The sequence below is a fragment of the Vitis vinifera genome, chromosome 11 (genome assembly GCF_030704535.1).
Source record: "Vitis vinifera cultivar Pinot Noir 40024 chromosome 11, ASM3070453v1".
Classification (NCBI taxonomy): Eukaryota; Viridiplantae; Streptophyta; class Magnoliopsida; order Vitales; family Vitaceae; genus Vitis; species Vitis vinifera.
The window spans coordinates 3,990,724-4,094,803 of NC_081815.1; the positions used below are offsets into that span (position 1 = coordinate 3,990,724).

The 104,080-nt window shown below is 33.8% G+C and overlaps 8 protein-coding genes across 17 annotated transcripts; 6 read left to right on the forward strand and 2 right to left on the reverse strand.

Moving 5' to 3' along the window:
- Positions 1–1,417: 1,417 nt before the first annotated feature.
- On the forward strand, positions 1,418–6,840 carry LOC100255960 (EG45-like domain containing protein). Of its 8 annotated transcripts, XM_059740529.1 has the most exons (6): positions 1,418–1,651; positions 1,938–2,113; positions 2,200–2,322; positions 6,054–6,184; positions 6,285–6,585; positions 6,676–6,840. In XM_059740529.1, the coding sequence occupies exons 4-6, from the start codon at positions 6,058–6,060 to the stop codon at positions 6,680–6,682; spliced, it is 435 nt and encodes a 144-aa protein (XP_059596512.1). In that variant the 5' UTR covers positions 1,418–1,651; positions 1,938–2,113; positions 2,200–2,322; positions 6,054–6,057; the 3' UTR covers positions 6,683–6,840. The 8 variants fall into 8 exon arrangements, with proteins under 8 accessions (XP_059596512.1, XP_059596510.1, XP_059596511.1 ...); XM_059740527.1 differs by lacking the exon at positions 2,200–2,322 and having other exon boundaries at positions 1,438–1,651; XM_059740528.1 differs by having other exon boundaries at positions 1,485–1,651; positions 1,938–5,697.
- A 7,464-nt stretch (positions 6,841–14,304) lies between these two features.
- Positions 14,305–23,255, forward strand: LOC100254401 (uncharacterized). Of its 3 annotated transcripts, none has more exons than XM_059740531.1 (7): positions 14,305–14,567; positions 14,914–15,100; positions 17,152–17,241; positions 17,379–17,521; positions 20,431–20,554; positions 22,196–22,482; positions 22,966–23,255. In XM_059740531.1, the coding sequence occupies exons 2-7, from the start codon at positions 14,923–14,925 to the stop codon at positions 23,056–23,058; spliced, it is 915 nt and encodes a 304-aa protein (XP_059596514.1). In that variant the 5' UTR covers positions 14,305–14,567; positions 14,914–14,922; the 3' UTR covers positions 23,059–23,255. The 3 variants fall into 3 exon arrangements, with proteins under 3 accessions (XP_059596514.1, XP_059596513.1, XP_059596515.1); XM_059740530.1 differs by having other exon boundaries at positions 14,472–14,567; positions 14,856–15,100; XM_059740532.1 differs by having other exon boundaries at positions 14,482–14,567; positions 17,133–17,241.
- A 2,386-nt stretch (positions 23,256–25,641) lies between these two features.
- Positions 25,642–31,567, forward strand: LOC100244133 (boron transporter 4). Its single transcript, XM_002281742.5, has 14 exons — positions 25,642–26,007; positions 26,640–26,745; positions 26,844–26,926; positions 27,118–27,310; positions 27,390–27,528; positions 27,629–27,794; positions 27,876–28,042; positions 28,269–28,442; positions 28,554–28,649; positions 28,737–28,853; positions 29,022–29,338; positions 29,490–29,769; positions 29,887–30,024; positions 31,333–31,567. Exons 2-14 carry the CDS (start codon positions 26,642–26,644, stop codon positions 31,384–31,386), a joined length of 2,028 nt encoding a protein of 675 aa, XP_002281778.2. The 5' UTR covers positions 25,642–26,007; positions 26,640–26,641; the 3' UTR covers positions 31,387–31,567.
- Positions 31,568–35,665: 4,098 nt separating this feature from the next.
- Positions 35,666–41,894, reverse strand: LOC100266175 (potassium channel AKT1). Its single transcript, XM_002281751.4, has 11 exons — positions 41,601–41,894; positions 40,173–40,538; positions 40,021–40,078; positions 39,606–39,923; positions 39,260–39,505; positions 39,073–39,171; positions 38,954–38,986; positions 38,660–38,845; positions 38,302–38,496; positions 38,112–38,187; positions 35,666–36,617 (listed from the first exon to the last, which is right to left on the reverse strand). The coding sequence occupies exons 1-11, from the start codon at positions 41,786–41,788 to the stop codon at positions 35,764–35,766; spliced, it is 2,619 nt and encodes an 872-aa protein (XP_002281787.1). The 5' UTR covers positions 41,789–41,894; the 3' UTR covers positions 35,666–35,763.
- Positions 41,895–61,078: 19,184 nt separating this feature from the next.
- On the forward strand, positions 61,079–62,205 carry LOC100854031 (uncharacterized). Its single transcript, XM_003633089.4, has one exon. The coding sequence runs from the start codon at positions 61,665–61,667 to the stop codon at positions 62,028–62,030; it is 366 nt and encodes a 121-aa protein (XP_003633137.1). The 5' UTR covers positions 61,079–61,664; the 3' UTR covers positions 62,031–62,205.
- A 6,014-nt stretch (positions 62,206–68,219) lies between these two features.
- Positions 68,220–71,741, reverse strand: LOC100854061 (uncharacterized). The gene is made up of 4 exons (XM_003633090.4): positions 71,450–71,741; positions 71,265–71,347; positions 71,061–71,151; positions 68,220–68,448 (listed from the first exon to the last, which is right to left on the reverse strand). Exons 1-4 carry the CDS (start codon positions 71,476–71,478, stop codon positions 68,418–68,420), a joined length of 234 nt encoding a protein of 77 aa, XP_003633138.1. The 5' UTR covers positions 71,479–71,741; the 3' UTR covers positions 68,220–68,417.
- A 6,325-nt stretch (positions 71,742–78,066) lies between these two features.
- Positions 78,067–82,774, forward strand: LOC100250818 (GTP-binding nuclear protein Ran-3). The gene is made up of 8 exons (XM_002284982.5): positions 78,067–78,253; positions 78,454–78,523; positions 79,610–79,666; positions 79,758–79,875; positions 81,579–81,668; positions 81,786–81,965; positions 82,055–82,132; positions 82,316–82,774. Exons 1-8 carry the CDS (start codon positions 78,083–78,085, stop codon positions 82,383–82,385), a joined length of 834 nt encoding a protein of 277 aa, XP_002285018.3. The 5' UTR covers positions 78,067–78,082; the 3' UTR covers positions 82,386–82,774.
- An 8,331-nt stretch (positions 82,775–91,105) lies between these two features.
- LOC100245678 (cytochrome P450 734A1) lies at positions 91,106–94,595 on the forward strand. Its single transcript, XM_002284985.4, has 5 exons — positions 91,106–91,583; positions 92,363–92,586; positions 92,719–92,960; positions 93,075–93,468; positions 93,715–94,595. The coding sequence occupies exons 1-5, from the start codon at positions 91,295–91,297 to the stop codon at positions 94,159–94,161; spliced, it is 1,596 nt and encodes a 531-aa protein (XP_002285021.2). The 5' UTR covers positions 91,106–91,294; the 3' UTR covers positions 94,162–94,595.
- The last annotated feature ends 9,485 nt before the right edge of the window (positions 94,596–104,080 follow it).

A 104,080-nucleotide genomic window follows, 5' to 3' on the forward strand; every position in this document is an offset into this window, starting at 1 on the left:
CATATTATTTATTAGATTATTAATTATTATAGGTGAGTATATTTTTATATTAAAAAATAATTTATTTTAATGCATTAATTACTCATGATGTTAAAATAAAAATTTAATAAATAAAATAAATAAATAAAAAGATAAAGTTTGCTTGTTTAATTAATTATATTTTCAAAAATAGGAAAATTCTACAAAATTAATTAAAATCAAAGAATTAAAAAAGAAAAAAAAGTAATTCATTTATTGTAATAAAAAAACTTAATTTAATTTGGTGAGAAGGGGGGAATGGAAAAGTGATGAGGGAAAAAGGAAAAAAAAAAAAGATTGAGGGTGGGCCAAAAATTGGGTTGTTCAAGTGAGAAATAAATAAATAAATAAACAAAGGCAAAAAATAAAAAATAAATAAAATTAGAGGGAGTCCACCTTCAACCGATTGGAAGGTAGTCTTGGAACATGCATAAAGTTATTATTTTAGTATATGAAATAAGAATTATTTTACCCTATGGTATTTGAATTATGCATGCTCACATAATTCCCCAAAAATTAATTTATCAAATTAAAAAAAAATCATATCATATGTGACAACCTGCTCCTAATGGTACGTTCCTAATTGTGTAGATATTATTCGCTTTGTACCCAAAAAGGTCCTCACAACTTTAAAACGCGTCTACAAGGTTACGATAAGTCCATATTTATATAACGTCAAGAACTTTCTCCCCTATCTGATGTGAAATGTCATAAACACCTCCTATACAAATATAACGTTTTTATTATATCCCACGAGATTATGGGGCCAAACAGACAAACACCCTTATGGGGCCAAACAAACCTCACACCGAGGTCGATGATCGACTCTAATACCATTTGTGACGACCTGTTTTCAATTGTATAGATATTATCCGCTTTGGACTCAAAGGGGTCCTCATGGCTTTAAAACATATTTACAAGGTTACAAGAAGTCCATACTTATATAACGCTAGAAACTTTCCCCTTATCTAATGCAAGATGTCACATCATATGGCAATTGTCATTTGTCTTATAAGAAGACTTCTAGAGTCAAAGCCAAGTAGGTCCCGCCTTTTGCACATGGTTGTGTCGAGTGTCCCATGCATGAACATTTCTATCATCTTTATAGTTGGCAGCCATACTTGACTCTAAAAGTGTTGTTCTTCGGTTCAAAGCCTTCACACTTGACTACTCTGCTCTCTGCGGGCAGCCTGCCTTTATCAGTCAAATATATAGAAATAAAAAAGCATTCATATAAAAGATCCATGGTTTAAACTAACGTACAATTAGCTGCATGGTCAAAGAAAGATGCATATATATATTTATACCCAAGTGAATTGCATGCCAAAGGTTAAAACATTTGGACCGACACACCAGTGAATAAGAAGAAATTTGGTTATGATTAAATTGAAGTTGCTCATTTTCGTCTCACCACAAGCTTCTTAATTACTTGATGTTCCAAAATCATTACGTGTTCCAATATTATTTCAAATGTATTATCGGGGAAGCTGAAGAAGAAAATGGATTTGCTTTAGTTTGAAGTATGGTCATTCCTTGTATTTTTCCTCATAGCCATCAAAGGGGAAGCTTCCCCAAGTACTGATAAAGGAATCCGTCCAACAAATTTTTGTAGATAATTAAATTGAACATCCGTGTACGTATCTATATTTCTGAGGTAAATCTTATTCAAATCCTCCTTGAAAATAGTTTTCTTAGTTCATAGTTTTTGAAAAAAATATTTTTTATATTTGAATTCCCGAATAAAATTTGTTTCTTAATATAATTAGGAACTATCTTTCAAAACTGTATTAATTAAGGAGTATGGTGAAAGCGAAGAAAAAAGGGCCCTTATTTCACTTGTAAGCTAAGTATTGAGAGAGCTTTCTATTGCAAGAAAATTGCCATCCTTTTTAAGTAGGGATCAAATTTGTGTGGACCAGATATTGGATTAGCACCTTGAGCCCAGCTGTGGCCATATACTTTTGAGATACAGAGCATACCGCGAATATAGAGCTGATCATTTCATTGGGAAGCTCTGAGCTGGTGTAAGCATTGCGGTGGCCAAAAACTGAAGCTCAACTTTGACAAAGCCACTCCGCAGAAACTCCCCTCAAAGGTACTGTTTTCAAACTCAAAACTTTTCTGCAAGTCGCAGCGCATATCAGTCATTGTCAGCCATTCCGAATCGGATCACGTTCCTAGGTTGTTTATGAGACTCAGGAGTGGAGGAAGAGGATTTATCCTCGAGTCAAAGAGGGCGTATAGTAAGAGTATGCAGGCTCAAAGCTGAGTCACTAAGAAGAGTTCATTATCCATATAATTGTTGTAAGTCAATCCCCCAAATTATCCATCTCCTACTCCATGGAAGCTAACGCTTCTCCAGGTTTTAAAAATTGACAATATCTTGATATATCTTTCCCCCCCTTTTTTTTTAATGTCTCTGTTATCCTATTAGTGGGTTTTTCTTAATGCTTTTAGACGTTATAATCTTCTTGGAATATTTTTCATGATTTTTTTCTCAGAACTGAAAAAAAGCGATATGTTCTTCATACATACTTCCTCAATTTGATCTGATAATTATTCACTTAAACAGTATCCTTCTTCCAACATGCATTACATGCTGTGAAGAAATGAATATTTTGGCACATGGGGTTCAAAAATATGATTCAAGGTTAAGAACAGCCCCCATACAAATAGATAGACATTCCTCCCAGATCAAACAAACCCCTATATATATCGGGGTCATAAATTAATTATGATATCATTTATAATAATTTGCACTAAATTATAGAGATATTGTTCACTTTGAGTCTGAGAAGGAGCCAACATAAGGGAGCACATGTCCCCTCAATTTTTTTTTTTTTAAATTATTTTATTTTTTAAGAATTTTGGAAAGTGAAAAATGCAAAATTGTAAGTTTATTGCTGAAAATGTAAAAATGTAAAATAAAAAAAATATAAGTATTATATATGGATATTAAATAGATTAATAAAATGTTTGTTTGTTTTCATTTTTAATGTTTGTTAATGAATAAAATTAAATTTATCCAATAATTTTGTATTTGATATTTTATTAAATATTTTTTAGTGATTAGTTATCTTCTTTTTTTTTTTTAGATTTTTTAAATTTTTGGACTTTTAGGTTTAATGAAATATTTACTTATTTATGAATAACTACATAATTATTTAAATTATATGGTTGACAAAATTTAATTTCATTTAAATATTTGATATTTTATCAAATATCTTTTTTTATTGGTGGGTTGATTGTGGTTTAATTTTGAGATTCTTGTAATTGTTTAGCCTTTTAGATTTATCCAAACATTTATTATTTGTAACTAGTTATCTAACTTTTTATGATAACATTATATTTATATCATAGATAACTTTTAAATAAAAAATTTATTACTATTAAATTATTTATATTTAATTATTTTAAAAAAGAATCAAAGAAAAATTATTAGTGAAATTATTGAATTTTTCTAAAAAGTTTTATAGCAAAATATTTCTAAAAATTATTAAAAGTATTTTAGTCATATTTCTTATTATATTTTAGGACCTTTTTTGAAAATATTATTTGAATTTTTTTATAAACTTTTATTAAAATCTAAAACTATTTAGTTTTTTTTGTTATTTAATTTGATAAATTATAAAATCTCCTTTTCTTTAATAGTTAATGTCAATAATTACTTATTTTATTAAATGATACCATTCATTTTATTGAATAGAAGGAAGTCGATGACCTACTTTTAAAATATAAAATTTATCTATATTTATTATAATTAACCAATATTTTACGTCGCTCCCTCTCACCAAAATTTTTGGCTTCACCACTATCTAAGCCCAAAGAGTTTATACGACTTTAAAATGCATATATAAAATTGAGAATAGTTCATACATATATAATTCAAGAACTTTTTCTCTATCACAAATTAACTCTATAAGTGTATTGTATGTATTGACAATTTCGGGTCAAAATTCTCATTGCATCTCTTAGCTCATAGTCCTAATCAAATCCTCCCATGGACACTTGCCTTTTCCAAATTGTTCATGTCTGAAGATGACTACAAGAGTTGGTAAGTGCATTTGAGGTGATGGATGATGGCAAATAGTGATCACTCGTATTTTAAATTTTTATCATTTTATTGAAAAATGAAATTGAAGCTTAAAAGTGTAAAACATTGAGTTTAAAACATGTGGATCAATTTCTGATCGATCTAACTAAAGGGTAAGGGTTTATTTTAAACCCATATTTTTCAATCTTGTCCGATTGATCAAACTTCAATCACACCTATGAATTTTTATGATTTTCCAAATAAATCTCAACTATTGAATGAGTTTCAAAACCCTAATACTTAAGTCTTCTTTCCAGATGTGGTGTAGGTTGTTATGAGAGAGAAAACCCTTGGTTTTTTTAGCTTCAAGTTTCTCTTACTACATTGGGGAGTGTTTGCTTTATGAGAAAATTTATAGGTTTGAATTGAAAATTAGTTTTTAAGTGAAAAATCTTTGTTCCAAATGTGCTGATTTACTATGTTCTTCATTCTAACTCTCATATTACTCTCATATGCAACTTTTGGGGTAAAACCTAAGATTCTCCTTGTGTAAACTCAAGAAGAGACCGAAATCAAAGCTTGGAGTTTATTCCAAGTGTTTCCCTGAAAAAGAATAGTGGTAATTGAAACTTGAAGGTTCTAAGCAAGTTGTCTGAGATACGATAAAGGACTTAGGTAAAACCTTGTACTCGGTTATTTTTTTTTTCATAGTGGATTATTTGATTGCTTGAGGCTCGTGGTTTTTTATCTCTTTGAAGGTTCTCCACGTTAAAAAAATTGATGTCATTATCTCTCCTTTCTATCTTATCTTTTAATTAGTATTTCATGAGCTTATGGTATTTTTCATTGCGTTATGGTGATTGAATTAATTGGAGTATGAGTTGAAATGTATCTATTGAATCTTTGAAAGAACAAGATATATTTTAAGTTTTGTTGATTGATGGCACGGGGCATGTGAAAAAGAGTTTTTATATTGATGCAATGTTTTATATATCATGTTTGGAGAGTGTTGTCTCATTTGCATGTGATTTGCATTAAATAACTTATTTAAGAGAGTGTTTTACGATTTACTTTGTTTGTTCATAAGATTGGAAAAGAAGATCAATTAGAGATATTATCTCTAATTGTTTTTTTTTTTTAAAAAACATCTATTCACCTCTTCTAGGTGTTATCTATAGATAAGATCCATTTTCAAACTCAAATCTCATTTTCAGTGATCTGACATTATGAAGATATTTCTTATTTGTTAATGCACTTCATTATGTTTGCCTTTATTTCGGCCCTAGCTAACTCCCAACGAACTCCCATCAAAAACCAAGACTCTTACGAGGGATATGTACGGGAGCATGAGTCAATTCTTATCTAATTTCTGTCCAGCGAATCAATGACTGTGAGCTGGAAAATATGATTGGGTTGAAAAGTCAAAGAAATGTAATGCTAGAGGCAATGATTACCTAATCTCCACGACCTCATCTAATGAATTGTTAATGTTGGTTCGATCTGGTTCCGAATCGTACAATCTACAAGTCAATGACTGGTGCAACGTCTATATTCATCATCTTCACCAAAACATAGTTTTTTGAAAACAAAAATGATCATTCAGTTTCGTCACCTAAGCTGAGCCCCATTTGCTTGACGGCGCAGAGGTTTGAACAGATCAATAAAATTTTATTTGAAATTTGTTGAACTGTTTAATCTTGATCCCAACCTGATCATAAAATAAAAAAAATCATGGGCATCGAAAGCCTATGGGCAATCCAAGTTGAATGCAGATTTTTGTGCAGCTGATTCCGCGTAGATGAGTTTGGTATGGGCATTCAACTTGAACCATCCAGGACCCACAAAGCCGTCTCTATTAAGCATTGGAGGAATTAATTTAAAATTCTGAAATTGACTTAGACTCCCATTCCACATGCCTCAATTTCCCTTTTTTCTCTTTTTGTTTGGATGAACTATAAGAGATTTACTTTTTGTTTCTTTTGTTTTTCTCATATATTTGCAGGACGATGAGGATTATTGAGACATTGCGATGCTGCTTATTTTTATTGGACTTCCTCTTCATCTCAGTGTTTTTTATCAATTCATGTCAAGGTGATGTTGGCACAGCAGCTCAGTATAATCCCCCGTACCTTCGTGAGTTCCTCCTTCAATAATACATAGCCTTTGATTTATCAAAAACATCAGCTCGATGACTTGATCTCATTGCGATTTTCTGGGTATTCGATCCATGTAGCTACGATATGTTACGGAAATGATGCATCGGAGTTCCCATCCAGCAATCTCTTTGCAGCGGCGGGCGATGGGATATGGGACAATGGGGCTTCCTGCGGGAGACAGTATTTGGTCAGGTGCATCAGTGCCACGCAGCCTGGCACTTGTGTTCCTGACCAGACTATTCAGATCAAGGTTGTGGATTATGCTCCTTCGGCACCTTCAACGCCGTCAGCTGATGGCACCACCATCGTTCTATCGGAGACGGCGTTTGGGATCATTGCCAATTCAACCGCCACGGCCATCAACATTGAATTTCAACAGTAAGTCTCCACCTCTCATTTCAGTTTGGATATTACTGTCATGCATCCTTTGCTTTGTTTAATTCATTGGAATCGTTGATTACCATGTAGGGTGTGATATGGGAACTTATGCTGGAGAGGCCTACAATTCGATCTCCTCTCTGAAGCCAGGGAAGGAGAAGAATGTCATATCTAGTTACTATTGTTTTTGTAATTGTATTTTAAATTCTCCCTCTCAAATCATTCGTAAATACACGTCATTTTGCTTTTGGGTCATTCTATGTATGATTGTACTAATCTAAAGGGCCTGGACTTTTACTCCCCGGAACCTTCCTCCCAAGGCTTCAAACTTAGAAGAGTCTGCGATAGAGAACCTCGAGAAGAAATTGGCCCAACTCGTACCTGTCGCGTGAAGAAGAAGTAGCAAAGCTGGCCTTCTCATGCGATTTCTTAACGTGGCCGTGGGGATTCCAACGGGAATATAAGACCATTTCCAAGTTTCCAACCTTCCACACGGAGAAAATGATTTCTCTGCTTCAACTTTTCTTACTTTTCTTTAGATTCAATCAATTCCGAGTCACGCTCGTCTAAATTTGTCCCTTTCAATCCCCATTGAAGAAAAAGATGCCTTCCAGAAACGCACTAAATCGCCGAGAAAATTTGGTACACAAATTTTAAAATATCGTCTGGGGTAGTTCAGATATTTTGCAGCAAAAGTAAAGCGCGGAATCATGAGGAATTTTTGTGGAAAAAATGTCATTTGGTAATTGCTGCCTTATAATTCGGTGTTGCAGGGTTTCAATTCAAAACCAAAATGATACTTTCATCAAAATTTTCAAATTACTTTATACATTCAACAAAAGATGTAATTTTTTAAAAAAGACAAAAAATATTGTTGTTGGGTGTGTCAATTTAAAAGGGAATTTAAGGAGCTTCTTCCTAAGTTATGTTCATTGTTTAGAATGTAAAACAGTTTTTTAACTTAAAATAATTTTGTTTGGCAAATTTTAGATTAAAATTAGTTTTTTTTTTAATTATTGATTTTTGAAATTTTTGTAAAGTGGCTCGAAAAATTATTAAAAACATAAAAAAGTGAAAAAATTGATAATTCAGTCATTGATTTCATAACTTTATACAAGAATGAATGATGATTTATACAAAGAAGGTCAAGTGATAAACAAATAGATCAACTGACTTACAAGATAACAGATTAGACCGAAGTTCTCCTTTTTCATTAGCACTAAATTTAAAATTTTTCTCCATTGATATCTTAGAAGTGAAACATCTCCATATCATATGGAATATCAAGAGAACATTTCCTTTGACAAAGAAGGATTCTCTCTTGAGCAACCTCAACCCTAAGGAAGTACTTTGGCATACCAAGATCTTTTACATTAAAATGATATTTAAGTGTTTCTTTTTCAAGACTTCAATCTCAGCTCTATTGTGATGGGACTACCAAAATATCATCAACATAAATTAATAAAAATAAATAAATCATTTGTTGTTTGTTTAGAAAAGAGTGTGTCCTCCACCTTTGATGGGGGTGTATCCGACAAAGACTAAAAAAATATCTCAATTTAGTAAATCATTTATGAATTGCTTTCTTAAGTGTATGTATATTAATTTATTTGACGATATATGGTTTTCTTTCTCCCACTGTCAACAAGAACCTAGAGGCATTTGCATGTAAACCTCCTCAATAAGATCCTTAATTAGGAACATTGTTGCAATCAAAACTAATATGGCAAATGGGAGCAAAGATCCCATTATAATCGATTCCCTTCATTTGTGTAAATCCTTTAACCACTAAATGTATTTTATACTTCTCAATGGTATTTCACTTGATCTTACAAAACCACTTGCATCTAATTTATTGTTTGTTATGTGGTGAAATAGTGATAGTCAAAGTGTTGTTCCTCTTAATAGCCTCTATTTGTATCATCATATCATTGCTTCTCTCCATTATAGAATTTTAATAACTTGATAGAAATTTGTGGGCTCCAATTTAGAGTCGAGAGACGTAAGAAACACTTTACGATTATTAGATAAGCCAACAACTTGATAGAAATAGTGATAGTCAAAGTGTTGTTCCTCTTAAAAGCCTTTTTTGTATCATCATTGCTTCTCTCCACTATGGAATTTTAACAACTTGATAGAATTTTGTGGGCTCCAATTTACAATCAAGAGACGTAAGAAACACTTTACGATTGTTAGATAAGCCAACAATTCTAAGCAATAACATTAAACAAATGATGGAATGCGCTTGCACCTTGAGAAGTTGAAAGTAGGCAAGTTGTTGTAATGGTAGTATTGCATATGCAGTCATTCAAATATTTGAATGGGCATCGAGTACAAGCTTACTAACAATTTGATTAAGAATATTTTGTACGTATCAGGATTATTAAGGGTGAAATGGGTAAAAAAAAACTAAGTTCATAGACAATGCATTATCATCATCATTAACCTCATAAATTGGTAGTGGCATTGCAAGATGAGTAAACAATTGAACACAAGAATCACAATAAGAATAGGCATGTTCATAAAATAAAATAATACCACAAGTACAAATGGTTTGTCTCAAGATCATAAATTTTGTATCTCTTTTACCTAAAAGGATACCCTATGAATCTAGGATTGGAATTGGAACAAGCACCAAATTTATGTTTTGAAGAGAAAGACTCAAAGACTTTAAGATGAGAGTAAGAAAGATTATCAATAACTATTTCTTGTGGAGTTCTTCCATTTAAGGGTGTCCCCATTTCGAAGTTTGCCTTGAGCTAAAAAATTATAAACTAAATATTTCATATTTTGGCAATTGTTGCCTTCAGGCACTATTAGTGCAAACCCTTCATTTGAATTAGGTGTTGAGGTAGCAAGTAGCCATGTCTCTCTTCTTGTAAGAACAATGAAAAAGTTTTACTCATTGTTGGAAGTGGTTATTGTAACAAAATTCAACTCTAATCGGCATAATAACCATCATTGAAGCCTTGCAAAATTTCATTGCATGATCCTATTGTGATAGCTCTATAATTGTCTTTGCAACTCTACAAAAACAACTTAGAATGGTTATATATATGATGTCATTTAAAACAGATGTAATAAGCAATGGCAAAAAGCCTTTTTGCCTACAATTTGATACCTCATAAATCTTCATGGTATTTGGTTGAGAAAAACATTCTTGTATATCCTTCCTAATGGCTTAGGTCGTATATGCTTAAATGTATGGATTCCAAGACATAAGAACATTGACTATTAGATTATTATAGTGGTGCAACGTGTATGAATTTGAAAAAGGCTTTATAGTAGGTGTAGGGACCCCTCCCCCTGATAACACGTGACACACATCTCCTGATGACACGTGACACACATTCTCATCCGGGTTAACCCCATTCGGATTTCCCCAAGAATGCACGTGGCGCGCTTCTCCTATTCGGACTACCTCAAGGAGAGACACACAACACTCATAAGCATAACATCCGGACGACTTCCACAAATGCATCCGGACGACTAACATAGGTCATCCGGATACGTTTGCCCAGATCATTGACTGAAGTAAGCAAGTCTTGCACATTATCGCAACAGCCTGCCATGGCCCACGTTCCGCCACCTGCAGAGTGAAAGGACAAGATGAAGTGACAACAAGTCACTTCCCATAATCACTTCACACGATCTCTGTCAGCCGCCCGTAGGGTGATAATGGCCCTACCACCACCTAAGGTCATCATGACAACACAAAATATCTCCCCACCATTAAAGAGTGGAACAAAGCTTCTGATACTATATAGACAAACCTTCACACAAAGAGGAAGGGAAGCTTGTTATTCATAGTAAAAGGTCAACTGATTTATCTCTCTAACCATGGCTGATAAAACCGTCGGAGGGTGCGTCCGGACACCTTGTCCGGATGCCTTTTGCAGGTGGAACGACTGAGTCAAGAATCTATATTGGTTGAGATCGTGCGTCCATCCATTTGACAACTATGTGGATTACCAGGGACGTGAGGCCTTAACAGTAAGAACAACCATATCCTGGTTGGATGAGGTTTGGTGAGCTAAGATATGGAAAAAACTCTCCTTCCATTTACTACATATAAGAACATTGATTAAGTCGATATTTTTTTATATTTAATTTTAAATAGTATTAAGTACTAAGTTATAATGTTTAATAATATAAAGTATTAAGTTATTCATTTTTTAATGTTTTATTTTTATTAAGTATTAAAAATAAAGAAAAATTATTTTTAACATTAAAAAAAAGTCAAATATTTAAGAAATAAATAATAAGTTAATGAATATTTTAATTTGATTTATTTAATAAAAAACTTAAGAAATAATAATAAGTTAACAAAAAATAGAAAAACAAACAATTTGAAATTTGAAAACAAATTGTTCTCAGTATCAACAAACGTGACCTAAAATTTTACAAATTGCTCCACAAATCTTTCCTTCAACTTTAATGAATAATGCCAAGGATTTGCTCTTTGAAAATTACGATCATATGCTCTGATTCCTATGTTTTAATGTCTCTTTATTTATAAAATGAAATTCTCTCCAATTAATTGGTTTTCTAAATTTTAGATGTTATTAAAATTTTCTTAATTTTTTTCAACACCATTCTAAATTTTTCTAAGAGTTGGTAATTCAATAGAAGTCATCATTATTGACGGAGTTTAGTAATAAATGAAATTTTCAAAATTTTAAATAAAAATTTAAAAAATTTAATCTAAATTACTAATTTGGCGCGCATAGATATTACCAATCAGGGATGTGAAGCCCTTCGAATAAATATTAAGATTAGCAGATAGTCATGGCCGCAGCTTGTTTGTGAAATCCTACTATAACGTGCATGACTGGGGATGATAGCTATTGTATCAGGGGGTCCGCTGTATCCAAGAGAGCATGTGTGAAAGCTCTTCAAAAGCAAGGCATCTTCATGTGCGACCGAGAGAATCTGACTCGAGCCATGGCCCGACCAAGTCAAAGTTGTCTCTGAACACTGACCTCGCCCCTGCCATGACGAACGGACAGGTGAGGAAGTACTCAACACGTCTAATCCGCTCATTCAATTGCGGAAATCAATCAATGCATTGTTTCATTTTCATTTTAAACTAAATTCGCCTTCTCAAAAGATGACATCATTTTTTTCCTATTCAAACTAATTTAAAAAATATCATAATTTTAAAATTATTTTTTATATTACGGTATTTTAAAAAATATTTAAAATGAATACACTACTACATAAAATCTCGGGAAAAAAAAATGAGTTGATGGGTTTGAATCAAAATTCAAATCACCTTTTACCACCAAAAATTGAATTAAATCAAATTTATTTAAGATTGATTTAATTCTATAGGACCTAAGTTGATTTAGGTCTTAAAACTAAATTTTAAAAAAAATAATTAAAATTAACTTGATTTGACATTTAAAATTTCTATTTCAAAATATAAAAAAATTAATTTAAAAATTAATTTACCCTCCTCAATAATGATAAATTAATTTAATAGAATCTAAAAAATATATAAAATATAAAATATTAAAAAAAAACTTATTGATTTAATTTTTATGGCTTAAAAGACAAGAAAATTGAAATTTTTTTCTAAGTGTATAAACATTTATAGTTGTTATAAATTAAACCAATTTGATAGATTTTAGTTAAATTTAATAGATTTTTAATTTTCAATTCCACCCCTAATTTAAGCTTCGAATTATTTAAAAGAAAATTTACTTGACAATAAGAATAAAAAGCCTAGAAGAAAGGGCACAAATAAAATTTTATTTTTATTAATTGAAAAACATTGGCCTTCATAAAACAACCTAAATTCAATGTCTAAATTAATCAAAAGTTTGTAAGTTCTTTGGAAACATTTCAATATTTTTATATAAATGGAAAATTAGAAGAAAAAAAAAACAATATATAGTAACATTTTCTTAATATAATTTTTTTTTTACATAAAAACTAATATAATTTAATAATAATATTTATTGAAAGTTTTTAACCCAAGGGTTTTCTTAATTAAGTTTTGATGATATTGGATGGTTAATGATATTAACAACCCAAATCAAGACAAGTTTTTCAAGTCTATTTGTTAAAAATTTCAAAGAAAATTCAATTAACTATGAGTTGTTCGGGCAAAGTAGAATAAGAAGATCAATTTCATGAAATTTTGTGATGCTTGAAGACTTGAAGTAAAATAAAATATGTTGTAAGATGGTATTTATTGGTGCATTTAAGACTAAACTATTTCTCATAGACTTAAAAGTTTTATTTTCATCCTTGCCTAAGCTCAAATCGATTATTTATCTCAAAGATTTATATGAATTTTTGTTTTTGATTAAAATCTTGAACTATTTTTTTTTTTAAAGGTTTTGAGAAGGGTCAACAAAGTTGCTAAAAGTTTCAAACCTCAAACCATTATTTTTAAATACCTTACAAAAACACCTTACAATCAATCAGTTGTGGGGTCAATAATAGCCTTAATTGGTCGATGGTATTTTTGTACACTCTTTCTCTTTTAATATCTATAGTGTAGCCAATTGAGGTATAGCCTCAACCACTCGAGGGCATAGCCTCAACCATAAACTCAACCACTCGAGACTTAGTAAAGGGTAGATTGCATCAATAGTTAAGCTTAAAAACCTCGACGGTCACTTACAAAGTATTTAATTCTCAACAACCAGTAGATTGATTAAGATCTTTTATGACTTTTGGGGTCTTTGAGCTAAAAACCAACAAATGAAAGAGTTTTAAAGTATTTATTGATAAATTAAAAAAAAAAACAACTACATTCAATTGGAAAATTATTTTTTCTCTCATTAAAAGCTTTTTTCCAAAGTGCTGTGATTTTTTACTTGTAATTATTTTAATAAATCTTAAGAATTTATCCTAGCTATTTATATTAAGAGCTAAACTTGCATCTAGGATTGGAAGCATTAAATCATTTCTTATTTACTTATTGTGAGAGAAAATATTTCAAATAAGTTGAATACTTGAAAAGATTGTGAAGGTCCATTGAAACTAAGAAATTTGAGAAATTTGAAAACTTCCGATTTCAAAAGCCTTAAAATTGTGAAACTCTTGCGAAAAGTAGATATAGTTGGGTTGTTAAACTGATATAAAAAAGTTTGCAGATTTATTTTCTTTATCTCTTTAATTTATTATTATCTTGTTCTTTAGTTCTTATATTTTTTTGCTTTAGTTGATAAAATAATACTAATATGTATTTTATTTAATATAATTTTTATATATTTAACAACATAATATAATTTTTTTTATTTATAAATTTAAATATTTTAATCATAAATATTATCAACAAAGAAATAGAAACCACTACAAAATTATAAATTAATTTCATATTTTTTTTCAAAAAAATAAAACAAACATTAAGATGTAATATAATTTTTATTTTAAATAAATAACAAATATTAAAATGTATTGCATTTTTTATTTAAAATAAATAAAAAATATTAAAATGTATTATATTTTTTATTTATTTTAAATATAAACATAACATAAAAAAAATAGAGACAATTTTTTTATTTTTTTAATAAGAATTTTAAATAATTATCATTTTAAAATCCTCCTTGGAAGCTTCGCTCTCCTTTCATTTTCAGACGCCTTCCTCGAAAGAATGCTCCTTGTTGAGGTTCATTGTAAATTACAAAAACTTTTAATTATAATTTATTAGATTTTAGTTTATTATTTATTTATTTATTTATTTTTTTCTCTTCTTATCCACAGTTCATTCATGAAGAGCATAGGCGAGCTCAAAAATCTTGTTGGGCTCAGCCCAGGACTTTCAAGCTTTTGGGTCGAAGGTTGACCGGGGTCGTCACTGGGCAGGCCCAGGGGTAGCCAAAATGACCAATCCAGGTGCGTGCCAAGCACCACGCACCACGCACCACGCTCAGATAAGACGACCTCGTTTCGAGTCTTTCTTTTATCTCACCCGACGCCTGTGAAAAGTTGAGAGATTTTCCTTACGGTTTCTGTTCAAATTTCAGGTGATCGTCTCGAACTCTTATTATATTTCTGATAATGTTCTTGTTTTTAAATTATTGGTTTGATCCATCTCAATTCATGATGATCTTTTTGTACAATTCTAAAAGGCCGTGTTTGGGTACTGACAAACCTGCGAACAATAATAGGAAAGGAAATGTCAATTTGGGACTGCCTTTTTTTAAATTAAAATTTTATTTTATTTTATTCTTGAGATCAGAATTTTGATTCGTTTCAGTTCCTGCATTTATCAAGCAATTGATTGAAAAGCTTGTGTTTGGGCGTTTTTCTAGGGTTTTGATATTTGACTCGTCTAGGGTTTGGAATGTTATACTTTTCTTTTGGAAGCAGGCTTCGTCAATGAAAGGAGAAGTACAGCTAGAACCATCAGGTGAGCGAAACCCTAGGGACTCTGATCCTCTGCTTGAGAACCAGGCGGATTCATCCACAGGAAGTTCAAGCGAGATAAATAGTGAGGACATTGAAGCTGGCTCTGTACCCTGTTGTCGCATTTGTCTCGAGTGCGATGGAGAACCAGGTGAACATTGCTGATTATTCCTATTTGACGGGTTTTCTTGACTGTGAAGAAATTGCTTTGTTTGTGCCGGTCTTGCCTGAGTCTCATCTTGGGTGTTTCTTTCAAAATAATGGATTATTGGTGGCATGTTCACAAATCTTTATTAAGGAAAATTTGATTTCAAAGTATTTGGATGTTATTTTGTGATAGATAAGGCTGGTGGCATGTTCGAGAAACCATATGCTGAATGGGTGTTAGTTTCTTGCATAATGTAAACAGGCTCCTGAATCATTACATTTTATGGTAACATACTGATTTCAGGACATTTTTTTTTGAAAGATTTCATACATTCATGGGAAAGATTGACAGTTTTGTGACCTTCATTCTGATTGACTATGGCTGATCGAGTTGATAATAAGCTACTTATCTTATTAACTAGGGTTATTTAGACAGATGACATGAAATAGTCATGAAATCAGAAAAATAACCCTCCTTAGCGATTTTTTGGAAACATGACCCTCTCTTGATCTTTTTGGAACTCCGAAACCTCATTTCTCTCTCACTTCTTGCTCTATTTTCCTCTCATTTTTGCTACCCATCTCTCTCTCTAAGCTTATTTTGCTCTCTCTCCAATAAAATTTCTTAAGCTCTTTCTTCACCATTGTCTTTGTTGTGAAGCCCCACTATGGTTTTGTTGATTCAGCTTAGTCTTCCTCTAACCTTCCACAACTTCTTCATCTCAAACTTCAAATGATTGATTTTCCAACATTCTTGAGATGAAAATAACTGAGATAGGGACAAACACTATTATGCAAGATTTCTCCTTACAATCATACCATGAAGGCTATTTTGTTGGTTTTTTTTTTTCTTTATAAAAAAATTTTAAATGATGATTGAACATGTAGAAGATTAGTGTTGCCCTCTTTTGTATATTTTGATATGGAGTATCTATCACAAATATATATATATTTTGATATGAAGTATAAAACATGTAATCATTTTTTTTAGTATATGGGATAATTGAACTTGTAGTTTATCAATCAATACCAACTCATTTTTAATAAAAAGTAAACTCACTTGTTCTTTAATATTTTTATGAATCTCATTAATATTGAACAAACTTATATTGATTTGTGTGATTGCTTTTGTGTGTAGTTTAACTATATAAGTTTCATTTACAAAACATTTGACAATTTAAGTTCTCAGTTATATTTGATGCACCTAAATTTCATTGTGGTTAAGTTTTATTTACAGAAAACTTAACCCTAGTTACGTTCTTGGTCATAATGGTCAACTGAACCGCATTGTGGTTGAGTTTCATTTATATAGAGCTTAATTAGTGTTAAATTCTTAGTCATAATAGTCACATAACCAACAATGTGTTGAAGCTTCTTTTATATGGAACTTAAATGGAATTGCATTCTTATTCAAAATGTGCATGTGGACTTAACAATAGAGAGTAGTTGGTTGTTTATCCTGTAAATCCCTTTTTGGGGTCAACAATGGTGAGGTGAGACTTCAATTATTTATTTATTTATTTATTTTAATAACCGTAGAGGAAAAATTGGGAAAAAGAGAGGGAGGGATGAAAAAGTGTTGGTTGTTTATATATCTTAATTCTTTTTAATGCTTAATAATGGAGAGTAGAGAAGAGGATAGCGAGGGCTTAGTTTTCTTTAATGCAGAGGGGGAAAAAAGAGAAAAGAATAAAGAGGTAAGAGAAAATTAGTGTCTTGGAGGGAAACTAAATGTGAAGGGACATTTTTGTCAAAAGTGGGTCATATATCAAGTTTTGAAAGGCTGAAGGTCATTTTTACAAATAAGGGTGTTATTTGAACCCTTTTGACCAAATAACCTATTATATATGCTCATTGGATTATTGAAATAGCTAAGTTTCTCACTAGAAATCCTTCAGATGATATGTGGCTTGGCATTTTCTCTAATTATATATTTGTTTTGAGTTGTTAGCAGTGATGCCTTTACTTTTGTTGTTCTTTTTTCTTTCCTAAATCTTGTTGTAACTTGGGCTTGTTCTTTTTTCTTTGGTCTCAAGATTGTTTTTCATTTTATAGATGATGAATTGATATCTCCATGCATGTGCAAAGGCACCCAACAGTTTGTTCATCGTTCATGCCTTGATCATTGGCGTTCAGTGAAGGCAAGTATTCTTTCTTGGGGTTCTACTGTTCTAGTAGCAATTGATTTCGAATTGTAAAAATTTTTGAAGGTTGATTTTCTTATAGATCTAATGAAGTTGCTTTATTTTCCCATTCAACGGTTCTTTGTCCTTTACAGGAAGGATTTGCTTTCTCACATTGCACAACTTGCAAGGCGCAGTACCATCTTCAAGTTGCATTATTCGAAGACAACTCTTGGCGTAAGATAAAGTTCAGACTTTTTGTGGCCAGAGATGTTTTCCTTGTATTTTTGGCTGTACAAACTGTGAGTTCAGTGAAATTTGCGTAACAAATTTCCTATCAATCTTCTTATTTTGAATTTTAAAGTAGTAGTTCATGACATCTGGAATTAGGGGTGCAACTTGAGTAGGTTGAATTGGGTTGGGTTGACAGTCAGCCCAAGCTGAACCTGTATGTGAAATCATTTGTCTAAGCTCAACTCAACCTCAATTTCAACCCAACCTCCCTTGGCAAGGCCCAACCTAAGTCTTTTTACTAAACTCAGAGTTAAAATCAAGTTAGCAAATATATGTTCAGATTATTCAAGTTAATAATTATTGTATAAACTTAATATCCATTTGACTAAATATTTTACTAATCATTCAACCACATTTAACAAATAAAAAACTATTTTTTTTTTATAAGTAAAATATATTCATTCAAAAGGCAAGACGCCACAAAATATACAGGGGGTATACAAGGCAGCTAAGCCTCAAAAACAACAAAAACAGCAACACCTCCCTTTAAGGGGAAGCCATCCACTCAAGGAATCCTATAAGGGAGAACGCCTCCTCACCTACATACAGTTTGACCCAACTCCACAAATTACAAATAAAAAAATTCTTTAACTTCTGAACGTTCAACACCCCCCCCCCCCCCCCCCCCCCCCCTAAAGGCTAATCTATTCCTTTCCTTCCACATCGTCCAAAAAATACACAATGGAATGACATCCCAAGTCTTTTTCCTTTTCTTTCCCACAAACGAACCCCTCCAACTAACTAACACTTCCTCTACAGTTTCTGGGAAAACCCATTTCACGTCAACTAAACCAAACACTATATCCCATAGAACCCTAACCACTGTACAGTGTAAGAGTATATGATTTACACTTTCTTCCTCACAACCACATAGAAAGCAGCGATTTGGAAGTTGTAATCCTCTTCTTTGAAGTCTATCCAAAGTCAGCACCCTCCCCCACGTCGCCTCCCATGCAAAAAAACAAACTTTAGTTGGCGCCCTTGTCACCCAAATGCTTCTTGAAGGAAAGCCTATATCATCAGATCTCGCTAGCAAGTTATACGCTTCCTTTACCCTGAATTGTCCCCTTCTTCCTTTTCTCCACAGGACTGAATCTTCTTCCCCAGAGGGTTTGTGACCCCTCAAAGTCTGAAGAAAATCTCCAACCAACCCCAATTCCCAATCATTGAAATCCCTCAAAAAGTTTAGGTTCCAATTTCCTTGACCCGAATTTCGATCCCACATTTCCTCAACCGTTGAGTTCCTTTGAACCGCCATAGCAAAGAGATGAGGAAAACAATGGGACAACGCTGTCTCTGAACACCACACATCTGTCCAAAATCTGATTGTGTTGCCCTTCCCTACTTTGAAAATCATGTTATTCCAGCACCATTCTGATTCTTTCCAAATCTCCTTCCAAACCCCTACTCCCACCGCCCCCATAGCCTTCTTTGGCCTCCACCCAAAATCCTCCTGCCCATACTTCGCCTTGATCACTTGTTTCCAAAGATTATCTTTATCACAAGCATACCTCCATATCCATTTGCCAAGTAATGCTTTGTTCAACAAGGTTATCTTTCTAATGCCTAGCCCACCTTTGACCTTATCTGTACATACCACCTCTCAATTAACCAAGTGAGTTTTCCCCTCCATATTTCCTCCTCCCCACAAAAAGTCCCTTTGCACTTTCTCAAGTCTTCTAGCAACCATCTTGGGCATCCTGAAGATAGACATTTGGTAGATAGGCATGCTAGCCAAAGTGCTTTTTATTAAAGTGACTCTTCCCCCTTTAGATATATATTGCCTTTTCCAAAGAGCTAGTCTTCTTCTGACTCTCTCTTCCACCCCATCCCACATATAAGGCGCCCTATTGAGAACCCCTAAGGGTAGACCCAAGTACTGAGAAGGTAAAGACCCCACCCTGCACCCTAGCTCAACAGCCAACTCCTCCATCTCCACCACCTCTCCCACTGGAATGATCTTGTTGGTCAAGCTAATAAGTATTATATAAATTTGTTGGTCAAGTTAATTAGTATTATATAAACTTGACATCCATTTCACTATGTATTTAACTAAACAACCTACAATTAGCAAATAAAAAACCATTTATAACATTCATTTAACTATGTAACCCTATAGAAAACATTCATTTTACTAGAAATCTAAAACTTTTGCAAATTAATATGCCAATATGTAAATTTGTAACATCCATTACTCGATCTATGTAATAACTTCATCCTATGCTATAATCAGCAAAATGAATCAAAAGCTTTAAAATAAAAACGGAATTCAAATGAAAGAAAAGACCATCACATAAGATTACATAACATTTTTAAGCAATTTCCAAGTCAATCAATTAAGAGTAAGAGTTACACTTTCTACATATTTCAAGAAGAAATTTCAATTCATAATCAATCATTCAAACAACTAATCACAATTAGAAGAAAGAGTGACTTCTCTAATAAGTTTCTAGAAGTAACTCAAAAGTTCATAACCAATCCTTCAGATAATAATAAACGTGCATCCCAAAAAATAAAGCCAAGAAACACAAAATAATTGTTTATGACATTCAAATAGCCAACTTTTCAAAGGTGCATCAACTCTCAATTACATATCATTCTCTATAACATTTAAATTTAATTCGGTTTAATGTTTTATTGGTCAAGCCCAACCCAAATTGCGAATTAAATTGCCAAAGTGTAAAAAAATCTGGTTGGTGTCGGCTTGTTTTGGTATGAATCTCCCCAAGTTGCAGCATTATCTGGTATTAAGTTTTTGGGTGTCATTGTGCAATGCTACTATTATTTTGAAGGCACAGAGCATTAGGTCTGCTCACTTTTTAGTGTTGCTACCACTGCAGATCTCTTTGTCAATTCAAAGTCCATCCCTTTCTTTGCAACCCTCTTCCTATATCTAAAGGATGCATCTGTTTTCCAGGTCATCGGTGCTATGGGTGGATTTGCATACATCATGGACAAAGATGGGGCTTTCAGGAATTCGTTCAGTGATGGTTGGGATCGAATATTGTCCAGGCATCCTATACCATTCTACTACTGTATAGGTAAACTTTCAGAAACATTTTTCTTGACTATCTATTAGTTTCTGGCTCCGTGTTGATTGGTTTTATAATTTGTCATGCTTCCATAAATTACATCTGTCTAATAAATATTTTACTACCAGCAGCATATTTCCATTCGAGTTACTCTCAAAGCATGAGTTTATTCTCTTTTCCAATTTAAAACCCACTGTCGAAGCTTTGAAGGACAGTCGTGAAGAAATCTCTGGGATTTTATTTGTATACTTTTTGTTTTTGTTAGGTTTCCTCTTCTTCTTTTGTTTTTGTTGGGTCTGGTGCTGGGAGGGGGGGAAGACATTGTTCTGGCATGTTGGTTGACCCTCATAGTACTTGCTAGGCAGTCATTTGGGATATTATTCAGGCTGTTCTGGCTTTCATGATTTCTATTACTGTAGAAACTTTTACATAGTTTGTCTCATTTCACTGGGTTTTGAGAGAACAAGGGGGATGGAATGAATGTAGTTGTGCGATGTGCTAGGATTCAAGGAAGGATTGGGGACAAAAAATGTAAGCTATTCTCAATTTATTAAGTTCCACTAATTTTTCTAAATTTATTTAATCATATTTTATTTTTTTATCAGAAAAAATTATTTCAGTGCATGTAAAAAATTACAACAAGGATGCATTATTCTTTGAACTAGAAACAAAAGAGACAAGGAGGTATGCAAATGCAAATGTCAATGGTACACCTTACACCCTACAAAAGCCACTAAGCTAGTATCATCATCTTAGCCAAAGAATTTGCTGACAATCAGGCTTAGTGTAATCCACCTAAAAAAGAAAGAAAGAAAGAAAGGCAGAGCACCCCCACTATGTAGCCTGATCTGAATGTCTGTTACACATGTGTGCGTGTATTGATTGGCACACATGAACATATCATAGGAACCAATCTCAATTACATAATATTTTTGTGACCGAATTTCTCTGATACACCCCAATTATTTGGTTCTTTTCTTTTGAAAGAAAATTATTATGCAGAACTTAAAAATTCAATCATGTGGGGAGAATACATTTAAATTTTCTAAGAAAATTCCAATGCCAGCCATGCTTGTAAGTCTTGGTTATCTGTAGGATTTGAAGGTATTGCGATGTCTGTGGCATTCATTCATGCCACTGCCAACCTTTACACTACCAATTCTAGATATTTATTTCATAGATCCTCAATACAGCTTACTTTCAAAATATAATGATAAGCAAAAAACATTTATGTCAACAAGGTTAATAATTAGCAAATCTGCTGCTGATTGTTTTCTGATCGACTGATTGCTCCATCTTCCTTGTTTTCATATTGTAGTCTTATTGTTATGGAGTAAGTAAAAGCAGTTGTGGCAGTCTTATTTAGTCATTGATACAACATGTTTATTACCAGTTATATCTAGAAATTAGGGACTGGGATACCTGCCAGGCTAGAAAGCCAAGCCTAAGGAAATCAAGTTATAGTTCTTGGCCTTTTTTCTCTCTCTCTTTGGTTTGTTTAAACATATTAAAAATGAAAAAAAGGTAAAAATATCTTGCATGGTTTCATTCTTCACTATATGTTTCCTCATAAAGGTGTTAAATGGAGACTATTGATCACTGACTTGATATTTATTTTTATATTTTGATTGTGTACATGAACCATACCAGGGGTACTGGCCTTCTTTGTTTTGCTGGGGTTTTTTGGTCTCATATTGCATTGCTCCTCCTTAAATAGCAATGATCCTCATATGGCGGGCTGCCAGAACTGCTGCTATGGATGGGGCATCTTGGATTGTTTTCCAGCATCTATGGAAGCATGCTTCGCACTTGTCATAGTTTTTGTTGTCATCTTTGCCATTCTGGGAGTTGCCTATGGTTTCCTTGCTGCCACCATGGCCATTCAAAGAATTTGGCAGAGGCATTACCACATACTAACCAAAAGGGAGCTCACGAAGGTAAGCTTCCAGGGCACATTCTTGTTAATAACTGTGGTTATTTCTTGTAAGAATGATACCAATTTTAGAACAGTTATCATATTAATATGGTTACATGAAAGCTGTGGAAAATTTGCAGTTCATCAGATTCTATTCTGGTGGTGGGAAGGGTTGGAGGAGAATGGTGAACATGTTTACTTCTTACACCAAGGGAGTCAGTCTCCATTTGGTTTTAAACCAAATGGTGATTACAAATGGAGCAGATAACCTGCATGGGTCTTGTGGGGGACAAATTTTCTTCATATGCTTAACAATGATTAGTCTCAAATATACTGATTTTGTTATGACCTGAGTAGCTATATGGTGTGCTTATCCTAGTGTACAGATCATATCATTTGACCAGAAGTTTGTAGGGGCATGGTCTGAGCTTCCTAGATAAACACATTTGTTTCAGGATCCAGGAAGGAGTGCATCTGATGTTTCCTTTCTTGTAAAATGTTGCAGGAGTACATTGTGGAGGATCTCCGGGGCTGTTATACGCCACCAAAACTGGATCCAGAACATGAAGAACGTCTGAAAATGCTTAAACTTTTGTAGGACGGGATGATGAGATGAAATTGTTGTATGTCTTATTGAATTGTTTTAAAGTCACGGAACTGAGAGTTATAATGTGTATTTGCTCAGAAGTTGTGAAGAATGAGAAAAGATAATTGCTGTTTTGAGTCGATAAGCTAACTGAACAAATGTTGCAAAAAGTGAAGATAAATAACAATCTGTGCAGTCATATGTTCTCATGTCTTTGTATGGTTTTTTCTCTGCCACCTTTCCACCACGAGTTGTACATCACACTGTCACTATAGGTATTCTAGATGGCTGATCTAGGACAGCACTCAGATTGGTAGCACTTGGTGGGTGATTTCCTTGTGTATATGCACATGCTCTTGTGGGAGTGTGTTCTTGGAAGTTGCACCGAAACACATGCTATAAGGATACACCCTTGACTCAAGTTTATGTGCAGGCAAACTATTGTGGTCATTCCTTGTCTTTGGGTCCTTGAACCTGAATCTCGACATGATTGGAGGCTTCTTTTTTCATTCTTTAGAATGATAATAAAATATGGTTCCGATTCCGCTCTATTTCACATGTGCTGGTTGAATTTTTTTTGTTGTTGCTTATGGTAGAAATGGACCCCGAGGGATATTTATAAATTCTGTTAAAAGATTATCCAAAATAATGTTTCTATTCAAATTTTAGAATATTTTTAGTAGAAAGTATGGTGAGATAGGATATTTACAGATTCTATTGATCGATGATCCATAATAATGCCTAAATTCAAATTTTATAATGTCTGTAGAAAAATTGTATCTTTAAACAGTACTCTATTTTGCAAATATCTTTCCTAGTTAAACAATTTATTGTTTTGTTTCTTTCTCGTAAATTCAATGATGTTCATAAATATTTTGAATTGAGAATATGTTATCCTTTTGGGTAGACATATCCTTTCTTGAAGTCATGCATTTCAAAATAAATTATCGTTACACAATTATTGATGCATTATCTAGATGCTCATTTATAGTCATTTTTGTAATTCGATTAAAGTCCCTAATCATTCATTGTGAAAAACTTTTATTTTTCATCTTTGATCATTCAAATTTTAGTTTAAAATTTTCATTATTAGGAGAATGTATTGAATCCAATTCTGGACCAAGGATTTTACATTTTTCATTCTCAATAAAAAAATTTAGTTAAACAACTTTGCAAATTTTAGCAGTTAAGGGTAACTTTCTCGATAATGAGAAAAAGGTTGAAATGGTTTTTTTCGAACAGAAATATTTTCAAAATTGAATTAATTATTGAATTGAAAAAGTTACTGATTTATAATTCAATGGTTATACCTATGATTGAACCGTAGTAGAATAGTTCCAAAATATATAATTTATATATTATATAAAATTAAAAATAATTATAAGAAATTAAGAATGTATATAATTATAAATTTTAATCATATTTTATGTTTTTTATATTTGATATGTTAAATAAAATGATAGAGATAAATATAAATGTATTAATATTTAAATTCTATAAAATAAAGTATGTATAGTATTTAAGTTTGAAGGTATATTTAAGATAAAAAATTTTTTATAGACTTGTTTATGTATCTTATTATTTTAAATTTTTAAAAATTATTATACGATTTCATACTTATTATTATATAATTATTATAAATAAAAAAAAACAAATTTTTTCCATATATATGTATGTGTGTGTTACAAAGTTCAATTGTTTACTACTTGTTTTTACAAATACCTTGCAACAACTTGCAATGTTTGGCTAAGTGGGGTTAATAGTTTGTTATCATTTTGGTGAAACAATACTTGACTAGTTCTTAGGGAATCATTGAAGAGATTGTTGGTTGAGAGTTGGATCTATTGGTTTGTCTTTTATAACCTCAATCCATGATCTGAGCATCAATCAAGATTTAAAAAACTTTGTTGACTGTTACTTGATTAAGATTGAATGATTTAATAGTCCAATTATTGGTTCAATAGGACGAAAGAGATGATCAATCACGATTTGACTAGTTGTATCTACTTATTTGATTCAATTTTTAAAATTTTATTGAATAATATTATTTGATTTCTATAAATTCGTACATTATACGTAATAATAACAAACTTTTTCATAAAATTAATTGAAACTTTTGTAATTTTCATACATCGTTTTAAGTTAAGATAAACATTCATCTTCGTGTGATAAACCAAAACAATTAAACTTAATGCAATCAAAATTTCTTAAATAAAATGACATATTCTAAATATATTTTATACATCATCTCAAATATATTTTTTATGATTAATTATTTATTTCCAAATAATAAAATCCTCATTTTACTTTAGGATTTTGAAAAGGTGATGGTCTTTAATATATTTTTGTCTTATGATCTTAGTCTAGATGCTATCACTATGTGGGAAAATTCTCCACCATAACTTAATAATCGAAACTTTATTAACATTTTCAGTTATTTTAATACCTAAACCTTTTTCATATTTAGGTTTACAAGTTAACATGCTCCCAAGCTATCAAAGAATCCCTTTAGATTCATTGGATCCCCTATTTTACTATCCCAACAATTTTCTAGACGTAAAAACTAGTTAAAATCCTACTGATTAATCCCAACTCCTTGTACAAACCGATAGACACTAGAGTTAGACTTAAGACGGTAAGTGAAGTTCTGTGAAGCAACGGTGTGCTGACACCTGTCACACCAGAGTAACTGACAACCCTTTTTCCAACAGCCGGCGCTCCCCGGTTGAGTTGTCGCATTGTAATAGCCAGTGGAACGCGGAACGCCGTAAGCATCCAATAGGATACCAACATCACCACCACTCCCCTCCATGATTCAATACAAGAGAAGAAGCAGAGCTTCCTCTTCCTTCCGACATTAGTCCTCATCCATACAGAGTCTCCTTATTCACCACATTCATATTCATGAATCTCTAGTACTCCACACAATCACCTCTCCCTTCTTCTTCATTTTGTCTCTGGGTACGTTTCCTTGTTGTTTCCTTTGCATTTCTTTTCCCAAATCCGTGAAAATGCTTCCTTCTTCTCTAGTTTTTTTTCTTGTCTGAATGTATTTCAATTCGATAATAATTAACACTGTTAGGGTATTTTTTTTCTTTCAAACACTTATGTTGGAAAGAGCAACCCCTGTTGGAGGGGCGCGGAGAGAACTTTTGGAAAAACTCTCTTTGATATTGGGCTAAGAAATCAAGGAAGTTGACAAGTGAAAGTGGGGACTTGACCTTTCGCAGTCCACCTTATTATGTTGGGGTAACTCTGCTTCATTCAAACCTGATCAGGACCGATGCCCCATCTTAAGATGGGTTGGAGATAACATCTGTATTTCATATTGCCAAAGTTTCAATGGTGGAAGAATAACATAACAATAAACATTGATAATAGTAGTAGGATAGTGTTTGATAAAATTGAAAATTAAGTATTAGAAACTCTAGTATTGAAAATTATAAGTATCCATGTCTTAACTCAAACTCAAAAGGATCTCAAAGAAGCAAATTGGATTTTCTTTATTATTTGTACACTGCTCTGTTACTCATAAGAGTTCCTGCATGATTTCCAAGGTGCCAACTGACCTTTTTACGTTTTCTTGCCTTCAGCTATGGATAATATCAAAGCCCCATTCAAAGGAATTATCAAGGATTTCAAAGGAAGAAAAGCATGCTATAAACAAGATTGGACCAGTGCACTTCGCTCAGGCACCAGGTCCTTATTATTACTGTTATCTGTAGTAGATTAGAAATTGCATGGTGATGGGGATTATTCTCAGTGGAGACTATAATATCCTTTGCATTTTGTGTCAGCATACTGGCCCCGACTACCTATATCTTCTTTGCTTCTGCTCTTCCAGTTATTGCTTTTGGAGAACAACTTAGTAGAGAAACAGGTTGGTTTATATGCTTTATTTATTTATTTTTGTGTATTAATGCCATTTAAAATTTACAAATTTTCATTGTATAAGTGAGTATATGTATGTCCACGACTTTATCTCTTGAGTGGTTGGGGACTTAGGGTATCTGCTTTCCACAGATGGTTCTGAGATTTTTTTTTTGTTTTTATTTTTCTTTTTCTCTGTAGATGGACACTTGAGCACAGTTGAAACTTTAACTTCCACTGCCATATGTGGTATCATACACTCGATATTTGGTGGGCAGCCTTTGTTGATATTAGGAGTGGCAGAACCCACTGTTATAATGTATACTTATTTGTACAATTTTGCTAAAGGAAGGGCTGATCTTGGACGTGAGCTGTTCTTGGCATGGACCGGATGGTAACAGGAATTAACTTCATATTTCCATGTCTAAAGTTCAAGGGCTTTACTTTGATTTGATTGAGTTAAATCCTTGTAGGGTCTGCTTCTGGACAGCTCTTTTCCTCTTTCTTCTTGCAATATTTAATGCTTGCACCATCATAACCAAATTTACGAGGATTGCGGGGGAGCTTTTTGGCATGTTGATCGCAGTTCTTTTCATTCAAGAAGCTGTCAAGGTCTCTGCTTGATCTCTAACAACATAATGGAAGAGAAAAATGAGATACTGCTCATGAAGGAGAAATTTATTGTTGATGTTGGAATATGTTGGAATTACAGGGGGTGGTGAGTGAATTTCGCATTCCTAAGGATGAAGATCCAAACTCAGAGAAGTATCAATTCCAGTGGCTATATTCAAACGGGTTGCTAGCTATCATATTCTCATTTGGCCTACTATTTACTGCCCTAAAGAGCAGAAGGGCAAGATCATGGTCGTATGGTACAGGTTTGTAAAGAGACTGCATAAGAATCTTTGCTGCAATGATTACTCTCATTTGGAAGCTGAACTTTTCACCATTAAATACAGGGTGGTCCCGAGGTTTCATTGCAGACTATGGTGTTCCTTTGATGGTGTTAGTATGGACAGCTTTGTCATTCAGTGTGCCTAGCAAAGTTCCTTCTGGAGTTCCCAGGAGGCTTTTTAGTCCTCTTCCTTGGGAATCTGCTTCATTGCAGCATTGGATAGTGATCAAGGTAAGTGTTGAAATTCAACTATGAAGATAATTAAGGTCTTATCTTCTGAGAATAAGATATGCTAACCCATTATCTTTACCTCATAAAATTGTACACCTTCTCATTCTGTGATTCAGGGGTTAACTTCTATGCAATGGCTAGCTTTGATTTAGGTTTAAAGAACAAAAATACAGTTTGCATTTTGAAATTTGATACATTAATCCGATATATTAAATTTAAACTGCAGGATATGGGGAAGATCCCTCCAGCATACATCCTTGCTGCCATCATACCAGCTGTGATGATAGCGGGTCTTTACTTTTTTGACCACAGTGTGGCTTCACAAATGTCGCAGCAAAAGGAGTTCAATCTCAAGAACCCATCTGCTTATCATTATGACATCTTATTGCTTGGTGTTATGGTACAATGACTGATTCCTGTAAAAAAAAATTCCATTTATTGACATTTAGGTTCTTACCTGAATTATCTTTCAGAATCATGTTGCATTGACTTATTTGAATTCATTACTTAGACTTTGCTCTGTGGATTTCTTGGACTCCCTCCCTCAAATGGGGTACTCCCACAATCTCCCATGCACACTAAGAGCCTTGCCGTTCTCAAGAGACGGGTTAGTCTGAATATTTAGAATGAAAATCACTAGTCCTTGAGACAACATTATTTGATTGGGACCTATGAAAGTGATCTATTGATGCAGTTAATCCGAAGGAAGATGGTACAGAGTGCTAAGGAATGCATAAAGCAACAAGCTAGCAACACTGAGATTTACAGGAAGATGCAGGCTGTTTTTATAGAAATGGACATGGCTCCATCAGTAAGTTCCTGGGGTCGTGACCAATTTTTGGAAACGACGTTATCCAATGACTTACCTAGTGTTTTCATGGGGCACTACATAATCATTTTGCAAGCTGATCAAGCCATCTCAACTTGCTAGACTAGCTGTATTTAGCCCTTTGTAATAGCATTTTGTATTCTTATTCAGCTATTAGTCACTGAAGAGCTAAAGGACTTGAAGGAAGCAATCATGAAGGGTGAAGATGGAAAAAATGCGGACGATAAATTTGACCCTGAAAAGCACATTGATGATTACTTGCCTGTCCGGGTTAACGAGCAAAGAGTGAGCAACCTGTTACAATCTATTCTCGTGGGAGCATCAGTATTTTCCATGCCCATTATCAGGAGGATTCCTACATCAGTTCTCTGGGGATATTTTGCCTATATGGCCATTGACAGCCTTCCTGGAAACCAGTTCTGGGAAAGAATGTTGCTTCTTTTCATTACTCCTGCCCGGCGCTACAAGTAGGTTCTTGTTTGTCCATATGGATTAACACCTGTGTACTTCTTCTAACATGCTAACATTTCCTAGCTGAACAATAACCCCTGCCTTAATTTACAGCTGCCAACAGATATACCACTAATTACTCTCTTATTTTGGAACTGTCTTGAGCAGGGTGTTGGAAGGGGTTCATGCTTCGTTTGTGGAATCAGTGCCCTTCAAATATATTTTCATGTTTACCCTATTCCAGTTTGTGTACCTTCTGGTGTGTTTTGGAGTAACATGGATTCCCATAGCTGGAATATTGTTTCCCTTGCCATTCTTTCTGCTTATAATCATAAGACAGCATGTCCTCCCAAAACTATTCCACCCCCATGACCTCCAGGAGCTGGATGCAGCCGAGTACGAGGAAATTGCTGGTGTTTGGAGCCACAGTCGTACTTTCAAATTCAAGGTACTTGACCTCCCATGTCTAGATCTGGTCTGATCATGATGATGATTAATAAGGCCTCTGAAGTTTTTTTTTTTTTTTCCTTTTTACATCCCATCTTAACATGTTGAGTGTTAGCAGGACCTTGAGCCAACTCATTCAGGGCATAAAGAGGGTGAAGTAGAAATTTGTGATGCCGAGATATTGGATGAGCTGACCACCAGTAGAGGAGAGTTAAAGCTTAGATCTCTAAGCTGTCCGGCAGATTGGATCTCTCAGGTAAGACAAGAAACTTCAGTCTCAATTTCCTTAGCTATATAACCATGAGTTGAAGCCTACCTATTTATCGCATCTAGTTTCCAGGGACTAAATGTACAAAATTAAAATGAAATAAAACAAAATCAACTGTTGTAAGATATGAAAAAATCAAGATCCCAGAAGACAATAAAAACATAAACATAAAGAAATAGAAATGCAACAAGCTCAGGAGATGAGATGTCAAAAGACTACGATACTGCATTGCTCGCTTCAAGTTAATGAAAGAGCAGTCTACTAGTGTCTTTTTGCCAAGTAGAAAATTACCCTCAACCTAAGAGAAGGAAAAAGAGTCGACATTTTATATCTCCATCTCCAGAAGAAAAAAGTCCTAAGAAAACGGTATGAAATGTTAAATTGGTTGTATTTCTTCGAAGAAAACTGAGTCGGCTTTCTAAAATTTTGCTTCTTGAAGCAGTGTGGTTGAGTTCATGAGTTGTAAGGGTCTAGTGGCTTGCCGCACATGCATATGGACTCTTAAGAAAGCGTATTTTGTAACTTTTTCATCATTTTTTCGATCTCTTCGGATCTTTTTAAGAGTGTGTTTGGTCTCTAATTATGTTCTTCTTTGGTTAATTCCTTTGCAGCATTACTATTGTTGAACCATTAATTTTTCTAAAGCTTAAACTTATAGGATTTAGATTCAATATACATATCATGCTCTTTAAATTTGGAAAAATTAAAGAAAAAAAAAATTGATTTGAGAGAGTTTCCTTTTTTAGAGTGTCCCGTCTTTAGTAGTTTTTATTTTTATAAATTCAATCTTGGTCTCTCTCTCTCTCTCTCTTTTTTGTCAATTTTCCTATTTCACCCCTCTCAAAAATGTTGTTGCTGAGGTTTACTCTTGTCATACACATCATGGACAATGAATTCTTTCTTTTATAGAATTTAGATGATGGTTTTTTTTTTTTTTGAAATTTATTTATTTCTAATTATCCAAATTTATTTTTATATGTTAAAAATATTTAATATAATTAAGAATAAAATCTTTATAAATTAATAACTAAAAAATATCAATTTAACATATTTTAAATTATCCTAAAATATCCAAATTTAATATAATATTGAAAATTTTATATGATTAATTATGTAATTAGCAATTCTAAAAGCATCTTAAATCTTAAAATAACTTACTTTTAACACTTACTTTAAAAAAAAAAAAAAAAACCCAAACAAACAAGAATCCCATGATGGACACAATAAAAGAGTTAAAAGTAAATGGACAAGTTTAAGAAGAGTTGAAATTGATGAATAAGTTTTGTGTTAATGTAGGTTCATCCGAAGAAAGATGAAGAACATAACGATAGAGACACCAATGAAGCATGAGGGGATGAAGTAACAATCAAGTTGAGCATGTTTATTTAAGGAGTGAGGAGGAATGTCTAGCTCCTAGTTATATATTCTTCTATTAATATGTAATGCAAAAAAAAAAAAAAAAAGAGAGAAAAATAACTAAAAAAATGATAAGTTAGAGATGGACATGGAATTTTCAATTGTAATGCCAATCAAGTAGAGAGGCACACATTCAAATTGATATTTGATTATTTTTCATTTGCAAAGAGGAAGTTATTTTCTTTCAAATGAACTTTTAAATAAGTCATGGATGTTCTTTCAAAAGGATGCATTATGTTTGATTGATGGATTATATCCGATTGAGATTATCAAAACCCTATATTTCTTGTTCACATTTTAATGTGTATGCTCTTTGTTTTATGGTTAAGGTCCAAATATAATATAAAAGTATACTTTTTGTACTGATTAAGAAGACAACATGAATTAGGTAATTTTGTATATATACTTTTAAGTTTTATTATATATACCCTTTATTTCATTTGTTTATACTTTTTTTTCTTTGATTTATGTTTTTATTAAACCGTTTAGATATGGTAATACATATTTAACAATTCAAATATTTTGTTTAATATGTATTACTATGATACCTTAGCATTTTTCTTATGGTTAACAAGTTTTGACTCTTACAAAATTTTGAGTTAAACAAAGAGTAGCAAAACACGAAGTGTGATCCATCATTTTTAAGTTTTGAGTAATGTTTTCATGATTGAATCGAAAAAATTACCAATTCAGTTCATTGATAGATTGGTGGTTGAACTGTGATTAAACCGGATACCATAAATATATAATTTCTATATTATTAAAATTAAAAATAATTATAAGAAATTATTTATAAATATTTTTAAACACATTTTATCATTTTATCATTATATCATTATTAATATTGACAACTTAAATTATGATAAAGATAATACAAAGATGTTCAAATTGATGAATGGTAGTTTTTCATTAATTATTTCATTCATTCATGTACAGAGTATACACCATTTTGCTGGGGTGTATTGGAACAAGTAGTCTGATGAATGATGTCATGTCCTTCCAAATATTTTTGAAGATCAGAACTTTGATATTCTCCACCATTATCGTTACACAAAACCCGAACCTTTGCATTGTACTGAGTTTCAATCATTTTATGAAATTTTTGAAAAAACAAGTTCACTTCATCTTTGGTTTTCATCAAGCATAACCATGTCATTCTAGTATAATCATCAATAAAAGTAACAAACCAATGCGAACCACTCAAAGTTGGGACTTTGGATGGGCCTTAAACATCAGAATGTATAACCCTAAAAGGAAACAGACTTTTATTCAAAATTAACGGAAACAAAGCACGATGACTTTTAGCCAATTCACAAATATCACAACGGAAACCAGAAATATCACTATTTGCAAACAAACTAGGAAACAATTTTTTTAAATAACCAAAGGAAGCATATCCCAAACGTTAATGCCACAACCAAATTTCAGACTTTTTCTTCTCCCCCACAGATCCATCTGCCATCAAGGCTTATCGCAACTTATTTGAATCCTTTGACTGCAAGTCCAAGTAATAGAGTTTTCCCTGCTTAATACCACAACCAATCGTCTATCTTGTTTGGATGTCCTTAAAAACACAAAATTCAGGCAAAAAAATGACAATACAAAATAAGTCTGCAGTGATTTGAGAAACTAACAAAATATTGTAATCTAAAGATGGAACAACTAAAACATAATACAAATTCAAAGTATCAGTAAGCGTTAAGGATCCTTCCCTAATGACTGAGGTTGTGTTACCATTGGCTGTGGAAACATTTTTTTGTGAGAAAGGTCTAAGGGGTGAGACCTGTCTAGAATCAAAAGTCATATGATCTGTAGCACCAAAATCAATTATCCATGCACCATTAATAACAGGTGTAAAAGTATTTAAAAACTTACCATCATAATCTGTAGTGGCTACCAATGTAGAGGCTTTTCCGAAAACATTAGCCTTTGTTTTTATTTCGGCAACAACTGCAGTCGAGATTTTCTTGGAATCCTTCTTTCGTTGATCGCGATTATGATCCCACCAGTTTGGATATCCCACAATTTCAAAGCAACGACTCTTGGTATGACCAGTCTTATTGCAATGAGTACATTTGAAGGTTGACTTATCAATATTAGGGTTTGCCTTAGGATGGTTGGTCTTGGATTGGTCTTATTAATTCTGGGTTGATCATTGTCGGACTACCATAGCTGAGGTGTCAGGGTTGTCAAATTCTGCTTTCATACTAGCATGACACATTGCTTCTCGTCGAGCAGTGCATAACATTCTTCCAAATCGGGAAGAGGATCTTTGTGTAGAATCTCTCCTCAAACTTGCTCAAAGTCACCATCCAATCCAGCAAGAAAGATGTGCACTCGTTGTCGTTCAATGGATTTTCGGTATGCTGCAATGTCCTCAAGGTCTTTCATGACTACCTTATCCCGATGATCAAATTCACAAAAAATTTCAATTAACTCTCCATAATATTCAGAAAGAGACATGCTGCTTTGTTTGGCAGTGAAGACTTTTTGATTCAAAGTGAAAACTTGTAATTCATCACTTCTATCATAAAAGGCCTTTGATAATGCACTCCAAATTTCTTGAGTCGTGGATAAACGTAAGTAACGCTTCATAATTTTTGGACTCATGGACATTAACAACCATCTCTTCACCTTTTGATTCTCAGCATACCATTTTTCATATCCATCTTCTGACTCTTTTAGTGGATTTGTCTTACCTCGAATGTAGGAAAGTTTTTCCTGTTCGGCAATATGCATCTCCACAAGTTATGACCAAACATCATAGTCAAAATAATTCCTAGATTAAAAGTACCTTCAGATTGAAAAACAATAGTATTTTTTTCACTCATTTTTTTTTATAGCGAAGGATGGGCGATGGCTGGCCTTACCGAGAAAATATCCAGGATTTCAATTCCATGACTCTGATACCATGTTTAAATTGATGAATGGTAGTTTTTCATTAATTGTTTTATTCGTTCATGTACATAGTATTTATAGAAGGTAATCACCATTTTAAGAATGGGAAAGAATGATACAAGGAATGAATGATATAAGGAAAGAATAATTAATATCCTAATATCTCAACTTTCCTAATATCTAAACATTCCTAATATATCAACAAGATCTATTACATTATTAATAATTTTAATTTTATTAAATATGTAATTTGTAATTGCTACATATTTTACCATCTTCAAAATTATTAGTGTATTTATTTATCTTATTTTGATATTTATTATAATTAAATTGTAAGTAATTATATTCATTTTAAATTTTGCAATGATGTATATTTAGTGTTTGAATGCTTTTCTTTATAAATACGTAAGACTATTTTTGCGTCCTACTATGTTGGTGGGTGCGGGTGCATACGGCATCTGCATTCAGTGCCTTTCATACCTTAGTCCCGTTAAGAATCATTTCTATGATATCTAGTAGACTTGTTTTACAAACTTTCCATTCTTTCTCTATCATTTATCATGTCTGATTATATATGGTAGAGTGTTCTCTCTGTGAGAACAATTGAAAGAGGACCACTATGGTGTCACAACTCAGACCACATCTGTCCATGTCCCATGTCCACATTTATGATCCATTGCATTTGTCTAATTATTTCAAGGAATGAAGACGACCTACTTGGACAAGATTGATGATTTTTTCATCAAAAGCTCATTATTCTCAAATATATTTAGTTTTTGGGATAAATAATTTGGACCCAAAATGTCGGGAGTTTATCGACTAAATAGGCTTATAGGAAAATAATAGCTCAATTAAAATTGTTGTGTAATGAATGAAACAAACATTATATTATAAAAATTATATGCAATAATACCATAAACAAAACCTAAATATGATTAGCTGGAAAGATTAAGGGCAACAAATTCAAATTCAAACTTGGTAAGATTCAACTTTATTCAAAAACTATATATTGAGCAATTTAATCAAAATCATATTGGTCTGTATGCCACTGCTTTTCTTTTCCTTTCCTTTTTGGTGTGTGTCGTGGGGTGAAGATGCCACAAATTACTAGCGCTTTCATCCAATAGAAATTCAAAACAAAGGCCTTGGATTTTAGGATTATTTATTTGGCATGTTAAATGGGTCTGCAAGGCGTTTCCCTCTCTGGTTCTTAATCAAGTAGTGCCTTGGCCTGAATTGCTTACTCTTCCTGTGTTACCCACCCTTTGTTCCCATCTTTGTTTAATGGTCAGAAACTTTTAACTTTACAACAAAAGACAAAAGGTGATCTTTCACCATCTTTACATTTTGAATTTACTTTAAATGACAAAAGACATTGTGTTAAAGTAGGGAGGAAAAAAAAAAGTCTTTACTTCAACCATCACTAACAAAAACAAGATGGTCTCCATCTCTAATCAACTCTATAGCATCAATTTCAGCTCCATCTTCGGTCTGAACTTTTGCATGGGAGATACCGAATTTTTTGGCTCCAATCTCAAGTAGCTCTTGAAAGCTCTCTGGAAGTAGCATGAGCTTCCCTGCTCTATCTCCCTTTTCTGGACAGCTTATTCTCACTCTAGCAGGGTAACCTTCCCCACTTCTGGCAGATTTAGTAACATTTACGGACAGTAACATGTCTCTCTCCCCAGTGTGGGCAGCTGACATGATCCCAAATAGTGAGTTGTGGAACTTGTTAGTTCTACGTCTCGGTCGGTTATGCCCCCATGATCCATCTGCTGCTGGGGAGGAGCCTCCTTGTGGGAGTGGAAAGATGGAAGGATCACTTTTAAATTTTCCAAGGAAGCGAATTCCATGCCGCTCTTCTGAAATACCAATGGTAGATTGACTTTTGTGCTCTTTGCAAGATTCAAACAGAGCTTTTATATCTTCGTGTCCTTGCTGATCAGCTAGATCTCTTGGGGTCCAGCCATGGTCGTTTGTTCTGTCAATATCAGCTCCTTGGTCCAAAAGGAATTTGACCATTTCAATGTTTTCCTCACAAACTGCAGCATGAAGAGCTGTATTTCCAGTGTTGTTAGGCTGTGTGACATCCCCTCCATAGTGAACAATTTGCTTGAGCAAGTTCAAGTTCTTCAGCTCAGCAGCGGTGCAAGCAAAGTGACCGACGTCACCAGAATTTATGTTTGCACCATTGTCCACAAGCAGTTGAATAACAGATTCATGACCACCCACCATTGCTTCCCATAGTGGTACCACTCCCTCCGAGTCTGCATACATATGAAATTGAATTAACTATTATTTTGAGATAATGATGATCTCGATCCTAAAATAATGACTAGCAATTTGCTCTCTGGACTTGGAAAACTAAGAAGGGTCAGGACCAGATCCAAGAGCAAAGTCAGAGCCATTATATAATTCATCAGTGAAGGTATTTTAATGGTATAAAATAGAAAACAAGGGTTATTAAATGATGCCAAAGAATAGACAACAGTAGAACATATGAAACAACTTGCACAATATCTTTAGCACAATAATGAACGTGCCCATGTCAAATAAGGCTAACTTACTATGTATGTTCGCATGGGTGTCTAACCAAAATTGGAAAAGAAAGACTAGAAAGTTCAGCGGAAGTCAACAGACATGAACCGGGATTGATGGATACTCCAAAAGAAAACTATTTTTGTGAAGTCAACTACTTCATGGGAAACTTATAACAAAGGAAAGGAAACTTATATATTACTAAATTGAGACAGGCGTGGGACGGCCACAACCTCCATGCCTGCTAACATGGGTTTAAAGGACTAAAATAGTTTTTTCTTTATACAAGGGGTATGAGAGCTACTGTGAGAGTACATGGAGGTCAACTGAAAACTTCAAAAGGAGAAACCAGATCTGGGTATATGGAATCCGAAGTCAATAAATGTAGGGAAAAGCAACAAAACCTTTGGCGATAATAGAGGAAAAGGAGTGGGAATGAACTGTAGCAGCAAAGTCTAACTAAATTGTGGATGAGGCTAAGGCATGGAGCATGTGTTATGTTTATACATCAAAGATGAAAATTAAAAATTAAAATATATATGACCGTTACAAAGTTATGGCTTTGTATAAATATTTCAAACAAAACATCACCATCTGACTATGCACACATAGTAGAGAGTAAGGCATGTTATATGCTTATTTTTGTATTGGCATAGTGGGGTCATAAAGGCATGCAACTATTTGTTTGCAATACTGAGTTTATCAACTGGTATCGTTATTTAGATTTCCTAGCAGAGAAGGCCAATCACACTCCCTAAAGTCAATACGTCTAGCACATTATTTATCCATATCACTAGGACAAATAATTTAGCTTGACAAACAATCTTAATTTATACTTGATGATAACTGTAAGTGACTTCATGATTGAATTGTTTTATACATAGAAAATAAAAAAATGCTTGAGACTTCAGCATTAGGATCGGCTTTAGAATTGAGAAGAACCACATTAATTGAAAGCACTAGAAGAAGTCTTAATTCCATGGTTAATAATTGAATATGATAAACTACTGGTAGGTACTCAATCTAACCTACCAGTTGATTAAGGAAAAAAAATAGTACACCACTCAACAACCATTCAGCAGACACCCTATCCAGGGCAAAATAGAATATTACAATATATGCCAAAACATGTGCAAATGGTAATAGGAAGAGCAAAGATGATTAAGCAACAGACATTAGCACAATTGGCTGGATTATGGATTCAATAAAGGATGAGAAAATACCTCTATTGTTTGGCCCTGCCCCATAATCTAGTAGAAGAAGTACACAGCTTTCACTTCCTTTAGAAGCTGCTATGTGCTGGTTTACAAGGATTTAAAAGAAAGAAAAAAGAATAGTGTCAGTGGAATTTATTTTTTCAGACATTGATGTATTGAAGGAATCTTAAATCAGAAACAAAAGATTTTCACACACCAGAGCTGTCCTCCCATTGCTGTCGGATTCATTTGGATCCAGACCACGTTTCAACAACTGATGCAACAAAAGGTCATCTCCTCTTAGTGTTGCAAAGCACAAACTGAGAGGTAGGTCCATTCTACCACGAGCTAGCATGTTCTCTGTCTCTACCAAAACTCCCTCCATGATTGGGTCCTTTAGGTCTTTCAAATGCTGTCCCACCAATAAAGGAAAAGCCAAAATATAATGCATTAGCCTTATTTTCCATGTTTCCTCAAGACTATCACCAATCAAATATAAATAAAAATACTGACATTATACTGTTAGTTTTACCCAGTCAGATATAATATCAGCAGGGTATACTGTTTGTACAAACCTGAAGGAGATTATTCATTATTATTGTCCCGTCTCCAACATTGGCCTGAACGATATTCAAGAATGTAGTACGGTTCAGCCGAAGCAGCTGGCACAATCGCTTCGTCCGCACCGTAAAGAGCTGTGGCCTATAACAAAGAACCCCAATCTCACCACAAAGGTCTCCAGTTTTTGCCTCTCCAACTACCTGCAATCATTTGATTTAATTTCATTTAATCATGGATACCAGACCTATTTTCCCTAACCCAAAAGCTTAACTCAAAAATTCAGGTGTAGAAATACTGATCAGACTTGCCTGTTCAGTGCCATTTTTGAGAACCAGAAGATCCTGTGGAATCATGTAAATGTCAGAATTTATTTCCAAAAATTAAGTAGATTAATTTTAGACAACAAAATGAAAGGTAAAGTAATCACCAAAGCGCCTGAAACGACTATATAGAAATCTGTGGGTGCTTCATTTTGCAAGATCAGATCTTCCTTGGGAGGAAAATACTCAGCTTTCATCTCCGACACCTTCAAAATTTACACAAGAAAGATCCATTGTAAGGAAAAATATCTAAGAATGAAAATTTGACAATAATGTCAGTTCTTAGTGAATTACCAGCTGAAAAAGCAAGTCATTGGATACCCCACGAAATAAGTAAACCTTGTCCAAGAGAGAGTAGAAAAGAAAATGTGAAATGCTTGACCGAATGGCCTTTGGAAGGGAATCAAGAGTCTCTTGCTGCTGAAGTCCCTCTGAGTCTGTTCTGAACTTCAAACATAAGTGTGCAAGCATTTGATCTTGCAGCCGAACGGGCAGTTGGTTCCTCTGTGCAAAACTTGAGGCGGCTTGAATGGTATCCCTCTGTAATTGAATATGCAAACAAGAATAGAAAATGATTAATGGACCAAATAAATACCATTAGAGCTACTGAAATACAATGACAAGTAAAAAATGTACTCACAAATCTTCTAGTTCGACTTGTCCCATGAACGACCAAGTTGGTCATATTCCCAATCAGATATGCTGTCAACCCAAGGTTGAAGAGCATGTAGAAGATGTCAAAGATCATCTCCCTTGTATTTTCAGGATGCAAATCACCATAGCCAACAGTTGTGAGAGTAGTGATAGACCAGTAAATCGCTGTCACATAACGGATCCACAGGCTTTGTTCAAGGAAGTTATTCATGGAGGCTCCAATCCATGTCTTTTGTGGGTCATGATAACGTGCGGCAAGAAGATAATAAAAGCATGCAGCACAATGAACTGCAAAAACGGTGACCTGTGAAGAACGGCCGAAGCTTAATAAGAAAGTGAATTACTAAAGAATCTTATTTCTTTCATCTAAAAGGCCAAAGAAATTTATCCTAGACACTTACACAAATAAGTTTTGCGCATCGAACCCAAAAGTAATTAAAGTTCCTATCTTTCTCCAATCTGTTAAAAAAGAGGAATAGAACAAACACTAATCTTGTAAACATCACCATCTTGTATTTGAAATTTGCAAGAGGTAAAAACCATCATACCATACCTAGCAAACAGGGAACTAACTCTCCGAAGGCGCCAGAGGCGAAGCATGTTGAAAAAGCCATATGACTGGAAAGGAGAGGGGGTAATTTTTCTAGCCAGTTCAGAAGGGATTGTGGATATGACATCAAAGGCCAGCCAGGTACTTGTATACTTCCAAGCAATTTGCTTTGGATTGTCGACAAGGAGGTAGGTAGTTTTATCCAGATAAGCTACAAAGAAGGTAAGAACGATATCCACAGCAAAGAAACCATTGACAACATTATCAGTAATGGAGAGCGGTGCCTCTGGTTTCTTAAGGAATCCAAATTCGAACGGGGACACCCAAGCAGTATAGAAGACCAGAAGAACCAGAAAAGTCTCCCATGTCCTGCAATAATCAGTTTCATCTGGGCTAATTAGTATGGCTTCTTCTGATTAAGCAGCTCAAATTTAACTACAAATCTAGAAATAACAGTTTCTGCAAAACCCAGATTGCACACAATTAAACATGAACAATCTGGGTTTCGCAGGTTTCTAGACATGGGTATCCTTAAATTGGTTTTCAAATTCTTATTTTCTGTTCTATCATACAAGAAAAAAATATATGAAATGCGAAATGCAGGAAGACTTACAAAAGAAAAACCAATACAGGTTTTGCAGAACCTGAAAAGGATTCTTCATAGAAGTCAACCAGAATATACTAAAGGTCTCCAATAAGGAACACTTTTGTCTGACTTTGGGAGAGAGGGAAATATCATCTGAGAAAGATGAAAAAGGCACCACCTCTGATCCTCTTGGTGTTCTTCCCAGGTTTTTGCAAATTTGCAAAAATGAATAAAATAAAAATAAAAATGCACCATGTGAAAACTGAACTTTTTGGCATAGAATCAGCTATAAAAGTTCACAAAATTAATAAAATAGTAAAAGGAAAATTCGAAGAAAACAAGACAAGGTATACTTTTGGCAACTAACAAAGCATTACAAGATCCAATCTACTCCCTTTCCAAATACCCACAAGAAAATCTAAACCTGAGGTCAACATAACCAGTTATCGAATAGAAGGCAAATAATTTTTTTTTTTTTTAAAAAAAAAAAAAAAAAAAAGAAGAAGAAGAAGAAGAAGAAGAAAGGAAGAAAGAAAGAAAGAAAAAGCAAAAGAAGCAGATTGAATCCAAACTCAAAACAACCCTGAAGGAAGAAAGGAAAAAAGAGAACCATTCTCAGAAAGCAGAAGTGAAAAACAAAAAGAACAATTCAAAGAAGGAAAAACTTGAAGCTACTAACAAAGAATCACAAGTTTCAATGCCGTCATTTTTCAAATGCCCAGAAGAGAAGAATAACCAAACAAAACTCTGAGGTCAATCTGTCCAGCATTAAAAAATAAGACAGAAACAAAAGCCAAGAGACAATTAAGAAGAAAGAGAGAAAGTGCCGTATTAGATTTGCTCACCTGTAACGACGATCATAAGGTGATAAGATGAAGTTCCTGAGCTTGACTCTGCGGTTACTTCTGGCTCCAAGAGATGGAAGAATCCCAGTGGAGAGACTGTAGTGGCTACCATCTCTTGATAGCTGCTCAATCTCAGGTTGGCCACACACAGAAACCCCGAAACCTCTGCTCATACACACATCCACCATTGTTGCTTCTGCACAGCTCTCTAGCTTTGCCCCTGCTATTAGTCTTCGTCTCCTTTTATAGTACGCGCCAGCTCTCTGTCACTATTACAACAACACTCTTACTCTTACGGTCTTACCTCTTTCCGATACATCCGCCTTTTCGTCTCTCTACACCCACCTCATTTAATAATAATAATAAAAATAAAAATAAAAAGATAGTGTCTTAAAATTCTTGTATAAATTATTTCTATTTTTATTTTTGAAAACAAAAATAAAAAATAAATCCAAACATATACTTCATAATCAACTTTCCATTTCTTATTTAATTTATTACAATATTTTGTTCATTGTTTTTCATAGGCTTTTAAATGTCAAGTGTGAGTCACATGGATGGTGGGTTTCAATAAATTTTTTCCTTACATGATATGATTAAAAAATTGAATTTCAATGAACATAAAAATGATACCATTTATGCCCAATACCTCCCAAATTGCTTTAATGCATCCATATTTTCTTCTCCATGTAAATCTACAATGATAATACCATTAATATATTCTTAATTATTATTTTAATAAATGTGTTTTTTCATTATCAAGTAATGCGCACCCTAATTTGTCTTTTCCTAAAGGATTTTCTCTCAAAGTAGAATACTTTTTTAAAATAACATATATAAAAAATAATTTGAAAAGTAAAGCACTTTCAAATTTCGAATAGACCTCGATTTTTTTAAAGTAAATTCGTGTTTTTTTTAAGATGGTCCAGTATAAAAAAATGAAAACGTCTTTTCAAAAGAATTTAGTATATAAATAAAGGAAGTGATAAAAAGTGTGGTTAATGATATATTTTAAAAATAGCATTTTAAAAAAAATCAATAGCCCCGTGCATGTGGAATTAATTGGAGGATTAGTTGAGAAATTTTTACCTTTCCTACGTCTATTTTCAAACATGACCATTTTTACCTTTCTTATATCTATTTTCAAATATGACATTTTTTTTTCTAATAAACAGAAGGTATGCAAAATTTCAATTTGACTAAAATATTGAAATTTATTTATAGAAATTTCACAAAAGTTCTATGCACGCGAAAGTAGGAATTCATGCATGAATGTTGGCCGTAATGTTGAAACGACCAAAGTCCAAATATGTTTTTTTGGATGAAATTAATTTTGTCCGGCTAACTTTGTTCGAATCAGTTGAATCTTAACGATTTCTGTTTCTGTTTTCAAGCATATACTCTCCTCTTTTAGTCGTGCGCTTTTAGGAAGTTTCATTCTGCTTTCTGTATTTCAAAACATGTGTTTCGCTTTTTTTTATGTTGCCCTTTTTTGACTTATCACGAGACAAAACCTCCACTTTGTGTTAATGCTCTGGTGACATTTGGTGGGTTTGCTCTTTTTCGTTCCACCAATATCATCTCAAATGTAGATTTTTTTGGAAAAGTACACCAATTTAAAAAAAAAAAAAAAATTAAAACCCTCAAGCTAAAAATAAATTTTAAATTTTAAAAAATTAGGATTTCAAATTTATTCATCGAAATAATAAGTCAAATGTAAAAAATGAATTCATCGTTTCAATCCAATATAAAATATGAACCCTTAGTACGAAAAGATGAGTTTGGTATAAACACTCCAAAGATTTAAAGAGTTTATATGTTGAAAAAAAATAAGTTGATTTTATATTAATTTAGCAAAAACTTTTTTTTGAATAATATTTTTTAAATTTATAATTAAAAAAAAAATACACCATAAATGTGGGGAATTAAATAATATATGAACGAACTATTTTGATATTTATGTGTCACCCATGATAATACTTTATATATAACGTAAAGGGCTCGCACTTGGTTACATGTGACATGGAATATTAATCTATTAAGAGGTTTAAGCCATAAAAATGAATGGTAGAACTTTTTTGGATAAACCAATTTCTTTCGGCTAGCCAGTATGTAGTATAGTTTGGACTTAGGAGCTTTGTTATCTAAAATGGAAATTATTTAAATATCTTCATTTATAAATTAGATCCAATGTACGAAATATAAAGAAATATGAGAATAATTTTAGAGTATGTTAAATTGTTTAGGTTTGCTTATGTTGGCATATTATAAAAGTCATTAGACTCACTTCTTCTTTTTTGTAAATTACCTTCGATTATAGAACACCTTCCTCGATTTTAGGGATGGTTACTAGGAAAAGTCTCTTGTACGAATTTCTTAATCGAGTATGATTGTTTAATCTGTTTGGGAAGGGATTATCGAACATAAGACTTTAGTAGGCGCACCTAGGGCTCTTAATATACTGAATTGATAAACAATATTAAATTAATTGATAAAGATATGAAAATGACAACCGCGGTCATAAAACTAAACTATATTATATTGAGATAAGTATATCCTAAAATATTATTCTTTTAATAAGATATGATATAAAAATATATTAAGATATTATACTCAATAGAATATATTATGGTATATTTATATATACTCAATAAAAAATATATTGTATTTCAATATTAGATATTTGTTTAAATAAAAATTCTATTATATCATAATATTTGTTATTAATAAAATATGAAACTTCCTTCATGTTTTGGACACAATGACATTGGAAGTGTTGGAATAGAGAGTGAGAAAGAAAAATCAATTCCATTCTCATTCATTAGCATGTTTTGATTATTTCTTTTAGAATCAAGAATTAAGTGAAAATCAAATTTTACTTTCATTATAATTTTGGTTTATCGATCTCTTCTATTCGGTATAATGATTCATTTCCACTCCTATTTATGTATATAAAAATTAACATTAAAAGAATGTTAAATGTAAAGAATGAGTGTTTTTTTTTTTTCTCTTATTCTTAATTTTTATATAATATTAGACAAAATATCAAGAAAAGAGATAAAAGGAAATGAACAAAAATCCCCCGACACTAAAATAATTTCATGGTTTGAAAAATTGAAAAATAATTTAATTTTTGTTTAGATACATTTTCTATTTTTAAAAGTAATTAAAAATAAATAATAAATAATAAATAAAAAGGTCTCCCCGTAGTGAAGAGCACACTCATTTATTCACCTTAGCTCTCCACTTTTTAGGCCTCCTTGCTTGAAGTCAATTGAATCCATTACACTGACTCAAACGTAATTCTTGGACGAAAATGCCCTGCTAGACACTATTGAATTTTAATAATTTTTATATAAAATATATTCTTACCTTGTATCTTTAAAAATTATAAATAAAATTTTAAAATCTATTATCTTTTAAAATAAAGTCTCTAAATGCTAATTACAATATTATTTTTAATATCCATACTTAGGGTTCTTCCAATAGGGTGCCTTGATGTGGCATTTCTTGGGAATGTCTCCGTTCTTGTGACAAATAAATAGACGACAAGGATTAGAAAAAGTTACAAACTTTGAAATTTTCAAATAACAATGTGTAATGTGAAAAGACCACAATAACCCTGAATTTTACTTCTCATGAGAAAAAAAGTCCAACACCTATTAATCAATTTTCAAATCACTCTCTATTGTATTGTTTGCTACACTTACCATAAATGGTTTGTAAATGTATTTAAAAGAATTAAGGGATGGAAAGATATTCAAATTATTTAATTTTTATATAAAAGAGGAAAAATAAGTGCAATAAATGAATCTAAATTCGATAACCTTTTATGAACATCTAAAATTATAAAATTAAGAAAATAAAAATAATAATTTTAAGTTTAATTACATTCTTTTTAATTATTATTTCTTAATTTTATCCTAAAATTGATACTAAAATATATTAAAGTATTAATATAATGATAAATATAACAAAATTTTATCAAATCTTTTTTAAGTATTAACAATTTTCAAAGTGATTAAGTTGATGTAAGGAAAGGGTATGATAGAAATACACTAAATGGACAAGGCAAATTCATGTATAGGTTTCTATGCATCGAAAGCGTAAACCACCTCAAAAAGCCAATCCTAAAATATTTGTTGGTATTCTCGTGATATTTATGTTTCTTATAGAAATTATATATAATACAAATGTACTATATGCAACAATTGCGATGACTAAGAGTACAACCAATATGGCACGATAAAATAACTTTAAAACAATTAGTTGTAGGAGATTAGTATAACATAAATATATCGAACGTACAAATAAAATGCACTAAAAGTACGATGCTTACAATATGATTACCAAAAGCATTGGTCAATACTTATGCATAACTTTTATATATAGTACACAAACCACTTTCGATAATTAATCTTAAAAACATTTTTTTTTACATTTTTAAAACATTAAATTTCTCTTCAAATTTATATATATATGACCGTAACAGGTAATTTTTTTAGTATTTTTAAGGCATTTAAGTTATTTATAAAAATCATCTACTGCACGAATACACTCAATATACTAAATAGATTTATTAAAACTCTAATAATTTGCAATGATAATGTAATATAATATAATATAAACATAATAATCACAAATAATATTAATAGTCGGTACAATATTAATAGAAATGGTATAAATACCACTAAAAAATAACAATAAAATTTCTTAACTAAAATTTGTTTTTATTAATAATAATATGAAAATATAATACTAATAAAGAAAATAATAATAGTGTTAATATAATATAATAATAAAACTAGTCTTAAAATATTAAATAAAATAACAGAGAAAGCGATGTTATGTCACAATTTAAGGGAAAAAAGAAAAAACCATGATTAGAACTAGAAATGATCAATTTTTTAAAATATCTTCAAAACAACAATAATGTTGAAGCATCACTGTTTGACTTCAGGCCTCATGGAGGATAGCTAAATTCAATAGCTATTGGCAATTTGGCAATTGGCATCATAAATGGGCAGTTTGGAGGATCATGGATTCATGGATTCATGGCCTGTCGCTGAATTTTAATCCACCGAAACTTTGAACCCTGTCTTTATTCAATTGTTCATGGAATGGACGACCCTTTTTTCTTCTTTTTTTTATCATTTTTTCCCAATATTATCATTTTTAGTAGTTTCATATAATATAATAACCTCACCGCCTGTGATAAATGACTCCACTCCTCACTTGTTGATGGCACACTGAAAAGTCAACCCCTGCAACCATGAACGAGTTGACTTTTTTGCAAGCGTGTAGCCATCATCCTCCATGTTTGACCATCCCATGATTCAATCCCGGTGTCCCTGGCCCGTCCTCACTCCGAAAGGGAGTCTCCCTAATCTGCCCCCTCCCTTTTTTTCTTTTTTCATTTTAATATTTTGTATTTTATAGTAAAGAGGAATTTCTATTAGATATTATGCCATTAAAGGGACTTCGACCTTCTTCTTCCTCTGTTTTCTTAAGACCCTTTCAAACCTACGTTCTAAGAATAGACTTTGGGGAGTAGCTAGCTGTTTCCAATGAATAAATATCAATATCCTTATCAATATCATTAATTATCATGGAATGTTATCGAAGGTGATGACGGTGCATGAGTGCAATTTTCTCATTGACGGTTTCTATCGTTGAATCGATAAGAGGCATTGCAAAATATCTTGGTTATGTTTGGTTTTAGGAAAATATGTATTAAAAAAAAATATAAAGAAAAATAATTTTTTAATATTTGATTATTCTATAAATAAAATTAAAAATAGTTAAAAGCTTATATATTTTTAAATGATTTAATTTTTATATTAATGAGTTAAAATAAATAAAATGAGCTTAAAATAATAAATAAAAATAATTTATCTATTTTTAATTAAATTTTTTGTAGTAAATTTTTTATAAAATTACATTTAGATTCAAAAAATTAACTTAGATAAATTATTTAATTAGTTTAATTAACATGAACTAGTATATTTGAAATATCAAATATGTTTATTCTTTATGATTATTTTGTAGATTTCTCATAGATTTAAATTTAAATATTGACTTAATTTTTGTTTACATTGAAATCACGTTCAAGTGTATTTCTCTTACAATAGATTTAGCATGTCTAGTGAAGGTGGTTCTGCCATGCTAGGGCGAGATCCGGCTTGGAAGTATTGTTCACCAATTAAGGGGAATAAAAATGGAATAATTTGTAATTTCTGTGGGTTGTTGATGAAAAGTGGAGGCATCACGCGATTCAAGTTTCATTTAACACATAACAACCCGCATAACAACACCAAAAAGTGTCCAAGAGTGCCTCCCGAAGTGAAAGAATAGATACAATTGCTGGTACATGACAAAAAAAAAAAAAAAAAAAAAGCAAAAGCAAATAAAGCTGTTGATATTCAAGACATTTGTGCTCAATTACGTGGCACAATGGGGACTCGTGATATACATTTGGTAAACGAAGATGATGATGATGAAGATGTTGAGGATGAAGATGTGTATATATATCCAACAAATATGCACCCAGATGAGCGGGATGCATATCGGTCTGCAGTTCGTGCCTCGAAAGCATCAAAATGGGAACGTGAACAACATGAGAATATTATAAGAAGCAAACACCTACATTGAAAAAGTTAGTCATCAAAATTCTCTCACAAATTGCGTCATCTTCTGCCTATGAGAGAAATTGGAGCATATTTGCTCTCATCCACACAAAGCAACAGAATCGTTTGGCTTACCCTCGATTGGAGCAATTAGTTTTTTGTTACTATATTATGAGGCTAAAGTTACGCAATATAGAGACAGAAAATGATCGAGTTGCTGAAAAAGATTACCTTGATCTTGTTGACATTTCAGTCGAAGTGGGTGAAGAAGAAGATAATCAATTGTTCCAATGGGTTAGGCCTATACACTTGGATGACGAAGTTGGAAATCCCGATCCACGAATTGCTGCTCATGCTCGAAAATTTGGAGTTAATGTTTTACATGTGTTGTCCAAAGAAGTTCACTCTGAAAGTTTTAACAAAGATACTGATGATTTAGTTTAAGTGGCATTGAATTCCCACCAAGAGATTGACTCCACAAGTGTTGGCCATAGTAGTAGACCTAGTGCTACAGATACTTCTACTTCTGGTTACGATGGTTCAAGAGATGGAACTAATGATGAAGGTGATAATGCGGGGGAAGATATTTATGAACGTCAACATAGTCAATATCTAATCAGTCAATTTACCTGTGAAAATGATTTCACACACTACACACAGGATGAAGACCATGGCTCTAGAAGAGCTAGTCCAGGCATAGGAGCTATTGGGAAGCCCTATGGAGAAAGAGAACGAACGATGGAACCATATAACGAGGAGTTACTTTCATGGAGTTTTGAATCTATGAGTATAGGGACCCAATTTAGTGACTCCTCAAATGAGGCTAACGTCTACCCTCCTCATGTGATGAGTTATGGTCAACCTTCAAGTTCAACTGATGAAGAGTATGGTATGTCGCGTTGTTTCCTTTCCAAACAAATGTCATACCAAGTTCCATATCAGATGAAAGGAGGATTTGGCATTAACACATGGGTGAACTTTGAGTATCCTATCCACGTAGAGGCAATGGGTAGGACTCAAGAGATATATGCATGGCATGTTAGAATTTTTAACCAATATTATCGAGGCTCATTGAGTTGTATCAATATTGTCTCCAACAATAAGATGGGGTTCCTTCATCTATCAATCCCATTGAACCACATCGATCCTCATTTTGGTACTAAAGGGACATTGCAATGTAATGTGTACAAATTATTGATATTTAATTAAATGAAGTATTTTATATGACTTTATAATGAGAACAATTACAAAATTAACATTTTTTATAGATCGACATGATATAATTATATCTAATATCACAAATTACATCATATGTATATCAAATTCTTCAATAAAACAACTTTGAAATGTCTATTATACTTCTAATTATATTATTATGAAGTTTTTCTTGTATTTTCATGAGTTTTTATTATTTTAAGTCTATCGATATTTTTTTCCAAAATATCCGTCGATATATCCGTAAAATCGAAGTACCGATATATCCGTGATTACCGATATTTTCATCATTGGATTTATATAATATAGGACATAAAATCATTATTAACTAAGGAATTATAAAGATTTTATTTATCACTTGAGAATGTTGGAAAAAATTTTCACAATGATTTGTATCTCATATTATATATATAAAAAAAAATTATAATATTTTTATTTATAAAACATTTTTATCAAATTAAAATGATAAATGAATTTAGATAATTTTATTTAATATTATCAAGTAAAAGGGTATTCTAGGGAATAATTACTTAATTTATAAAAAAATACATATATTTTAAAATATTTTTAAATAGAAGAAGATAAAATTAATTTATAAAAAAAAAAAGTTGAGATTCTTTCTTTGTTTAAAAAAAAAAATTAATGAGTCAAACTCACTTCACTCTTTTATCTTTTAGGAACAAAATAATTAACATAAATATATTTTCCAACTATTCTTTTTATCGTTCATTAATGTATGATAGTTCCATCACAATTTTTATCACTTTCTTGAAGTGGTAGAAAATAAAAAAAAGAAATTTTTATATTTAATTTATCCTAATAATTTTTTTAAAATATCCCATCTTTACTTATTATATAATTAAATATATTATAAAAACTATTATAAAAATGGTATTATATATGGTATTTATTTTTTACTACAATGTTTAACTCTTGAAAATACTAAAAAAATTGTTATTATTATGAAAAAATAAAAGAAAAAAAAATGAAAGTAATTTATTATTTTTAAATCTATTTTTAATTTTCTTTTACCTAATCTCTCTCTCTCTCTCTCTCTCTCTCTCTCTCTATATATATATATATATATATATATATATATATATATATATATATATATATATATATATATATGCAAATAAATCAATAATTCTGTGCTTGCCAGCGTAATAGGAAAGAGCAAATGAAAATCAACTTTTAAACGTCTTGGAAAGATGAAGAGACGAAATGAATGACTCGCAAAAGATTGAATTGATATGAATGGAATTCGTCACTGTAGTACGTAGGATATAAATTACATGTAAAAGTTGATACAAAGGGGAACACAAATTCAGAATGGGGGCAAGTAGTGTACAAATATTGAAGGGTCAGGATCCTCTTTACAGGTCACCATATCATACTATATATAGTAGTAGTACGTAGTATAGTAAGGAGTGGGTCTATATATCAACCGTGATGTCGTGCCCAGATTGCATAATGGGCATGTCACTTATATATGCAGATCCATCCTAAATATTTAACCAACTATATATTATATCATTTTGGTATGGTATCATAAATCAAACTAACCCAAATGTTTCAAGCATTTCTAAATAAAGTAACAATATTAACCAAGTTTTCATCAAGGGGAAGTTGGTTTCTTTAAAGCCAAAACATTCTGCGACCACGACAGGGTTTCAACAAATTTGCGTAATCTCGCCAGAGTTCTACAAATATTGTTGTTGTCAACAAAGATTCTCGGACATATTCTAGAACAAGCCACGCATGTCCCGGGAACAAAGGAACCTTTTGATCATACTTTTCTTTGTTGTCATGATATCTCTTTTTGTGGTGCATGAAACCTTTTGTGAATCTTGTGTTGGAGGTCTTTTCACATAATTGAAGATTTGGAAGTGGAGCTCGTGACATTATCACCCTATCTTTGTGGCTTTTAGAGTCCTGAATGCCTCAACTTCCTAATCGATGGATATTCATTTTGTCGAGATAGAGGTGGGTCGGTGAAGACCCGTTTAGATATAATTAGTGTTTTCCTCTATAATATTCTTTATAGTATAATAGAATAATATTTTCTCGATATAGAAATAATCGAGCTATTCATATTAAAATATGATATACTTTGCACACGGTTATTTTATTTTTATATTCTTACATTAATATGGTTGTACTGCAAGCTTTCATCCACACAACAAAGATTTCAAAGTGGAGTTGGCGAGCCAAGATTGACTCCTCGAAGCCCCAGAATGTGGCACATAATCATCCACCCCATCCTGACGGCTTTTAGAGCTCTCAATGTAAAAAAACAGGAACTCCATTTACACATAAACCAGGGACATAAAGTAATAGTGGCGAAGATCGTGGCAGCATGATTATAGTAGAGACCTAGATTAAAATTATACAAACCATGGTTTGACACGTCCTACTTCCCTTTAATTACTTTAATGTATGACCCCCTTGCAAGAAATAAGAGACCCCGAAATCAGTGGGCCGCAAGATCTAGTTTGAAAACGTATTGGAATGTGATTTTCCAGATTTATTAAGTATATCACTCTTTCCTACAAGCAGGACTTTCTTGATATAAAAATCTACATAATATTGTTGTCAACTCCTTCAACTCCCATCTTTTTCTAGACCATCCCTCTTTTGCAACTAATTCTAACCAACCCATTTTGGGTAGAAACATCTGGTGTAGGTTGCCAACTGTTGCCATTTTACCATTCCGTCCTCGCTGATCTCCAAAGTCCAAAGTGGCACCGCCGTATCTTATTAATTTGGAACTTTTATGTCAATTCTTCATGCACAAAGGAAAATCTAATGGTGAGGCTGAAGCAATGAGCCTTTAACTTGTATTAGGGTTTATGATTTAGTATAGAAAAATAGTAGAAAGAGCAAATGAAATTGTGTTACTTCAAGATAACACGTGCTATTGGATCCTCCCGTGACTCCAGTGATATTAATTAATATTTGTGTACCTAACTTCTTGCCAGACTGAGTCTAAGCACCTCGTAGTCATGCATGCATGTCGATTATTTCCAAGTGCAGTACATATATATATAGAGTCTACATATATATAGAGTCTCTGACATTGAAATATTTAAAGGGGAGAATTGTGCTTTGGGCCCAGCTGGCCCCAAAAATTAATAAAAGATCCTTCAAACACCTATAATTGATTGTAAGGATATAAGGTTGGAATAGACAAAAATACCCCTTTTTACTTACACCCATCATTTTGTCTTTATACCACCACTCTTTACATGCCCCATCCATAAAATTCTCCTTTATTTAATCATTTTTTTATTTTTTATTATTTTTTAAACTCCTTTAAAAATAATTGAAAAAATCAACATTATTTTCTATTTTTAAATTATAAATAAATAAAAATTATATTAATGATTCAAAAATTATTTTGGAACATACTTTTGAAAAAAATATTAATTTAAATGAATAAAAAATATTTTTTACATTTTACAAGTAAATAATTTAATGATTAAAACACTATTTAAAATAAATATATTTACTATTTTTTTTCTTTTATACTAAAAAGTATTTTAAAGTTTATTTTTTTTATTATTATAAAATAAAAAGTTTAAAGTTTTTTTTTTAATCTTTTTCTTTCCATAGTTTAATAATTTTTTGAACATAGACTTTTGTAATAAGTTATATGAATGTTCCAAATTTGTTTATTAAGGAATTTTTTTAATGATTTGAATTAATTGAAAATTTATTGAAATGAGAAAAAAGAAAAAGAGAGAAAGAGGATAGATGAAGAGTTTTTATTTTAAATATCCAATTAAAATGTTTTCGTATTTAAAAATGAATTATATCAATACATAGTATAGTAGAGATTGATTTTTTTCTCATACAAAAGGGTTAAATGATATGTTTACTCATTTTAAATAAAAACAAGTAGTTAAAAATTATATAGATTATGTTTGAGATTGGTTTTAAAATATTTTTTCTAGTTTTTATTATTTTTTATTTTTTAAAATTATTTTTATTTTCTATATTGTCTCTTTTTGAAAATACATTTAATTAAAAAAATGAAAAATATTTTTAAAAATGAAAATTGAAGACCTTGTTTAATACTAAGATAATAAAAAGAATTAAATTTCATTTGTTAATTATTCTTTTTTATTTTTAAAATATAATATGTTCACAATTAAATAAAGGAATTGGTCAATTTTATATTTTTTTTCACAAAAATGTAATATGTTCATAAAAAAATTGGATTGAAGTTTTTCATCATTTTTTTAATCAAACTACTAGAATCATGTTTAATACAAATATAGACATATATGCACTACGGGAATATGAAATTTGTGTCACTATATAAGAGTATTTACTAACTGTATAAGGGAAATGTACTAAGTGTACAAGCAGTGTATAAGATTACCATTTATAAAATATTTCAATCTATTTTGAACCACTCCTTTATTTTCCTTGTCATCCACAAATTGCATATTCATGTCATGCACTTTATTTAACTCCCATATGGAAATTCCGATACTTTCCCCAATAATGATGTTTGGGAAAAAAAAAAAAACTAACCCTAATTCATCCATCCTTTTATTAGTTAAACCATTAGAAATATGGTTAACATACCTACATGGACATATTACTTAGGATAGATATATTGTACAATGGTATTACACTAATTGTACAAGGGAAATGTACTAAGTGTACAAGGAAAATGTACTAAGTGTACAAGGGTGTACAAGACTACCATCTATAAAAAAATTTAATCGATTTTGAATCACTTTTTCATTTTCCTTGTCACCCATAGATTGCATACCTATGTCATGCAATTTATTTAACTTTCACATGGAAATTTCGATACTTTTCTTAGTAATAATGTTTGGGGAAAAAAAATTTAATCCTAATTCATCCACCATTTTGTTAGCCAAACCATTAGAAATAAGATTAATATACCTACATGGACACACAACTTAAGAGGGATATATTGCACCATTGTACAATGACATTACACTAACTGTACAAGGGAAATGTACTAAATGTACAAGGGAAATATACTAAGTGTACAAGGGTGTACAAGGTTACCATTTGTGAAAGATTTTAGTTAATTTTGAATCATTTCTTTATTTTCTTTGTTACCCATAAATTATTTATGAAATTTGCACTATTATATAAGGGTGTTACACTAACTATAAAAGAGTATTCCAAAATTAAAGTGTTTATTACAAGTAAACCGAATAAAATATATATTTTTACTATTTTACCTTTATAAACATAATGTTAGTAGATATTAAAAAAATCGTATTTAAATAGAATTAAAAAGGATAAAAAATTATCTTTGTAACATTTGTAATTTTTTTTATAAAAAATCATTAATTTAAATTATCAAGTTAATTTAAAATAATTTTTTTGTTGTAATTATAGTTTTGAAGATTCTACGATTTTTATATTATTACTTTTAATTTATTTTCTTTGATTTTTTATTTTAAATTTCATCTAAACTTGTTTTTTCTTACATTTATATGTTTTCTATTATATCCTTATTTAAAGTGATTTTCATCTAATTTATGTTCCATTATATTCTCTTTTCAATTTTAATGTGTTGTTATGCCTCTTTACATAACAAAAGATTTTGTTATTTTTCATCTACAAAACTTTATACAAAAGATATCATGTACGAGGAAAAAAAATATAAAAAAAAAAAAGAAAATTATGATATAATTTACATACACATCTCTTAATAAGATACATTTGCTTAACTTAATGACATCATGCTTTAATAATTTAAACCATGTCAAGTCCACATCTATTTTAGATTTAAAAGGGCATTTGAATATTTTTCAAATTATTAAGTTATAATACATTATTCAATTAAAAATTAATTATTACCATTAGTTAAAAAATGATCATGTTACAAAATAATATATTAAGATAATATCAATGTATTGTCCAAAAAATAGAGAAAATATTCAAATAATTGTCTACAACCTTAAAGATATTTATATATATATTGGATAAAAAAGAATAATAATATTTTTTAAGGTGTTTAAAAAATATTTATTATATATTTTTTTAAGTTTAAAAAAATTATGAGGTATTTAAAAAATATTTATTATATATTTTGTAAGTTTAAAAAAAATTATGAGATATTTAAAAAATATTTACTTTAAAAATATAGTAATAATCATTTTCAACCATTGATTTCCAATATTTAATTTATTAGGCATGGTTTTTGGGAGAAAAATAATTGATGGAAATAGTAACACTTTTCTATAAAAGAATTAATTTACATGTCCCACCAATTAATATGTGAGAGAAAAAGACAAGGTGAATGATGAAAGAAAGAGGGAAAAAAAGAATGAAAGAGAGTAGGAAATTAGTTGTTTTCTTTTTCTTTTTGACAATAAAGGGTATTTTCGAAAAATTGAATGTTTTATATCCTTCTTTTCAATTTATAAACATTCTTTAGGTGTTGGGCTTAAATATGGAACTTATGAGAATCTTTTATTAATTTTTGGGCCCAATTGGGCCAAAACACAATTCTCCCTATTTAAAGATGAGTCAGAACTACAGGGTGGGAAATGGTAGAAATTTTTGGTGAGACCGAAATCATTGGTGAATGATTCATAGCAAGTTGACAAGATGAACGTACGGGAAGCTATTAGACAGCGGCAGGCTAGGGGCAGCCGGGCAGGAGACAAATGGAAATTAATCCAATGAGTTGTAGAAATTGTCATCCATTTCTGGAATCCGGACTTGTCATCTGGGTTAACCCAGTTGAAGCATAGGGAAGTTGTAGGTGTGTGCCCACTTTGATTTTCATGGGGTCCAGCATCTTCAAAGTGTTTGAAAGTGCTTGTCCTCTCTCCAAGGGTCTAAAATATTCTCATTCGGCATGTGGGTCTGTGCTCACATTTCTTCTTTTTGTATGGGATGTATACTTGATTAGTGGCGCAATGGTTTCTCATCCACAGTCCAGGAGAGCAGCATCTTTCTATGCAACCTAGCTAGGTCGACCCACGACACCCCTTAGACCTATTAGCAAAAAATTAACCTTAAAAGGTGTGTTTTGTTTTACTTAAGAGTACCTTGATCATGGAAAAGGATATGATTTACATGTTCACTTTATGTAACATGAGACCTGCCGACATCAAAATCATAGACATAATTGTGTTTCTATGTGTCATTCAACACCTTCTTCATGTAATCAATTCTTGGAAATTTTCAGAATAATATTTGGAAAAGAAAAAAAAAAAGCATGGAGATTTTCTTTCATATGTGAATATGTATATATAGAAGCCAAAAAATGAATGGTCCAAAAGGCTGAATGAGAGCTAGAAGTAGCAAAAATGGCCTAATTTAAAGGACTATTTGGAATTTTGGATTGACCCGTATAAGAATTTCAGTAACATGGCAGATTCCAAATTTTCTTCCCCATTCTCCATATAAATTCTCCTCCTCCAACAACTAGCAGAATCGGACATTTTTGCATTCCAGGCTATGGTCCAGATCCATCAAGTCTTGATAATTTTATCATTATTCAAAGCTATAAAGAGATTAATCTAATGAGATGATGGGTGCCTTCCGCCCACCAGCAATTTTAAAATGGGTGCTTGAAAACACAATTTCAACTATCCCTACTTTTTGGCCGTTTAGGGACGAATCTTGGTTAATGAAGCAATGGCTAACGGCCACTGGTAGCCTCTGATCATGGTCACAAGACTCACAACTGTTGAATTTACTAATTAATAAGCTAAAACACTGAACCTTGACCCTATTGAAAAACCACAGTGACTAAAATTTGACTATACTCTCCAGATTATTTGATCACATAATCAAGTCATAGAGTATGGTCGCTCCCAAAGGGATCATTTTGTGTTTGGTGGTGATCTGTCACATGTTGGCACAGGCCACCCAGCTCCATGCTAGTTTTAAACTCTCTGTAAAGGGCAGTCAGCCAGGGCTAGGGCTAGGATTAGGACCACGATCAGACTGACAGCTTTCTTCATTAATTGAAACCCATATAGTATCCATTGGAGTTAATGATCAGAAGAAATGGGCAATATAATCCCTACCTAAGATATTGTCTTTAAACTCCCCTGGACCTGAGTCCTTTTCAGGGCAGGCATGAGGCATCTCTGCGTTGGACCGGGGACTCTTCTCGGCAATAACCCAGGAAAAGGAAAGCCATCCCCAACTGTGTGTAAATGGGTGGGGGCTAGGCCTACCTACAAAGAGACAACATCTTAGGAGGAAATTTCAATTTTTGCTACCCAATTATTCATTCAAAACAGTCAATTGTGGGCTAATTCAGTTCATTTCTTGAAAGCGCCAAACACAGACAAAATTGAAAAAGAATTGTCTTCCCTTTCCGGGTCGCACTGTCTAAAGTTTTAGCATGTGAGATGTGGTCACAATTTTTTGGACCACTCTGTTCCATGGACAAGCTCATCATACTCTTATCGACTGACCCCATGCATGTACCCAAAAAACTATTAATGTTCCTCACCAACTCAATCAAACCCACTTGCTTGTGACCTCCAAAAAAACAAAAACAGTAACTTAATATATGGTAAAATGCAATTATACTGCACCCAGCCCGTAAAACGCGTAGAATCTTGGCGTCGGCATGCATGCACGATACCATAGACTTAAAGGTGACATTAAGGGGCTCGGCGGTCACAATCTCTTGATCTTGTCTGCCCTTATTGTCTCATCATCCATCCCTGCCTCTCCACGTGCCTTCGTGCAAATGGCCATTGTGCTAGGCCCATGAGACAACTCCAATTTTGTTATATGGGTGAGATGACCCAGATGACTCAGATCTAAGAAATCATAATAAGGGTTAGAAACTTAGAATGAACAAATGGCAAAGATTTATGGAAGCTAACCCTATGATGATAATAGAACTTTTGACATGTATTGCTTTACCCACAAGTCACAACCACCTTTTCAAAACTAGGGGCTCCCTGGATATGTGGTGCTCAGGAAATGGCTTCCCTTCCCCGCCTTGGAATTGGGATCGCCGCCCACTTCGACTTTGATATGACTTATCTGACTTGTGCATCAATGTTCCTTGTTGAATGTGTTAATTAGAGGGTTAAAATTGTGGGTTGGAATTTATAGTAATTGCCACATCTTCAATCCACGAAAATTCTAACCCAAAGTCAATTCTATCTTATTCAAATCTTGTCTGTGGAACCCGGACATTGGGCATAAATTGGGTCAGTTAAAATCCACTCAATTGTAAACCCAATTACAATACACACGACTGCAGTGGTCAAAAAGTACTCTGTAGAAAATTTTCCTCATGGAAATTGACAAGGAAGATGGATTTGTATGATTTGCTATCTTGCTCCATCGGATTTGCATTAAAAATGAAAAAATTGAGATGCTGTATCATATTCTAAACTTATCCCTAAAACTTGAACTTTCACTTTGTCCATACATAAATGGAGGATTTTCGGGTAAAAGACAAAACCCAGTTTAAATAAATTGGGCTAAATCATTCTCTTACGGATGGATCAAAGGTCACGTAAGCCTAAGTTTTCTTTATCATTTTCTACATTGAAATAGAAGGATCAAAGGTCACGTAAGCCTATACTCTTTTTTTTTTTTAATCATATTCTACATTGAAAAGTGGGTACCTGGAACCCCTTTTTCCCTTTTTTTCTTTGCAAGGATAAGGATAGGAGGCTTTAAGGGCTGAACTTGCACTATAGCTGGTTTATAAATTTGAAGGCAAAGTATTGGGCCAACCAAACTGCAGTAGGCCCGGTCTAAACTGGATTAAGAATGAAAAGGATTAAAGGTCCCGGCTGTAAAACAAAGAACAAGGTAATCCAATATTTGGGCCAATGTTTTTGGGGTTGTTTGGGCTCCAGCCTTGGGCTGTCTCCATCGCACATGAGCCACACATGGAAAAGGGTTGTGAAAAGGAGGTGGTCTAATGGAAGAGAATGTCCATTCCCAAGATGATTTAAAGGACGGTGAGTGGAAGGCCCATGAAGAGAATGAGTTGAAAATTCAAACAGAGTTGTCATTCCCATAATGATGGACGATAGTGATTCAGTGTCGTTATGTGATTCTCTAGAATTTCTCGACGCCAAACTGTCTTCAACTCTCACATTCTCCACGTCTTTCTTGTAAATATCTTCTTCAGTTTCTTGTCTACCAAATTTACCCTTTTCCTCTATCAACTACAATGTGGCTATCCTAAAGGAAAGAGAGGTTTCAAACGGAGCTAACTGATAGGTTTTATTGAAATATTACTAATGTTTAAGTATTTTTATTTAATATAAAATAAAAATTGCCCAGGCCTTGTGCACATGGAAATTTTTGAAAATTGTACATACATTTTATTATTATTGCTAGGTTACACGTGAAGTTTTAAATTGCAAGATTTTTCTTCCTTATACTAATTTAGAGAAATGTCTCACCTTAGTTTAAAAAAATAAATTATTAAAAATAAATAAATAAATAAAACAACACAAACCAGGCACGTATCTTGGTAACTAGGCCCATCCCAAGATCCAGCCCAACAGTTCAGTGGAAACGAGGCTGGCGGCCCAATAATGTTGTCAGTGTCAAACGGAAACCCAGGAGCACGTTTTTACTTTTTTCCATATTCAAACAGGTTTCCTGTTCAAACTCACCTACGGCATGAGTTGTCCATACCCAGGATGATAATGACACGTGTCGTTATGCGACTCTCTAGAGACTTTATAAAAACGTGCAGCCCCCACCGTCAACCGGAAACTCCTATGAACTTTCAATCTTCCTAATTGCCATGCAAATATCTTCAAATAGGTTATATATATATATATATATATATATATATATATATCATTTTTAAATGATATGATATTCTTAATATTATATTCAATGATGTAAAAAAAATAAAAATAAAACGAAAAATATATTGTATTTTAATATTTAATATTTGTTTAAGTAAGATAAATATATATTACAATATTTTTTAAATAATGTAAAAATCATATTGCATTAAATATAGAAATTATTATTATTATTATATTAATAAATATGTTAGTATTATTTTACGATATATTTCATACAATTTAAATTTTTTTTCTGAAAAATATAAATTTTTTAATCAAAATTATTTGTTTTATAAAATGGCTAATATAGAAATTTGAAAAATAAAATTGATGAGAAGTAGAAATTTGAAAAAAAATAAAAAAAGACAATATTTAGTTGAAGATGAAAAAAAATGTCAATGCATTTGTATTATTTAAATTATTTTTTAAAGAATCACATCATTTTCCTCGACGGGTTTAGGACAAGTCGCTCTCATCCCAACTATTTATTCAAAATAATTTTCATTCCAATCTCATTTAAAAAATTAAACGGGATGGGATGGGTATGAGAAATTACTTTTAAAATTTTTTAATTACATTAAAATAAATATATTTTATAAATAATTAAATTTATATATAATCGAGGCAGGACAAGGTGGAACAAGGTAATACTTGAATCCGATCCGAGTTTTAAAAAAAAATTTTAACCTGTTTCAAACGCATTTAGTTAAAATTGAAACTCGTTCCATTACTCATTGTCATCGCTACCTACAACCAATCAAAAGATTCAAAACCAAATTTTTTTCCTTTTTGTTTTTTGTTGACCAAAAAGGAAAAGGATGGAAGATGAAGAAAAAGTGATTTACTCAAATACCGAAAAAACAAGGAAAATAAAGATGGATAAGAAAGGATAAATTCACAAGCTAGGGCCCCCGGGCCTGTTAGCCATGTGAATAGGGCATTAGTCCTTGGACAAGGGTACCCCAAAAATGGAAAGGTGCTTCCTGAGTTTGGCTTATCCATCATTTCTATTAAAATTTGCCTTCTAAATAAGATAGATACCAAATTATTTAAAAGAGGGGACATTCATATGAAATGACATTTCTAGGATTTTGAGGCTTTGAGAAGAAGCAACGAATTTTGGGCTTCTGCAGTCTCTAGAATGTACCAATCAGGGCATTTTCCATTTTTGACCCGTAAACAGAACATAAAAAAGGGGAGTGCATTGTCATTCCACTTGTGATGACCGGAGAACCCCGTAAAAAGTCCGAAAAAGCAACTAGATGGCCCACAGTGCGTCCGTGTGACCGACACGTGTAGAATCTTATCCGCTTCCCCTTCCATACCCCCATAAAAATAGTAAACCCAAGCCGTTAATCATGCCAAACTCCACTTTCCCCTCTCTGCTTCTATTTTTATCTCGTCGCTCGTGACAAACCATGTCGATGGCCACCGATCTCATCTCCTTCCGGCCCATCGGAATCCGGGCCTGTGCCGCCTCCTGCGATTCTCATCGCCGATCCACCTCCTCCAACTGGTGGACTCCTCTCTTCGGCTGGTCCCCCGATCCCGACTACATTGACCCCGAAACCAAGACGCCGAATCCTGTCGCGCAGAGCAGATCCGAGCAGGATCTTGAAACGAAAACCTCCAGATCCCGGTACGCTCCTGGCTGCTTCACGGAGGAGAAGGCCAAACAGCTCCGGCTGGTGACCACCAGTACTTCGTCATTTCACGATGCGATGTACCACTCCGCAATTGCCTCCCGCCTCGCTTCTGATTTCAAGAAACGCTCCGATCTATGAGTTCGGTTGCCGGCGAGTAAAGAATAATTGTAGGTCAACGTGTTCTCGATCTTGAAGACGGTGGTGTATGTTTTAGTGGAGTTAGGAATGATTAAGAATGTAATTAATATTATAATAATGTAAATAAATACTATTAAAAGCAATTGGAATAATTATTATACTTGCCATTATTGAATCTGATGTGTCTGATGAGATGCTTCTTTTGACAGCCTGCCTCATTTAGTGATCGTTGTGATTTTGCATCTCCCGTATGGACGGGCGAGATACACTGAAACCTCAAATCTTGAGGTTAGTCAATGCCAAGTCTACCATTTTGACGGTGAGGATGTTGGGCTTGGAGTATGATCCATTGAGGCTAATGCAATAAATCAAAACCCACCGCACGCATGCCCCAATATTATTGAGGTATATTTGGATCTCAATGGAATCCTACTCAATTTAAATTCCCAAACGACATTGAGTGGCATCTGAAGGGAATATGCTTTTGAAATATTGGTCTAGGTTTTTGGTTTTTCCAAATATCCTTCCTTTTGTATTTACCTGCCTTTATTGGAGAAATTCTTTTTACACAGCAGACAAGGAACTTCTTCTGAAGTCTTCCCTTTGCAATGTTTTCTTTGGAGGAAACGAAAAAGGAAAAAACAAACCAGGAAATATGGGCGATTTGCTGCAATATCACTTAGTACGCATGAATGCGACTTTAAAATCTCCTCTTGCTTGAGGCTGGTTTAGATTAACATATAATGACCGTATTTCTACCGTAGAATTTTCCCAGAATAGATTTGTTGCCGGCCTGAAAATGTGGGATGCTGTAGTTTGTCTAGGACATCATCCAGGGACTGAATGATGGGAAAAACCATCGTGAGATCCTCCCACTGAATACGAGTGGAGATATTCCTATATTATTCCCTTTTGAGGAAGGGTATGGATATTAGAATTGATAAAATGGGTATTTCATATTAATGAGAAAACAGAGTTTACAACTTAAATAACCCTCTCCGTATCTAACTACTTCTAACAATGTGTAACTAACAGAACCAGATAACAATAACCCCTGTGTAACTAACAGAACTTATCTCTTCACAGGCCCTCTCAAACTAAGAGTGGATAATTGTTCAACTCTTAGTTTGTTCTTTAACAACAAAAATTGAGTATTAGATAAAGCTTTGGTTAGAATGTCCGCAATCTGATCTTGTGATGAAATATGTCTAATATTCAGCTCGCTCCTTCTTCATAACTTTCTCACACACAAAATATAAGTCCAGCGCAATGTGTTTTGTGCGAGCATGTAGAATAGGATTTGTTGACATGAGTACAGTACTCAAATTATCACACCATAGTACTGGAACATGACCTTGAGGAATTTGTAATTCTGTTAGCAAGAACTGTATCCAAGTAACTTCTGCTGCCAAAGTAGCTAGATTCCTATATTCAGCTTCGGTGTTACTCCTTGAGATTATGTTTTGCTTCTTTGAATTCCAAGATATTAGATTTGAACCAAGATATAAACAGAAGTCAATAGTTGATCTCCTATCATTCGGGTTTGAAGCCCAGTCTGCATCACAAAACCCTATAAAATATCTAAGTTCATTGATCTCTTAAGATGTAAACTATGATCAAGTGTTCCTCTTAAATACCTAAGAATCTTTTTTACTACCTTCCAATGAGACTCCAAAGGATTTTGCATAAACTGGCAAACCTTGTTGACTGAGTAAGCAAGTTCTGGTCGTGTAATTGTCACATATTGTAGGGCTCCAACTACGCTTCAATAGAGTTGTGGATTGCCTATTGGATCACTTCCAATATTGGACAATTTTTCTCCTCTAAACATAGGTGTGGGCATTTTTTTAGCCTACTACATCTTTGTCTTACATAAAAGATTTGTTACATACTTAGTTTGTGATAAATGTAAACCATCTGCAATATGTTTACCTTGAATTCCTAAGAAGTGGTCATCTTCACCAAGGTCTTTTAATGCAAATCTAGTATTGAGTTGTTGTACCAAGGCTTGAATCTCAACTTTAGAACTTCTAGTCACAAGTATGTCATCAACATACACTAGAACAAACATGGTACAATTAGCAGAATGTCTAATGAATAGAGAATAATCAGATTTGGAGGACATAAACCCCAAAGAAACTAAAACATCCCTTAGTTTTTCAAACTAGGCTCTTGGAGCTTGCTTTGAACCATATAATGTTTTATGCAACTGACACACCAAGTGTGGAGAATTTGAATTTTCAAAGTCAACTAGTTGTTCCATATATACTTCCTCCTATAAATCTCCATTTAAAAAGGCATTATTCACATCCAACTATCTTACATACCAACCCTTTGATAAAGCAATTGTTAAAACAATTCTTATTATAGTAGACTGCAGGACTAAAAGTCTCAATAAAATCAAAACCTGCAAGTTGGAAAAACCCCTTTGCTACCAATCGTGCCTTATGCTTCAGTATACCGCCATCTGGATTTTCTTTTACTTTAAACACCCATTTATAACCAATTATTCTCCTATTAGGTGGTAAAGGTACTAGTGACCAAGTCTTGTTCTTAACAAGTGTTGAATACTCCTCAACCATAGCAACTTTCCAATGATCTTGTTGTAAAGCTTCTTGAATGGAAGCTGGTTATTTAGAAGCCATAAAGACTTTAGGTTTGAATATTCCAGCCTTAGATCTAGTTCTCATGGAATAGAGGAAGAAGTAATGGACTTGGTTTTGGCAAAAGGAAATGATTTCTCATTGAATTGAACATCTCTGGATATGTACATATGACCTTGAGGATTTAAACACTTGAAACCTTTATGTTTGATACTATAGCCCAAGAAAGTGCATTCCATAGACCGAAATTGGAACTTAGGATTGTTGTAGGGTCTAAGGTTTGGAAAATAGGAGCAGCCAAACACTTTCAACATGGAATAATTTGGTTGTTGTTTGAATAGAACTTGGAGAGGAATTTGACTAGAAAGTACTAATGAAGGCAACCTGTTGATAAGAAAAATTGATGTTCTAACAACTTCATCCCAATATCGTAGAGATAAAGAGACATGATCTAAGAGTGTCAAGGTTGTTTCAATGATATGCCTATGTTTGCGTTCAGCAGGACCATTTTGTTCATGGGTTCTAGGACAAGCAACTCGGTGAATTATGCCATTAGACTCAAGATAATTTGTAAAAGCTTGGTACTCACCACCCCAATCAGTTTGGATTTTCTTGATAGAATAGCCTAATTATAACTCTACCTAAGTTTTGAAGTTAATAAATGTTTGTAGGGCATCAAATTTATTTTTAAGTAGGTAAACCCAAGTGAAACAAGAGAATAAATCAACAAAGTGAACATAGTATTTATATCCATTAGAAGACAAAACAGGGAAAGGTCCCCACAAGTTTGAATATATGAGTTCTAGAGGTTTAGTGTACTCAGTAATAGAATCAAGAAAAAAAAATTATGATGCTTTCCTAGACAACAAGCATTACAAAAATCAGGAAAGTTTTTATTGATGGTGGGAATATTATAAAGAGACAAGACTTTTTGAATCACTTTAGCATTAGGATGGCCTAACCTATTGTGCCAAAGTTGAAAATAGGATCAGTTAAAGCATTAGAGGTTGTTGTTACAACTTGTACGGACATACATTTTGGATTTATAGGAAAGCATGGAACATGATAAGCTGACGAGGACTAGAGTGACTGGGACTTGAGTTGAATGCTTGAGCTATCAAAAACCTACAGTCCATTGGCTACTTTACCCTAGGATAGTTCTTGTGACCTGGTTTTTAACAAAACATTGATTAGAATGGAACTTAAAGAACACGTCATTATCATGAGCAAATTTAGAGACACTCAAAAGATTTTTTGAAGTGGATGGGATGTGAAGAAGTTATTTTAGAACTAGAAGTTTAGATGAAAATTGAGAAGGAAAAGTTGACTGACCAATGTGTTGAATTGCAAGACCAATACTATCTCCCATATGAATTTGGTCATTTCCTATATATGTGTCTCGAATAATGAGATTATTGGGATTCGCTGTGCAGTGGTTGGTTGCACTAGAGTCGGGATACCAACTATTATCTGTCACAACATTAGGAGTAGCCACCATAGCAGCCATTTGGGCAGACATTTGTGGAGTAGCATTATGTTGAAATTGAATTGGAATGAAGGTTGGATCAAACTTGTGGTAGCATTTTTATGCTACATGCCTAATTTTACTGCACAGCTAGCATTGTGGCTTCCATTGTTGCCTAACACTTCTTCCATTTCCTTGATTTTGTTTACTGTAAGTAGGATTGAAATTTTGAGATCTGTAATTACCTTGTCCAGTAAAATTGCATTGAAAACCATTTTGTCCTCCATTAAACCTTTTATGGGACTTTTGATTGTTAGATATCTTTTCCATATTCACTTGATTTGTTGAATCAAGCTCCTTAGAATGTTTTTCAATCCTGCTTTCTTGTGCTAACAACAATGATTCAATCTCTATGACTATATGCGAATCATTTCTTGAATTCATTGAAACAACAAATATATCGTGCTCAAAAGACAATCCATCAAAGATTGCATCTGTATGATCTTTGGTTGTAACAACATATCCAATAGAAGCTAGCTGATCAATTAGGGATTTAATCTTTAACAGATAATCATTTACTGATAGATCATCCTTCTTTGTGTTCTGGAGTCTAGTCTAGAATTGAGATATCTCAGCTTTGGTTTGTGAGGCAAAGAACACCTCAAGAGTTTTCCAGATCTAACATGAAGTTTCACACCCAAACCATTCACGTGAGCATTGCTTCCGTCATTGAAGAGAGTAGCCATGAAAAGAGCAGTTGATCTTGCTATTCCCAGTCAAGATACTCTAGATTAATCTTCCCTTGAACATGATCTCCAACCGCTACTGGATTTTCATTTTCCAAAATAAATTTTTGCAATTTGTGACCTCATATTGCAACTCTAACTTGCTGTTTCCAGAAAAGAAAGTTGTTATCATCTAATTTGATTGACAACGAGTGTGCGAATACAACTAGAACAAATTTCGCCATGGAAGAACTCTCCAATGAAGAAGAAAATGAATTCTCTCCAGCCATTTAGAATGGCTCGGATATCATATTAGAATTGATAAAATGGGTATTTCATATTAATGAGAAAACAGAGTTTATAGCTTAAATAACCTTCTCTGTATCTAACTACTTCTAACAATGTGTAACTAATTTCATAACCAGAATGTGTTACTAACAGGTAAACAATGTGTAACTAATTTCATAGATAACTTGTTATCTTTTCACACTGTTATCTCTTCACAATTGAAACCTCAGAATTAAGTGCTAGATACGTGAACCGTCTATGATGAAAAGTTCACACCACAAAATTAAGAGCACTCACCTCCAAAGCCCATGGAAGCCTCAGCTGTTACATTTGATGCAACTCAACGAGCTCAAGTATTTTAGGCTCGTGTCCATTGCTTGAGAACCCCGCTTCAGGGGTTGATTAATCAAAGGTAATAACATATGTTTTAAGTCAAGGGCCCACAATAATAAAAAGGCAGCCTATGTACCCCCACAGTTTTCAAATGCTGGAAAGAGGACAAGGAGGACAAAGAGGCTGCTGTCATCTGTCAAACAAATTCCAGTTGCGCCCTCTCATGCTTCCACTTGCTATGATGGCAAAACATTACATTACCAGAATCTGTGGCTGGCTGCCAACAGAAGCCTCCGAAATAATGGCAACTTGTTGAAAAGCTGCATAAGCAACGTATATGGTAGGAGAATATGTTTGTCTAAGATTCTAATATGTCATTGTTTAAGAGCCAACCATGAAGTGAATAAACCCCTACAAGAGATGGCAATCGAAGCTTGTCTCAGAGAGTTCTTGAACCTGATAAAAACTAAAGACATGCCAAGGTTCTGAGGATTATGAGTGTGACCAAAGACCATACAAGCCATGTATGCAAAGAAGCTCAATTGGTCCTCGGAACAAAGCCTTCCAGGTTGTGCACTACAACATTCTTAACAATCAGAGAAAGAGACCTACACCCCGGGGCCATTACCTAATCAGTAAGCACTACCTGTCTTGAAAACCCCTATCCTAACCCAACTCACACTTTAAGAAAAAAAAAAATTACATAGCCAGTCACTATCTTCCCAAGCAGTATTTCAGTCATGCATGAACTTACCTGTAACAATGGATTTGCAACTTAGCAAACAGCAGCTTCCTCGTTTTATTCACCATGTCATCTCATACAAATATGCCATCATTCCACCTTAGAAGGCATGATGAGAATACAATTCCAAAATTGCTTATCAAAAAAAAAAAAAAAAGATAAGAACAAGAACTAGTCCTGCTGTGTTACAGAGTATTCAAATAGACTTTCCCAATCCATGATCTGCACATTTCACTTTTTCTCGGTATCATATAAATCCGTTCTGAGCAAGTCATTAAGGAAAGGCAAGAAACTTGAACAGCTATGAAAATATGGGTGCTTGTTAATAATAGAGACAGAATATTTGAAATGCTACATAATATGTTCAAAATGAGCGCTTTTCTTTAACATAGACGGTGATAAACAAACATCATTTGGAATTAGTGATGTTAAATGTAAGAACTACTGTATTATGCAAAGAAAGCTTTTGTGGTCAACGTTTGCTCTAGAGATTTTTTTACTTTTTTAGTTTTAATATGCAAACAGAACATTCTATTAAAGAGCCCCAAGAAAAAGGGGCCCACCACAATTATAGAGCCACATAGGTAGTATATGCCAGAAAAAAAAAAAAAAAAAAAAAAAAAAAAAAAAAAACAACCAAAGAATACCAACAGGAATCTACAAAAAAAAACAGCCCCAAAACCCAATCTACCAGCAGCTCAGACTATCCAAAAAATCAAACACTGAGACTTGTTCTCTACTAATATTCTGTCTGCAATTCTTGTTCCACATTTACCCAAATAACAAAGCCCAGGACTCCCTACTACTAGGGGTTCTCTAATGAATAGATTTGACATTTACCTCTATCCAGACCTTCACTTTCCTCTCAGCCTTTTTTTTTTTGAGAGGTAACACTAGTAGCGTCTTCATCTTGAATCAGATTGCACAAAAATGGTGCATACTTTGGTCCTCTTTACATATGACTGAACCATCTTGGATGACTTTTCCTCATCTTTCCCATGATTGTTGCTACTTGTAGCTTTCCATGAATACATTTATTTTCTTATTTTATTATTCCTTACATTGCCAGATTACCCTCGTGAGTCTAAAATCCTCTCCTTTGGCCTTCCTCATTGTTTGAGCACATCAATAGTGTGTTTGACAGCGATTCTAGAAAGTGTTTTTAGTCTTTTTAATAATTGAAAAATAAAAATTCTCAAGCATTAAAAATATTATAAATACTTACTAAAATCACTATCATAAAATCAAGATTTGGAAAAAGAAAAGAAAGCTGCCATTGTTAGTTTCCACTCCATTTCTCTATGGGTTAACATTTTTTCCCCTTTCTTTGTTTCACCATGTTGAGATCTGTGAACCTAGAACCTCTAACATCTCCAACTCAACTCTTTGCCACTCAAGCCAGGCATCAAGGGCCATTTCCACCTAAACAACTGTTGGCCTCAAATGTTATAGAAATCAAAAGCAAATGAGTTGATCACCACATGTTTCTCAAATACATCATGAATTGAAAGACAATCTATAAAGATTGGTTCTTAAGTATTTTGCAAGATTGATATTAGAGCGGACATATATCAATATGCACAACATGTGTCACTATTCAATTTGAATTCCCATGTTCAAACCAAACAACCAGTACATAATATTCTCTTTAGATAAAATAATGACTCTTTACATATCCTAGAATCATAATCAGACAATTTTGCCTTTGCAAAGCGGGTTGTCTTTTCTTTCTGTTCCCTACTGATTGAACAACAATAGAATGACATTGTAAATCCGTAATTGAACTCTCAAAAAACATCTAACAGCCTACTAAAACTAGATTGTGTATAGTTGTCAAAGCAGAGTACAATCTTATGGATGAGGTCGCCTTAATTTTGAGTAGGAATAAGTACTGCATCAACTACAACCAGAGCATCCCACCTTTTCTGGAAATACTCTCCATTGTTTATGTAAAACATTGGCAAGAAATCAGAGACCCTGAACATCAACTACTTCCCTCAGGATTGCAGGATTTTCTAAACATGAGAAAGGGACAAGAAATCAACCCACAGAAACCACTCCTTCGAAGACCTTTTCGAAGATAAATAATGCTCCATGAAAATTAAAGAGTTTACCAGCATTCAAAACCTAATCCAAGAACATGTGACAGAAACTTTTCATGGCTAGCCAAGCAACTTTAGGAGGAGAGAAATATAACAAGGATTAGATTGAAATTAGATCCTACCAGGTTACTGGCAATTATTACACTTTAACCTTTTGGTCTATGTGATTTTTTTAGTAGATCAGCATGTACATCAAAGATTTAACCAGCATCCAGAACCCATATGAGAACACTTGCCAACTGCTACCCATTGCTAACAAACTAACATGGCAGAAGCAAAGACAAACAAAACTGGGGTAGAATCCAGAGCTTACAGGGTTATTGGAGTTTGTATTATGTGTAGATTTTTTATATTAGGTTTTTGAGATTTATGTTTCATCATCCACCAAAACAAGAGGCAATTTTTTAGCCTGGGTGATCAACCAGACACTGCAATCTAAAAGGCAATTTACATTACTCAAATATATCTTCACAACTATGTGGAACCCCTACCATACAACATATTCAGTATCAAGTAGATTCATTTAGCCTATATTCATTAAAACATAAAAGAATGAGTATTGTGAAAAGAATCTATCCCTTGACCCCAAAAGAATGAAATTTAAACCATATCATTTTGCCATGCCATAGTGCCTAACAAGAAGGAGATATCTAACAGTCTAAAGAAAGAAACCAAATTAAATGCAAAATTAAATCGATTCAAATGCATACTGCAAATTTGAGGTGACAAAGAAGAATCAACCAAAACTAATAAATTAAACAGCAAAGGATACATCAAATACAAACCATGACCGAATGCGCCGGCCAACACACCATAGAACAAGCGGTCCCTCAGAACCGGATTCTTCCGCAGCGTGATTCGAACTGAAAAATAAAAAATAAAAAATCAGACGACACGGAAATAGAAAATCGCCAAATTAAAGAGAAAAAATGGCAAATAAAACAAGAACATAGGAAAATGATAATAAAAAACTTACTGATGGGAAGAATAGGGGCATAAATAAGAGGAACAAATAACGCGAAAGGGGGTCCTCTCTTGTGTTTCCAAGCAACGTCACCCCTTAGACAAAACCAAAAAAAGAAAGCACAAAGAAATATTTCAACAACAGAGATCAGAGAGAGAAGATGTTGATAGAGAATGTGAATTGTGTAGGGAACCTACGTCTGTGAGGGATGGGAAGAGGAATCCATAGCTGATTGAAGGTAATGCTGACGCTTCTTCTGCGGCGCTGCGATCTCCCACAACTTTCTCTACTCCGAGTCCTGGCCGCCTTTCTTCACCGGTGTGTTTGTTACGGGCTCAGGGTTTTTCTGTACGCAATTAATCATATCTTGTTCTCGAAATTGTTGGAGGATGTGTTTGTTTCCAAACACCCTGAATTAAAAATAAAAAAATTGTATGCTGAAAAAGGAAATAAGCAGTTTTTATTTTTATTTCTTTATACAATAACTAGGCTTCGTCCCGTGCAAAAGACGTGAACCGTTACCTAATTGAATATTTTTTTAATTTTAATTATGTGATAAAAATTATAAAAGAAATATTTTCCATCATGTTTGAATATATTTTATTTTAAAACATTTTATTTATTAAATGATTATATTAATGAGATTAAATTTTATTTATTGTTTAAATATATATGGATATATATATGTTAAATTGTAATTTAATAATATATAATTTATATCAGAATTGGAAAAAAAATTATATAATTTAATGATGTACAATTTATATTAAAATTGAAAATAAATTTTATAATAAATCAATATATTTATTATTTATTTCTATATTTGTTCTTATTAATTAGTTTTTTTTTTATAATTAGTAAATTTAAATATGAACTTAAATATATAATGATTGGTTAGAATATTGAAATTAGAAGAATTATGATATGCCCATGAGTGGACCCCGCATTTTGGCTCAATGCATTTCCCACTCAAATGGCAAGCTCGATTTTGATTTCGAAAAATGATTTAATCGGTTAAAAAAAATGACTTGGAGTCGCCATTTATTTTTATTTTATTTTTAAAAGGTAAATAAAATAAGAAAGAAAAACCCTAAGTGTGACTCCTTAGTTTTGGAAAATGTGGTTTGCGGAAAACCGGATCGAGTTCGGGGGTCAGGTTACTTATCGGGAAGGTACGGTAAAGACCGTAGCACCCCTCTAAGTCTCTAAAACGGGTCTCTACTAATAAAATGAAACAATCATGGCATCTAATAAGGAAAATAAAGAATACCTGAAATTATCATGCACATATGAGAATCAAAATATACATAGAGAATAACCAAAGTGGAAGTGGGTGCGTACCTGACCAGCAAACGGCAACGCGCCATCATGAAACATGGTTAGTGAACAAGGAACAGGTATAATCAAACGCATATCAAGGAATAGAATAAACCAATCATGCATGGCAAATAAATCAATCAATCAGTCAATCAATCATGGAATCTCATATGTAGGGCCCCCATCAAAGCCCGTTTTATCTTGCCTAAATCAATTCCGATAACTCCATTGTTCTGAATCACAAAAATTGATTCCTTGCTTATTTCGAAACATTTTAAAAACAAAGGAAGTATGAAAAATTGCTTGTCGGAAATAAAAGTGGCAGCAAAGCTTTATTAAAAATGTGATTTTGAAACCTACAGAAAAAGCTCTAAAGATGAAGAAGAAGGTTGAACGTCGACGAATAGGATTTCGGATGTGAGACATCCGAAGAAGGTGGAACGTCGGTTGGATAGAATTCCGGATGTGAGACATCCGGAGAAGGTGGAACGTCAGTTGGATAGAGCTCCGGATGTGAGACATCCGGAGAAGGTAGAACGTCGGCGAATAGGATTCCGGATGTGAGATATCCGGGTGGAATGGCGGCGGAGAAGAATTTCAGATGTAAGATGTCCGGATGGAATGACGGCGAAGAATTCCGGATGTGAGGCATCCGAATGGAATGACAGCGAAGAAGAATTCCGGATGCGAGACATCCGGATGGAATGGGCTATGTCACGCGTCGCAAGGGGGCCGTCCGCGTGCGCAGGGGAGAGAAAGCCACGCGGCATTTTTTTAGGGAGGACCCCACAAATAGGTGAAAGTTTAGAGAGAGAAACGAGTTTGGTGGGTTGTACGGATATGGAGGCCTGGGTGAATGGTTTTAATGGGTATGCTAAAGAGTGAAGGATAGCACGCACCCGTGAGATTCCATGTAAGTGAGGAAGTGGGATGAGGAATGAATGAGAGGAAAATGGGTGTGGTGGATGATGCTTGATTCCTGCAAGCTTGAGTGAGGAAATGGGTATGGCTGACGCGAACAATGAAGAAGGCTACATGCGGTAACTGTGTTATTCATCATGAGAACATGAAGCCTTTGCTTGGACAAGTTAAACTGGATCGACCTGACAAGCTCTTTCCCTGCTCACTTTACGAAATATACCCAGGCAGTTTGCTACTTTGCTTCACCCTCAAGCTAACGAATCTCCTCTCTAGAAAATGCCAAGAACAGAGGGGAAAGGCGAAGAAAAGGAAAAGAACAAAAAAAAAAAAAAAAAGGACAGAGCAATGTATAAAGGGGAGATAATACCACTAAAACCAAGCTCTGCATCACGAAAACCAAAAGAGCTTTCGAAAAAGACTGGTGGGAGGATCTCAATGAACTTAACACTCAAACACAGAATATATTCAACATGTAGCTCATACGGGAGAAAGCAAAGATCAAATAAACAAAAGTCAGAAACAGGTTTGCCTCCTTAGGTAATCAAAGCAATCATCTGAATATTTGTAAGAAAACTTAAGGTGATCCTCAAAAATAAGATAAGATGTTGTAAGAGATAATCAAACCTGACTGATTCTTCTCCTACCTCTCCCTACCAAATAAAACGCTTTCCTCCTTCCTCCTCCTTTTTTCTTTTCTCCCCTCTCTTCTGTATCTCGGCTTTTGCCTTTTTCTCGATCCCTATTGTGGCCACCTTTTCTTCTGCAGCCCCCTTTTCTGTCTAATCCTTTTGCAGTTGCCTAACGGCCTGCGGGACTCCTCTTCAGAAAGTTCTTCCACGTGTCAAAGTCCTACTACAGCTTCAAAAAGCGAGGTTGATTCCTTATGGCCATTAAGGATGTGACACGTGGCCCACTGGGATAGTGACACCTGGCTAAAAAATATGATCTGCAAAAACAAATAGAGAAAAAGTGACCCATGCCTAAATGGGGGTTTACACCATGCTTATATTCTAATATTAATATTTTCAACAAAAAAAATAGATATTATATAAGGAGTAATCATGGTTTTTATTAAATTAATTAATCATAATGAATATAATTATACTTAATATAATTTATTCTTTATTATTTAATAACCAACATATTTTATTATTTGTTGAAAATTTTGAAAACTAAAACAATAATTTCTAACTTTTATTAAACTAAAATAAAAAGAAAATATATTTTAATCATAATTTTCTTCCATAACCTATCAAAGAAGTTAAATATGAAAGTGGAGATATTTATAAATATTTAAAAAAAAAAGTAGGCCTTAATTTTATGACATATATTATAATTAAAAAATAAGTATGCTTTAAATTAAAAGAAACTTAAATTTTGAATTCAAATAATTATTTGAATTTTCAAATCAATGTATTTTTATCTATAATTTTAAATAAATAGAAAAACTATTTAGATAAAAAAAAAAAAGTTGGATAGAATTTTATAGTTTTATCATAATCATAATTCCATTAAAAGAGTAAAATCTTCCATTTGAAAGATGAAATAAGAGAATTATGTATTTTTTGTTCCAAAGGATATAACACATTTTCCATTTTTTTTTATTCTTTAATTTCATAAATAGGAAAATTTTCTTTTAAAATAACACATTGGTAGACAAAATCTATTGTTAAAGTAGTATTTAACTATTCACCACTATTTAGATTTTCTTTTTGTTTTTTTTTTATGTGCGTCTTTTATGTATTTTTTTTACTGGATAAATAAAATAAGACAAATGTACAAAGATATAGATGTATAGTCATGCCTTTATAATGAGATTTCTCTACACAAGGGATCTTTGGACATTCAAAATTGGTGTTGCCATAATAGCATGCCAATTGAAACTCATCCATTTTGAATAGTAACTCAAAAAATGTTACAGTCAACAAGAAATTGCATTATGTGTTATTGTTTTACTTAACTTATCATGTAGCTTGAGCATTTTGACTTATTATTGAGGAAGATTTAAATTCTTTTTATTTGAAAAATGAAAATCTTAATTTTTGAAATTATAGGTTTTCATCAAAAAGTTTTGCAGATTCATTTTGAAAAGATTTTAAAAATGCAACTTTGGACTCCTCGTAAATTTTTCTGCACAAGTTCGTGTGTCAACAAAAGATTTTGCAAATAATTTCAAAGTCAGGATCATCAAATTCAAAAGATTCAACAAACTTTTCTCAAGGAATGACTCAAGCAGAATTCTTAACTCTAAAAAGCAAATGTCAAGTTTCATTAGCAGCTGCTATAGATTAATATCATCAAGGACTTACTAAAACTCTCAAATAGTTTGGTGATAATCAAGATAATGAAAACACTGAAGACATAGCCTTATCAGATGATTTATATGTAAACCCTCCGGTTCATCATGTATAGTGGATAATCTAAATAAAAGATTTCAAGAATCTTTTGTACAATTATATATTTGTACATTTGTCTCTTTGTAAAAAAAATATATGTAAAATAAATAAAGAAGAATGCCTTAAAGGCGCTCCAAGAAAAAATAAATAAATAAAAATAAAAAAATTCAAATATTAAGAATAGTGTTCAATAGTGTCCAAATAGTGTTAAAATAGTAAAAGTTGTATTTCATTTGGCAACTTTGATTTCAAAAGGAAATACGTGGTTTTTTTTTTTTATCTTCAGTAGCTACAAAGATTGAATGCTTTCATATGAATATGGGAAAAAAAGTAGCCAGCTGTCTTCTACAATTATTTTTAGATTCAATCCACGAATTTCATCAAGACTCACATCTGCTCACTTCTCCTATAAATAGAGGTGCAACCTTCATCACAAGAGCACAAGAGCCAGCAATGAGTGTTCTAAAAAAAATTATCTTCTTAGTTTTTGTATTCTCTCCTTTCAAAAATCTTTTCCCTTTTATTCATCTTTATGTTGTCAATAACTTTGTACTCAAGTTCAACTTTGTAATCAAGGTATAACTTTTGAATACAAAAGTTTTTTTTAAATTCAAATATTTGTATTTTTATATTTAATTTTCTACAATAAATTAGACAGAGTTAGATATAAAATATTTTTGTTTTTATGCTTGGAGTCCCTATAAATAATTAATATTTTGTGTGTATGAAATATTGTATGTGTCTTAGGTGTAAATGGTATCAGAGTCATATTCTGCTTAAGAATTAAATGGTAGTACGAGTTGAAATAATCTTTAACCACTAATTTAGTCTTGATTTAGCTCGAATGAAATTTTCATCAAAATAAAATTATTATTTTAATTTTTTTTAAAATTAAGATTTTAAAAAAAATCTCCATTGTGGACTTTTTGTTATGAAAGTAATCACTCAATTTCATAAAGTCTGATGACGTGCCCACTAAGCTTGTCCCATTTGTAGTTGCCAATCACTGTACAATTTTGAGTTCATGGAATGAAGAAGAGGTCAACAGTTGAAGATGAGCTGTGACCGTGTGAATACGAAATGACCTCTTAACTCCCAATTCAACTTATTTAAACCCACTGGGCCAATTTTCAATGCTTTTGTGTTTTTCCTTTTCTCCCTTTGTCTTCCTCTCGTGCAAGAAGACAGTGTCATAAATCTCGTGAATTGTCCATCTTAATATCCCACTTATGTATGAACCAAGTGGCCCATCTAAAAAAATAGCACTAGGCACCGTGGCCTACTACACTTCCCCACTAATATATTCGTACGTTACAAATATGAAAATAATTTCTAAACAAAAATTATTCTCTCTAAGACTATATGCTATTATGAGAACACACTCAAATCCAAGTCATGCATAAAATATGATACATGATCTTCTCACTCATAGAATATTTGAGTGTGATTTGATCAATTAAGTCAATTAAATTTACCCTACAATGATGAAAGTAGACTACTTAGCACTAAATCATATCTATTTCTTTTAATTTAAAATGTCTATTTATAAGGTTGATAATTTAATTTAATTTAAATTATATCTATTTCCCACTCGATTCTATTTGTTTAAATCATCGTGATTTAGATTTTACCATGTATATTCAATAAACTAAAAAAGTAATAGTAGGAGTAAGTTAGATGATGTTTATTTTTTTTACTTAATTCTAAATAGAACCTTAATACTTAATAGTATTAAATATTATGTTGTTTATTTTTGCAGTATTTTATTTCTATTAAGTATTAAAAAGTAAAGAAAAATTAATTTTTTATTTTTTTTATTTAGAAAAAATTACATATTTTAATTTTTTTATTTAGTAAAAGGTTTATAATAAGTAATGAAAAAATAGAAAAATAAATAACCTAAAATTTAAAAATAAATTATTTTGAATAAAAAGTCAAAAAAACAACACCATCTAAAAATATATTTGAGAGTGATTTTAAAAAACGTTTCTAATATTTTTAACACTTGAATAATAAAATTTTTTACATATTAAAAATATTAAAAATGTTTTTTGAAATCACTGTCAGGTTCTTATAAAGTAATTTTTGAAAGTATTTTTCATGTTTTTAATATTTAAAAGTTTATATTAAAATTTAGAAACGATATTTTAAAATAACTGTTACGTCATCAAAGTGGGGAAAAGCGTAAATTTTAAAATGGAAAGAAAACAGAGCAGCGTCAACATTAAGCTACGTGGAAACAATAGTATGGTCCCCCACCCTATAAACACCTTAGCCCTCGCCTCTTCCTCTCTCTCTCGCGCGCTCTCTCTCTCCGGCCCTCCGTCTCTGCGCTGCTCAACTGAAGACTGTTACGACAGATATATGGTAACATTTCTCTGATTCCTCTCTCACATTTTTTTTTATATCTCATTTTCTCTCTTTGATGCTCTATTCACTCCCAGATCTTCTTGATTTCATGTTTTTTTTTTTTTTTTTCCAATTCTTTCTAGGGTTAGGGTTCGAAGATCATGGTTTTGTTTTCTTTATTTTATTTTATGTTTTCCGTTTCTGTGTTTTCTTGTTAGGCGTTGCCGAATCAGCAAACTGTTGATTACCCGAGCTTTAAACTCGTCATCGTCGGCGATGGAGGAACTGGTAATTTTTTCCCTTTTTCTTTTTAATTCTTTTCCCCCTTTGCTTTGTGTGTGTGTGTGTTTTTTTTTTAATATTTTTTTATTTTTTTATAATTCGGATGGTGTTCTTTTGGATGCGTTTAGTGGCTTGTGTGTATTACGTGGAGCTGGGTTTTCAAGTGCTGTAGTGGTTACTTCGTTTTGATTCAAATGTCTGTCGGATTCTTGCTGATTAGAAAAATAAGTTAGGGTTTGATTCTTTTGATGTGAAATCTTTATGGGTGATTAAGCATGCAGTGATCCAGATTGTTAAATATCTGTACTTTCTTTTGTTAGACAATAAAGTCTTCTTGAATGTTTTAAATTTAGGTTTGGTAATTAGACCACTGGTTTAGATATTTTGATTTGTATTAAAAGAATATAGATGTATGATATTCCCCTGAAGCTAACTGAATGGAGATGATATTTATTTGCCAGTTTCATGATAAAGTAGCCATGCATAAAAATGGGGGATCAAGAAAATATTCATATTGCAAACTCAAAATTGTGTTTAATTTGCAATTCCAATTGCATAGAATTTAAATATTTTGTTTTTACTGTTAAATTGTTTGGAATTTTTGGTCTATGGAACTTAATTTTTATACCTGATGCTGTAGACTCTCTTTGGATCAGAGAAAGTGTGAGAGAAAAGATGTGGGAAAGGGAAAAGGAAATGAAAGAGAAAAAAAAATAAAATGAAGGAAAATAAATAAATAAATAAATAAAATTTGATCTCGGTAATTTAAATAGCTTTCTCCTCTTATTATACATAGTTTGAAAAGTTCAAATGTGTATGAGCTTTAATTAATTTTTGTTATATTTCACTTTCTCTCCTATTATACACGATAAACCAAATAAAAGAATTTGAAATTCTTTTTCTTATTTCCTTTTCTTTGTCCCGAGTACTTTCTGAGATCCTAACACAGTCATAGTGTATAGAGAAACCAAATAATGAAACTGGGAAGTACTAATTTGTCACAACTTATGACCAAACACAACCATAGGCTCTATTGTTTTTGGAATCAAGCATGGTGATCTGGGTTGTGCTGAAATTTTAGAAATGGTGCAGGAAAAACAACCTTTGTGAAGAGGCATCTCACTGGTGAATTTGAGAAGAAATATGAGCGTAAGCATTTCCATAAGACAGTGGGTTTTCTTTGTATTTACTGTTACATGTCGAATGCTAACAGAGTTTTGTGTATTTTGTTTGAGAATAGCAACCATTGGGGTCGAAGTTCACCCATTGGACTTCTTCACGAATTGTGGGAAAATTCGGTTTTACTGTTGGGATACTGCTGGGCAAGAGAAATTTGGTGGACTTAGAGATGGTTACTAGTAAGTAAATCGTTTACTGAAAGTCCTATGGGAATTTTTCTATTTTAGTTACCTCAAATTTGTTTAAGATTTCAGACACTTCTGATAAATGTCTGCATGTTCAAGCATTTTAGTGGGTCTGTTTACATGCTTAATCTCCTTCCCAAGTTTTATATTCTTTGAATTCTATCATATAACTTATTTATTTATTTATTTTTAAAGTACTTTGATAAGATGGGAGCTGCTTAATGACACTCTGCAAAGATTAACCCGTTGTGTTCTGAAAGTTATGTGGGTTTACTTGTGCTGAATAAATAATTATGTTGTTTAAGCCCCTTCATGTTTCTTTGAGATTAACCCATGGTAGACCAGTTGGTCAGGGTGAACATTGGGAAGTGCAATCTTAGTAAGTGGAACATGATCCAGGATTCAAATCCTATCACTGATGATATCCTGAATTTACCCGATGATAGTTGTTGTAGGGCGGTCAGCACCCCCCGAGGTTTGGGTCTCCATAGAGAATCCTAAGGGTTTGGCCATGGAAGGTTCCTTGGTTATAAAATAAAAAAAAAATGTTTCTTTGAGATATTTTGCTGTTGTCTTTGGTTTATTGGCCAAATGACTTATTTAAAATTCACTTTTTTTGCTTCCCATATATATAGCTTGCAGTTAGTTGGGCATTTCTTTTGCCTTCATGCTTATTCTTTTGGGGAATGCATAATATATTGTTTTTACTTTAATAATATTTTTCATTTGTTTTTGTGTTGTGATGGGTTTATCCTAAACCATATCTTTGGATGTGGATAATCACAATTAGACTTTGCTTGTGTTCAATAAAAATGAAAGAGATTCTTATGTAAAATTTATGGAGAGTCAGCATCTCATTTGTTCACCCTCCTAGTTTTGTCCTTTTTTCAGTTGCATTATGTTCTCTGCCCTGGTGGAAGCTCTTTTTGAAAAGTTGGTTGTCCCACAGCCTAGCAGCTAAAATAATGTTCTGATTGCTGCTACCAACTGTTTTACATATAGGAGTGCATATGAACTGAGCCAAACTGAGATAATTTAATTATTTGACTGTTTAAGCTTGTCTGGTTGCATTTGTTGAACAAGAGCTTGATACTAAGCTCAACTATAATGTTTGAGCCTGCTTTTCTTCTAATGTTACTTTGTTCAAGCTTGCCTTGAAATATTGTCTCCTAGGGCTTTCAATTACCATTTTGCCCTGTTTGGCAATACCACAGGTATATGATTTTTCTTTCAAGCTACTTGTTCTGGGTTGATTCTAAAAATCCTGATACCTTGACCTTATATTGAAGGTGAATGATATTCTGTAATGGGCCTTGGCATCCTTTGTTTAGACCTTTCGTAGTTTATGAGTTGTGGAGGGCTCTGCTTTTACTTCATGATTGTGAACAGCATAACCAAAAAGTAATATTCAATGATTAATGAAACCGTTTTATCCCCACAATGGTCAACATACTGAGAATGTTATGGTTGGAAACAAGAAAAAAAAATGCAAGGTTTTCCAGAATTCCCTATCAAAATTTGTGTTTGGATGACCTTAAAAGCATAAGGGGAGACAGATGCTTTGTTCATTATGTTTTGTTATGATTTGATGAAGTCGATACATAGGCTAGTCAAGAAGTTCACGTTATTGGTGCATTCTTATGTAGTCTTTTGAGATTATTGTATCTTGTATTAAAACATTCTGGTTTTTTATGCAGCATTCATGGGCAATGTGCAATTATCATGTTTGATGTTACTGCTCGGTTGACCTACAAGAATGTTCCAACATGGCATCGGGATCTCTGTCGGTGTGTTTAATTAATTTCTGAACTTTTCCTCTCTCTCTCTATCGTCTCTGCTTATGCTATTGATCTCCTTCTGTTATTTGAGCTCTGTTTGTGACTTTTCCATCATGCAAATTGCAGGGTGTGTGAAAATATACCCATTGTTCTTTGTGGAAACAAGGTTGATGTGAAGAACAGGCAGGTTAAGGCAAAGCAGGTTACATTCCACAGGAAAAAGAATCTTCAGTACTATGAGATATCAGCGAAGAGCAACTACAATTTTGAGAAACCTTTCTTGTATCTTGCTAGGAAGCTTGCAGGGTGATTAAATAATATAGAAATTATTCAATTTCTGGTTTATATATGCTACAGAGGATGTTTAACATTGATAATTGCTTTGGTGATTTTAGGGATCCCAATCTCCACTTTGTGGAGTCCCCTGCTCTTGCTCCTCCAGAAGTACACATTGACTTGGCTGCACAGCAACAGTAAGAATCTTGTCCTTGTAGTGCTTCTTCTACTGTTGCCCCTCAATATTTTTCTTTTTAATAATGATAACTTCTTATTGATGTCTGGTTTGCTTTAGACTATATTTTAAATCAATTCATTTGATATCAATATACCTGTCCAGTTCTGGTCCCCTGCCTCATTATGTTTTTTGTTTGTTACAGGCACGAGGCTGAGCTTGCTGCAGCAGCTAGTCAGCCTCTTCCAGATGATGATGATGATGCATTTGAGTAGAGAGAACTGGTGGAGAGGCTTGGGTTCTACCTTTTTGCAATGATTTAATGCTTCCTTTATTATGCATCGTTCGCTTACCAAGTTTTAGCCATATATATAAGTGGATTTGATCATTAGGATTTGTTCTAGTATTGAAGAACGTGGATCATACTAGTTAGGTTTTCTAAAACTATTATTGAGTCTATGGTTGTGTTTGCTTGTGGTAGAGTAATATTTTTGGCTATCATATTGGTGGTGTTGTCAATTCTTATCAAAGCTATCATGCACCAGTCAGTTAACTTCAACAGTAAAGGGAAAAATTTTGAATGTCCAATCTTGAGTTTCCTCTTGTATTGAAGCAATTTACAGACACCCGAACAAATGCATGATGCTGTTGCTGTTTCTTGTCATCCTTCCTAAATTACTATCCATGCATGTTTTATATCCATGACCTGCCACCACTTAAGTCAACACATTTTATTTGTACACCAGCTGCTACTTTGTCATTTATTTTCTGCTGTAAGTTCTTTAATATCTCAACCTGCTAGTATTCCCTGCATGTGGCCTATTGCACTCATAAAATTGTACAGCCCTCATAAAAGTGAACACCGCAGGTGGGTTTGAAAACTACCTCAGATAGCCATAATGATGGTCATGGCTATGAGTTTTAATGGCCCATTTCAGTGGTTGTCGGGTAATGCATAGAAAATTGTTAGCTGTTTTAATTAATAACAATGAGGTGGTCGTGTATGGTATTATATGACACTGTTAATTGCAAGAATTCTGGAGATACCTTTACCACTGCAATCCCAATTTTAATGTCTTCTCAAGAAAATGAGTCTGGTGAACCCAGTATAAGGCCTGTTGTATCCTCTGCCTTTCCTCAGCTGAATTAATGTGGAATGAGCTTGCTTCTTGAAGGTCTTTTACTGAATTTCTGAATGAAGGGCCTATGTGCATTGTGATTACATTTTTTTTATATGCAATAATTCAAGGTGGTCATTGTAGTAATCACGAGGAGCAGCTCATGGTTTTCAATTCTTAATAGGAAGGGAATTGTCCACGAGATTGTAACATACACAAATAAAAGGAATTCTGAACTCGGATACATGATACAACTAGGGTTTGTTTTTGTATGGCCCCAGAGATCTGGATTGGAAATGGCATCCAACTCGGTAGACAGCTTAGAATTATGAGAGGGAGATGGATGTGTTTTGCCATTATGAATTCCGGCAGCCTGGCATAAGCACCAGAGTGATGTAAAACTTGTAGTGATAGTGCAATGGCCTATAATTGAAGGCAAAACTACTCACCTACGTTTTACCATCCACAGTTACACCCCTTCCCCATGTGCTTCCTGCCCAGACATCAACTAGTGACAACTCAAACTTCTGATTTATGAGCCACTCTGGGCTTCTATACATTGAATGAGATGATGTGCCTGCACCAGTATTGTCGAAACTGAAAACGGTGGGACAGCGCAATGAGGTAAGAAGTTTCTCCTGCCATGTTTGTGGTTATTTAATGGTTTGAATGTAGTCAAGTGAAGGGCGAGGACCTTTCCTTTTTTTTTTTTTCTTCTTTTTGTGGTTATTTACAGGGGTACACACTGAAACATGACGAGGATTTTTGAAATGCCCTTGTAGATTGGTTGATGGACCATAAACTCAAGAGATGGAGACCTCACGAGTACGGCGTGGAAGAAAACCACGTGAGTGAGAAACAAACTGGCGCACCAATGTGGTCTCTTTCAGCTACTTATTGCAACAGATCCCATCTCTCTCTGGATTGGTCTGGTCTTAATGGGTTATTTTTAATTCTGGGTCTGTCATGGTTCCTGTCCTACCGCATTTTTATGCCTAAAGATGGGACGGAGTCAGTTTGGCTGGGGCCTCTATTTATGCCAACGAGACCCATTTACTAAAGGGGGTATTGAGGAGGTAAGAACAATTCAGAAGTTGCTGATAAATTTTCTGATGTTTATTAGGTTACATGTGATTGTGCTTCGTTTCCCACTTCACTTTGGTCATTGATCTCACTTACTCTATGAAAGTGATTTACAGTAGGTATGGATCTCTGTTGTAGGTAGGTATGTTGAAATATTCTCTTCAATGGTTCTATCCCAAGAGCACTAGTCAACTGTTTTCCATGTTCAAAACCCTGATTTTGGTGGATATGACATGTGAAATTCCAGATGGCAGTAGTAGATTGAGCGATGGATGACGTACATGCACGCCTACTTGCTCATGTTTGGGGTTCCCATAGGCGGAAAAGTAGGCATGCCCCATCGGATTGTCGAGCGCTCCACCCCTCCAGTTACCTTACTCAGCTCAAGCATCAATGGTAATGTCCCTATCGGTGTCGGTTCAAACCACTCCCAACAGACCCATTTGTTATCACTGTGGACTGCTGTACGCTGTGCATGCCCACTAGGCATCCACATCATTCCAACCGAGAGGTGGGGCATGAAAGCTGGTGCGAGCGTTTTGCCAGCATGTTTATACAAGGTGGGGTGGTCTCAAAAGGACACTGTCCTAATTTTTAGGACTCATTACCCTTACAAAGGCCCCATTTACGGCAGTGGTATTTTGAGCTAAAGGCCGAGAAAGGTGACTTTCAGTGTCGGTGGGTGGTCGGAGTTGCTTTGGCTTAGTACCAAGTCATCCAATCCTTCTCATATCTTTTCAAAAGTCGGCTTCCATAGCTATTATCCTGAATGGACTCCCCTCTTTGTTTGTGACCCTACTGTCATGCTTCTTTTTGGTGAAATGGCCATTCATTCTTTTGATCTCTTTTCTCATTCCTCGCCTTTTGTTTATCTTCATGTCCCATACATGTATTTTGTTCTGTGTCTTCATTCATATCTGCCTGCTTTTCCTAATTTTACTTGCTCGGTCAAATGTAGCCATAATATGGCACTTGGTTGGTGGTGTTATTATACCAGACGGGAGAAGATAATGGGGGCGGGTCGGGGTCACACACCGCACCTCATCATCATATCATATGTGGCATAATATTGGGTAAAAAGATAGGGGGGGAGTTTGGGGAATACAAGTAAATGGGTTATTGCGGGGGTGGGGAAGAGGGAGCACTAAATGGAAACTTGGAGAAGGGAGTTGTGCACATGGGCCATGATGTGAAGATACGAAATTCAAAGAAAAGGAACATCTGGGAGTCGTTAAGCATGGTAGGGTAAAGAGGAATGATGAGAGAAGAATAGCAATGTCCCCGAAATATGCATGTAAGCTTTGTAACAGAACATGTGTGTGGGGAGCCTGGGAGGAGCATGTGCTCCAGCATAAACCTAGAGGGAGCATCGATGGGGACGATACACAGCAACTGTCATTGTCATCCCCCATATGCATGTATTTATGATGATGGGTGCGCTCTAGCTAGTCTTAGAGTAGGGAAACCTGAATTCATTGCATTCCATTCCATTCCCTTCCCAGCCCCATCTACCTCTACTCCCATCATCTCACTTCTCTCTTTGCTTTCATCCGCGTCTCACATGGAATCCGTTCCCATCATAGAGTAGTAGAAGTTTGATTACTAGGACAGGCTCCTCATTTCCATGCTATGTTCCAATACTGCCATCTGCTCCGTCACACTCCTATGAGTAACCTACTATCATCATATCAGATGTTTGTTCTCTTCTCAGCACTTGTTTTAGTTGGGTGGTGAAACATCTTAATTTCAATCCCCAAAAATCTGAAGGAAGCCTCATAATTTTTCTTCCCTTCTTTGTTTTGACTTGGTTACTTATTCAAATTTTTTTCATTATTAACTAAATGAAAATTTGATGTTCTTCATTCAACATTCAAGCTGAATGTAAATTTTTGTAGGTCTCATCATAAAAGTCCAATGCCAACGTTTAGTAGTAGTTTTAGTTGTCTACTTGTGGTTGAAACACAGGATCTTGAGATGCTTCTTAAATCAAATTCCAAAAGTTTCCTCTTCTTTTTGAGTGGCATCCAAGAGGACATCATGGCTTATAATTGGTAGAGATATTCAAGCACAGTAAAGGATTTTTGGAGGGGGAAGATAGAGATAAGAGAGGTGATTATATAGAATCACATGAACTGGTATTATTTGCTTCCCCTCTTTTGCTTCAATGGCACAATCTCTTTCCAAGGAAGAACATTGTCCACTACCCTCTATCATACAATTAGTGTTTAACATTGAGAAAGCACAAAAACAAGTGGTACTCACTTTTAGGTTTACACGCATTTTGTTTTTCTCTCTCCATTAAACCTTATCCTTAAAGCACTTACAAACACAGTATACATTTTTGGACTTTGTTCAACATCACTAGAAGGAATAGGAATATGAGAAAGGGATGGAAACTAGGCGAAAAGATTTACGCCTTTTGAAGCTGATGAAATTTTATTTTCTAAATTAAAAATAGAAGAAAATATGATAAACAAATTTTCTATCATCCCAAATCCCATCCAATTTTTTAATTTGGTATAGGAGGTAGTACAAAAAAGAAATGGAAGGGAAAAAGCAAAGAAAGACATGTCCCTAGAAAAAGAAGATAGAAGAGATGGGGAAGGTGGGGGCATGGGAGAGAGACATAAATGGACAAGGATGGTTTTAAAGGGACAAAACATAGAGCATGAAATGCAGTGGCCTGTGTTAAATTTAGAGTTCACTCCAATCTTAAATTTCTTAATCCACCTTTATATTAAATTATAAGGGAAAAATCTTGGGAAGGTGGAAAAAGGTGAAACTAGTGATGATAGATGGCAGTGATGTGTGATTAAAAATTAACTGAAAAAGTGAAAACACTTGCCCTCGATTCACGAGGGCTCTTTCCCACACAAAAAGTACGGACCCCCATTTGATTCTTACTGCCAGAGGTTGTTATCTTTGTACTTCCAAAAAACAAAAAAAATAAAAATAGAAATGGGTCTTTTCTCTTTTCCATTTTTGCCCCCTTTCATGGCTCTAAGTTATACAAAGTGGGAACATTGGTCTGTTTCACTATATTTTTATTGAAGGGTTATAAGTTATAACTATTATATCAAAAGGCTTTTGTTCAATAAAATGTTAAAAATGGGGAAACAGAGGAGAAAACAATGTGGATAGATTGGTAAAAGGGTAGAAGGAGGAGGAGGAGGAGGAGAAGACAGAGAGAGAAAGAAGGGGGAGGGGGTGGGACTGAGTTGATGTAACGGGAGTGGGGGAAGCTTTGTATGTGGACAAGAGGTAAAGAAGCGTAAAATGATTGGATGACACTTGGCAGATCATGATTTGACGTAGCCGTATAAGTAAATATAATAGTAATAAAGAAGTTAAAAAGACAAATGAGGACCCGTCACACCGTTGATTGCGTGGACGAAAACTGGGCGACTTGATATTCTCTGTCATCTTCCCCCTTTTTAACTACATCCCCACTCCCTCCCTTTCTCCCATCATTCCTTCCTCTCCCACCTTTCTTTTTTTCTTTTTTTGCTAAATTTCCTTTTTCTATTATTATTATTATTATTATTATTATAAAATCTGTTGTACATTTCTATACTTATCCAGACTTGATGTAACTACACACAGCCCACTGAGCTCACTGCTAACACTCAACCCTGATTTTCCTTCCTTTTCTTTTAAAATTCTCAAAGATTGCTCTTTCAAATCATTAATATTTCTTTTTTGTTTTTTAAAATGAAATGTCAGTAAGATTTCATATCCCAAACTTTCATATTGTGTTTGAGTGCATTAAGAATAAAAGGAGTTCAAATCAACCATCCCTTTTACAAACTTAAATAATGTTGCCATTAAGAAAAGAGGGCTCAAGGGTTGGGATCTTGGGGTGCATTTTGGTGCATGAGAATGATTTATTGTGAGACAATTTTCCTTTCCAAGGAAAAGGGCATATTTCCAAATGATGGTCCCAAAGAAGTGGGGTGGCTCCAAATCCTTGATTGTGGGATGAATTTTGGGGAGGGAGAGGGAGATAAATAACAACAAGGTATGATTTGGTGGGGGTTGGGTTGGGATTTGCTTGGAAATCCTATTAGTATATCCCTTCTTCCTCTCTTTGTTGTTTGTCTTCATCACCTAAATCTTTTTTTTTCTTTATTTTCAAATAAAGTATTTTTATCGAATTATTTCCAATTATTTTGTAGAAAATGGGTCCGGGTTTTATCATTGACCATCTCAATTATTTGCATCCGAAGGGTGTGTTGTTCTTTCTATCATATGGTATGTGTGATTGATTAATAATTTCCATGATTTTAAATAATTGGATTTAGTTCTCCACTTACATACAATTATATTGTTTCTCCAATAATTTGAGTCACAGCTTGCAAATCTACATCATGCACAATTTTGCTATAAAGAAATTGAATTGAATTTTATTTATTTAAGCTTCATAATCTTATCCTCAAGATTTTGTACTTTCGTGTGGTTCTCTAGAGGAAAAATAAATAAAAAGTAAAGAAGAAAAATGAATCCCGTGACTCTTTTGTGGCATCACACCATAAATGCAAAACCAATAAATAAATATAATTTTTTTTCCTTTTTTTTTTTTTGGAAAAAAAAAGAAAAGAAAACTCTAACTAACTGCAATGAATACATTTTCTACGCATATTTCAAAAACTGATAAATGATATGCCCCTTCTCCTCCAAAAAGGCAATTGGTTGGCAGCTTTTTTTGAATATTTAAAAAAATATTTTTCCAAATTACAGGCCCCTTCTCCTCCAAAAGGGCAACTGGGTTAGCTGCTGTTTTTGAATATTTAAAATAATTTGAAGACAAAACATAAAAATATACTTTCTTTTCTTTGTATAAGAAAAAGGAAAAGGGGAGAGAGAGAGAGAGAGAGAGAGAGAGAGAGAGAGAGGAGGGGGAGGAGGAAGACATCAGCAGGGGGTTTCTTGGTAGGATAATAGTAGGTGATTTTGGAAAAGTGGAGAGAGCTTGTTAAGTGATTGCATATTCTACTTTGTCCTTTTGTACTTTTGATTTTGCAGAGAAAATATGGTTGTAAGGTAAGGCCAACCAGATTCTTTATTTTGCCTTTTAAAAGTTTCATCTGAATCACCGTCTATATATATCTAACTAAAGTTAGACAGAGAGCAGGCTTTCAAGGACGAATTCAGATCTTCCTTGAAGTATTCAATTTGGATGCTCCATTCTTCCCATCCTCCCATACCCATCTTTCTTTTTCACCATCAATACCATCATCCTTTACCTCTTAATTACTGAAGTTTTGATCCAAACCCACCCATTAGAATTTAGCAAAAATACAAGAAGCCATGATGTATGGTTAGATGAAAATGGGAAGCTTTTTAACAAGTGAAGTGAGAGGGAGAGCTAACACATAAGAGGGCTGCCTTCATTTTTTTTTTTTGAGAAAAAGAAAACTTAAAAACCTGAAAAAAATAAATGAGTAAAGGGGGTTATAAATTAGTGTAGGACCCAGAAGGGGCAGATGGCCCCTACATGTCGTGGGCATATTAAGACAAAGATTAAGCAAGGTGGGGCTGCGTAGGCACAATTGTTGGGTCAACAAGGGCATATTTCCCCACCAAAAGCACAGAGAAAAACCCCTTAAATAGACAGCCTTGTTCCCATGTGCACAAATTTAAGAGCAACATTCCAAAATAACAACCCCCTTTGTGCCCCCTCTTTCTCTCCACTCCCCAAATCATCTTTTCGGGAACAAGGAATAAGCTAACACCAACCCCCAACCCCAACCCACATTCATTTTCTTTTTACTTGGAATCCTCCTTTTTTTCTTTTTCTTTTTGGCCCCATTTACATTTCCCATTTTTCCATTCTATTTTGTGGGCTTTTGTCTCCTCTCTCGACAGGGTATTTGTCATATAATTGTCCATATCTTGGTATTATCATACATGTACTTGGTCTTTAATTTATCATTTTGTTATATTATTTAAAATTATTGAAGTGGGTGCTCGACTTGACATACTAACTTCCCCTATATCTACATGGTTGGTCCTCTTCAAAACTTTCTCCCAACTTCAATACACTTCATAAAAATAATTAACAGCCTTCAATAATTTTTCAAATTTTAGTTTATTGCATATGAAGATATTGGTTTGGCATCCTAAGATGCATAGATGTACACCTCATACTCTGTTATTCTCCAATCATGCCCTAATTTGGGACAGCCAGCATGTAGGATCATCATGGAAATAAACTAGGCTAATTTCACTGACCACTAGCCTTCATAAAGGAAAGGGCACAGTCCCAAATTGGTATGTCCTTTTTATTTTGCCTTTTTAAATTAAATACATAATCTAATCCACTCCAGCAGGCATTTGAGAGAAAGTTTTTGGGTCAATATAAATATAAAAAGAGAGTATTAAGGGCTTTGAAGAGGTTGGAAAAGCTATTTTTGACTTTGAAACAATATCTTCAAACGTTTTACAACCCACCCTTTCAAAACAAAATGAGAATTGTTTTGACTCTGTTTATCCAATTTCCAAATAAAATTAATAATATTTTTGCATTTATTTATATATTTCTGAAATTAAAACCCTATTATTAAATATGAAAAATATGTTTAGGAAATTACATGGAATGCCCTTTATCACATGACAACTTTTTTAAGAAAAACAGAGAGAAAATAAAAGAAAAGAAAGGGATAGAAAGGTACTAGGGAAAAAGGGAAGGGCAAGATGGTCTTAGAAAGAGTGAAAAGGATTAAAAAAAAAACATCTGAATCGTTGACCCTAGAATACCAATGGCGGCCCCTACGCCGTTGGCCTTGTTGCCAATCCCTCTCTCTCTACTCTTTGTATTAAAAGGAGAGGAGAAGAGAAGAGAAGACAGTGAGAACAAGTGAGAAACATAGCCAAAGTAGATAAGAAGCATTACGAGAAAGGCGCTGCTCCACACTTGGCAAAAAAAAAAAAAAGAAAGAGAAAAAAAAAGGCTAAGGCAACACTGTTGTGTTGTTTTTGTGTCTATGTTTTCAGCCATGGAGGAGGTGTGGTACTGGTTCAAGCTACTCGTGATATGCTTCATGGCGTTAGTGTTCGTGTTGAAGGTGGTAGTGTTGCTTTGGTGGAGACCCAGAAAGATCGAACACCATTTTTCCAAGCAAGGGATTAGAGGTCCCCCTTATCGTTTCTTCATAGGCAATGTCAAAGAGCTTGTGGGTCTCATGTTGAAGGCTTCTTCTCAACCCATGCCTTTCTCTCACAACATACTCCCCAGAGTTCTCTCCTTCTACCATCACTGGAAGAAAATCTATGGTATTTCGTCTTCTTTTCTCCTCTCTTCCTCTCTTCCTCTCTCATTTCAATTTCGTTTCACCTTCTTCACAACTGCTGTATCTTCAGTTTGTGAGCTGGTTTAGAGTTGGTGAGATTGCATTCTTTTTTTCTCTTCCACCTTTCTATGGCTCCTGCAGCTCTTGGCTGGCTTTGTAAGAGCTAGTTTTGATCATTAGAATTATGGGTGGGTTCCTCGTTATTATAATATACCCTTCAAAAATTGTGACTTTTGAGAGGCTTGTGTTGTGTCCTCTTCTTTTTAAAGCTTTTCAGGCCTTTATACAGTTTGGATGTTTGATGCTTCTTCTTCTTATTGGGTCTTTTTAAATATACAAAATTTTGTGCAATCAGATATTGTAAGTGGTCTGAGAAAACATGGTTGAGGAGTTGAAGTAGCTATCATTTGCTTTCTTATTTTTCTGTTTCGATTCATTGAAGCTCCAACTTTGATAATGAAGTTGTGTTGTGTTTGGTAGTGGGATTATTTTTGGGCTTGCGTTGCTTCTGCTCTCTCTGTCTCTGTAGGGTCTACACTATCCATGCTCTCTGAATTAATGGCTGTCATGTTTCCTACTCAATATTCCTCATTTTTGCTAACTCCATACATACTTGTTGAGGTTTTATTGCAGTTCTAGTTGATGTATGAACCTTCTCTTTTCCATTAAATTCCATCCTTTTCTCATTATTTGAATACTTTCCCCTATACTTTGATTTTCTTTTTTCTTTTTTGACACAATTAGAGCTGTGGTTGATCATAGGTGCAACATTTCTCGTGTGGTTCGGCCCGACCGTTCGTCTCACCATCTCCGATCCGGACCTTATTCGGGAGATTTTCGCCTCCAAGTCGGAATTCTATGAGAAGAACGAGGCACACCCGCTTGTTAAACAGCTTGAAGGTGATGGGCTGCTGAGCCTCAAAGGCGAAAAATGGGCTCATCATAGGAAAATCATAACACCTACCTTGCACATGGAGAATCTCAAAGTAAGCTCAGATTTTAGCATTTTAATTTAAACTCAAAACCCACATTGGGTTTAATTCCAATTTTATTTTTTAAAACTATAAAAATCATAGTGATCATCATAGTCTGGTTATATAACTTATAATATTTTGTAGCTGATGGTACCGGTGATGGCGAAGAGCGTGACCGAAATGTTGGAGAAATGGATGGCAATGTCAAAATCAGGTGAGGTAGAGATTGAAGTTTCTGAGTGGTACCAAACATTGACCGAAGATGTCATCACCCGAATGGCATTCGGCAGCAGCTATGAAGATGGTAAGGCCATTTTCCAACTCCAAGCTCAGCAAATGGTCATGGCTGCCGAGGCATTTCAGAAAGTTTTCATCCCCGGCTATAGGTAATTTTCCAATTTTTTTTTAAATTTTTTTATTTTTACAAATATTAATATATAATTACGAGATAAGGGGGTTATTAATTGTTGAAAAATATTTTTTTTTTAAAAAATTATCAGATTCCTTCCAACCAAAAGAAACATGAATTCTTGGAAATTGGACAAGGAGATAAAGAAATCGCTGGTGAAGCTGATTGATCGGCGAAAGGAGAATAGGTGGAAGGAAAATCCGGAGAAATGTCCAAAAGATTTATTGGGGCTAATGATAGAAGAAACGGTTAAAAAGGGAGAAATGAGTTGGTGCCCATCATCCAAGATTACGGTACAGGACATTGTTGAGGAGTGCAAGAGTTTCTTCTTCGCCGGAAAGCAGACAACCTCCAATCTGCTGACCTGGACTACGGTTCTCCTTGCAATGCACCCACAGTGGCAGGTTCGAGCACGTGACGAGGTTTTCCGTGTGTGCGGAGCACGTGATACACCAACCAAAGATGATGTTGTCAAACTTAAGACGGTAATGCCCCCCGCATTAAGACAAATTCCCATCTCCTTTGTCTTTTACTTTCCGTTTGTTTCCTGAGAAACCCACTTTTTGCTTTCTTCATTGAAACATGGAATCCAGTCATGACTCGCGGGCCGCGGCTCATGACATGCATTTAATTTTAATTTTTTTTTAATTCTTTTATCATTCCAAACACCCCCATTGTCATCATCGCACAAGGCAAATCTCACATGTTTCGTTGTGTAATCTGGTGTGCAGCTAAGCATGATCCTCAATGAGTCCCTGCGCCTCTATCCGCCCATCATCGCAGCCATCAGACGGGCCAAAACGGATGTAGAGCTGGGAGGCTACAAGATCCCCCGTGGGATGGAGCTCCTAATCCCAATCCTAGCCGTTCATCATGATCCCTTGATATGGGGCAATGATGCAAATGAATTCAACCCGGCCCGATTCGCGGAAGGAGTGGCCCGAGCCGCCAAGCATCCGGTGGCGTTCATTCCATTCGGCCTGGGCGTCCGTACATGCATTGGCCAAAATTTAGCCATCTTGCAGGCCAAACTGGCCCTTGCCATAATCCTCCAACGCTTCTCCTTCACTCTTGCCCCCTCCTACCAGCATGCACCAACGGTTTTGATGCTCTTGTACCCTCAGTACGGGGCCCCCATCACCTTTCGAACTTTATCCACACCTGATCAAGGGTCCTAAATCACTCCCATCCCCAGCCTTAGCGTGTGAGCGTATATATATGCTTTTTTCTTTTTTCCTTTTTTTTTTTTCCCGACTGAACCCAAAATATCCCTATTATTGCCTCTCAGTAGTTTGGGTTTTTCTTTTTTTTTTTTTTGGAAAAAAATGGAAAAATGAAAATATTTGTTGCCATTCTCTTAGCCTTGGTATAGTACACTGACCCATGCCTGTCTTTTTACCAAATTGTCCAGACTATCCTGGCATGTAACCCCTTTGTCAGTTGTAAGATTTAGTCAGTTGCTAACATCCACCTTTTTTTTTTTTGGTCTTTTCTTCAGTGTCTATGTCATAACTCTTATGTATGTATGCAATGTATATTTTTTGCACAATTTCTACACAGTTTTGTAACATTATTCATTCATGAACTTGAATGGTGGTTTATTATTAGATTAGTCGCTTTGGCCCTCTTAAAAATCTATCCCTACAGCTGAATTTATCCAATCGCAGGCATTGTGGGTGATTATTGATTTGCAGATAGAGAAATGATTGATTGGATTATAGAGGTATTGATGGTCAATGGCCACTGTTTAAGATTGGGAACCCACATAAATCTAGATAAGTGTACAAGTCTATTGAACCCTTGACGTTACATATTACTATTTTTGGGCAATTGCATGGGCTCTCTTCTTTTGTTGAATGATGGGGCAGCTCTCCCTCTCGGTGAAACAGCCATTCATTCCTGCTTTAAATTACCCAATCATATGAAAATTTTGATGCATCAAGACAAATACAAATTGATCTAGAATCTTTAAGGTGATATCATCTTGAAACTCTTTTGTAACGTAGCATAAGTGTTACATTTTCTTGATACCCCATCGGGTAAAAATAGCGCACCCAAACAAATGAAGATAGCTAAAATTTCCATTTGAAGTGATTTTGATTAAAATGTTTTTAATTTATTAAAAATATTTTTGTACGAATCACTTAAAAGACGAATCAAATATAAAGATGAACGACATTAACTTTTATTCAAATGGGATATCATACAAGTCATTCTATGAATTAGATGAAAAAAAACATATACAAGAGAAGATGTGTTGACATGCAGATTTTCGTTCATCTTTTGGAAGCAATGATAAGAAATGGAAATGGGGGTTTCTAAGAAAAGAGGGTAAAAATATAAAAGAAAACAGAGGGCACTCCCAAAAATGAGTGAGCTTTGTTTTACACTAGAAACTTAAAAGCAAGAGCAACATTTGCAGTACCCTAGGAATGAAATGTTCTTTTAAAGCAAAGTAACTGTAATCCAACATGCAAATGTACTTTTTCTAAAAAAGATATATATTCTTCTTTATGGGGTTTAGGGCTTTGAGTTGTAATGTAGTAAGAATTAAGATTGAGAGCAGGAGAGAGAAAGAGAGAGGGAGAGAGCAACAGCCCTACTTTTTTTTTTTTTTTTTTTTCTTTTGTATAACTTTTTGGGATCTTCTCATGCTCTTGGGAAGCTCTTATTTTTGTTGATGGTCCCCAAGAAGCATGTGGTTGGGGATCTCTTCTTCTTCTTTTCTCTCTCTCTCTCTATCTCTAACACACACACACTTCTATTTTGGTGTTTTTATGCTTTTGTTAAAGGAATCAAAGCATGCTATCAAGCATGTGATCCAATCCATAATTACCATACAAACCAAATTTTCAATTCCCATTGATCACCCTCTTCACCTATTGCCAATTCCCATCACCTTTCTCGCTATGCCGACACACCCTGCTGCATTAATGCTCAGTACAACCCCTTTTTATTCTTCCTCATCACGATGCTAATCTCGGGCACTGGGCTATGAGAATCCCATTCACATCCACCCCTCCTCTTTTTTTTCATTATCTATGCTCCTATTGCCTCTACCCTTTGCTTTCTATCTCATTAACATGGCATACAAAACAAATTATGTAATCTTTAAACTACTCATGACCCTTCTTTTTATCTGGGTTTTGTTTAATCTTCAATGCAATTCTCTCCTGATTAGTTGTAATCCATATCATAATCTTAGTCTTTGAAATTTAATATTAGAGGCTTCTGTTGGCTTGTGCTTTGTCTTGAGCATGCTTCCACAATAACATCTAGGCATTGTCTCCTGTGATTAATTAACCTTGCTACACGACAAAAGCGACATCCTAAGCTACCCATTCTAATTAATTGATCATCTTACATGTTTAGGGGTGATTAAAATTATCGACACTGGCAGGTCAGGCACGTGCGATCGATCAATTGCAGATTATCTCTGCATCAATAATGCCTTAAGATTCAATCCATTTTTCTTTTTAACTTCACAAGTTGGGAAAAGAAGCATGCTTTTCACTATGATATAGGGGATGAAAATTAAAAATAGGAGTCTATGAATATGGTGGTAAAAGGTAAGGAAGCTAGCTAAGCTACTCATTTCTTTTGTTAATAGGGGTTAAGTTATGATTAATCAATGGGTATTGAAGCTAAGAACTTAATCATATTTGAGAAGATATAGCAATATGGCAAAGCTTTTCCCCACCCCACCTTTCACAAAACTCCAAACTTGATCATGTTTTCCCATCGAGTGTCCCAAGAGCCTCAAAAGCATACACAGGCAACTGTATAAGTTATAATACTGTGTCCAGTAGAGTAGTATATGAGACATGTGTAGTAAGTAACAGATAAGGTTGATTCCCTTCTTATTTGTGACTGATTCAAAACCAAATTATATTTCTTTGTTAAGGGAAAATGGTTTAGAATGAAGAGAAACCATAGAAATTTTAGAAGTCTGCAAGTGCTATGGTTATGGAGAATCCTCATCCCGGATTACATGTGCATGTCTGACTCTAATTCTTAAAGCCATGACACCAGGACTCCATTTTGCATGTGCATGCCCTGTTATACCATAATTATTCCCTTCTTATTTCCTCCCATTTGCAGGTTGTCTTGGAGTTCAGTGTTGAAAGTGAAGAGATGGGTGATTATTCCTTGTAGTTAGTTGACTAATGGATGTGATATAACCCTTGCCCATAAACAATTTTGTCAAATTACATAGCTTTAATGTGTTTTTTCATGTGATATGATTTATTTTAATGATGATTTCACAACATTTGAAAAACCCACCATGAAGAAGAAGATGAAGATGGCCCATTATTCATATGTAGAAAAGACAGCTAGATTGAACGTGAAAAGATTGCCAGCTCATGGTGAGGTTTTTGTTTATATTAATAAGAAATGAAGCTTGGTTTTATAGAGCCTAGCAATTTGGTTAAGATGAATGGATGAGGGAGAGTCATGTGTAATTTATTCCAAAAATGTCCCCTGTTGTTGCACTGATGCCAAAGCATTTTAGCTGGCTCATATCTGCCCTTGCTTAATGCGACCTTGTCGGGCTGATATAGAGCAATAGGCAAACCCTTTTTTTCTACATGATTGCCCATTTCAATACCACATTCTAATCCATATCTCACTGAGGAGTTAGCTCACCTGCCATTTTGATTGCTTATACAGAAGGGAGGATGGTGATAATACCCAACCCAAAAGCACATTTGGCTGTCTGGGGCTCTTTCCCAGACGATTCTCTTGTTTGGATTATGAGTTTTTAGGAGTTTTTTTTTTGGGGGGAAAAGGTATTATAATATCTGGGTGATCGAAAGACGAAAGAAGATGGATTTCTTGGGGAGTGCACCACAAATTCTAGGACTGGGTTTTAGGGTGAGTTGGGCAGAGGAGTCCAACCCCAAAACCCAAATAATGCCCTTCCTGGGGGGCATCATCACATGGGAGCCCCAATCATGAAGGGATGCAAATGAGACAATGGCTGAAGATTTGGTGGAACCCCATTAATGTACAACTCATTTGTTGCCTTCCTAACAATCAATCCCTGTTACGGTGTTGAAGAAATAGGGAACTCAAATCACTCTCTATTAAAATAAAACCAAATTTCAGTGCCCTACCTGCATTCTTCCTGTTTTAAAATTTTAGCCTGGAATGATACCTTGCAACCATTTTATTGATGGCGTCAGGCGACAAAGACTCTCTAGGGTCACATTCTCATTTTCTTTCATGAAGCTCATTTTCATTGATATATATACCCAGCATGAAAATAATGATCTGCTCTATCATGTGCCTATCATTAAGACCTGAAATTTTGCTTCTTGTCCTTCATTTTAATTGAATGTACATGGTGTGTCCACAGTGTTGCCAACCAGGAAAGGCAAGTTTTTAATTAGGTTGAATATTACATGAACATGACTAGGATTGTTAAGAGTTATGATTTGAAAGCAACCCGGAAGGGAAGATGGGAAAGATGAATTGGGTTCAGGCTTACTTCGAGACCCAGATGACTCAAAAACCAATTTTGAAAAGGAAACAAAAAGGATTTACCCAAACATAATCGTCATAGAAAATGGTTTAGCATAGAAACTAGATAACATCAGCTGCAGAAACGTCCAAAAGAATCCGTATTCATAACCCAGAAATCCACTACGCTTCTTAGATTCTAAAAAACAAACTTGGTGTCTTTTGAGTGGTGGTCATCCTATCACGGGTGCCATCATTGCCTTCCTAAAAAGACATGTGAAATCTGGTCAATATCCATTCTTGGAGTTTTCATATACAGTATTGGCACTTCTTGAATAGAAAATTTCACAAAATTTTTTACAGATACCATGCAACTGATTTTATTTGATATGAATCTGTCGTAAGTACAATTTAGCAAGAGAGAACAAAAGAGCACCAGAAGATGAGATGTAAAAATCACTGGCCATGAGGACAATTTGGAGGTGAATGATGTAGATTATATAAACAATTTGAAATAAGAAAGCAATATTTCTTGATTCCCCATAGCCAGTCTGGGGGAGCAGCTTTTGCATCACATCCTGCCATTATTTTCATTTTTCAGGCTACTCTGTGCTGTTATTTCCTCTTAGAAAGCTCCAAATTCTTGATAGTGGGATGTAATAGATCAAGCTGAAGAAGTGAAATTTTGACAGAATCCATTCAGCCAGACATGGATTAAAAACTTTTCTGGTTGAAGCAGCTTCAGAAATGATATTTACATTGCATAAGATCAAGCATGCTTTTGAGTAGCCGTGACAGCTTCAATACAAGACTCTGGCCCTCTGAAAGGAAAGGTTTCTGAGTTCTGATAGGAGGGGAAAAAAACAAAATGCATTTACAGTTTTGTGATGAGCTCCAGAGTGGATTCGACTTCGAGCCAAAAGTGTTCACTTTTCAGCCAGTAACATCTGCATCACAAACCACAAACACATCAAATCAGACCAGTTGAAATTGAATTTCCAGGGAGTTTGCACACACTACAAAAATGCAATGAATGGCTCTGGATAGAGTAAAATGAAAACAAAACAAAATTGGGAAATGCAGAGTTGCTGATATCATGTATTTTCATCAAATTTCCACTGTGATATGCCAGAGCCTAACTGAAATTTGCCTAGAGGAAAGACAAAATAAGTTGTGGTTCCAGATGTAGACACTAGCCTAGTAAAAACAACTCATAATTAAAACAAGCAGCAATTTATCACCATGATGGGTCAGGGCCTGTCTAGGATAACCTACTTCTGGTTTTACTAAAACACCCTTGCAAGAAATGATGGATGATGGAAAAAGATAGGCCTCTTAGGTCTTAGACCCTTAGCAGCTACATAACTGCGAACAGGGCTGGAATTTGCAAGTTTCCTTATGGAATGAATTCTGAAAATAAAGTGACAGAACGGGGATGCATCTTTCAATGTAAAATAAAAGATAAAACAACATACCTCCGTGCATGGTGGTAGAATGTAATTTAAAGATACAAAGGATTTTGCTAGATTTGAATGCGTAAGTGCAAAGTTGAAGGTAGCCAAAAATATAGGACAAGAGCAAAAATAGTGTAAGATGGTTTGGTCATGTGAAAAAAATCACATCATTGAGAATCGATGAAGTGGGAAGGATTAGGAAGACAAGAGGAAGGCTGAAAATGCGGGTTAAAGCTGTGAGAAAAGACTTAATGGGCTATGACTTAATTGTTGATGTAACCCCAGTGGAGCATAATGCCAAGAAACGTCAAAAAATCAAAGAATGTAAGCCATCTGAAAACACATCCACTTGTTAAACAAGGTTGTCCACTGTGGTTTAATTTGCTCTCCTTTGCCAAGTTTACCAGCAAGAAAGCTCCTGGTGTTATTTGCCCAGTCAACTATGTCATTATAACCTAGTGTTCTGGCCAAGAAGCATTTCATTCACCTTATCTGTTCTCAGATGCTGCCGATTTCTTTCTCCAGAGAAGACCCTGTTCTCTTGATTTGTTTTATCATTTAGCTCACTTATCCTACAGGAAAGAGTTGTTAGATGTTCCTAAAGACTGGTACTGATTCTGTAGGCTATAAGCCACAGACAGAGAAAGGCACTACACACAAGTTGGTACAAGGTATTATGATAAATGCAGGTATCTATGCCTAGCATGGGTGTAGGATGCATAAATGAGTGACATCACCACATTACTCCGCATAAATTTTAGGAAGATAACACTCTGACAAGATCATTGTAATGAGTTGAATGAAGAAGCCATATGCAGTCAGATACACAACTCGGAGCATTAAGTTACAAAGTTGAATAGTGAACCCCTCCAATGACATCAAACCTTGGCAGACAAATAATTAATGAATAATTAAAATTATTAATATACTAGCAATTTGGCGACCTCAACTCATAAGCTAGAGGAAATGTAGGCATTGGGTTGATTTAACACAACTCACTTAAGGGAGTCATGAACTCAAAATCACCAGGCTTAAGCCCGTTCAATAACCAGTCTAATTGATTTAGTATTTTAAATTACACTTCTATGAACAAGAAAATTAATTAATTTACAAAAAATAGAATTTTAAAGTTCTTCTCTTGTAAATCCACTTTCCAAAAATACTGACAAAAAATCCTAAAATAATGTTACTTATTTTAAAGCACAAGAGCTCCTAATTTCTCTTCAAACTGGAATGCAAGGTTTTTCAGAATTTTCATACCTTAGTTTTCCCGAGTGAATGAGGCATATTTGTGAAAAATATTTCTTAAACTTTTACATTATTCTGTATGCCATAGTTATTACTGTCACTTGTGCCTGATAATCCTTATCATCTTTTTCATCATCTCCTAGTACAAGCAAATCATTGTCACTACAACATTTACATGGGCCTTCTCTTCATCTTGTTAGATGGTTAAACATTTAGATATAAATAGAATTCCTTAGGCAAAGCCATTTGAAAAAAACAAAATCACTTCACTACAGGTAAGTATACATTCATAATTGCCTGTGTTATTGGTCATTCATGGCAACAGTGAAACACAGGAAAGAGCATTTAAAATTTAAGAATTGTGGCTAAAGCAACAGATTTCTAACTATACCTACTGCAAAGCTTGTAAACTTTCTTTCCTCATTCCAAGTGAGCAACCTTGTAAATATTTATCCCTCCATCTTCTAAACCTGTGTATTAGTATTGTTTCTAACAACAACAAATCTATAACCCATAAGAAAAACGAGTCAAAAGAACACAGAATTGGAAAACTGCTCATTCCATTCTAACTCACTTCTCATCTAATTGTTTGCTTACAGCATCCTCCCCTCACATGCAACAGGTTCTCAGAGCTGCTCATTCTCATCTAGCAAATGGCATTGTGAATGGGTGTTTCTGTCCAAAATTGAAAAAGAAAAAAGGCAGAAATGGTAGGCTTATGCTAAAACTGAATATGCAAGGTCTAGGTAACCAAGGATTTTCATAAAACAACATAGCATTCAACAAAAAGCTGATCTATTTGATATTTTAGATGAAATATTTCACTAGAACACTGAGGTGCTGCAGAATAATCTGCCAAAAGAACCTGGGAGTCAATACAAACCCTAGATCCATCTCAGTCCTATTCTTTTGCATTGAAAGAGAACATAATAGAGAGGTGGGTACACCTATTGAGCAAAAAATTAGAGATAACCGTAATAAAGTGCAACCATGCACTGATCCCTAAATGAGTTTGTAAATTTACTCTCAGATACCTTCATGATTTTGAAATAAGTAACGGCAGAACATAATTTGAACATGCGCATTACCTCATACAAGTAATTTCCAGTTCAAAAGGTTAATTGGGTTGCGATGAAGTGATTAATAGTTCCCATCTACACAGCATGTATTGGAAAAACATATATTTAGATTACAACCCAAGCAGTCTAGGACATTTCTCTCTATTTTTTCACAATTGCTCTTACATTTGTAACAAACCCCATAGACATCATTCAGCAAGGTTCAGATTTCAGAAAATTTATTTTCTTCCAAGAAGTAAATTTGGATGAAGGTAAATAATAAAAAATATGAAAAGAGGGGCATCAATTCACAAAACTAGTGACAAATATCATCTGCAGCTGAGGAAGAATTATAGTAATTTGTCCCAACCTGAGGCATAAAGAAAGACAAAAATAACCTTTCTAAAAGGGATTCTGCTAAGAAACCAATCTACAACTAAACATCAACCTGAATCCAACAACTAGCCAAAGCAATTAAATAGAAAACATTTTTAAAAAAATTCAGAAATATTGGAATCAACTTTTAAAAAGTTGGAAAAAATTTTCAAAACATTGGAAATATATTTTTTTCCTGAAATTGTATTCAGATGTATCAAAGCTATCAAGTCTAGAACCTAACCCAAATTCAACCTGTTAACTAAACCTGATTAAAAAAAGCTGCCTCAGGTGGGTATGTGTATGTGCCAAAATTTTCCACTGTTCAAGATACATGCAAGTAGGTGAATGCGCACACGCACACTCTCTCTCACATATGTGTGAATATAAATATATATATATGGATGGTGCTACATGAAGCATAGTTTTTACCACCAGCTTACATGGCAAGTTGTGAATGGATATAATAAAGTGGTTCCGATTTATCAAATGTAAAATCTTATTGGCATGCAATTACTTCCTGCCACCCAAGTGGTAAAGATAGTGGTAAAAGTATTTTTATGTATTGGTTTTTCATATGTTCTTGTTTGAACTGCAATACAGACATGTTAGAGATCCATGATTTCAATTGAATCATGCATTCCCCTGATTCACTCTTTTATTTCCCTACTATTTCTCCCCTCCCCCTTCCCCCATCACCAACATGACTGAAGGATTCATCATAAATACATGCCATGATATTATGAATTACATTAACTCATAGAGAACCCCCCTTACAGTCCTCAAACTCCATTAGAGAGTTCATCGCACAAATATACATGCATATTATCCTAACAGTTGGAATAAGGTTCATGCATGTGAGCTCACGTCTGTGAGAGAGCAAGATGGTCCTCCTTTATTTTTGTCATTGAACCATAACATATACACTTTAGAGACTGATATTAATGTCCATCTGTGCTAACACTGTCAGATAATAAACAATCCTAATGCTGTATGTAGACTAATTTACATTAATGCTAACATTGTCAGATATTACATATGCCCAAAATTGTATGCAAAAAGAAAGCAGCTTGCAAGTACCAATTTGATCCTTAAAAAAAACACAGATGATATATGGTGAGCTGGGTTCACCAAATTAGTGGGCACCTTGATCACCGGTTACATCCATTGGTTGGGCAGAACTAGGAAATGTAACTACACAGCTACGGTAACACCACAGTTTGGGCACCGTTATAACAGAGATTTGGTTTTGGGAAGGGGGTCATGAGGAAACCTCTGAAGCTGAAAAGGCTAGGAAGCATTACCAATGAACTAAGACACGGACTCACAAAGTGCTTAGTTAAACAAGCAACAAAAATGATTAAAAGTTCTTAGTTAAAAAAAGTAACACTATTAAAACCAAATCCCATCAACATTTCCACAAGCTGTAATGGTGTCAGGTACATCCTTGTAGAAATGTCACAACTACAGCCCCAGGATTATATTTGAATATTGAAAGC

Excerpts from the sequence above, each read along its gene's own strand:
- LOC100255960 (XM_059740529.1), top strand. The coding sequence starts at position 6,058 with ATGAGGATTATTGAGACATTGCGATGCTGCTTATTTTTATTGGACTTC. Across the intron at positions 6,185-6,284 it reads GTATAATCCCCCGTACCTTC|CTACGATATGTTACGGAAAT; the intron begins GTGAGTTCCTCC and ends CGATCCATGTAG.
- LOC100266175 (XM_002281751.4), bottom strand. The coding sequence starts at position 41,788 with ATGGTGGATGTGTGTATGAGCAGAGGTTTCGGGGTTTCTGTGTGTGGC. Across the intron at positions 39,506-39,605 it reads CAAGTCGAACTAGAAGATTT|AGGGATACCATTCAAGCCGC; the intron begins GTGAGTACATTT and ends ATTCAATTACAG. Across the intron at positions 38,846-38,953 it reads TCAAAAATGGCACTGAACAG|GTAGTTGGAGAGGCAAAAAC; the intron begins GCAAGTCTGATC and ends AAATGATTGCAG.
- LOC100854031 (XM_003633089.4), top strand. The coding sequence starts at position 61,665 with ATGTCGATGGCCACCGATCTCATCTCCTTCCGGCCCATCGGAATCCGG.
- LOC100244133 (XM_002281742.5), top strand. The coding sequence starts at position 26,642 with ATGGATAATATCAAAGCCCCATTCAAAGGAATTATCAAGGATTTCAAA. Across the intron at positions 26,746-26,843 it reads GCACTTCGCTCAGGCACCAG|CATACTGGCCCCGACTACCT; the intron begins GTCCTTATTATT and ends ATTTTGTGTCAG. Across the intron at positions 28,650-28,736 it reads TTGCCGTTCTCAAGAGACGG|TTAATCCGAAGGAAGATGGT; the intron begins GTTAGTCTGAAT and ends CTATTGATGCAG.
- LOC100254401 (XM_059740531.1), top strand. The coding sequence starts at position 14,923 with ATGAAAGGAGAAGTACAGCTAGAACCATCAGGTGAGCGAAACCCTAGG. Across the intron at positions 17,242-17,378 it reads TTGGCGTTCAGTGAAGGCAA|GATTTGCTTTCTCACATTGC; the intron begins GTATTCTTTCTT and ends CTTTACAGGAAG. Across the intron at positions 20,555-22,195 it reads ACCATTCTACTACTGTATAG|GGGTACTGGCCTTCTTTGTT; the intron begins GTAAACTTTCAG and ends GAACCATACCAG.
- LOC100854061 (XM_003633090.4), bottom strand. The coding sequence starts at position 71,478 with ATGGATTCCTCTTCCCATCCCTCACAGAC. Across the intron at positions 71,348-71,449 it reads TCTTCCCATCCCTCACAGAC|GGGTGACGTTGCTTGGAAAC; the intron begins GTAGGTTCCCTA and ends GTTTTGTCTAAG. Across the intron at positions 68,449-71,060 it reads GGTCATGGTTTGTATTTGAT|AACGGATTTATATGATACCG; the intron begins GTATCCTTTGCT and ends TGACTTGCTCAG.
- LOC100245678 (XM_002284985.4), top strand. The coding sequence starts at position 91,295 with ATGTTTTCAGCCATGGAGGAGGTGTGGTACTGGTTCAAGCTACTCGTG. Across the intron at positions 92,587-92,718 it reads TGCACATGGAGAATCTCAAA|CTGATGGTACCGGTGATGGC; the intron begins GTAAGCTCAGAT and ends AATATTTTGTAG. Across the intron at positions 93,469-93,714 it reads ATGTTGTCAAACTTAAGACG|CTAAGCATGATCCTCAATGA; the intron begins GTAATGCCCCCC and ends TCTGGTGTGCAG.
- LOC100250818 (XM_002284982.5), top strand. The coding sequence starts at position 78,083 with ATGGAAAGAAAACAGAGCAGCGTCAACATTAAGCTACGTGGAAACAAT. Across the intron at positions 78,254-78,453 it reads ACTGTTACGACAGATATATG|GCGTTGCCGAATCAGCAAAC; the intron begins GTAACATTTCTC and ends TTTTCTTGTTAG. Across the intron at positions 79,667-79,757 it reads ATTTGAGAAGAAATATGAGC|CAACCATTGGGGTCGAAGTT; the intron begins GTAAGCATTTCC and ends GTTTGAGAATAG.